Source organism: Equus przewalskii, chromosome 17 (assembly GCF_037783145.1).
Source record: "Equus przewalskii isolate Varuska chromosome 17, EquPr2, whole genome shotgun sequence".
Lineage (NCBI taxonomy): Eukaryota > Metazoa > Chordata > Mammalia > Perissodactyla > Equidae > Equus > Equus przewalskii.
In genome coordinates this window covers 13432389-13576567 of record NC_091847.1, presented here as the reverse complement: position 1 = coordinate 13576567, position 144179 = coordinate 13432389, and positions in this window count along the sequence as shown.

Below are 144179 nucleotides of genomic sequence, written 5' to 3'. Positions count from 1 at the left end.
TACCATGCTGTTTTGATTTCTATAGCTTTGTAGTATATTTTGAAGTCAGGGGTTGTGATGCCTCCAGATTTGTTCTTTTTTCTCAGGATTGCTTTAGCAATTCGGGGTCTTTTGTTCCCCCGTATGGATTTTAGGATTCTTTGTTCTATTTCCATGAAGAATGTCATTGGGATTCTGATTGGGATTGCATTGACTCTGTGGATTGCTTTAGGTAGAACGGACATTTTACTATGTTTATTCTTCCAATCCATGTGCATGCAATGTCTTTCCATCTCTTTATGTCATCATCAATTGCTTTCAGGAAAGTCTTATACTTTTCTTTGTATAGGTCTTTCACTTCCTTGGGTAAATTTATTCCAAGATATTTTATTTTTGTTGCAATTATGAATGAGATTGTGTTCTTGAGTTCTTATTCTGTTACTTTGTTATTAGAGTATGGAATGCTACTGATTTATGTAAGTTGATTCTGTACCTTGCAATTTTGCTGTAATTGGTCATTACTTCTAGTAGTTTTCTGATGGATTTTTTAGGGGTTTCTATACATAAGATCATGTCGTCTGCAAACAGAGAGAGTTTCACTTCTTCATTGCCTATTTGAATTCCTTTGATTTCTTTTTCCTGCCTAATTGCTCTGGACAAAACCTCCAGTAACTTGTTGAATAAGAGTGGTGAGAGTGGGCACCCTTGTCTTGTTCCTGGTCTCAGAGGGATAGCTTTCAATTTTTCCCCATTGAGTATGATGTTGGCTGTGGGTTTGTTAGCTATGCCCTTCATTAGGTTGAGTTATTTTCCTTCTATATCAATTTTATTGAGAGGTTTTATCATAAATGGATGTTGGATCTTGTTGAATGATTTCTCTGCATCCATTGATATGATCATGTGGTTTTTGTTCCTCATTTTGTTAATGTGGTGTATCACATTGATTGACTTGCGGATGTTGAGCCATCCCTGTGTCTCTGGTCTAAACCACACTTGATCATGGTGTATGATCTTTTTAATGTATTGCTGCATTCAGTTTGCCAGAATTTTGTTGAGTAGTTTTGTATCTATGTTCATCAATGATATTGGCCTGTAGTTTTCCTTCTTTGTGTTGTCCTTGTCTGGTTTTGGGATCAGGGTCATGTTGGCCTCATAGAATGTGTTAGGAAGTGCTCCACCTTCCTCAATTTTCTGGAATAGTTTGAGAAGGATAGGTATTAAATATTCTTTGAATGTTTGGTAGAATTCTCCAGAGAAGCCGTCTGGTCCTGGACTTTTATTTTTGGGGAAGTTTTTGATTACTGTTTCAATCTCTTTACTTGTGATCGGTCTATTCGGATTCTCTATTTCTTTATGATTCAGTTTTGGGAGGTTGTAAGAGTCTCAGAATTTATCCGTTTCTTCTAAGTGTCCAATTTGTTGGCATGGTTTTTCATAGTATTCTCTTACAATCTTCTGTATTTCTGTGATATCCATTGTGATTTCTACTCTTTCATTTCTGATTTTATTTATTCGAGTCTTCTCTCTTTTTTTCTTAGTGAGCCTGGCTAGGGGTTTGTCAGGTTTTTTTTTTTTTATTTTCTCGAAGAACCAGCTCTTTGTTTCATTGATCTTTCTACTGTCTTTTTTGTTTTGATTTCATTTATGTCTGCTCTAATTTTTATTATTTCCCTCCTTCTACTGACTTTGGGGTTTGTTTGTTCTTTTTCTAATTCTGTTAGGTGTAGTTTTAGATTGCTTATTTGAGATTTTTCTTGTTTATTGAGGTGAGCCTGTATTGCCGTGACTTTCCCTCTTAGGACAGTTTTGCTGCATCTCAATGAATTTGTATGGTATGTTTTCATTTTCATTTGTCTCTAGTTAATATCTGATTTCTCCTTTGATTTCTTCAATTATCCATCAGTTGTTCAGTAGCATGTTGTTGAGTCTCCACATCTTTGCCCCTTTCCCAGCTTTATTCTTGTAATTGATATCTAGTTTCATAGCATGATGGTCAGAAAAGATGCTTGATATTATTTCAATCCTCTTAAATTTTTTGAGGCTTGCTTTGTTTCCCAACATATCCTCTATCCTTGAGAATCTTCCATGTGCACCTGAGAAGAATGTGTAACCTGCTGTTTTTGGATGGAGTGTTCTATATATCTCTATTAAGTCCATCTGGTCTAGGTTTTCATTTAATTCTACAATTTCCTTGTTGACATTCTGTCCAGATGATCTATCCATTGGTGTTAGCTGGGTGTTGAGGTCCACTACTATTATCATATTGTTGTTGATATCTCCGTTTAGTTTTGTTAATAGTTGCTTTATGTACTTTGGTGCTCCTGTGTTGGGTGTATATATATTTATAAGTGTTATATTTTCTTCGTGGACTGTCCTTTTTATCATTATAAACTGCCCCTATTTGTTTCTATTTATCTGTTTTGCTGTGAAGTCTAGTTTGTCTGATATAAGGATGGCAATGCCTGCTTTCTTATGTTCTCTCTTAGCTTGGAGTATCACCTTCCATCTCTTCACTCTGAGTGTGTGTTTGTCTTTGGGGCTGAGGCGCGTTCCCTGGAGGCAGCAGATTTTTGGGTCTTGGTCTTTAATCCATCGTGCCACTCTGTGTCTTCTGATTGGAGAGTTCAATCCATTTACATTTAGAGTGATTATTCAACTGTGGGGTCCTAATGCTGCCATTTTATCCCCCGTTTTCTGGTTCTCCTGCATTTCCTTTGTTTCTCATCCCATGTATTTCAGACTACCAATTCAGGTAGGTAGTTTTCTATGTTGATTTTCTTCTTATTTGTAATTTGTGTTTCTGTTCTAACTATTTGTTTAGTGATTACCATGTGCTTTGTATAAAACATCACATAGATGTGATTTAATATATTTTTTCATACTGCTTAATGACATGGATTTGTGCCTCCACATAGAGATAGAGTTTGGTTACTGCTTCCACTTGTTGTCACTGGTGGAGAGGAGGCAGCAGCTGTGTAATCTGAATCAACCAGGACCACTGTCAGCTGTTTCTGAAGAAGCTTGGGCCCCTCCTTAGGATCACAGTGGCCCTGTGGGGTCTACTGTCAACTGTGGGAACAATCACATGGGGACTTCAGGTTGCTGGTGCCTGTTCCCACAGACCCACCTAGACGTGTTCCCTCCTTAGGGACTACAGTGATATTATGGGCTTTCATGGCAGCTGAGAGCTGGTTTGCCCAGACTCAAAGCTCTGCCACTGTCAGGTCCCTCTAGATCTCACTTGACCACTCTGGGCTGCAGCAGAGCTACAGGCATCTAACGCTCAGCAGTTAAGTCACCTTGCAGTGCCCCTTTTACTCTTAGGTTGCCCAGCCTTTGTGCTTGGTGGGCAGGGCCTCTCCACTAGGGCTGACTGGAGACTCTCCCTTGGGCTGCTGTGGGACCATGGATTTTCCCACTGGACCAAGGATCCGTCATGCTGGGGCTCCAGATTGTCACTCCTCACTTGTGCAGACCCGGTGGATCTCATTTGCCCCCTCAGGGCTGCAGCAGAGCTGTGGGTGTTTAATGTAGCTGCTGGGTAGCTCACTCAGACAAGCCACTCCTGCTCCAAGGTTGCCCAGCCTTTGTGGTTGGTGGGTGAGGCCTCTCCATTAGGGCTGACCAGAGACATTCCCTGTGGCCACTGTGGGACAGTGGATTTTCCCACTGGTCCACAGGGTAATCACAGGTGACTTAGGGCTGTAGTCACCTGTTTCCACAGTGGTGCTGATGCACACGCCCACCCTTGGGGCCATGGTGGTGCTACAAGCATGTCAGCCAGGAGAGAGTCACTTGCAGGTACTAGGCTGTCTAGGAGCTGGAGAGTTTTCACCTATCTCCACCTCCTTTCTGGGGGTAGTCCACCCCCTTCTGATGTATAGCAGTGCAGATCTCTCAAGCATCCTGAAGTGCTATGTGAATATCCTCCACTGATCAATGAATGATTCATTTAGTCATAGTTCAAAGGGGGAGAAACAAAGAAAACTGCTCACTCAACCATGTTGCTGATGTCACTCAGGGTAGAGACCGTTTATATCTACATCTCCAGTCCCCAGCAGTGTGACTGCACAAAATGATCAAAAAACATAGAAAAATTGATAAGTTTTCAGATGTCTAGAAATCAACAGATACATTTTATGAATCTGAAACATATACTACTGTTGTCATTAAGCTATATTTCTAGGAAGTCTATGGACTAGTCCCCGATATGTGAAAATGTTTTCGTCTCTGGTGAGAATTTGATAGTATGATACCTTCTGTTTCAGACTGATGACTCATTGGCAGAAATGATTGACCAAAATTGTCAGAAATTTCCAAAAAATCCCAAGAAGAAAATAATCTATGGAGAACTACATGGTACACTTGCATATTTAAAAAAATTCTTCAAAGCATAGGGAAAATATGAAATGTAGATATTTTAGGCAGTTGTGGAAAGGAGTTTGGCTTCTAATCTAGTCTGTTTATGAAGTAATCAAAGATACTTTTTTGATGTCAGTTGTGTTGGAACTGTAAAGTATTTCAAATATGAAGGAAATATGAAGGAAAGGTGTTTGTACATTCAAAAGAAATGAAAGGGCTGATCTTGGAATGCCATAAAGTTCTGCATTTCTAGTGGTTCCTAATCAATGCGTTCACTCTGTTTTTTAACTTATAATTTGGTTTCTTTTTAACAGACTCTGATTTCCAAAATGATGAAAACAACCTTGATAATGCTTTCTACCTCTCAGTTCTCATGACTACAATACAAAATATTCCTTCAAGTTTTCTATAACTGAACATTTTGAAAACACCTAGATATTTTAGCCACTTAATTGACTATTTCTGTGTGTGTTTGGAATCAATTGTAATGCCAGTAATTGTGGTATAATAATTACAAGGATTAAAAAATAAGAATTGATTGACTCTATTTAGTGTTGACTTAATTGAGAAAAGTTCTAAAAAGATATCCATTAATCAACCAAAAATTATTTTGAGAAAAATAAAATTAAATAAGAAGATTTTAAGTTCACCTTAGTTATTACCGTAAAAGTCAGTAAATCCCAAACCTTCCCTTTCAGCATAGAAGTGTAAGTCTTGATTCAAGTTGAATATGCTGTTAATATTTAATATTTAATAACAACAAAAGACATAGCAAGTAGGAAATTTATAACTTTCAGTTTAATTAAGTAAAAGTTGCTAGAATCACTACTTTAATTAAGAAATCCAGATGGCTCCAGATTTCAGGCATAAAACATGCTGCCACCTTGAGAGGTGTCATCTTGGGTAAGTTTCCTCTTTTAAAATCATCACAGATGTTCTATAATAGAGAAATACACCCATGGAACACAAACAATGACTTATGGGAAATTCAATTTCTGAAAGGACATTCTATTAAGTTCCAGGACACAATTTTAGTATTATCTGGCATGTGGTTTAATTATTCAGAACAATGATTTCTGATCACCCAAATATCTCAGTTTATTGACCTATTTTTTCAGGGGCATTTCAACACTACAGAGTCTTGAAACAATAGCAATATTCTTACAAGGACAGTGATCCATTTCCTCCTCACAGTGTTTTGGAAAGTAAAGTTTGTCAATCATATTTCTCCAGGATTTATGTTAGATACTACAAAAAAAGAAAAATCTTTCAATTGTGGGGTCTTTCAGAATGAAATCAGTAGACCCTAACTTGTACTGATGCCCACAACCTGTAGACCAAGTTATAAAACACTAGGAGGAAACCAAATAAATGATCTCTAGCTTTCTAGCTGCTGAGTTTATTGTCATTGTCATTGTTGTTTTGATGGTTTCGTTTTGTCTTTGTAATAACTATGGGTGATAATTCTCAGAGTGCTAAAATTGTCTCCAAGTTATCATAAATACGGCAGTATTTCAAAAATGAACCCCCAGCCTTTGATTTTTACTCTATGTAATTTTGAGCTTCTGAGGCTCTTGGCTTTGTCTTCTCTTTCGCTTCCGCATTTATCCTTAGACAGGATGGCAGAGCTCAGTTTCCCTGGTTTTCTCCCCAGTGCTCCCAAGGACAGAATTTATACTTCCTCAGTGTTTCTGTCTGCAAGACGCATCAGCTTCAGCTACAGAAATGCCTCCCTACCTTTGGTCAATGCAGCCTGTGCCTTACTCGATCCCTTCATGGGGGATGGGGAGGCAGGGGTCAGACCTCAGGAAGTGTTCTGATGAATATTCTCTTTTCCTGTCACTTGAGTATTTTTCATTATTATATTTTCCTATCACAAATGGTGAATTGAACTAACGTTTTCCTGATGCATCTCACTTTTTACATGTCCAAATTATTATGGCTCATTTGGAAAATATCTCTTCAACAGCATCTTTTTATAGATTTAAAATTGATTTAATTTTTATGATAAAAAACTCCCTAAAATACTTAAGTATATCAAGTTATTTGCAATTATTTGAGAAGAAATAAAAATATAAACAGGAAAAATGTCACAGAGTGATAATGGACACCATGTTGTAGATAGCGAACGTTTTAATACCACAGATTAGGATGATCGATAGAATAATTGATTTATTATAGTCTTAGGCATTCAAGCCCTAGTCCTTCCCTTGCTACTAAATAGCTATGGAACCTTGAGCAAATTATTTTATCATCTCTGGGCATTAATTTTGCTCATTTGTAAAATGAAGAATTGAAGTAAATAATTTCTAAAGTGTTTTATTTTTTAGCTTTTACATTCTGTAACACTCAGAAACATTTTCTTAGAGTCATGAGTATGTATTAGTGTGACCCTTGTGATAATGATGAGATAACTGCACTACTTTCTAATACAGAGAGAAGTACTGTTTGTTAGTTGATGCTAGGTAAATGAGGTTAGTTTCTAGAATTATAGAGGAACAACCGTAGGGAAATAATCAATAAGCATTCATTGGTAAATTTAGTGATATGGTATTTGGATATATTTACATATTAACATATAAGAAAATTATTGTAGCTATCAGCTCAGGCAAAAATGAATCCAGAGCATGATGAGCCATAAAATATATAATATTGGCTTTAGAGACGCCAGTCCACTGTGTGTCCTTTTCTTCATTCTACATCACTTCACTACCTGCTCCTGAGGTAACCAGGTCTCTGATACACTTACAAATTTTTACCTGATTAAACTCTAGATGCAAAAAAAAGACACAAAATCAACCACACTGTTATTCAAATATTAGTCACATATTCAAATATTAGATGCTACCTTAATGTACACCCTTTTTAAGAGGTTTTTGAATTTTAAAGATGTCAAATATATCCTATGATCCAAGAATGCCACTCCTACTTATATACCCTGAAGAAATTCTTACATAGGCAATAGAAGTCATATAGTAAAATGTTCAAGGTGCTGTTCTAACAGCCCCAAAATTGGAAGCAATCTAGCTGGAAGCAATGAACAGGTGAAAGGATTATTGCAATATATTCATACAGTGGAACACCAAGCAGAGGTGAAGTAAATGAATTAAGACACATCTATCAGTATGGATGACTCACAAATATAATATTGAGTAAAATTTTAGAAAATCAAGTTAAACAAATTGTAAACAGTATTTTATTTCTGTAAAGTACAAAAACATGTAAAACAATGTAATATGATAGAAACTACATATTTTATCACACACATAAATGCAGACTCTAGTGAAATATTACATTGCATATATATATATATATATATACACACACACACACAGAGAAATATGATGATAGGTAGGTAGATGATTGATAGATAGATAGACCCATAGACAGATAGATACACAGATACACAGAAGAAAAACTATGAAGAAATGCATAGGTTAATGTTCCCTCTGGAGAATGGGCAAGGAATGGGAAACTGACACAGTTCTGTACATAGACTTACTCAAACTGTTTTCTTTTTTTCTGGCGAATGGTGGGCTTATGCTGGTTTACAGTTTATCTCTTAATATGTCTGAAATTTTCTCAAAATATATAAATTATCACGATTATGAGACAATTTTATATTTTAAGCAATTCCTGTGGAGGAGTTGAGATGAGGGTGGTGATTCTGAATTCATCTGTAGTTTGATATAAACATTGTCACTTCTGAAGTCATGGCCAGCTCTGTTACTCAGGGTTTTGCATAGTACTGAGTGTATGGTAGGTCAAATATTTATAAATGAAAAAAAGCCATCATAAATAAGCCTTTCTAGTCGAAAAATTACTTTAAGCAAAGTACTGATATTGATATTAAGTAAAGTTACTGCTGATATTCTTCAAAATGCATTCACTGATCTTTTTTCCTATAAAATGTATATCCTGTTCAGTTGAAAAAGTATAAGATGGCAATAAAGACATCACTGATTGAATATCTTAGGTAAATTTCTAAGAATCCAACATTACTAAATAGTTTTAAAGCATTTAAAGCATATTGTTACATCTTGATTTCTCTCAGGTTTCTTTGTTTCTTTTTTTTTTTTTTGCTCAGGAAGATTTGTCCTGAGCTAACATCCATGCCAATCTTCCCCTACTTTTTAGTATGTGGGCTTCCAGCACAGCTTGGTCGCTAACAGAACAGTGTAGGTCCATGCCCAGGAACTGAACCTAGGCAGCTGAGCCAGAGCACGCTAAACTTAACCACTAGGCCACTGGGGCTGGCCCATCTCTCAGTATTTTTTCACATCATCAACTATATAGATAGTGTTTCTTATTGATATTCAGGGATTTTAATTCATACAAATAATAATTCTTATCTTGTATCCTAAGCTGTGATCTTTTAAATTGAACTTTAGAATTCACCTAGCTCTATGCACTGGATTTAATATCGCTATATACAATCAAAGAATTTCTATATCATTATCAATGCACCTATATAGTCTCAAAGTATCTGATAAATAGAACATATAGCACAATTCTGTACTAATAGTTTTCAATAAATAATCATGGATTGGTTATAAATTTGTCTTTTTATACTCTAATCAAGTAAAATCTAATACAATATGAATTATACTGTATGTTTTAAAATGTAATTTGTGTCAGGATTAAAGAAACTGGATTTTAAATATAACATATCAAAAGGAAAAAGTTCAGCAGATTTTATAAGAGTGAAATGATTCAAACTTTAAATCATAGATAGCAGGAATGAAGCACGAATAGGTTAAGATGTTTCATCATCTTACAGTGATAAAAAGCAAATGCCTTTGCAATGAAACCCAAAGAAAGGCTTTCCTTGTTATTCACGCTGTTCTATTTTCCTTTCCCTTGTTTTCTAAGTCTGATCACAAGAATCACAACACGAACTTCAACAGATGGAAAAAAAACTCAACCTGTCAAATAACGCTTGAAAGAAACTGCTTTGGCAACAGATCTTATAAAAATATGTTGAGGTTTTCAATGAACATAGGGTCAATCTGATCAAATAATAGCATCATATGACGGCTTTTAAATGGCTAACAACATCCTTAGCTGCATTAGGGTGACTAGAGTTCTAGACCATCCACATTAACTCAACATTTCTGTTCAACAGCAGGGGTAACGTATTAACAGCAAACCTGGCAAACTAGGCTCTATTTATAATTCCAGAGGAGGGTGTGATGAGGAGGGGATCTAGCCTGTTATCAGGGAACGCATAAAGAAAAACGTAAAACTTAAGAAAGAGCTTGTGATATCTATCTTAGAAAAGACTTGAAGTAACTATAATAACTATTTTCTAATATTTGAATGGCTGTCAGTGTGTTTGTCCAGTTTTGTTTCATAAGTAAGAGCCTCATAAGTTAGGTGGAAATAATAGCTTTTAGCTCAATATGTGTGATAGCATTTTTGTTCCAATTCTTCATTCCTCCATATAGCTTCACTCTTTGCCAAGTGATCTGACAGCTCTCCTCACTAGAAGCCGAGTATACTTCCCTGTCCCGTTGATTTTCATTGTTTGGACAATGGAATTTGGATCAAGCACGAGCTAGTTGAGAGCCTAAGCTTTAAGTGGCGTTGCGTGCTTCTGTTGAGTCTTCTTGTTCCATGAGAAGTTGTCCACTGATCCAAAGAGGATGTAACTTGGGGGCCCTACACCCAAACTTAGCACTTGGAGCCAGGCCCAGGGATTCAGGGACTCTAATAGTTTTTAGATTAATTTTTGTCTTCAGTGAAGCTTTTCTGAACTGTTCCAAGCACACGCTTTTGCCTGGTCTACAGAATTACTGCTGATGTCACTATACTGATTAGTATAATGGGCTGTTTGGGTATTATCGTTTTAGACAGTGGGCAATGGATTTAGTTTTTTAATTGCAGCCTCAGCATGTTTATTATAAGGCATTTGTCAAGACACAACCAGACCCTTTCCTAGATCTTCCCTCTATCTGTGATTCTTTTCCCAAGTTATTGGCCCTTACTTCATCTTTAACCTCCATTTCAAATGTGTTCTCAGTGCTAATTATATTATCATCAGTTAGCTATTTATCAAAAAACTGTTATAAAAACTATTATTGAAATTTAGCACAAGATTGAAATAGATGCTTAGATTCAGGAGTTTACTTACTTATTTTTGTTGTTATTTATGTTGATCAACAGTACATTGCCTAATTGCAAACAATTGGAACTAAATCCTAATAAAATAGAGTTCAATGTTTCAGATTAGGAAACCACTCTATTACTCCAGAAGGCGTTCTGCTCCATTGTCTAAAGTAAACAATTACAAATGAGGTAATACATATAAAGCCTTTAAGGCTCACAATGATATAATACATACTATTTTCAATATTTTATAAACGAAGAATCTGAGCTAGTTTAAGATTAAATGATTTGCCTAAATTCACAAAATTCGTAATGGAAGAACCAGGATTCAAATCCTGTCGGGCTGATCCCAGAATTTTGCACTTAGCTAATAAATTCTACCGCTTCCATAGATGAGATAGGAGAATTTTGCATACCCTTTTATTCTATAACAATCTCAAGGCATATACCTTGCCAATTAATTAGAATAAAGCTGAAATCCACAACCAGGTTTAAAAGATGGGATTGCCAGGAATGCAGTAGAGTTCAGGGATGGTTACCTCCTGAGGACACATGAGTGTGCTTTTGGGCTCATTATTTGTATTTTCAAAATGGCAAACAATTACCTATTCAAGTAAGGTCATGAAATAAGTAATAATGTTAAAATATTTTTCAGGGATTAAAAACAATAACAACCACCACCAAAAGCATGTATCCATTTTCAAGATTTTTCTTCCTGACTATATTGGAATTTAGTTTGTGTCTATGTAATATGTTGACTTTAATAAGACTATTCCCATATTATTTATTTTAAGGAGCTAACCATGTTTTGTCATTATGAGTGATTTTTCATAAGATAAACACATTTAATGATAATGATAATTTTCATGTATGTCAATACATTAAATGTTTAAGATAAATTATGTCATTTGGTCTTCACAAAAATCTTATGAGGAAAACAATGTGATTAATCCTTGTTATGATTAGGGGAAAGAAGCTTAGAGAAATTAGGCAACTTATCTCAGATAACACAACCTATAGCCATCAGCCAGTTAGTATTCTAACCAAGGCTGTAACCTGTTCCCTTAACCGGTGCCATACTATCTCTGGTCATAATACAAACTCCTGCCGTTTAGAACAACATGGGGAAAGAGCATTTGTATGAGATCCTGCATCAATGTCATACACTTCAGTGGGACCGAAGAGTGGCCTTCACATAGGGTATAATGTGTATGGCAGCTCCTAGGGTTGTCTTGTGCAACAAGATGGAACTGTATTAACTTGAAATTCCTACCAGTTATCTTTAAGTATCTAAAAGTGACTTCATTCAATCAGTGCATTTCTAATTCATTAACAAATAAAAATATTTATATTATAATCAGAATAAATAAAAATAGTAAACATGACCTTATTATTATATTTATCTTCCTTTCTGCGCAGTCTTTGAATAAAAAGGAAACACAAGGCACCCTTAGCTGGATCATCTATCCCACCAACAACAAGAAGAAGGAAATGTAGCCTAATGAGCAAACCAAGAAAAATCCTGTGGACACAGTTTGGTTGGAATCTTTTACATGTGATCCTAGATGACTTATATGCCAGTAATTCTTCACCAGAAAAGAAAGAAAGGAAGAAAGAAAAATGCTCAGAATAAGAAGGTGTAGACTTAGACTGAGTTAGGCTCCGGGCAGCTGATCTAAGGCGGGGGCAGACATCAGCTTCCCATGAAGACAATACACAGATCGGCTCTGCGGGAGAGCCCCAGGAAAGAGGAGCGAGGCAGTTGACAATCCCTAAGGAGGAAGCACAGTGGTGGCTTTATAAACACTTCTAGAGGGAAGACAGGAGTCATCGTATAAAACCTTGTTCTTTCATCACAAATAAAGATATTACACAGAAGCATATTTCTGTTTTCCCAAAACTGAGATTCCAAGTGGGCTTAGCTCACCCCAAAGCTAGAGACAGACAAGCGCAGTTTCAGCTCTTCGTTACCTCACCTACCCCGTAGTTGCCCTCAGTCTCACCAGGGACCTGTATGTTGCCTGATGAGGTATCTGTTCTGAGGTCTCTCCTCTTCCTCTCACCTCCCATGAGATCTCCTTTTGTGAGTTGTTTTGTTTTTAATTCTCTAACTTTAACAGAAAAGTTTTGGTTTTTAATAAATGTTCACTTATGGTGGAGGTGGGAGGAGGAACAGCATACCGTATCCTAAGAGACTGAAATTTCACTCTAGGACAGTGGACATTTGACATAAATCATCAAAAGTCAAAGTCGTAGTTGAAATATCCAAACAGTATTCTGTGATCAAGCTCATCAGATTTAACAGCAGTTTTTAAATCAAATATTTAAGAATCCAAGCTCTGAAATTATATGAAAACCACCGCTAGCTTCTCCCACAGGGGGAGGGAATACACTTGAGTGATGTTTCATGAGAGGGCAGATCTGAGGCCCATTTTGAAAGCCAAAAGGAGATTACAAAGTTTGGCCAGAGCGCAGGTGATCTGTGAGACTAGAGCTATTCAGTCTCAGGCTGAGAAACCACCTGAGGTGGGTCTTGTAAAAGGATTTCTGCTTAAGGAAGCACGTTGGCCTGGATGACTTCGAGATTTATGTCATCTACCTGTGTGAAAACAGTTACATTGAAATACATTTAATCAGGAAAGTATAAATGCTTTTGGAAAATTACAAAAGGAAATAAGTGCTTAAGAATGCTAAGATATATGTCTTTTTGGCCTGCTAACATCCAAATTTTATTTGCCAATCAGATCTTCCCTGGCCTTTCAACATAATTCGTATAATCACAAAACAAATATTCATGGAGGACATGAAGACAGCGCTCAGGCAGTATGAGTTAGCCTGTGCAGGCTGGTCACCAAGAGAACATGAGACCGTGACCTGAGACAGCAAATTCAATAGGAAAGATGGAGCTTCATGACGCAGTGTGTGGCTAGTAATGCACAAATAACCAGCCGTTTCGTTTAGGGTAGGGAGAAGTGCCTGAGCACTAAGACCCAAATTCTAAGAGGATGAAGCCCTAGAAAACTTCGAAACTATTGTAAGCCTGTAGTTAACATGGATTTGGCAATCTGAGTGCAATATTGTGGAATGAGACTAAAGCAATTACTGGTCCAGGCAGGGTGGAAAAATCCAGTGTCTGTAAAGCCACCAGAAGCCTGGAACAAAAATGGATGAATAACAAGGTTATGACCTTTGATGCTGAATCTGTGGTTTGTATTCCTTGTGGTATTTTGGGGGACAGTGGGCAAGGAATTTGTTGTAGGCAGGGAGAAGCAGAGCCCTGCCCAGACTGACCATAACTTCTGGAAGTTTCTTATTTAAACATGCCCTCAAATGTAAACCATCTCTCTCATACTGTACCTTAGACTTCTTTTTCTTTCTCTGTTGCAGCCAAAGTAAATACTACAGTAAAGGTTCAAGTGATCATTCCCAAACTGATGAGAAGAAAGAAACCTATTTCCTTTTTACAGTGTTTTCTAAGCACTTGCAGTCTCTGAGAGGGAAATAAAGAACTGCACCGCCATTTATTTATGGCATTTTGTTATAGAGAAGTTAAACGTTCTGCTTTCTTTCCCGGCAACACTCTCCTTCATTGTCTCAGTTGGTCAATTTGTTCTTGTTCTTCTGCAGCTAAACTTTAATTGAACTTGAATAGCTGTAGAGTACCTGCTTTACTTTTTCCTTTACCTACCAATTACCTCAATACATGCTGGCTTTAAATGCAAAGACCTGGACGAGGGGGACAGATGCCCTCTCCACATCTAACAATTTGAACTTCAAGGGAAGCCTCCATCTGGGGCACGTGGTCATCCACAGAAGGTCCTCTATCTTCCACATTGGCCCAGAACGAAGAAAACTGAACTTGAACATCAAATTTATAAGGTATATTCGTGTAACTATCAAATCTTGTGAAAAATACTTAAGTGTATGAAACAGACGCTTAAGAAGATGCAGGTCTATTTCAAAAAAGATAAAAAGCTATTGTGTATCCAAATCTGTCCTCAGAACTTAACCTTTGTGTTGCCTCCAGGATAGATGCTGACCCATGTACACTTGACCAGAACCACTGCCTAAAAATAAAGTTAAATACTAAAGGAAACACACACATACATGCACACTTTTCTATAAAGGTAAGCTTTCAACATAATCTTATTTTCTAGCATATGCCTTCGTGATTTTCCTGAGAACGTTTTAGAACATTTTCCCCAGACTTACTAATGACCTGTTAATGAACTGACACAGACTGTACTTACGTAAATTATGGAGTTGCTGAAACTCGAGTTAAAGTTTGGTACATTTCAAGGATGTGAAATCAATCATCCTGATATTAATAACTGCCACCTATATGCCCTTCACATCTGTGCTATTTCATAGTCCCTCCACCTTGATGAGTGCCATAGGTGACTTTGAAAGCCTGGACATTCCTATGTTTGATTAAACTATTTTCTCTCTGCACTGGTGTCTGAGCTCAGCTTTCTCTAGGGCAGTTATTTGTGGCTGAAATGCCTAGATGTGCAGATCATTGCAGTCAGGGAAAACTGAGGTTGGAAGTGAGGAGAAAAAGGAGCTTCTCCTGAATAGGCTATAGCTTCTGGAAGTGAAGAGAGTAGCAGTATAACCTGCCAGAGAAGGTATGAGATAAAGAATTTGAAGGATAAAGTCCAAGGGAGGACCTATCCTTTTTGACTCCTTTTTGACTGCTCCAACTAGTCAATCAACCAACAAGAATTCCTTGAGTATTCACAACAGATGTGCTTGAGGCTTGAGGCAAATTTTATGTCACATGCTCAGTCCTCTATCCTTGAGAAAGTCCAAAAGGTAAAAATTAGTCTTTCCTGAAGTGTCCTTTTGGAAAACTTAAGTTAACATTAAAATCAACATGACATGCAAAGTCAATAAATATCTTTCTCTGTTCTGCATTATGAAACCATTGTAATTATAACTAAGAAAATAAGACTAGAAGTAGTATGAATAAAAATTTCTAAGATAAAAGAATTAGGCTACCTGACTAAGAAGAGCTTATGTAGTGATATATTTATTTTCCTCAAGTAGTGTCTGAAACAATTTACCAGGGAGTCTTAATTAGCTGGCATAAATCCAAAATTTAGTTTATATTACAATTCTGTACTTTTCAGTTAGCCTGAGCCCTCCCTCCTGCACCCTTTGGCTGACAGCCTATGACGACAGCCAGAGGCATTTGGTAACGTGTTACTACCTGACTAGCCATCTCCAGATTTCAGTTCTGCACAGACTCTAACTTTTGCTCCACTCTCTCTCTCTCTCTCTCTCTCTGTCTTTCTCCCTGCCCTGTCAGAATTGCATGTGAATAACATTTCTAATTAAATTTTTGACTGAGCAATAGAACCAGGGCTGATAAATAGAGATTAGAAGACAAAGTAAAAGTGAGACAGCGGAATCTGCAAAGAAATAGCAAAAAGGAATACCCTTGAAATGTTCTGAGTCCCCACCAGTCAGCAGTGGGGCCACTATCCCCAGTGACCTGCCCACCTCCACCCATCCCTCTGCCTTCACTCCCTTTGTCTCTAGAACAAGGCTTCTCTATTGCTCCTAGAGTTTATACTCACTAGTCATCTCTACACACCATTTCATTCCCTTTCTAAGGGCTCGAACTAAGGAACCATTTAGGAATTTTATGTGAAACTTGCTAAATAGAGTATAGCCTATCTGCCTATGAAAGTAAAGAAAGATGTGGTGCCCAAAGAGCACACGGCTTCCGTCCCAGGACCCTGTGGTAAGACACGTTACACATTCACCAAAGCCAGGGAAAGGCCCACAGTCACAGCTTTCCAGGCCTTGCTACCCCTATTTTCTCCTGGTACACAACCACATTGACAAAACAGAAGCCACAAACCAAAAGAGGAGGTCAGGTTTTTATGTGAAAGATGGCAAAGTACCAGCCAGCTGATGGTGTGCTGGGGAAAGCAGACAAAGGTTATATTGCTAATTATTAAAGTGCTGATTCTAGCACGGTAATACTGTTTTGAATCCTTGTTCTGCCATTTACAAGCTGCATGACCTTGGGCAAATCACTTAATAACTTTATGCCTCAGTTTCCTTATCTGTGAAATGGGATTAATAGGAACAACTCTATCCTTGTGCCATGAAGATTAAATGAGAAAAAGTGCTTAAAACTTTGGCATATACTTAGGTCTATATCAGTTATTATTTTACCATATGAAACTATTAAACATGAAAATGTATTCGGAGGTTCTGAGGCTTTCACTTTATTTCAGCTCAGTAAAATAGCTTATGCTCATAATAAAGGCCCTGAGTATCGAGAGCGTATTAAAAAATGGCTAATGCCCTTGTTTAATATAGTAGGACAGATATAATTATTCTAGAAATAGTTTCTCAAAAGAGAAGCATAAACAAGGAATACTTTTTTCATGAATGAGATATACTGACTTCCTTGCCAAAAAAAAAAAAAACTGATAAAGCCTAGCTCACTACCTCATGTTGCTAGAATAAGCAGAGCTATATATGAAGATATAAATGAGAGGAAAGTAGAAATATTGTTACTACTAAAATTAAAACTCATTAAAAAATGTGCTTCTATTCTGACAGGACATATTGGAGTAGCTGTAAGGAACAATGATTCTCAGGCAGGGTGAAGATACGTTGTGGACTCTTCTTGAGGTCTTCAAGAACTTCACTGCAATCAATTAAACATTTATTTGGCACCAACTGTGAACTAGATTCAGTGTGAGGTGCTAGAGGGACAAAGATAGACAATGCATATGTTTGTATTTAAGGAACAGTCAAACTGATAGAGAGGAACGACATAAAAATTACAATGCAGCGTACTAATTGCAAAATGAGATTCATACGAAGTGCTGCTGTGGAGCAAAGGAAAGCGTGAATAATTCTTCTGTGGAACTAGGCAAACTTTGAGAAGAAAATGCACTGCATTGAATAGTGTCTCCTCCAAATTCGTATCTACCCAAAAGCTGTGACTGTGACCTTATTTGAAAATAGGGTTCCTGCCGATGTAATTAAGATGTAGGTTAAGATAAAGTTATACTGGATCAGAGTGAGCTCTAAATCTAATCGCTGGTGTCTTTGTAAAAGGAAACATAGGGACACAGAAGCGTAGATCCACACAGAGGAGAACGTCATGTGAAGACAGAGGCAGAGATTGGAGTTATGTGGCCACAAGCCAAGGAACGCAAGAAGTCACCAGAAACCGCAGGAAACAAGGAAGGAGTCTCCCCTAGGACCTCCAGCAGGAGAGAGGCTCTGCCAGTACCTGGGTTTTAGACTTCTGGCCTCTGGAACTGTGAGGGAAATACACGTCTGTTTTAAGTGACCCAGTTTGTGGTAATTTGTTATGGCATCCACGGGAAACTGATACAGAGGGCTCGACAGAGTAGACAGGATTTGAGCTGCATTTTGAGGACTGTCCATAGCATTTTGTCATATAACTGAGGGGAGAAAGATCATTGCAGGAAAGGAAATAGGATGTGCAAAGATTGGAGATGCAAGCAGTGTGGCCCGTTTAAGAAACGACAGTGGCTTGGCAAAGGTCATACCCAGAGTTCAACAAGTGAGGGTAGTAGCGACATCTGCTTCATACTTGGCTCTTTACAAGGAGCCAAAACAGGCTGAGATTTACTTCAAAGTGCAATTGAATGTTGGAGCTGCCTCCCGTGTTGTCTAATTGCCCAGACAACTTTCTGTTCACCCATATTAACCGTATTGATTCTCTAGCCCTGTTTTTCTGTTTTTGTATTTGTAATTGGTTTTTGCTTGAATTGCCCCTGGGTCTCCAATATCTTGGATCCCTACTCAGCTCTTGAATGACTTTAGGGCCTCCTTTCAAGATACCCTACTTCACTTCACTGCTTCCCCACTACATTCTGAGCCTGTGCACACATATTCACATTTGTTATTAGGAGATAGTTATGACCCATATTCTAGTTCCACAGAAATCATACCACCTAGGTCAGGTTCATCCTGGAAGGATGTTAGGCAGGTGACAAAGGGATTTTTACAGGTCAGAAAACATGATGTGGGCCTTGTATTTAGAGACATCAACAGGCAATCATATTCACCCAGAAAGTGGTTTATACAAAGCTAAATAACATTGAATTCCGTAATCTAGCAAAGCCACCCTTCAAAAGGAAAAGAATTCCTCTAGGGGCTGAAGGAACAGAAGTCGTGAATGTCAGTTCCATCTTCCCACCTTTGGTTCCTGTTGATGTCCTCTTTTCCTTCTTGGATAAGATTTAATGGAAAGAAAAATAAGCCTCGAGGAATCTTAAAAGTGAGGAAATGAATAATGGTGATATTTTAGCATTTGAATTATATAATCCATAGAGATGTCCTCTCAATTTATAGTCTGGGAGAATTTGGAGACTATGATTTGTATCGTGAGAAAGGACTCCATCCTGAAAAATGTTATACCTCCCTGAGGGCACAGTCTGAGCTTTCCCCGCAGAGGGGGCATCCATGCTGTGCCTGTGGCAGAATCGTTTTTGTGTAGGTCACTGTGAGGGTAAACTCATCACCTACTGAGTTCATTTTAGAGTTCCATGTTCAAGAAAACCTGGCTTGGGCTAGCCCCGTGGCTGAGTGGTTAAGTTCACGTGCTCTGTTTCAGCAGCCCAAGGTTCCGCCCGTTCGAAGCCTGGGCATGGACATACCACACCTCATCAAGCCATGCTGAGGTGGCATCCTGCAGGCCACAACTAGGAGGGCCCACAACCAAAAATATACAACTATGGGGGGCCGGCCCGGTGGCACAACAGTTAAGTTCGCGCGTTCCACTTCTCAGTGGCCCGGGCTTTGCTGGTTCGGATTCCAGGTGCAGACATGGTACCGCATGGCAAAAGGCATGCTGTGGTAGGTGTCCCACGTATAAAGTAGAGGAAGATGGGCACAGATGTTAGCTCAGGGCCAGGCTTCCTCAGCAAAAAGAGGAGGATTGGCAGTAGTTAGCTCAGGGCTAATCTTCCTCAAAAAAAAAAAAAAAAAAATATGTACCAGGGGGCTTTGAAGAGAAAAAGGAAAAATAAAATCTTAAAAAAAAAAGGAAAGAAAAGAACACCTGGCTAAAAATATTCAGGAGAGTAATAATAAATAACGACCAACAAAAGCCTCCAAAGCCAGCTTCATATATTCTTCCTCAAAGCTCTTTCTGGTGTTATTTTGACTTGTTTGAAAGCTTGATGAAATTTGGCAAGCTTATACCTTCTTCTTGCGCGTATATTTAAAAAAAAAAAGCTATAGCATATTTGGAAACAAAGAAATAGCAGAATTATTTTCTGTCTGAGCAAAATATGAAGTTTCTGCTGTGAATGAAATTATAGGCAGTTGGCAGTTATCCTATCCTTGGCAAGTTCCAATAGATACTTGGCCTATTGAAGTTCTAAAAATTAAAACAAACTAATTTGGCGGCCACTTTGTCAAAAAGTTCCACTAGTTTGTTTTTTGGTTTTGTACTACTGTTTAAACACGTCATCAATACATTTTCTCTCTTTGAGATTTTGTTGAACAGCAGTTAAGAAGAAAAGGATTGTGAAAAAACTTTATTTGTGGCCAATTGCATCTTGTCATTTAATCACGTAGGTTACTTACAGTAATGTTAATAATTAAGTCTCAAATTTTGCTCATATAAATTAGTTTACTATTATTACAAGTAAATGGAACATCAGTTCATTCTTTTCAGAATTATTCTTACTCTCTGGGCCTGTGATTTATACTTACTTTTGTATTTGGAAATAGCAAAACCTCAGACGTCAGTGGAGGGTTCCATACTAAGTTAATTAAGCAACAGCAACAAAAAAAGCTAATTTCAAATGTTCTGCTGCTTCTTTCTGTTGCCGAGGACAGACGACCAGGGAGACAGATCTTTACAGTTCGCCTTGCTCGGCCAGTGCTGTACTCTCCATCCATCCTTTCCAAACCTTCTTTGAAATGACCACTTGCAACAGACTTTTGTTAGAGATGCGTTCGGGAATGGGGCAGGAGTTAGAGGTCATACAGGGGAGACGGCAGAAAGGGAAAAAGACTAACAACTACGTGAAAGCATGTGTAGTGAGAACAAAGGGAAAAGAGAGTCCCCAGTGAAAAGAGAAAATGGCACATCTGAAAATGTTTAGATTTCTGGAGAAGAGCATCAGATTGAAAGTAGGGTGGGAAATTTGAGCGCTTCTACCTTCCCCACCCCACCCCCACCGAAGAAGATTAGCCCTGAGCTAACTGCTGCCAATCCTCCTCTTTTTGCTGAGGAAGACTGGCCCTGAGCTAACATCCGTGACCATTTGCCTCTACTTTATATGTGGGATACCTACCACAGCATGGCTTGCCAAGCGGTGCCATGTCCGCATCCGGGATCTGAACTGGCGAATGCAGGGCTGCTGAAGCCCAACATAAGAACTTAACTGCTATGCCACTGAGGCAGCCCCCTGAGCCCTTTTAATTAAAAATTAAAGTTTGGAGTAAGTACATCACAAGCATTAAAGTTGTGATAATGATTTATAAATACAGAAGCATGCAAGAAAAATTATTAGGAAATTCAGAAAACTATTGTCTTTTGGAGAGAAAAACATAAAACCTTTCATCTTCCTTCTAATTTTCCAAAATTTTGTGCAATAAGAAAGATTAATTTTATACTGAAAGAATATAAAAGAGGTCAGTTACAACTTTAGAGTTCCCTTGAATTGTGCTGTGATACTATTAAAGCATAATTATCCCTATGCTTTGCAACACACAAAAATTTTCGTTTATATAAATTTACAAAGAAAAAAACTAAAAATTAATGCACATAGTCTGAAAATGTAAGTCATCACGAGACCTTCCACGCTTTAGCAAGCTGATCTGAAATTTCCATGGCTTCCCCTGCTCTCTGGGTAAGTATCTTATTCCTCGGTTTGAAGAGGAAATGAAACAATGAAAGCCCCGTGCGCATCCCTGCCACGGCCAGCTCCCTGGAGGAGATGAACTCACCGTATCTAAGTGAATGATTCTATTTTTCTATTGCTATTTCTCAGGTGTTTTTGCATTTAAAATATCTAAATATCTGTGAGACAGAATTGTGATATTCACATTATCTGAGAATTGGAAGGACAAAAGAGAGAATGCACAAAGAACAGGTGTAAAGACAGAAACTGCGCAGCACAAAATAAATGAATACAAATGATAATTGAAGGCATATGATACGCTTATTAATAAACTAAACACATTAAAATAGCTTAGTGGGAGGTGGAAATAAATGTGATTTGCGGGTGGTATCGTTACTGCGTAGTTTTTGCTGAGCTAAATCTAATTTATGAACCAACTTCTTTCTTATTTTGTAGGAATCTGCAGTGAGGCCTATTTGCCCCTAACTTCCACAGAAGTGAGTTGAAACTCCAGGCATTGTCTCTCCATTTGGCTGCAGAAATAACCCCGAGCATGTTTGTAGCCATCTGTGAGGGATCCCCAGGAGCAATGGAGCCTCCAGCTCTGCCCAGGAATTCAAATGCATCCTTATGATTTCCTGGACACGAGTGCTGTTCTTGCTCTCTCTCAGAACTCCAAAACTGCCTTCCCAGATCTTTATAGCCTGCCTGACGCTGTCTAAGGAGCTGTCCCCATACCTAAGCTCATTCCTGCTGGATCTCTGGAACATTCCATCTAGACCTGTTTGGACTCTAGAATTCTGTTCTATAGTCTCCAAGTTTTATCCCATCCTGCTGCTAAATAAGACTTAGTAAGATCTGGAGGAAGGAATAAAGATTTGCATTCCTTTGGAAAGTTGATGCAGCCTATAAAGAGAGAGTAAGGTAGAGGACAGAAATGAGAAAAATAAAATAAAATAAGAGATATGAGGAAAAACAACCATATTTAGGAAGGAAGAACTATGGCTGGCTCTTTCCTTTTTTTCCCCAATGAATTCAATACACTTTCTTTTTTGAAGTATTAGATTTTAAATCTAAAATAAAATCGAAATAATTGAATCTTTCTTGTCCTAAAATTTTACAAAAAGCCTCCAAGAAACAAACGTAATCTAATTTTAGATTAGAGACAGACTTATTCATTCCTTTTATTTGCTTTAGGGTGACTATATGAAGCCAAAGATATTAAGTGGAAAAAAAATGAAATATTCAGGAAGTTTTATCCTCATTATCAAGAAATCCCTCTAATTACTTACTTTACGTAAAATCAGTCAAATCCACTAACAAATAGAAACTCCAAACTTAAGACTATCGTGGCAAGAACTATCCAAGCTTTTTAGAAATCTTCCTTTTTCTCTATTCCCTTTGTATTTCCCCATTAGTAGTAAAACTCACAAATGTAAAGGGCCTTCATGCATGTGTTTTGGGAACAGCAGCAAAAGGGTCATGGGGTGGGGGGGGATTGTATATCGTTTACCAGTTTTCTCAGGTTACCCGGAATCCCAAATGACAATGTAGGTGTTGGGAGGCTAAGAGTTGACACCTACATGCTGAGTCTCTGTACTTGTTCCTGGAAAGTGGGGGGACTATAGAAGTAATCTAAGTCCACATCTCCCTGAGTTTAATACAATGCTAGAAAAGACCTCAAATCATATCCCTCAACACATCTTCCATGGAAGAATCCTTAGTATTAGCAACTTGGGACAACCTTCTATCTAGATCCTTAATGAATATTTTAGAATTATGCAAGATGCCTAAAAGCAAATCTTTGTTTTCTTTCTCTTCATCTCTTTCTCAAGCGCTGCCTGTCCATCTTTCCCTCCAACTTCATTCAGTCAAACCTAACTTCATGTGTAAAGAGACCAGAAAGGCTGAACTGTAATTTTTATGTTTGCTTATTAGATTCTGGTTATCTTTATTTCACAAATGATGTGTGTGTGTGTGTGTGTAGACATGACCTTTGTGCCATTCAGTGAGGAATTGATTGGCACTAAGAATTGACATTTTATTTATTTTTCTCCGTTTAAAAAATACTGAGAAAATATGAAGTCCTTTTTAAAAATTAACCTTTCCTACCAAGGAACCAAACTTTTCCCTTTTTTCTGTGTTTTTTACTATTCTAGTATTAGCACAAAGTCATCATTCTTCCAACACTTTTTTAAATGAGTGTGTGATCTATGAATAATACGAACTGTCTGAAGTTAAAAAATCACATCATTCTGAACACTGCAGAATGATTGCTAGCAAATATTTTCCAATATGTTGTCGCTGAAATATCACACACAAGTTAGATGTTGTGTAATGCATATGCCAAGATAGAACCTTATGTTCACAGGTTTTGAAAATATAATTTCCAACTTCAACAGAATAGAAACAAGATGCCTATTTTCAGAGTGTAAATTCATTCTGGAACACTGGCAGAGTGACAGTTATTAAAGTGGGCCCTGTATTCCAAAGTGACAGTCTCGGTTAACATGAAACTTTTAAAGTCAGGACAAATCACTAGAAGATACTGCCAATTTGCCTTTTTGTTTTCATTATTTCTTTCAATATATTTTGCATGGTATTGCCTTTCTACAGCGTTGACATGTTCTAAACCAAAGTGCAATAAAATTACATTTCAATGTGTAATTGTTATTTCAGAAAGAAAATGACGTATTTTCCTTTCTGCTTTCAAAGAAACAAGTGGCTAAACAAATTAGTTAGATTAACGGCTACCAGTTATTGACGTCCATCAATTTTTCAGCTCTGTTCCACCATACTTGCATGTATTTTCTCTAATCTCAAGAAATCTAATGAAGTAGCCTCTGATCCCACATGTTACAGATGAGGCACATGTTACAACCTGTACTCATAGGTTCTTGCTCATGGCCACACAGCTGGGAAGTGGTGGCACCAAAATTCTAACCCAAATCTACCTGACACCAAAGCACATGATTTTTCTGCTATTATTTTCATTGCCAATTTCAGTCAATCTAATAACTCAACAATGAAGGATTCTTATTGATTCTCAAATTACACAGACAAATCAGAAAATTCTGTCATCCAAGAGCTTAACAAACGGTTCTCATTTATTCATCATACTCATTGTATGTTTTAAAATTGTTAAATGTGTTTATTTCTAAATTTCTAAACATTAATAGCCCTTATTTATTATTATTCTGAAACTAGTAATTCACATATTATCCTCCAATACAAATTAACTTTGATCTAATCATTCCAAAACGTTTTGAATTTTATACTTTTTTAACATCAAACATATGTGGAAACCCACATCATAAATGAATAGAATTTCTAATGTATTCAGGTTTATAATAAAAAACTATTAAGAATTCCTTTCCCAGGATATTATTTCTAGGCAAATGTCTTCCATCACTTTGCTCAGGGCTGTACAAATAATAACTTATGATCTCTCTGTAGTAAACCAATATCTTTAATTAAAAGATTTTTAAATGTGATTTTCAGGTAAGATGACTACATGTTTGTAGACATTTGGATGTTTCTTTCTATTTACTTCAGCACATTTACTAAATTAATATATATTATTAATATACACAGTTTAAATCTTGAATTAGCATATATAAAAATATATATATTAATAAATATACCTATACATATTTTAAAACTTGAGTTGCCATCAAAATCTACATATAAAAATCAGTCAAATAGAAAATTCTGGAAGCATTTCTGCTAATGGCCATTGCAATAGCATCAGATTGACAGAAAAACAATCACAATATAAACTCTGTTTGGACACCTTCCAATTTTTCTTATTCCTCTAGAGCAAAAACAATGGATATCCAGAACCTAGATCTGTGACCCATGGTGACTTTGGAAATAATACAAAATAATATTTTACTAAATCCACATCCACTCCCACAGCATTATAAATCAATTCTAAGTAGATATTTCCTTCAGTGAGTATGAATAGACTATAGAAAAATGCCTCCACACAGGGGAAGACCACTGAATCTATGAAGAATTATTCTAATTCTATCCTTAAAAAGATACTTGCACAAGGATTCAGAAGAAAACATTAGAAAATATCTGATTTGTGCCCTCAAAGAGAATAAGGATGATATAGCTTCCATGAAATCAATTCAAACAGACATGAGAAAGGGAAAGTCATAGGAAAGGAAGAAATTCACAGACACAAAAGCCACAGAACTGAATTTTTAGAGACATTGGAAAAGCTAAATCCTAAAGAATATCCAAATGATTAAGTAAAGGACAAAGTTGAAATTTTTTTGCAACCTGTGAAATGAAAAAGAGTTCAGAATATCAAGGAAGAATATAACATATACGGAGGATAGATGTCAGAGTTCAGGACAGTAGATACTGTTTCTTATAAAACATTTCAAAATAATAAATGCTCACTGAATCTTAGGTAAAACTAATAAAAGGGATGCCCATCTAGTCATATTAAGGAAGAAATGCAAGATGTCTATATATAAATAACTCACTAGCCTGTAGAAGAGAAATTAAACTGATCTTAACTTTGTCCATGATAGGTTACAAAGAAATATTACCTGCAGAGATTTGAAGGAGAAAATGTGATGTATTTTAAGACTCAATCAAAGTTAAGTTACTAAAGAAAGATTTAAAAAAATCACAAATGCAAATGCTCAAAAATAAACCAAATAATGCAATTCTTGAATACCATTCTTGTGTGTTAAATAAGAGAATAACAATCAAGAGGACATTCAGTTAACAAAAGAAATAATTAGAATTTTTTAAATAGCCAAGAAAATATAAAAATATTTTTAAAGTAATAGTTATGGGCTAAATTTTTATTGGTTCAGGCTTTTAAATCCCTTTATTAAAAGAGCCTATTCAATAAGACAAACAAAAAAAAAGAGAGAGATAGAGAAATAAAGAGAGAAAAAGAAAGGTCAACAGCAATCTGCACCTAAGAAAAGAAGTTTAAATGTTGGGAATAGTAATGTGGGTATGTGATAAAGGAGTAAACTACCTGTGCATGCTGGGAATGATAACAGCTCAACACAAGGTTGACACAAGGGAAACCATATTGTATAAAAGAAACCATATTGTAACTTTGAATGACCTCTGACTAACTAACCCAACTGGATATGCACCCTTCAGGAGATCCACCTGCTCTGTAGCTTTTATGACCCCTGCTCGTGCATATACCTCCCACCTCCGATAAGACAATAACTTTGTTCTTTTGAGTTTCTTAGGAATGTGATGACCCCCAAACAGAGAGTCTCTGCTGATAGTCATCATCAATGAAAAGTGAAAGATCTGGTCTGGCAACTCCTGGGTCAACATTCCTAATCCCTACCCCTATAACCCACTGGCCTATATAACTGCTTCAAGGTCCTATGCATCACTTAAGATGGTTCTTTTGGACATTGGTTTGCCATCTTCCATCTTGCTAGCAAGCTGTGATAAAATGCCCTTTCTCTGCCACTATCTTGCCTCTTGATGACTGGCTTTTGTCTCGTAGCAAGCAGATCATGCTGTTTGTGCAATAACAAGAATAGCAAGAAGGTTCCCAGTTCACGGCACAACAAGTATTTTTCTCTTTTCCTTGGTAAAAGTCTGCTAAAATTATGTTAAATAACTAAATGCATATTTTTAATGAAAAGATCTAAAGGAGATGGACCGTGCATGCACAAGATATTTCAATAAATTTATAGCAGAACAAAAGATAGTAGAAACCTTGTGAAATGATGTGGAAATGAAGCAGTAGTCTGACGAGAACCAAAGCTACCTGCAGAGCCCCTGGAGACTAGGGCAGTCCTACTGGAAGGTTGGAGTGAAACGATGGGGTGGGAGTTTCTCCAAAGTCCGTCTGTTTAGTCGCTGTGCTGGCTGTCTCCCCACGCTAACTCACAACTTCTCTGCTGACCTCTTCCTGGACTCTTAAGCACATTTTGTTCTGGGTAAAACCCAGAGGATTATTTTCCAAAAAAGCAGAAGCATCTACACTGAAGAGAATTTGATAGATCAGATGTATGAAAATTGTCACCAACAAGTAAATATTCAGTCAAATTTCACTCAAGTAAAAAGTATTTTTATACAGAAAAAAATTAAAGAAACATATCACTCAGTTATTAATAATAAATAATTCTTTTCAAAGAAGTTTTCAAATCAACGCAAAGTTAAAACATAATTAAAAATCCCAAATCAAAGGAATCATAGTGCAAGATGATGGTTGGTGAGCACTGAAACCTGTAAATGATACATTTAATTTTAAGTAATCGTTATAGTAAATCAGAACAGGCTTCCTGTAGGGTAGGCGTGGGGGCCCCAAATCTTAGTGGCTTAACATGATATAAGTTTGTTTCTGGCTCACAAACAGTTGAATCCAGGTGATAGGTGAGTGACCTGTCTTATGACTATTTGGACCTTAGAATTTTCTGTTGGATCCTCTATGATCTGCTGGAAGAAGGGAAAAGACCAAGATTGGTGAGTCACAAGAAGTTTTTATTGGCCATACCTGGAACACATCTGTCATATCCACCTGTATTTTATTAGCTATAATTCTCATTATTACACCTATCTTGGAAATGAAACCTAATTCTGTGCACAGCAGAAAAAAAAAAAAACTGAAACAATGGTGGATAAATATTAAATATAGTGAGCAGAAGAAGTCAGAAAACAAGAACAATCTGATTGTCTGCTTCATTTACCAAAACTCAAAAGCAGGCAAATGACAGTGTTAAAAATCAGAATAGTGGGAACACGTTGGAGGGCAGTCACTAAAGGGACATGGGTGGGTCCTTCCATTCCCTGGGTACAGTCTATTTCTTTTCTGGATACTTAATTACACAGGTATGTATACTTCATTAATGTTCATCGATTCTTATGCTGACGAAATCGCTTGTATCTATGCGTGTTATATTTTTTCTAAAAGGCGAGTATACTTGCTATAGAAACAAATTATAAAGTATTCATGAATTACCATGAACATCACTAAAACTGTTTACTACCTAGGAACAAAACAGCGAAACCTTGTAAAAGATATAAATGAAGACTTGAATAACTGAGAAGACAGATATTCCCTGGTCATGGTCATTGGATCAGGTTCATCAAATCAGAGTGAAAGATGGCATTTTCTTTCAACGGATGTGAGGAGGAGAGCTGACTCTTTGCAGCTGGTGTGTGAACAAATGTGAAGCCCATTTACCAACATTAGTGGGACAGAAAGGATGTTAAAACTAAGACAACAGCTGAGAAACAGAGACCCCAGCCCTGATCAAATCATGCTAGCTGAACTTTCCTTTGTATCATTTCTGTCATATAAATTAACAGTCATCCTTACTGGAACACTTCTCTCTCCCAATCTGAGTCTGACAGCAATGACCAAGAACCTGTGAAAAAAGACTTAGTTCCTTATCGATGATGCCCTCAAGCATTTATATCCTACCACCTCTTGCAGAATGAATATTTGTATCCCCTCAAAATTCTTGTGTTGAAACCATACCACCCCCACTCCCTCATTCCCAGCGTGATGATATTAGGAGGTAAAGCCTTTGAGAGGTAATCAAAATTAAATGAGATCATGAGGGTAGAGCCTTCATGAATGGGATTCGTGCCTTTATAAGAGTCCTGAGAAAGCTTGCTTCCTTTTTCTGCTCTCTGCGGTGCAGCAGGTCCTGCCTGGAATGTGAATGACCTCAACAATTGTTACATGAACGAATTAAGTCTCCAAAATAAGTAATGAAGAAATGGCACTTAAGATCATGATTCTTATTTTGAAACATCCTTTCCTTGGGCTCCATAATTCTTGGCCTCCCTTCAGATTACAAAGAAGGGCTCAATAGTTTCAGTCAGTTTCTTTGTTTCACATAATAATAGCCTGACTGTAAGGTTCTCTTCTTTGAAAAAAGGATCTCCCTTTGGGCAGCAAAGAAACAATACTTGAAGGATAATGTTTGATCATGAAACAATAGAGTTAAGGTCAAAGCCAATAATTCCCTGACACCAATATTTAAATATAGAGTGTAAATTGTCAGACCTTTTTCTTTTCATCCTTTTCAATAGGAGTGAACATGCAGGTGTCAGAGTATTGAAGCAAAGCTGTAGGATTTTAAAGGGCACAAAATAATCAGTTGAAATAACAAGAGAAAGTCAATCAACTGGGTGCTGTGACTATAAACAAATAATGAAGGTCATTTTTATTTACTGAATTTAATCCACAGGGTTACAAAAACAGAATCTCAGAAGTATCCCTAGGCACTAACCTAACTCATTCTTAGCTGATAGCCACGTCTTTTCTATAAGCAGTCAACTAGTTTATGTTCAAATACCTCCGCTGATGAGGTCGCATTGTCTCTTGAAACACTGCATTCTCTTTTTGGCTAAATCTAATTACAGGAAACTTCTTTGAAATTTATAACAAAATTCTTTTATCCCATAAGATTCAAACATTCATCTGATCTTTATCTCTCTGAATCACAAAAACGCAAAGCTAATGACTCTTCTCTACATAGCTCCCAAATATAATTGGCCAAGCAATCTTCCAAGGTGAGCATTATTCTTACTTCACATTTAAGTACACTAAGCCTTATAGAACTTAAAAAACTTATGCAAGTCTATGCACCCAGGAATCGTCACGTGGATACTGGGGTCTGGAACCATTAGCATTGTTGGCTGAGTGCATTCTAACTGTGATCCAAAAGGTGATAAATTTAAACTGCTTTGATTTCTCTTTGCTCGTTCTATCTTGGTTATATTAAGAACACATGTTCTTTGCCAAGCACTGTGGCAGTGGTGGGAATGATAACCAGCTAATACAGCTTTGGCATAAGGGAAGCCATTCTGTAGGAACCACATTGTAACAATGGATAGTCTCTAAGTAACTAACTCAGTTGGACATACTCTGACTTGCATGTAGGATGGATAATTAACTGAAACAAAAAAACTGCATGCATCATGATTTACTACCCCTGCTTAGCTATATACCACCCAGCTGCGATGAGATGATAACTTTGTTCTTTCGAGTTCCTTAGGAATGTGATGACCCCCAGAAAGAAATTCTATATCATCATCCATCATCAATGACAGCTAAAAGGTCTGGTGTGGCAACCCCCAGTCTATAGCACCAGATGGTCGACATTCCTGACCCCCTCCTCTATAGTCCACTGGCCCTATATGACTGCTTCAAGATTCTGTATTCTCCTTAAGATGGTTCTTTGGGATGTTAGTCCACCATCTTCTGATTAGCTACCTCATCGGTTAATAAAAGTCCTTTCTCTACCCAGTCTTGCCTCTTGACAGATTGGCTTTTGTCTTGTGGTGAGCAGATCATGCCTTTTGTATGGTAAGAGGAATTCCTGTGGCGACTTTAATATGGAGATGAAGGATAAATATAATTGCACAGATAAATATATAAACTGTTGTGAGAGACATTTAAGAAAAATAATGGGTTTAGGAGGGCATAAATATGATGATGTAAGCAATCTGAGGAGCTCAGTCTTTAATGGGGAAGGTAGATCTTGTTTAAGAGAATGTAAATTCATAGTCTTTGGAAATGAGAGGTGAAGTCAGAGTGATGCAAACTGGTTGGAAACACAAGGGTCTCATAAGCATTGGTGATAAAGACATTGATCTTTAAAACAATAGGAACCCATTGAATTATTTGAATGAGGTTGGACAATAATAACATTTGTCTTTGGAACTACAAGAATCTACTGAATTAGTTGAACAATGGGATTGGGTGACATGAATATATTTATATATCCAAAGGATCACTATTTTTGGCAGAGCATTTTAATGTTTTTTGTTGTTTCATTTTTGTTTTGTTTGGCTTGCAGACTGGAGGTGGGGCTCAATTATCTGCATATTAAGAAGCCCTACAGGTGATTCTGACGATTGCTAACACTTAAGAACTGCTGAAGGAGGCTTTTATTTAGAACATTTGGTTCACCATCCTAGTTGAACATTAGAATCATGTGGGAACTTGAGCTCACTTTTAAAAAAAACAAACTATTAAACCTATTTAATTGGTCTGCGGTGGAACCTAGGCATCAGTACATTTTAAAACTGATTTTAAAATGTAGACAGCTTTGAAAAACACTGGATTAGCCCATAAAGGAATTAAACTATAATTAACCATGAGAGAGAAGGATTTCCCACACCTTGGAAGACAAAGAGGTGATAAATGGTGGGAAGTGCTTCTGGTTCCCACTCAGATACTTGGGACATGGCTGTACCTTAGAAGAGGGTATTGATGCTTTGGCACTCTTTGAAAGTACTACAGCCTTGGCAGTAGCCGAGAATATTCCCAATATCTGATGCTATAGACCTGGGCCTTCTGAGATTTTCTGTACTGGTATGCTGGGAGCCCTGTATGTGTGAAGATTAGAGAGGAGCTGATATCCAACAGCTTCAGGAGCAGCAAAGGTGAGTCCAGCCACAGGTGTGGACTAAAGACCAGGTCCTTTCCCTATTCCGATGCCATACATTTTGGGATGCTCATACTGTCTCATTAGGGCAAGGGAAGCCCTACTTACAGTTGGAATTAGATAGCCAGTAAGCCAAGAGTCTGCTTCTCTAGTTTCTAAAGTCAAGATCCAGAAAATCAATTCTATGGTTTAATAGGCTCTGTTAGCAAACTTACAGAGAATGAGAACAAATCCAAACTAAGTGATTGTTAATATAGTGAAACATGATTAAAAAATAACTAGCTCCTTAATTTTAAGATCGAAATCCAAAAAACTCCTAGAAGAAAATGTAGGCTGTAAACTCCTTGACATTAGTCTCAGTGATGATTTTTTTGGATTTGACAACAAAAGCAAAAGCAATAAACAAGTGAGACTACATCAAACTAAAATCTTCTGCTCAGTAAAGGAAACCATCAACAAAATGAAAAGGCAACCTACTGAATGGGAGAAAATATTTGTAAATCATGTATCTGATAAGAGATTAATATCCAAAATATACAAAGAACTCATGCAACTCAATAGCAAAAAAAAATCTGATTGAAAAATGAGCAGAGGATCTGAATAGACATTTTTCCAAAGAAAAATATCCAGATGGCCAATAGGTACATGAAAAGATGCTCAACATTGCTAATCATCAGGGAAACACAAATCAAAACTGCAATGACATATCACCTCTGACCTGCTAGAATGGCTATTATCAAAAAGACAAGAGATAAACGCTGGTGAGAATGTGGATAAAAGGAAACTCTTGCCCACTGTTGGTAGGAATGTAAATTGGTGCAACCGCTATGGAAAATAGCATGGAGGTTCCTTAAAAAATTAAAAATAGAACTACCATATGATCAAGCATTCAAATTCTGGGTATTTATCCGAAGACAGCGAAAACACTAACTCGAAAAGATATATGCACTCCCATGTTCACTGAAGCATTATTTACAATAGCCAAGATATGGAAACAACTTAAATATCCATTGACAGATGAATGGATAAAAAAAAGTGTATGTATATATGGGATATTGATATGGAGCAATGGGTTCACTCTGCTCACTGCAATCTGAGTCAATTAATCACAACACGTTTGAGAGATCAAGATTGAGATAGAGATTGAGAAAAGCAGTTTAATCAGATTAGCCAGCTAATCAGAAGATGGGTGACTAATACTGTAAAAAGCCACCTTCAAGGTTTACAGAATCTTGAGGCAGGCATATATAGGGAAAATGGTCACTAAAGAGGGGGTTTAGAAATATGCATGACGGACTCCAAGATCTCTTATTGTTCTTTTCCTCTGTCGCCAATGATAAGTATTCTACAGGTGTTCTTTCTTCCTGAAGGCCTTCTCATTCCCTGGGAAAATTCACTAGAATTGCTAAGAACAAAGTTATCAGAATACCTCAGCAGGGGACATGCACAGATCAGAGCCAGAAATCATGAAAGCATGCAGCAATTTATCATGATCACAAGCTAAAAAGATTTCAACTAAGATTCAGTGTAACAAGATGACCTTACTTATGTTCACTTACAGGATGGCCTTACTCGTGTTCACTAACAATTTTACTCAGCCATAAAAAAAGAATGAAATCTTGCCATTTGCAACAACATGGATAGAACTTGAGGGTGTATGCTAAGTGAAATAAATCAGACAGAGAAAGACAAATGCATACGATCTCACTTATATATGGAATCTAAAACAATAAGAACAAGCTTATAGATACAGAGAACAGATCGGTGGTTGCCAGAGGCTGGAGGTCGGGGAGAGGGTGGGTGAAATGGGTAAAAGGATTAAAAAGGTACAAACTAAAAAAGCAAAAATAAAAACAAAAAACTGGTTCCCTAACTATAGTATTTTAAAGTTAATATTTAAGCATTTTTAGTTTGTTTATGCAAATCACACATAAATTAATTTGACCAGTATTTTAGAAACATCTATCAAAACCATTTTTAGCATCATAGCATAGAAAATTAACTGCAAAACAAGAAGAATATTTACATTTTATTTAGTGCTTATTTTTCTTCAATGTTCTAAATACTTTGAAGCTATTATCTCATAGCAATTCTACCATTATGATTCTTATTTTAAAAATAGATTCCCAAGAAAAACACAGGATAAAACTTGCCTAAGATGTATGGCCTAATAAGCAGGTGAGACAGGATTTTAATCCAGGCAGTATAAGAACTAAGTTACCATTATTCAATCATATAATATTCTAGATAGACAGATAGATGATAGAGACATGTGTGTGAGATGCTTATTCATCTGATCACCGAGGAAGTAGAAATGTAAAATCATGATTCAAAATACATATCTTTATTATGAAAATAATCCTCATTTTTAACTTAAGTAAAATAATGTTAGAGTTAATTCAAAATTCTATTTACTGAATAAATAATATCTTTTAAAGGAGTATGTGTACAGGCTTGAGCATCGCCAAAAGCAGCGCCTATCAGAAACTAACCCACTTACAAAGATATATCTAAATATTGATAAAATGTCACGTGAGTTTTTTTACATAATAGAGATATTTTTTAACTGAGTCATTTAATATTTTTAACATGAAAGTATTAGTCTCTCACCTGTAAGCTCACAGTTTGAAACACTGCGATCAAGGGTAACATAAGAAAGAAATCTAAATGACTCGGTTAAGCTCAACTACAAGACAAATATTTCTCCAGAGAAGAAGTGAAACATAAATGTAAAATGATGAGCAGTGACTGCTCACCAGAGCCTCCAAGTTCAGAAGTAGAAAGTTGAGGTCAGGAGTTTGGCTCCTGCATGGTAACGAGGAGAGAAGGTGCAGTCCCCTAGAATGGGTGCAGAGCCAAGCTCACTGTTTGTAGGGCCTGCTAAGGGTGAGCCACCCAGGAAAGGAGTCAGGAAACAACTGAAGGAACAAACACACACAAACCAACTAAAAAGTGGCTGCTGTGTGGGGCATAGTTTCATAGAAAATTGTGGACCTGAGGGAGTGTGGGGATAAATGTAGAGTCTCACCGTGTGAGCCTGAGCAAGGTGGCTGGTCTGGTCTCTCTGGATCAGAGGCTGCCCAAGCCCCAAATCCTTGCATGGCAATAGCTCTGAAACACTTGTATAAGAATGTGCTTTGGGTTATTGTAACAAAGCTGGATAGAGGAAAGAGCAAAAGTGAGGGAGACAGGGATGGAGGCAGTGATGGGGAGAAACAGAGAGAGACACACATACATAGATGGAGAAAGAGACACCCATTCAAATAAAACCTTCAAGTCAAAATGTCCACACTCATCGACAAAGATTCAAACTCTAGTGTCAGGATCCTAAACCTAACTCTTTCACGTGCTTCCTTATGAAACCCAGTTATAGCAAGAACCCTGCTAGGTCAGTTTAACTGGAACACCGCACCCTCAATACCTAATCACCGCTACACATATCTAATCCAGTACCTTCTCCTCCACTATCCCCCATGCGATGTCTGATCACCCCGGCCTGAGTCTTCAGCAAAGAGTCCTGCTAGGTCAGTTTAGCCAGAATCTCCCTTACCCTTGATATTTCCTCTTAGTAATTTTCTATCTGCTTACCTGATCCTTGGCGATAAATCCCCACTTGCCCACACTGTATTCAGAGTTGAGCACAGTCTGTCTCCCCCGCTGTGAAATCCCATTGCAATGGTCCCTATACGTGTGACCTAACAAGTGTTACTTACTTATTTTTTATTTAGTTCCATGAAGAAAAGACAGCCAGCAAAACAACAATCAGGCAAAGAACCTACTGCATGTGAAATCCATCATTGATTACTTCTAAAAGTTTTCCAATGGATTCTTTGGGGTTTTCTATACATGAGATCATGTTGTCTGCAAACAGCAAGAGTTTCACTTGTTCCCTCCCTATTTGGGTTCCTTTTATTCCTTTCTCTTGCTTAATTGCTCTGGCCAAAACCTCCAGTACGATGTTGAATAAGAGTGGTGATAGAGGGCATCCTTGTCTCATTCCTGTTCTCAGGGTTTTGCCCATTGAGTATGATGTTGGCTGTGGGTTTGTCATATATGGCCTTTATTATGTTGAGGTAACTTCCTCCTATCCCCATTTTGTTCAGAGTTTTTATCGTAAATGGCTGTTGGATCTTGTCAAGTGCTTTCTCTGCCTCTATTGAGATGGTCATGTGGTTTTTATTCCTCAATTTGTTCATATGGTAGATCAGGTTGATTGATTTGCAGATGTTGAACCATCCCTGTGTGCCTGATACGAATCCCACTTGATAGTGATGTATGATCCTTTTGATGAATTACTGAATTTGGGTCGCCAAAATTTTGTTGAGAATTTTTGCGTCTGTGTTCATCAGTGATAGTGGCCTGTAGTTCTCCTTTTTTTGTGCTGTCCTTGTCAGGCTTTGGTATCAGAGTGATTTTGACCTTGTAGAATGTGTTAGGAAGTGTTCCATCCTCCCTAATTTTTTGGAATAGCTTGAAAAGGATAGCTTCAAAACACGCAGGACAAGAAGCAAAGGAAATGCAGGAAAACTGGAAAGTGTCTTTGTCTCCTTATTCTGTGATTTTTAAATCCTCTCTGAATGTTTGGTAGAATTCCCCAGGAAAGCCATCTGGTCATGGGGTTTTATTCTTTGGGATGCTTTTGAATGCTGTTTCAATCTCTTTCCTTGTGATTGGTCTGTTCAGATTCTCTGTTTCTTCTTGATTTAGCTTTGGGAGGTTGTAAGAGTCTAAGAATTTATTCATTTGCTGTAGGTTATCCATTTTGTTGGCATACAGGTTTTCGTAGTATTCTCTTATAATCTGTTGGGTTTCTATGGAGTCTGTTGTTATTTCTCCTCTTTCATTTCTGATTTTGTTTATTTGAGCTTTCTCTCTTTTTTTCTTTGTAAGTCTGGCTAGGGGTTTGTCAATTTTATCTTCTCAAAGAACCAGCTCTTTGTTACATTGATCCTTTCTACTGACTTTTTGTTTCAGTAGCATTTATTTATGCTCTGATTTTTATTATTTCTCTCCTTCTGCTGATTTTTGGCTTTGTTCTTCTTTTTCTAATTCAGTTAGGTGTAATTTGAGATTGCTTATTTGGGATTTTACTTGTTTGTTAAGGTGTGCCTGTATTGTGATGAATTTCCCTCTTAATACAGCTTTTGCTGTATGCCATATGAGTTGGTACGGCATGTTATCATTTTCATTTATCTCCAGATATGTTTTGATTTCTTCTTTAGTTTATTCAATGATCCATTGCTTGTTCAATAGCATATTGTTTAGTCTCCACATCTTTGTCCCTTTATCAGCCTTTTTCTTATAATTAATTTCTAGCTTTACAGCATTATGATTGGAGAAGATGCTTGTTATTTCAATTTTTTTTAAATTTGCAGAGGCTTGCCTTGTTTCCCAACATATGGTCATTCCTTGAGAATGTTCCATGCACACTTGAGAAGAATGTATATTCTGCTGTTTTGGGATGGAGTGTTCTAGATATGTCTATTAAGTCCAACTGTTTTAGCTTTTCATTTAATTCCAATGTTTCCTTGTGATTTTCTGTCTGGATGATCTGTCCAATGATGTGAATGGGGTTTTGAGGTCCCCTAGTATTATTGTGCTATTTTTGATATCTTCTTTTAGGTTTGTTAATAGTTGCTTTATGAACTTTGGTTCTCCTGTGTTGGATGCATAGATCTTTATAAGCGTTATTTTTTCTTGATGGAGTGTCCCTTTGATCATTATATATTGCCCCTGTTTGTCTCTCTACCTGCCTTATCTTGAAACCTATTTTGTCTGATATAAGTATTGCAACATCTGCTTTCTTTTTTTTTTTACCATTAGCTTGGAGTATCATCTTCCACCCCTTCATTCTGAGCCTGTATTTGTCATTGACCTGAAATGTGTTTCCTGGAGGCAACAAATTGTTGGACCTTGTTCTTTAATCCATTTTGCCACTCTGTGTCTTTTTATTAGAGAGTTTAATCCATTTACATTTAGGGTGATTATTGATGTATGAGGTCTTAATGCTGTCTTTCTGTCACTCACTTTCCAGTTTTCCTGCATTTCCTTTGCTTCTTGTCCTGCGTGTTTTGGTCTACCCATTGATTACTGCAGTTTCTTTTGCTGTGTTTCTTAGTTTTTTTCCTTATTTATTTTTTGTCTCTGTTCTGCTGTTTAGTTTAGTGGCTAGCCTGAAGTTTGTATTCAGAATATTGTGCATAACATAGTCCATTTTCTGATGGCTTCTTATTTCCTTGGTCTAAATTGATTCAGTCCCTTTCCTCCTCCCCTCCTAAGTTATTATTCTTATATCTTATTCTAAACTGTGTTGTGAGTTTGTGGTTAAAGTGACAAGATTGTCTTTGGTTTTGGTGTTTTCCTTTCCTTTATCCTAATGCTATAGTTTAATATTTGTTGTATTCTGATTCTATCTATTTGTCTCCTTACTCTGTGTTTTGTGACCCCTTTCTCTCTATTTTCTTTTTTTCGGGTATGAGGACCTTCTTGAGGATTTCTTGTAGGGGGTGTGTCATGGCTATGAAGTCCCTTAGCTTTTGTTTGTCTGGGAAAGATTTAATTTCTCCCTCATATCAGAAGGATATTTTTGCTGGATAGAGTATTCTTGGCTGAAGATTTTTATCTTTTAAAGTTTTGAATATGTTATTCCATTCTCTCCTAGTTTGTCAGGTTTCTGCAGAGAAATCTGCTGAAATTCTGATAGGGGTTCCTTTGTAGGTTATTTTCTTCTGCCTTGCTGCCCTGAGTATCCTTTCTGTGTCATTCATTTTTGCCAGTTTTACTACTATACGCCTTGCAGTAGGTCTTTTTACATTGACAAATCTAGAGATCTGAAAGCTTCCTCCACACACATTTCTCTCTCAATCCCTAGATTTGGGAAGTTCTCTGCTATTATTTCTTTGAGCATGCTTTCTGCTCCATTCTCCTTCTCTTCACCTTCTTGGATGTCTATAATTCTTATATTGCATTTCTTCATTGAGTTGGATATTTCTTGGAGACTTTCTTCATTTCCTTTTAGTCTCAGTTCTCTCTCCTCCTTTGTCTGAAGCAATTCAACATGTCTATCTTTGATTATGCTGATTCACTCCCGTATGGTGTCCACACGAGCATTCAGGGAATCTGTATTTTGTTTTATGTCTTCCATTGTGTCTTTCATCTCTAGTGTTTCTGATTCATTATTCTTTATAGTTTCAATCTCTTTTGTGAAGTTGCTCCTGAGCTCTTTGACTTATTTCTCTATGTTCTCTTTTACCTCATTTAGTTTTTTGATGATAGCTATTCTGAATTCATTGTCATTTAGTTTACTTATTTCTGAGTCCTCAGGACATAATTCTGGGTATTTATTGTTTTCCCTCTGCTCTGTTGTTTTGATGAATTGCCTGATGCTGAAACTATGTGTTTTCCCCATTGTGATATTATTTAGTTGCAGTTACAGCCTATCGCCACTAGACGGGGTTTGAGAGCTGTGTATTCTGATCCCTCCACCTTCAGCTGAGATGGCGAGGCACAGCGTGGGTGGGGAGAGGGGTGAATTTTCTCAAGCAGGCAGTCCTGGGTTTCCTGATCAGTTCTCATTATCTGGTCTCCTGGGGTCTTGGCTTGATGAGATAACCCCATGTGAAAGCTTTTACCATGTTAGAGGGCTTCCCTCTAGGCTGCAAGGGAGCTAGGGAGTCCTGGGTGATCCCACAGATGCACTACCCCTCCCCTGCTCCTTCCCTGAGGGAGCCTCCCCCGGCAGCAATCCCAGTCTTTAGGGGAGGGAGCAACATCCTCTCATACCTTGTTCCAGCTCCTCTGAGGGGTGCTCCTGCCTCTCCAGCCTCTGTCATTTGGCTGCCATGACCCTCTGAGGATTCTTGTGCTATTAGGGTATTTTCTGTTGGAATACTGTTGCTCCTTTTCATTGTATGTTGGAGGTGAGAGAGTCCCAGGCAAGCTGACTCTGCCATGACGCTGACATCACCTCAACATGATTGAGTTTTAAAAGTTGTAAATAATTTTGTATATTTTTTAAAAGGAAAATAATAAAAACTCTAAAAAACAATAACAAGATGTAAGGCAAAGAGTAAAGTCTTGCTATGAGTAAACTGAGAAGATCATCATTGTCAGAGGAAGAATAGATATAACAGATTTGTTTGAACAAACTTATTACATAATGAATTTTAAATGTAATCACAGAAACCAAAGAAATGCAACTAATAGCCAGGAGAAGAAAAGGAAGTGAATAGAGAAAAATGTCTCAATAAAACAGAAGGCAGAGAAAACATTAAAAAGCAAAGAAAACAGATGGTAAACAGAGAATACAAAATAATTGAGAAGAAAATGTACTTCTGTATTAGTAAACACATTAAATGTACACAAATTATTGAGTTAGATAAAAATACCATAATGTAAAATAATTTAACATTATCTTGCTTACCGTATTCTCATCTAAATGAGAACCACATAGAAAAATGTATGAATAAGAAGATGAAAAGAGATATTTTAACTGAATACAATTACAAAAACAAAAATTTGGGATGGTAATATTAATACCAGAAAGAATATAAATTAAGCCAGAATGCACTTAACACAATCCCTATAAACCAATTAAGAGGTCAACTTATCAAGAGGCCTTATGAAGAACTCATATTGATGTGATATACATAGTGCTGAACTATGTACAATGGCAGTATTTCAAGGAATATTTAAAAATCCTGTAATTATAATCGAGGATTTTAATATGCTTTTACAATAAACATACAGATCAAGCAACAAAATTTATGGTAAAAAAGTGTTGAGCAATAACGACCTAGCATGATCTAAAAAATTGGAGAAGTCTTCGTACAAGATACAGAGAAGGTATTATTTTGCTCCACATTTCATACAAGATTTCACTGCAATAAGCTTTTGCTAAATGTAAAGGAATTCCCTCAAACATATTGGAAATTTTTTGTTTTGTGTAATTTTTCTTTATTGGTTTTGACTGCAAGTTTGATTACCCTTTAGCTACTAGTATTCATTGAAATACAACAAAGACATTTCCCACATAACATGAGCAATCTGTTCTTTACGAAATTACTAAGAACGTATTTGCCATTATTTTAAATGGGGAAATTGATAATGCATTGGAAGTTAACCTCTCAAACTCCCAACAATTTCTAAAATAGCACTAAAACACAGAAAATGTGCGTGTGTAACCTCATTTTTTAAAAACTTACTTTACTTCTGTCTTCATAATTTTCTTTAACACGTTTTGGGGATTCATTTTAACACTGGGCATTTAGCAAAGGCTAAATAAAAAAAAGGCACCATGGAAAGGAGATCAGGACAAATACCATGGCAGGGTGCCTCTCACAAAAGCCGATGCTGTGAACCCTCTCTTGGCAGCATTAACATCCAAATGCAATCTCCCTTCACTGGTATTCAATTCAAGATCCTTAGAGGTGATTCTGATGTTCTTGCCCCTCCTTGTATTTGGAACGTTACTCAAGTCTTTTCCAAGCTCTTCATTCTCTTTAAATGTTATATTGAGAATATTGGGCATCAAGAAACTTTTTCCTTTACAAAATGTGTAAGTTCTATAAAGTTCAGATATTAACAACCAGAAGGTATTCTATAGGTAAACATTAAACAGATATTCTAAGTGTTATGCCTCTAACGGTGTTTACAAATACAGTACAACTTGTATCATATTGTATATAATTTACACAAAAATATATGTTTCAATATTAACTGCTGCTAATATGTGTTTCAGTTTATGATTGCACACTTTATTAATGGATCAGTAGACCTTTGTAGCATATTTGTATTTTCTACATTTAATTCACATGCAGAATTTATCTCCTATGTGATTCTAATTTAGACAAATGGTTTTCACATAAACCAAATGTCTTTCCCATAAAATGACTATTAGGTGACTGGTGAAAGCAATATAAATTTTTTAAAATTCCTTATAAAATTGACTTATATGCTTGAAAAACATTTTCTTTCAGTTTTTTCAATGCATTTCAAATATGTATGTATCCAAAGTATTGATATAGTCTTTATATTTAAATGTGACAGACTAAACATGCACATGTTTCTTTGCTCCCTCCATTAATTCCCAAGAAAAAGAGAGCAGAGGAATTAAGTCAGCAAGGGCATGAGAACTGAGGAGGAGAGGATGGATGGCAGAGGAAAAATGTCAAAAAAGGTTTAGAAGATTAAAATTGGATAGATAAGTAGCAGCCAACTTATGTTCTAGCTTTTCCACTTAGTTAAGTGCCTGTAGCAGGATTAACAACTTATCTCTAGTCTTTCCTCTAGCTTTAGGGATGCCTGAGGATTTGACCCTTAGATAAATCCTTCTCAAAAGACCAAGTAAGGAAAGTACAGGAGTATTCCAACTCCAAGATAAATGAAGGTCCTGCGGTGTTTGCTTTGTACCAGACTAAACTCCTGTGCCTGGTTGTCGAGACTATTTATTAAGGAACCTGTTACTGATGAGTAACCCGAAATTGATAAATAAGCTGTAATTGAAGAGTAATGTGCAATTGATGAAATGCAGTTTCACGAAGGAATGAGAGCTAGTCAAGTACCCCTGAGACTGCTGCATGACTAATGAGGTATAAATAAGACACCACTAAGTATGGCTTTCCTCAGCCTCATCTCACAGGATGACTTGGTTCCAATGGGGGATGACAGGGACATTTGGAATCTGCCTCTGGCAATTCTGACACATCTGCTAGCTATTGCTACGCATGGCCTTCTCTCTGTCCTATACTCTTTCTTAAACTAAGTAAACTTGGTCAAGGGTGAACTTCATTGTGTCTCCTGAATTTGATTGTTAATCTCAACCTAAAACTATTGTGGCTTGTCAAGCAGAGTTAGTGTTACAGGCTGAAAGAAGGAATGGGAAGCAAGGAGGCTAATTTGTGTCACAGACTGCCAGAAAGTCCAACAAATTGGAAACACTCTTTGGGAGCAATAAACAGAGGAGACTTGCCTGAGAAACTTTTAAGAGGACATATATCCCCATACTTAATAACTTTACTACTTTACACCAGGCAACTATCCTTTTCTTACCCCTAGAGAAGGCCTTACAGGTTTGCTTTCTGGAGACAAGGCATTTTCTATATAGAAAAACCTTGTCTGTCCCCTGGTATCCAGAAAGAAAGCTGAGACGGAGAAGTTCAAGAGGCCCCGCAGTCTGGGACAACAGGAATGACGGAGGGGAAGAAGGAAGCACCATACTGAAAGCAGGGAGGTTGTGTAAAAACTTACCCCCAACTGTATACTCTAATTTTCTTTCTTAGCACCTGAAATGTAGGTTTTGAGCTTACACTGGAGATTGCAGGATAGATAAAGCCCCTATGTTTCTTGATATTTGGAGTTTTCCCAACAAAATAACCACATCTCATGAGATCGTCTCACTCTGTGGCCAGTAGTTGGCAAGACCTGCCCATGCAAACAGTTTCTAGTCACCCTCACATTAGAGATGATAAAACTTGTCAGACATGTGAAAAATGCTTTATAAAGAACATAGACCAAAAAAATTAAAAAGAGGATGCTGATTAATGAAATGAAGGAGTAAGCTGAAGAAGAGAATGTCATGAGGTCAAGGAAATAAGGGTGGGTGCCAATAAAGGAGAGAGGAGAAGTAAATCCCCAGATTGATGGGGAGGGATATGTGGGATAAATGCTCTGCACCTGGCACAGGGAACACTTGGTACCCAATGGACCACGAGAAAGAAGAGAAGACTTCAAGAAAAAAAAGAAAAATGGTGCAGATAATTTGTCTCATGTACTTAGTAATATCAGGATGAACATTTTAGTTGAGAGTCTGGAGATAAATTAGTGATAATAAAAAAGAAATGGAAGGCAAAAATATGATTACTTAATTATTAACTTGAGAAAAAACAAAGTTAATCAAGGTAAATTTCAGCTATAATATTTATATAGTTGTTTGATGAAGACAGTAATATTGATTTAATGAAAACTGTGGCGTAGCTATAGTAGAAGGTCAAGAGATGGGTATTGTATTGTTTGTGGAGAAGTATGTGGAGCGCAATCTTAACATTCTATAGTAGAAAGTCCATAGTTAAAGCTATGAGCTTATTATTTTGGAATATGGAAGTAAATAGGACAGAAATAGCTAAACAAATGAAAAATGGTTGCTTCCAGGGGTGGGGTATAGAGATGGGAGAAGTGAGGAGTAAGAAAAAAGATTGCCTTATTACACCAGATGCCATATAGTATTACCTTATTTTAAAAATATGTTCACTTGATAAGCTAATAAAAATGAACAAATTAAACTAATTTTTAAAAAGTTGACAAATTTCTCAAAAAGCGAATGCTTTGCCTAATCCTTCCTTCAGAGATGACACTTTTTAACCAGGTGCTGTAAATTCTTTACCCTGTCTAGATTTAAGTCCAGTTCATCACTTAATGTCCTTAGGCCGGTTTTTAAACTGTTTCATTACATGAAGTTAATTAGTAAGCATAGTGCTGGAGGAGGTGATCGAGAGGACAGAACCACTGTTTGACCCTCCAGCTGGACCTGGGCAACCGGGGCTCCTCATTCCCTCCCCTGTCCTTGGAATGCACTGCTATTCCCATACCAGCAACCATTTCAAGCACGTAGCCTTGAGAGAGCAATGTGTTGTTGAGACCATCTGGACTGAATTCATGACTCAACCCAGTTAAGGCTTCTGTATAAACTTTTAAGACGCTGCCAGGCCAGTGAGGAGATCTACTCATCTTGCGACCGCCCCAGACAAGACTTGTATGTAAGTTCTCTTGTTTATTTATCCTGCCACCTACAAAACTGGAGTGGTCTGTCTCTGTCTATGGTCTCCCTTTGCCTTCTGTGCTTGGGGGCGGGTTTGCAAACCAACACATACCTCAGTGGGTTGTTATGAGGATCTAATAAAATCATACATATAAAATGCTTTGCACAGTGCCTAGAAAGTCTCAATTTTACCTTCATAAACATTATAAGTTTGTTGTGATTATATAACTTCTAATATGGGATCTTATAAACTGTACTGGTTTACTCTTTGCTCTTGTTTAACTCAATTTATAAGGTGCACACTTTTCTCTGTCTGTGTAGATAAAGATCAAGTTTTTTCAACCTTGGTGCTATCGGCATTTTGGGTGGGTTAGCTCTTCATTGCTGCAGGCTGTCCTGTGCATGTAGGATGTCTAACAGAATCCCTGGGCTCCACCAACTATATGCCAGTATCAGGACCTCCATTCTCCAACTGTGACAACCAATAATGTCTCCAAACATTACCAGATGTCCTCTGGAGGACAAAAATCAACAATTGTTGAGAAACATTGATATAAATCTACCTCATTTTCCCTAATGGCTATAATGTCTTTCTACAGAGGTACTAAGATTTATTTAACTGCTCCATGATCAGTGGCTGTTTGCTTTATTTCTTTTTATTCTTTTTTAAAGATTTTTTTTTTATTTTTCCTCTTTCTCCCCAAAGGCCTCCAGTACATAGTTGTGTATTTTTTTTAAGTTGTGTGTCCTTCTAATTGTGGTATGTGGGATGCTGCCTCAGCATGGTTTGACAAGCAGTGCCATGTCTGTGCCCAGGATTCAAACCGGCAAAACCCTGAGCCACCGAAGCAGAGCACATGACCTTAACCACTCGGCCACGGGGCTGGCCCCTATTTCTTATTTTTAATTATTATAAAAAATGCTGAATGAGGATCCTGTTTTAAAATTTATAATCAAAATCCTATGGTAAATGTTATTGTATGCAAATATTTGGTTAGGTCTTATATAATATCCTGGACATAAGACAATAGGGCATACATAATTCAGATTTTTTAATTAAAATTTAAATTGTAAAAGTTATAGTGACTTTAAAAATGAATATACAAAAAATATATGAGTATATGCATGTTATATTTATGTAATTTCATCATCCCTAAAATCATCAAGATTCTTTATACCAAAAACTTATCCAAATAAAAAAAACCCGTTGCTGTTGTTATGCGTATCTCACAAACTTGGGAGCAAATATTTTCCTTGGGAAGACACTGTCTGCTGATTTTCAGGCATCATAACTGAATCATGAAAACGCTCTTGAGAGTAGTTTTTTCTCCAGAAAGATAAGTTTAGAATATATGTTTCTGGAACAGTAGAAAGCTGACAAATGTCTCCCTTTTCAAAGATAAATGTCTTAGAGGGCTATTAAGATATATTTATATTTATGGGAGGTTCATATATTAGTTTGGAAAGTACAAGCTTTAGCATTGATATTTACTTTCTTTCTATAGGCAAATAGACATGCTGACTTACTTTATAAAATTAAATTGTTGAGGTATTTTATTTATAGGTGCAGATAGACCATGTGTTGCTGTCAACTTGCTTATTCCAGATGTATGATTAACAAGTTTTTCAAAAACAAATTAATATACATAAAGAAAGATAATAATACAAGCAGATGGACAGAAACAGCCCAGAGAGAAGTCACTGAAAGCATTTCTTTTCTATTCCTTTGACAATCAGAAAGTTCAGATATTTCCTTCCTATTGACAGAAAGCTGTCCAGATGCACAGTCATAAAAACCAACATTAAGTGTTAATGAGATTGAGGAGGTTCTGCTAAGGTGTCTCCATCCTGAATATTTCATGATCTGTCACCATTCAGAGGGTGTCAGGATTTATCTTCCTTGCAGCTCAGTCTTCAAAGACATGGTAAAATCATGCAAACAAACCTCTGGCGCTTGATGGCATCTTCAGCAAAGATGCCCCAGGGACCCTAATGCTTTAAGGAGCCATAAAGAAAACTCTAGTTGGAGCCAGCTGTAGGTGCATTGTTTTCTGCTTTCCCTTTTTTTTTTTTTAACTATTTATGAATTTTGGTTTCACACACGTCCATTTGCCCCCTTTCAATCCTCTCAAAATAATCTTCATAAAGCTTTCCATGACATCTACTTGACCCACCTTTAGTCGCCACTTTGGATTGTCGAACTGGCCTCACAATAGGCTAATGCGTCATACAGGAATGATAACATTTTGTATTAAATAAAAATTTTTTACTTTTTTTTAAGAAGATTAGCCCTGAGCTAACTGCTGCCAATCCTCCTCTTTTTGTTGAGGAAGGCTGGCTCTGAGCTAACATCCATGCCCATCTTCCTCTACTTTATATGTGGGACGCCTACCACAGCATGGCATGCCAAGAGGTGCCATGTCCACAACCCCCGGCCAGCCCCCGGCTGCTGAAATAGAACGTGCGCACTTCACCACTGCACCACTAGGCCGGCTCCTTAATAAAATATTTTAATTACAAAAATAAATCTGCTTTGCACGAACTTGGAGAACACAGACCATAAGAAATACGAGAAACACCATATTTCCATCATCAAAGGACTACCACTTTTCTTACCTCTTGGTTTATTCTCCCAGACACTTTTTATGCTTATTTATTTGTTATGTATTTCTTTTTATATTTACCAAATGAAATTATACTATATATGTTGTTTTAAAGATTTTATTTTTTCCTTTTTCTCCCCAAAGCCCCCCAGTACATAGTTGTATATTCTTCATTGTGGGTCCTTCTAGTTGTGGCATGTGGGACGCTGCCTCAGCGTGGTTTGATGAGCAGTGCCATGTCTGTGCCCAGGATTCAAACCAACGAAACACTGGGCCACCTGCAGCGGAGCACGCGAGCTTAACCACTCAGCCAAGGGGCCAGCCCCTACATATGTTGTTTTAAAACAAGCTTTCTTCAGTGAATGATTTCTACTTTTCCATAGCAACATGTATTTATCCTATATTACACTCAGTTCTACAAGGAAATTTCCCCAAATGTCCTTTACAACTGGTTTGTTCTTAAGAGAATTGATTTCAAAGGCACATATTCCATTTGATATTCATGTTCCCTCAGGTGCTTTTAAAAAAGCGATACAAGTCACTTTTAATGACACTCATTTTTTGACAAGACCCGGCCTAATGTCCTACAAAAGGTCAATCCTCCTGCATTTTTGTGGTGCTTCCTCTTGGTGTCATTTAAGTTGTTTGTCTTTTGTGGATCCTGTAATCTGAAGTTAGATCTAAAGAGCATTTAAGTTAAGCAAGTTTGCTAAAATACATCCTAAGTGATGTTGGGCACTTTATATTCCATCTCATCAAGAAATACATAATACCTGGTTAGTCCCATCATTAGTACCAATAAGACTGGTTGCCTGATTGGAGTAATGAGAGACTATGCCCTTAATTGTACCAAAACATTTTCCTCCTTGCAACTAGAAGCTAAAATGTGGTATAACTTTGGTATAACCGTATGAATTTCTAGTTTTCTCATCAAACATATGCCTAATGGTTTTGACATCAATTCATAATCCTTGTCTGAGTTAATATTTTCAGTAGAGGGGATTGTGGTGACAAATAGAAATGGCAAGCAATAGGATATTTTGGAAAATAAGAGGAAGGCATTTGGTGTAAACCTAATTCAGCCTGACTTTGTTTTTCCAAAAGAGCCTGACGTGGCCATTGAGCATGCATTGTATATGTGCTTAAGCATTTGCTATGTCCCAAAGACAAGAACAAATGCCTTTAAGATAAAGGTGGAACTTCCCCCTACATTGGCATTTCCTTAAGGATAAGCATCTTTCCTTAGTGTAAGAACTGACTACTGTGCTCACGTGTGACCACCCAGCTTGAGACAACAGACCTGCAACCCTGCTGTGTCCATCAAACTCTGTGCTGACAGAGCAATCTTATGACTATTGTAAAAAGCACATTTCAATCATAGGTGAAACATCCTCTTTGAGGGTGTATAACCACTCTGTACACCCCACTTCTTTGGTGCCCTTCCTTCCTTTGGGAAGAAAGGCCTCAGGCCATGGTCCTCACATTTTGGCTCAAAATAAACTCACCCAAATTTTCATTTATTGGTTATGGATTATTTTCATCTACAGTGGAATGATAATTTTTGTGTTCTATCATTTATTAGCTGTCATTCCTCTCTAAAGTAGAGCTTTCCCTTGTCAACAGGGTTTATTTGGTTATAGTTCATTATTCAAAATTAGGATACGTGCTTTCTCTTGTCCTTTTAGTTACCAATTGTTAAAGGAGTAGACTGGTTTCATTGCCACCTCAAATTGAAATTTCTAGCTTTCTCTCTTCGTTTTTTTAAAATTTTGGACTCACAGATTTTCATCATTTTAATGTTTCAATTAACTAATTTTTTATTCTTAAAGTTTTACAATTTGTGCAGTATAATACAAAGTCGATAGGTCTCTTCATGTTGGTTGTTGTGTTCTCTTATCTTAATTCAGTCGTTATTATTTCTTAATTTCTGATTTTGAACATTTTAAACATACAGAAAATAGAATAGAAGAATGAATTGCACACTGCTCTGCAGCAAGCTTCAACAATGATGAACGCATGTTTAAACTTATTTCTTCTATAGGCCCACCACTCCCCTCCCCAAATTCTTTGGAAGCAAATTCCAGACACATGATTTCATTTCATCCATAAATATTTTAGTGTACTTCTAAAAGACTAAGACTTTTAGGATAGCTACCACACCACACCATTACATACCTAAAAATCAATTAACATTGATTTCTTAGATATCATTAAATATCTTATCAGTGTTAAAATTTCTAATAGTCTTTTAAATGTGTGTGTGCTTAAGCTTTACATGTTTTTTTGAATCAGGATCCAAATAAAGACCATGCGTAGTAATTAATTAATAAGGCTCCCAAATCTCTTTAAACCTAGAAATTCTCTCCTCATAGTTTTTTCCCTCTTAAGACTTTTTTTCTGTTGAAGAAATTAGGTCACTTGTCCCGTAGAATTTCCCATGGTCTGTATTTCATTGATTTCACCCCCACGGTGTCAAGTGATCTTGACACAGTGTCAGGTTCAATATGATTGGCAACATTACCTTATAGGTGGTCTGGTTTCTTTCTTATGATGCCTGTGAAATAAAGACAGCAAAAACCCTTTCTAGTTTAGCAAATATCCTCAAATTACCCTGCCAGGTTTTCCAGTGAGCACATGCTGGTGGTGACTTTAGGTCTATCAGCCACCACTTTGCTTTTTCCTACTTCTCCCATCAGAGCTTAGACTAAGTGAGTCTTATGCTCCCATAAAGACCTATGTCCCATCTGCTTAAGTCTTGGGATATTGAGGACTCATCATTATATAGTCTTGTTGGAGACGTCCATTGGTTTAAGTTTTGCTATCCTGCTTGTTCTATTTTTATTGGTGGATTCAAGGAGACTAAAAACTTACATCGTCACTATTACCATCTTCCCTGAGTTTCTCCATTAGGTTTTAAAATCCCCTTGCTTTCTGGCACAGTCAGATGTCTCAGTCTCATTTTGTAACTTTTCAAGGCTGGGATCTGGCCATTTTTCAAGAAGTTTCTCTTTTTCTCGTGACGAGTCATGATAAAGACCAAATCTTGATACTAGTGGTGCTCACTGATACCAAGATGTTTCTGCTTCTGGACTATATCAGTGGATAGAACTAGAAGTGATAACTTTGAAAAGAAATCAATTCATAATAGTATTTTCAATTCAATTTTAACATTACAATGATTTCACTTAATTTTTTTGACTTTGTATTTCTTTTCCATTATTTTTTAAAACCTTGTCTTATCATTAACATGATTACTTCTTTGATTTATCAGACAACGTAAAGAAAATAGCTTAAAAATAGCATGTCAATATTAGAAAAAGAACTTTGAAGGGAAGCTTAAAATATCTTCTTTCTTTTTATGCTTAGAACACTTTCCACTAAGGTAGTCAAGTCATACCTTATGTTACAGAGCCATAGAGAATACTTTCCGTGTATAATTATGTTAGCAGTTTGGGACCAGCTCTAAGGAGATGGCCATGGAGAGAGAGGATGAATTAGGATAGCTTTCTGGTTTTTTTTCTTCAAGTGCTGTCTCTGCTGTTGCTACAATGGAATGGAAATTTCTTTGAGCTATAATGTTATCAATGCTGTTTTTCTCTTCTTCTTTCTTCACCTTTCCTAGCACCCATGCACTAACCTTTTTCTACATAGATGTGCCCACAGTATTGCTTATCCAGTATAGGCCTTCTCCTTCTTTGCTTTGCTCTCTAAGTCCTGCTTTTTCCAGGTCCCCTCATCTCTTCTGAATTGTCCCCATTTTATCTGCCACTCTACCACTAGTTCACTATATTGTTGTGATTTTCTGCTCCAGAAATTCTGTGATTTTCGACTGGTTTGGGGGAAATTTCCCCCAATTCATACATTACTTGGTTTCTGTGACTTCTGTGATTTCTCTCCCCTCTGGTATCGCTAAAAGTGTGAGTTGTTGAGCTCTCATTTATTCACGGTTATTTCAAGGTTTGGGAAGGAGAAATGACGAGATCTGTGTTTGGGCTGCTGTCATGTTTCTAGTAGAACCCAGAGCCTTTAGGTTGCTGCTGCTGAACCCAAATTCATTCATTGAATTGCTAAGTTTGTTGGACTATAAAAGGCCCAGGGATTATATCTCAGGGTGATAATTGGACGTACAAATGAGGGAGGAATGGCCTGGGTGTGGTTTTCGACTGTGTAACACAGACCTCAGGGTCCCTGGGGAGTTGGTAAGAGCAGCCTAAATTTCTATAGGCCTATGAAACATCATCTCTCCGTTGAAAAATTAATAAATTTCAGTACATTTAAAGTATGCAAATACACACTGTCCTATAGGACTTCACATATAAGACCTGCTGGCCTGCAAAGTTTCTGCTGAAAAATCTGTTGCTAGTCTTATGGTGATTCCCTTGTACATAACAAGTTCTTTTTCTGTTGCTGCTTTTAATATTCTCTCTTTGTCTTTAAATTTTGACATTTTAATTATAATGTGTCTTGCTATAGGTCTCTTTGGGTTCCTCTTATTTGGAACTCTCCTGGCTTCCTGGATCTGCAAGTCTGTTTCTTTCCCCGGGTTAGGAAAGTTTTCAGCCATTGTTTTGTCAAATAAGATTTCTGCCCCTGTCTTTCTCTCTTTTCCTTCTGGGAGCCCTGTGATGAGAATGTTAGTTCATTTGATATTGTACCATAAGCCCCTTAGGCTAACCTCAGCTAACCTTTAGCCACCTTTTGTTTATTCTTTTTTCTTTTTACTGCTCTGATTGGCTGAGTTCCACTGCTTTGTCTTCGGGTTCACTGATCCTTTCTTCTGCTTCCTCTAGTCTGTGTTGAACCCCTTTAGTATATTTTTAAATTAAGTTATTGTACTCTTCAGCTCTGTGACTTCCATTTGGTACTTTCTTATATTTTCTGTTTCTTTGTTGACATTCTTACTATGTTCATCCATTCTTCTCCCTGGCTCAGTAAGCATCTTCATGACCATTACTTTGAACTCTTTATCAAGTCAATTATTTATCTCCGTTTCATTAAGATTTTTTTCTGAGGTTTTATCTTGTTTTTTCATTTGGACCATATTCCTTTGTTTCTTTATTTTCCTTAACTCTCTGTGTTGGTTTCTGTGAAACAATCACCTCTCCCAGTCTTGAAGTAGTGGCCTCTTGTAGGAGTTGAACATTATCGTTCAACCCTGCCTCAGCTCCTGGTTGTTTCTCAAACCTCCATGCTTGTCTAAGCAGCCTGTTATATTTTTAACAGCTTCTGGTAGTTAAGGATGTGCCAAGACCTGCCAGTGTCCAGAAAAAGAGAATCTCAGCACCTAGATTCAGGCTTACTGGAGGCCAGACCCTCAAGAATCAGCTTTTAAAAGTATGCAAATATATACAGTCTTGTGGGACCCAAAGTGTCAGCCCTGCTGGCCAGCAGACCAGGTAATTTGGAGGTGTCCTCTGAACAGCAGCTGCATAAATTAAGGCTCCAAATGAGTGTATAAGCTCTTTTCTGGGTGATATTGGTGAGCTGGAGCAAGGCAGAGGGAGAGTGCCAAGATGGCATCTACAGCCTTTGCTCCTTGAGAGCAGCTTCACAGGCCACTAAATGTGTGCCAAACCCCCTGCCTGTCCCTCAAACCAAAGCTCCAGGAAAAGCAAAGAGGGATTCTTTACAAAAAGGCTGAGGGGTATGCCTCAGTCCACCGTCTGTATCATGCACTGGGGGAGGTAGCCTGCCAAGAGCCATCCCTCTGATTGCCACAGTCCAGGGGGACTCAGGAACATAAGCCCTCCCAGCCACCAAAGCCAAGCAATCAAGGGGCATCCCCCGGGCAGCAGCCACAAAAACTGGGGCACTAGACCAAAAAACGAGGGCACCAGACGTGTGTAAAGCTTCCCTTCAGAAGACATTGAAGAGAGTGGGGACAAAGATAGCATTTGCCTTCTGATGTTTCTGGAAAGGATTATAGTCAGCCCCAAGATGCATGCCTAATCAGAAGCCCGCCCTTCAGGCTGCAGTCATGATTATCAGCTAATAAGCCTCCTATGCAGAAAGACTGAGCTCCTGGGCCTTAAGCCTTTTGCTGAGCCCTGAGGGTGACAGCTGTTTAAGAACTCTTGTCCATTGGTTAAAACTCCGCTGGCCACCAGAGACAGATGATGTTGAGACGTCCCTGACAGCAGTCGCAAAAATTTGGGTGCCAGACAGGGATGTGAGCTCCTTCTGGGTGACACTGGTTATTACACTCTCATGGGACCAGGATCACAAGCTCGTCTTATCTCCAGAGCCAGATGATCAAGAGGGTGTCCCCTAGGCATCAGACATCAAAATTGGGCCACCAGATGCTGCAAAATCTCCCCTCCAGGAGACACTGAGGCTCTGGAGCACAGCAAAGGGAGAGCACGAAGATTGAGCCTGCCAGTTTCCGAACGCAGAGAGTGTTCCAGCAGGCTTCTAGATGTGTGCATTAAATTAGATACCTGCTCCTCAGTCAATGCTTTAATATAAGAAGGTGAGCCTCCTTCACTTTAAATCTGGGCACCATCTGCCTCTGAGCTGGGTTCTGGGGCAGATGAGTCCAAGCATGTGGGCTCTTTAAGAATGGCTTCTCAGGTTTAAAGTCTCACAAATGTATATCCCAAAAGTTGGGATGCCCATTGTGGAGTCTGAACCCCTCACATCTCAGGGAGAAGCTCTAGGTTCTGAGCACCCCGTATTCACACTGAACTATACCTGCTGTAAACATTGACTATTAGCCATTAGAAATATAATTATCATATATTTTGACACCAAAATAATACAACCATTGTATAATATTTGGAAAACATAACTAAGAAAAGATAAGTAATTAAAAATTGCTACAATTTCACAAATTAGGAATAAACACTGTTAACATTTTATATAAGGTATTTAGCGTGTGTATAAATATCTACAGATATAGAGATTTAAGGTTTTTTCCACAATATTATACAGTTTTATTGTTAGCTTTATTTGCTGAAATATTTGTAAACTTTATTTTAGTATATGAATATTATGGGCATACACGATTAACTTAACAATTCCACCATTATTGAACAATTACCTTGCTTCTAGTTTTTCACTATTGTAATTATTGTTTTGATAAGCATAATCATAACAGATTTTTTTCTCAAACATATATTTGGGAGTTTTTTAAAATTAATTCTGATAAGTGATATTGAGATACTAACGGGTTGAGAATATATGAACTTGTGAGACTACAACAGAGACTGCTAATTGTCTACCCTACTTGATTCTTTCGTATAAAATATCCTTACTAGTATGTGGTTGGCCACGTACTCTTGCCTGCAGACTGTCATGTGACATAGCTCTGGCAGTAAGACCTAACTGAAGTTGGACCTCTGGAAAAGTTCTTTTAAAGGAAGACCTTGTTGGTTTTGTTCCCTTTTGCCTTTAGCATTGGAATTGATGACTAGAATGTCATCACAGGGCTGGAGTTTTATCAACCACACTGAGAAAATAAACAGCAGCCTAGGAATGCCTGGATGAGTGTACACACAAAGGTAGTGTGGGAGAGAGAAAGAGACGCAGAGAGAATGCGAATGAGAGCGTGTCTTTATGGAACTGCCAGACTATCCCTGGATTTTCCGTCTCCAGTTTTCTCATTATATGAGAAAATAAAACACCTAAATTGTTTAGGTCATTACCACTTCAGCTTTTGCTATGGACAATTTAATTCCTAATTGATACAATAGGCAAATGCCTTCTAGAAAGGTACATTCCCACCAGCAGCATATTAAATAGCCTATTTCACTGTGCTCTTACTGTCACTGGATATCTTGTGCTCCAACTCTTTTATTTTCTAATGTAATAGACTACAATAAATTTTTATTTAAAATTGCATTTCTTTGATGACTACAGAAATTAAATTTTTTAAACAAGATTATTAACCATTTGTATTTCTTCTCTTGAAAATTATGCATCCTTTGACTATTTTTCTGCTGGCGTATTTGCTTTACTTCATTTACAAAGGTTCTTTGTAAATTGAGATTATTAACCTTTCATCTTCCCTATATGCTCTGAAGATGATTTTTCTATTTTATCATTTATTGCTTACTGATTATTGCAATTTTTTATCTTCAAATTTTCATTTTTGTGCAAATTCATTATCTTTTTCATTGCGGCTTCTATTAGTACTTCAATGCATAGGAAATCCTTGAAGTCTTTACGTACCCCGAAATCAAATATTGACCTTTCTTTCTGGTTGTATTTTAAAGCCATAGTATTTCACTTAAATTTTTAATACAGCTAAAATCCGTTTTCATATGAGGGAAATGTCCAACACAATATTTTTCTGTGGTGAACTATTTATCTCCATATCATTTATCAAATAGTTTATTTTCTGTTGTCTTTAATCATTTTATGTGCTGTATTCTGTTTCTTGATTAGCAAAATAATAATAACATTGTGCATGTCTACTGTGTACCAGAATATCTAGCCATGGAGTGATGAGACAAACATTCTGCCCCAAAGGAATTAGTTTATTTTGGAAGTAGTTTGTTTCAGTAGGATGTCATCAGGACTGGAAAAAGGCATCACCTCTGGTACTCTGTCCCTTTTCTTCCTATTCCTCTGTGAGATCACATGTTAAAACAATCTTTCACACAGTTAATTCTCAAGATTATTCCAAAAACTATGTACATGTTAGCCTATGGCACTGGGGCACACTGTGCTTTGTATATGTGATATTACTGGTTGGATTATGAACACAGTACCCTCTACTATGACCTAAATTCTTGAGGATTTAGTCCTCTTGTTTTTGAATGTTAGTTCTGCTCATGGTTCCAGAATGCAGGGTGTCCTACTGCCCTCTAGAGCCCTCTGTAGAATTCACTCATATGCCACCAGTTTAGCTCTGTCACTCTCCAGAAACACCTATAATAAGGAAACACCTATATTAGGTCACCAGCAGGAGCTGCCTTGAAAGGAATGATGTTCCCCAGAGGAAGAATGTAAGCATGCCATCAAAAGGATCTCTTCAGGCTCAGATTTTCAAGCAAGATACAGAATCTGTCAAACCGTCAGAAACTCAGCGGGAAATGAGTCTGTATGAAGGCAAATCGCAGCGCCACTGTCAGAGGGGAACTCTGCTGCCCTTATTCTTTGACTTGAAAATAAACAAAAATAAACGTTTCAATTCTATTGCTTTATTTCCTTACTCCAATGGCAACAATTTTCCCTCTTATGATCAAATGAAGTTAAAATTATATTTTAAAAGGAACTTATGTGTTTATGTGGTTTTATCTGACCTCTGGAACCAAGTAGACTATCACTGTGCGAGATAAAACTTGGAGACAGAGTAATGTTATGATGGTTATTCCTCGTAAAAAGTAGTCTCAAGCAGTGATTGCAGCATCAGGGCAAGCTGGGAAAGATTTCCATGTTGAGTCTTAGAGAAAAAAAGGTTAAAAATAAACAGTATAGAATATTGACAGTCATTTTCAAGGATGTCTCAGGTCTCAGTGAAAACAATGGTTTCACTAGACCCATGAATCCCCAAATTTTCTGCCACAGGTTTCAGAGGAACACATATTTCTCATGGGACACCTCAGTGAAGTTGATTGACCTCGTGTTTGGCCCTGAACACTGAGAATTTTGCTGTTCAGATGTACCAGGTTGGACCACTCATAGGCCAAGAGCATTCGCTTCTGCTTTTCCACATTCTGGGTGGACCATGTACATGGTACACATGACCACAGTTTTCTGAGACTAAGCCTCATGCTGATTGTGGCCTTCAGGACCTCAAATGTTCAAAGCTAGAAAGAGAACAGAAATAAACAGTCAAGAGAGTGAGAATGTTTGCCAATAATTCTAGTCCATTTATATTCCTCCCACTAAAAAGGGTATCTCCTAACACTATGGCCAAAGTGTCTACTAGAAGTACCACTTAATGGCACCAACAAAGATGCACACACACTTTAGCATATGAGAGGCAGCAACTGGAGAAGCCTCAGGCTCCCACGGTGTGTTAGTGGGGTTGAGACTGATCAGAACCCAGAAAACAAAGGAGAAATAGAAAGAGATTCTTCCAGGACTTAAGACTTAATTGAACTGGGTCTATGGGTCTTAAATCCCAATTTTGTATTGTATAAAAGCTAAAAGAGAACAGAGTTTCAATGAAAAAAAATGTTAAGTGATTTATTTTTGGGGAGGACTTTTTGTGTGTGTGATAGCCAGCTTTCTTTTGATGGATATATTGAATGGTTAATATTCAGATGCAATAATAGACTCTTTTCTGAAAGGTTTCTGAGGTAGACGGGAGTTGACATTTTCGAAGTGTGTCTGTGACTACCTATCACCACCTTTTGGAAGACAATAAATATTGCACAATTAATCGATATCACAGGTGTTACATCTGTCCCTCGATGCTGGCATCATAAAGAGATTATAGTGGTGCTCCTCTGATGGGAAAGCCACTTATGTTCTCTCTTTGCTTTTCTTTTTTTAATTTAGTAATTAAAATCATTTGAGATGTTAGCTATTAAGAGACTCTTTGTATACACAAGAGATTTTAGGACTTCACAAATTTATGATAGCGTATGTTTATTGGGTAAGTAACATCTAATTCAATATAACACCCTAATGAGAAAAACAATTTAAATAAGTACTTCTACCAGAATTCAGATAATCATGATGGTTGTTTGTTTCCAAATCCTGTACTCTTGCCCTTAGACAAGGGGTTACTCTTCACTTCCTCCCTTTCCCTGCTTGGTTCATTCATTCATTCAATAAATGTACAGGAAGCTGGAAAGACCCTCTCTCTCACTCCTCCCACCCTATGTCTGACTCATGCACCTATTTCTCTGTTGTCCAAATGTGCTTTGTCCTAAGCACCATGGAGGAAGCAGATGCCTTATCAGAATTCCAGTGTTCAAGGGGACAGTGACTATACCAAGAGCAGACACCAAGGTGAGGTGGCAGCAAGAGTAAAGCCGAGTCAATCTTACAGGTGATGCTGAAATAACATTTCCTTTCTCTTGCCTCCTTTTGAACCCGGCTCTGGTCTTTGACTCTGTATTGGTTTCACTAATTCCATCCCCTACATTTTCCTAACACTGGAAGGTGCAACAATTATTTCTCAACTGTAGGTCTCAGTCTTTTATTCTGTCTGCTCCCAGGAATATAAGAAGGCATCCTTCCATAGCATTCTGCCTCTGCAACATGTGAAACTTTCTATTACTTATGCCATTAGGTGTCTGCCTTTGTTTCTGGTGTGAAAGAGAGGCATGACCTCATTCTTGCTCCTAGTTCTATGGGTTCTGCCCCCCTGGGAGAATCTCTGTTTGGAGTTTCAGCCCTTTCCTTCCTTGAATGTCAGGAACTCAGTCCCCACTAGCACCCACTACATCATTTTGATCAGATTATTCACATCATTGGACTATTTTCTGCTTGTGTATTTGGATGTTTTTAACTACATTCTGCCTTTAATTTGCTCTTACCCTTTAGGAATGTTCAGTTCTTGTCATCTCCATCTCCCCTTTAGGTATATTGTGGATTTCTGCCCCAAATTGCTACCAAAAGCTGGGAAGTTAGGAGATGATGTATAATCCCCAGCTGGGGACAAGACCTTTTCTGAATGTTCTTCTGTGGATCCACAGTTCTCTTTTACCCTTTCTTGGGTTTATTCCCTAGATCTGTGCTTTGACCGTGTTTTTTGGTGATTCCTTTCCTTGAATATGTATCCCAGCAATAAGCTATGTTTCCCATGACCACACTACCATCCCTAATCACCAGCTGACATGTGCTGAGTCATTACCAACAAGTAGGCATGGTGTTAAGCATCTAATATTCATCACCTCACTTAGCCCTTCTAAAATCAGTGTGAAGTAGCTATTAGTTTCATCCAATGCGCCACAAAAAGTTGATCCATGTTAGGCTCTTAAATATTTCTAGAATGAGTGATAAATGAATCTTCATTTTACAATGGAAGAACCTGGAGTTTAGGAACACTTTATTCCTTGCCTCAAATAAGGCAACTAGTAATAATAATTGTTAATCTTTATTAGGTGATTACTAAGTGGCAGATGATATTCCAAGTGCTTTTACAAGTATTAGTCATTTTATGTGTGTTTTTTCCTTGTCTTGTCACCCCATGAAAGAAAAAACAAAATGCTTCTACGTTCTTAGAAGAATGGAATTAGGACTGTAGGGAAGGGAAAACTTTATCTTCCTAGGTTTGATAGCTGAGTCTAAGAAATAAACTGAGAACAGATAGACAACAGGAATAAATGTATATAAATTTATTAATTTTTAATATGTGCATGGAGTCATCATAGGAAAAAGTAATGAACACCCAAAACAGCAGTGAGATTTTTGGAGTTTATACATAATTTAAATAATGGAAGGGGAGAGGGAATGTAGGCAACTTAGGGGAGACTAGACGATATTTAGGAAAGATGACTGGGCCATTAGAAGAATAGATGGGAGATGTGATACCTTGTGACAAAATTTGTCTGGGTGTCGTGTGGACTTCTAGTCTCTTCTCCTGTGACAAGAATCAATCTTCTCTAATGGGTGAAATTCCCAGGGTGGGGATTGATGACAATTGAGTTCCTTTGGGAGCATCTGTCTTTAGGCAGGGAAGGAGAGTTCAAAGAAAGCCTCTCCCTGCATTTGCTGTTTTTCAAATGCCTTCAGCTCAAAATAATCAATATGCCAAAGCAGCATATTTTGGGGGGGCAAGTCCTGGACTCCTTTAGGACAAGTAGTCAGACACGTCAGAGAGGCAGAATATTCAATAAAATCAAAGCTCAGTATGGACCACTTCTTATCCTAACAATATTTTCCAGCAAGACATATTCAAGCAAAGGCTGCGCAACCATTTCTCAAAGGTGCTGTGGAGGGGATTCCAGCCTATATTGGGAGTGAAAAAGTGATATCTGTGTTATCTCTAGCTTTAAAGCTTCTATGTCAAGACACCTTGGGCAAGATAAGCCTAAACAAGAGATGATTGGGCATTTGGCTGGTCCTTATTACATAAGGAAGTATAATGTACAAATAATTCTAATGGGAGAGATTTTGAATAAGTAGAAATTCATGAGTAATAGGGAGGCACAATGATTATTTTCATCAACTACTCTTTACTGTAACCAAAAGTTCTGACATCCTAATTGTAGATACATTCACAGAAATTATTTTTTCCACTGAATTTCTTCAAGTGTCTTGCCTTAGGGCAGCTAGAGACCCTGCTCTTCTAGTTGGTTACTTCATAAGCCACATGTTTTGATTTCTTTCATGGTACCTGCATCCTTGAACAAATGACTTGTATTTATTAAAAACTTACTGTATGGTGTTTGGACCTTATGGTAACTTCTTGGATCAGAAAATATGCCTCTCATGAAATAGAGTGGATTTGCTGCTGTGGGGGATTGGAATTGGCCACCCCAAGATATGTCTCTTTGGCATGAGGGTTATTTTGGGCTGGTTACTTTTAAAAACTGCAGACATGAGAGAAACTCTGAAAGTGGAAGTTACCCTTTGTAAGAGACATTTACATCTATAAGGGAAACTCCATCTGTAAAGGTGTCTCCCTCTCTGTACCAGGAAGAAGGGGGAATGCCCTTACCTCTAAAAACTCTTATCAATGGGGAAGGCAAGGACTTAAACCTGCATAATAACTTTACTCTTGTTTACTGTGCTTTTCTGGTAACCTCCCATAACTGACTCCCTCACCCCCAACATCCTCCTTTGTAGCTGAAGATGGTATTTAAGATGAGAACCTCCACCATTTTGAGTAGTTGCTCAGTTTTCCTGAGTCTCTCCCTTATATACATCTTATAAAATTTTGTTTAATTTTCTCCTGTTATTCTGTCTCTTGTGAATTTAATTCATAGCCTGACCAAAAGGACCTAGAGCAGGTAGAGGAAATGCCTTCCTCCCCAACACTGCACATGAATTATAATGGGGAGCCACCTAATATTATTGCAATGATTTCCACATATGTTAAAACAATATGTACCTATTTTCACATTTTCTTTTGGTTGAGCAACACAAAGGATGATTAGATGTAAACACTTGAAAATTCCTTTCTTCCTAAATGAGTTCCCAGAGACAAGTCTTCTTATCCAGATCATAACTGCAAAGATATTCCTTCCTGTTTTCAGCTTACCTGTTCCCTTGGATATCCCTAAGGCTTTTTCTGAAATCCAATAGGAAAGGATAAAGTCAAAGAACACAATAAGCATATTAAATATTGTGAATAGTCAATAGGAAACAAGATAATGAAAAGTGTCTGTAAATTATATTTTATACTGAAATTCTAGAATGGAAAAATAGGGCTGATTTTACATGGATTTTGGTCATGCAGTCTACTATTCTGCAGAGTAGGTCATATTCTCTCCAGAGAGAATAAAAATGTGACGGAAAAAGCCTGGCTTTTGAAGTTGGAGGATTTAGTATATTCAAGTTCTTACCTGCCACTGGGTGACCTAGGCAACTCTCATTATCTCAATCTGAACTCTGAACTCATCTGAACAACTGGGAAATGGTAATAATACCCATTTTACAGGGTTATTATAAAAATAAGTAAAATAATGTGTGAAAGAATTATTATACTTATTCAAGAAACATTTACTAAGACTGTTATGTACCAGTTACTAAGGATATACACATGAATAAAATAAAGCAGTAGTTTGTAAAATTTAAAGCAATACATGTGTTATGTAGCTTTATTCAAAGTTCTTAAATAAGGCATCACTAATATTAGTTTAATCCTGATATTTAACTCTATAATTTCAAAATAATCTTAATGTATATTATACTTAACAGATCAATCGTGACTGGATTTGTGAGGAAAATCATATATCTGATTTCTAACAATCTCCACCCCGACTCCTGCATCAACAACCCCACAGACGTTTTTCTCTATATTAACTTTCCATATACAGAGTTCCCTCTTGATCTTGCTTTCCTTATGCTAAAACACAACTGTTTTGCTTCCTCAAATTATAGGGAATTGGGAAGATGCTCCATTGTTGGCTTATTTTGGAAATAGACTTCACAATGACAGAAAGACAACAAATTATCATTGTTTTGGATGTTGGAGAACAATCAGATGTTTGCATATCAGAAGACGAAACATCTCCAGTGCCTATGACAATGCATGAAATCAAGCAATTTAGGAGTCTCGACTAACAAAGCCATCATGACACGTCTGTTTGTTGTGAGATTCTCTCTTTGTTTCTTGCTAATGTTGTCCTATTGATGTTTCTAAATGGCTAAGAAATGACTTCTCAAAATATGTGATGTAGCATAAGAACATGTTTCTTCATTAATCATTTTCGTGTGATAATTGGAGATGTCAAGTTACCCTGTGCTTCTCTTCAAATTTAGGGAGCTCTGCATGCTGCATCGTTAATATTGTATTACCTAGCTATTGTCTTAAAGTAAGGTACTGTGCTGAGGATATGGCCTGAAGTGTCATAGGGGTCCCTGAACAGGTTCCAGAACTTGAGGGCTATGGAAGAATGTTCATATTGTTACCAAACTGAAGTGGGTTCACCTCCTGGCAATTAAAATCAACTCTCCACCAGAAGTAGTTGTCAGACAAAGTAAAGTATACTTACAGCAAATAGGAGGCCATGCAGAGTCATTTCCAAAGTCTTGGCTTTCCCCAAGTATGGGACAGCTGGGGCCTTTGATTTTGGATGGGGAATGAATATTCAAAAGGGAGAGGTGAGTATTCGCTTGTGCAGGCTCAATTGGAAAACACGCTTCTATGAACACTGCAGGTTATGCTAATAAGGTCTCAGCTCCTCCCGGAGAGAAGATCTAAGCAATGAAAATGAAGCAAAGCTCATGGCTTCATTCTTGTGGTGGGGCTTGGTGTGGTTTCAGGGTGGTTGGTGATTGCATTTCTTAACACAACAAAAAGAGAAAAATAATTTGGAGAAACGGTTAAATGCTTCTGAAACCTCACTTCAGTTCCTCAGGGAAATTAGCGACAAAATTTACTAAAGGAAGTCATTTAGCTTGGTAGTTTAAACACATGCATAGATTTTTATTCCAACACAGATAGGTTTGCATCCGGGCTCTGCCATTTATTTACTATATGAGCTTTACCAATTTATTTAACTTTATAAGCATTAGTTTCCTCAATTATTTAATGAAATAATGGCAATCCATAACTTAAGTGGTTGTAATGAGAATTTAAAAACTTAATGCATGTAATAAAATTGTTGCCATTGCTGACATTTAGTAATCCCTCAATAAATGTAAATTGTTGTTGTTCCTAATAGTCGAGATTAAAAGTATTTTAGCAGGCTTTGTGACCTAAGGGCAACAAAGTTATCAAATTTGGGAACACGTGCAGAAACCCAGAAAAACAAAAAAAAGAAAGAAGCCACCCTGTTATCAAAAGGAGAAGAAAAGGTAAATGAAACAAACATTTCCTTAGTGTCCATTATATGACAGAAGTTTGACAGGTTGTCTCATTGACTCTAATCTTAAGAAACTTTGTAAAGAAGGAAGTATTATTTAACTTATTTTAACAGAAAGAGTCTGAGAAACGATAAATAATATACCCAAGATTACATAGCTATTGAGTTGCAGAGCTTGCATTTGATCCTATACCCTTCTGACTTAAAGTCTTTTTTCCCTGGAGCCAAAATTAAATATCAGACATGCTCAGAATGGGAAGTCTGCAGGTGACACATATTCAAAGCAAATAGCAAAGCATATTGGAACTTGGCAGTGACCAGATTGCCTTTGAAAGCACTGATACATCTCTAAATCTCTGTTCTTAGTTTCCTGAAAGGGACAAATAGGAGTGTTATCAATAGTGCGTAGGAGGGGAAATGTACATTCTTATCTTAAGAGAGTGCTTTCTTTAATGGTTAAAACAGATGTACGATGTATGTTTGATAGGCCATAAGTCAAGCTTCTTTAGTTCAAGTCGAATCAGTTTTGAACCTGAATAGTTACCCCATCTACCTCAATATGTGAAAATCTCGTCAATACATAGCAGCAGGATGTGAAGACAGAGCACTTGACACTGACAAAGGATTCTCCATCTTTAGTTTTGCTTCATGTTATAAAGTGTAGCCTTGGACATATCATTCAATTAAACTATTTGACCTCAGTATTCTCAGTTGTAAAATATGGGAATAATATTTCCCCTGTCTATTTCACTGGACAGTAATAAGACTGTAACAAAATTATGAATTGGCACTACATAAATTCAAAGATAATATGCAAATATGACATTATTTTTGCCCATCTCCCTGGAGCTACATTTGAATAAAATGGGTAAAACATATGAAAATGTTATCAAATTATAATGAAAAATCAAGAATCATTAAGGGTAAGTGTAACCATTCCTGGGAGGTACGTAGGTGTTTGAAGATTTATATGGAAGGTGATTGCTGTGCTTTCTGTTCTCATTATTAATATGATCCAATCATTTTTTAACAGTTATATTTATTATGAACCCTATATTTTTTTAACATACAGAAAACAAAGCTCAACAGGGACAGCTGGCTTGTCCAAGGCCACATAATTAGTTACCAATAATAATGAGACTAGAATTCAGATTCTGTACCTCGTAATTTTATATATTTTCCCTACAGCATACTGCATTCTTGTATAAAATGACAGATTTTCATATCTAATGGAAGGATGGCGCAAAAATTAACTTAGTTTCTTCTTCAGAGTATTTGTATTTTAAAAATCATCTTTTAGGCCAAAACTTAAAAAAAAGGCACTTTAAGCCAGTTTTCCCACTTCTCTGTAGACTTAGATGGAAATTTTTTTTTTTGCTGCTTTAGTAGACCTTATTTCTGCTTCTGGATAGTCCCCCATAATCCAAAAGATGGATCCCATTTTTGACCGTCCTCTTTTCTTTGATCTCCCCAGTATTCTCTGGATTCCAAGGGACCCGTCCCTGGCCATCTCGCTAGTAAGCCAGGGCCTTAGTCTTGCCGTTCTGCTGTGTGGTTCCTGAGAGTGGGTTTGGCTGTGTCCAGTGGCAGGATGACAGAGAGAGGAAAACAAGGAACCCCACACCCCCCCCCCAAACTTTCTAGATCACAGTGTGTCTGGTCAGAGAGAAAGGTTCTTGTATCTCAGCATTCCCAGTGCCTGTGTGGTCACTGCTGCCATAGAAGTGCAGGATCAGAAGTGGAAACTGCCTGGGAACAGGGCTGGGAGGGAAAGAAAAGAAAGGGCCAGGAATTTCTCCCACTACCTCTGTCCCACAGGGACTTCCCTTCCCATTCATTGGACTTTGAATGAGAGCTTGTTTTGGAGATCTTCCTATCCACATCCGTTACACATTCCCAGGATTTGCTCTACTTTTAAAGCCAGACTGAGAGAAATAGGAGGGGGCAAAAGTAACAAACAAACAAGAAATTCACCATCAGATAATTCATACAGATGGCGATTCCCTCATATGAATATATTCTACACAGGTATCTAGTTAACTTTGCTAGTGTAGGCACATCCCTGAATCAAAAGAACTCTGATCCAATTATCAAAAAGGCCAAGAATAAGATTTCAAACTATGGTAATTCTTTAAACTAGTAGTTTCCGTATTGAGACATAAGTGGTCAGCATAATTCCACAGGTAACATTCTTTTGGTCCGTTTCAACACTTCTTTTTTTTTTTAAACTCTAAATGTAAATTTTTATTTTTTTCCAGCTTGATTGAGATGTAATTGACATATAACAGTGTGTAAGTTTAAGGTGTACAATGTGTTGATATGATACACATATATTGCAAAACAATTACCACCACAGTGTTAGCTAATATCTCCAACACATCATGTAAGTACTATTTCTTTGTTTTTTGCTAAGAAAATTTAAGATCTAGTCTCTTATCAATTTTCAAGTATATAATACAGTATTATTACCTATAATCTCCATGGCGTCCCTTAGATCCCCAGAATTTGTTAATCTTGTAACTGGAAGTTTGTGCCCTTTGATCAATATCTCCCTATTTTCCCCACCCTCTCAGCCTCTGGTGGCCACCATTGTACTGTTTGTTTCTACTAGTTCAGCTTTTATAGATTCCACATATCAGTGACATCAACCACTATTTGTCTTTCTCTACCTGGCTTATTTTACTTGGCATAATACCTTCAAGTTCCATCCAAGTTGTTGCAAATGGCAGGACTTTCTCCTTTCTCATGGCTCAATAATGTTCTATTGTGCATACACATACCACAACTTCTTTATCCCTTCATCCATCAGTTGATACTTAGGTTTTTCCCATGTTTTGGCTATTGTAAATAATGCTTCAACAAACATGGCATATATCTTTTTGAGTTTGTGTTTTTGTGGGTTTTTTTGGATATATTCCCAGAAATAGAATTGCTGTATCATATAGTTCTATTTTTAATTTTTGAGAAAACCTCATGCTTTTTCCATCGTGGCTGCACCAATTTACATTCCCACAGTGCACAGGGATTCTCTTTGTTCCACATCTTCACGAAGACTTGCTGTGTCTTGTCTTTTTGATGATAGCCATTCTATCAAGTGTGAGGTGATAGCTCATTGCAGTTTTCATTTCCATTTCCTTGGTGATTAGTGATGTCCAGTACCTTCTCATATGCCAGTTGTCCATTTGTATGTCTTTTTTTGAAAAATGTCTACTCAGTTCCCCTGCCTATTTTTTTATTGGGTTGTTTGCTTTTTTGCTATTGTGTTCTTTATATATTTTAGCTATTAATTCCTCATCAGATATACATTTTGCAAGTATTTTCTCCCATGATATAGGTTGCCTTTTATTTTGTTGATTGTTTCTTTCAGTCTGCAGAAGCTTTTTAATCTGATGTACTGCCACTTATTTATTTTCGTTTTTGTCATTGTGGTTTTAGTGTCATATCCGGAAAATTGTTGCCAAGACCAACATAAAGGAGTTTTCCCTACATTTTCTTCTAGGCATTTTAAGTTTGCAGATCTTATGTTTAAGTCTTTAATCCTTTTTGAGTTAATTTTTGTGAATGGTATAAGATAGTGGTCCAATTTCGTTCTTGTGCTTGTGGTAATATAGTTGTTCCAATGTCGTTTACTGAAGAGACTATCCTTTCCCCATTGAGTATTCCTGGCTCCCATGTCAAATTTTAATTGACCTTATATGTGAGGGTTTATTTCTGGGCTGTCAATTCTGTTCCATTGCTCTACATGTCTATTTTTGTGTGAGTACCATACTGGTCTAATTACTAAAGCTTTGTAATGTAGTTTTAAATCAGGAAGTATGATGCCTCCCATTTTCTTTCTCAGGATTTCTTTAGCTATTCATGGTCTTTGTGATTCCATACAAATTCTAAGGTTGTTTTTCTATTTCTGTGAAAAATGCTATTGGAATTTAAATAGTGATTGCATTGAATCTATTGATGGATTTGCGTAGTATGAACATTTTAACAAAATTAATTCCATGAACATAGAATATCTTTCCATTTGTTTGTGTCTTTTCAATTTATTTCATCAGAATCTTACAGTTTTCAGTGTACAGATCTATTACTTTCTTGGTTAAATTTCTATGTATTTTATTGTTTTTAATGCTATTGTGAATGAGATTTTTTTAATTTCTTTTTCAGATGTTTTGTTGTTAGCATACAGAAATGTAAATGATTTCTATGTGTTAATTTCATATCCTGCAACTTTACTGAATTCTGTGACTAGTTCTAACAGTTTTTTGATGGCGTATTTAGGGTTTCTCTATATAAGATCATATTATCTGCAAGCAAAGACAAGTTTACTTCTTTTTTTTCCTGTTTGAATGCTTTTTATTTCTTTTTCTTGCCCAATTTCTCTGGCTAGGACTTCTAGTCCTATGTTGAATAGGAGTGGTGAGAGGGGACACCCTTGTCTTGTTCCTGGACTTAGAAGAAAAGCTTTCAACCTTTCACTGTTGAGCATGATGTTGGTTATTGATTTGCATTATATGACCTTTATTGTGTTGAGGCATGTTTCTTCTATACTAAATTTGTTGAGCATTTTTATCACAAAAGGATATTGCATTTTGTTGATTGCTTTTCTCTGCCTTGATTGAGATAATCACATGATTTTCATCTTTCATAGTGTTAATATGATGCATCATGTTTATTGATTTATTCATGTTGAACCATCCTTGCATCCCAGGGATAAATCCCACTTGATCATGGTGTATGATCCTTTTAATGCATTGTTGGATTCAGTTTGCTAATATTTTGTTGAGAATTTTTTACATTTATATTCCTCTGGGATATTAATCTGTAATTTTCTATTATATCAGAGTTCTTATCTGGCTTTATTTTCAGGGTAATGCTGGTCTCAAAAAAGTTTCCAGTGTTCCTTCCTCTTCACCTTTTTGGAAAAGTTTGAGAAGGATTGACATTAATTCTTTCTTAAATGTTTGGTGGGGTTTACCAGTGAAGCCATCTAGTCCTGGACCTTTCGGTGTTGGGACATTTTTTATTACTGTTTTTAATCTCCTTGCTCTTATTTGTCTTTTCAGATTTTCTATTCCTTGATGATTCAGTCTGCTAAGTTGTATGTTTCCAGGAATGTATTCATTTCTTCCAGGTTATAGAGTTTGTTGGCACAGAGTTGTTCGTAGTAGTCTCTCATGATCCTTTGTATTTCTATGGTATCAGTTGTAACAACTATTTAATCTATGATTTTATTATTTGAGTTCTCTTATCATTTTTTTCTGCGTTAGTCTAGCTAAAGTTTTGTTAATTTTGTTTGTCTTTTTAAAAAGAGCTCTTAGTTTTGTTGATCTTTTCTATTGTTTTTCTGCTCTCTATTTCATTTATTTCTACTCCGATCTTTGCTGTTTTCTTCCTTCTGCTAGCTTTGCACTTAGTTTGTTCTCCATCTTCTAGTTCCTTAAGGTGTAAAGTTAGATTGTTTATTTGACATCTTTCCATTTTCTTGATGTACGCATTTATAAAGTTCCCTCTTAGAACTGCTTTTGTAGTATTCCACAGGTTTTGATATGTTGTGCTTCCATTTTCTTTTGGTTCAAATATTTCTTGATTTCTCCTGTGACACCTTGGTTGTTCAGCAGTATGCTGTTTAATTTCCACATATTTGTGAATTTTTCAGTTTTCCTTCTATTATTGATTTCTAATTTCATACCATTCTTGTCAGAAAAAAGACTTGGTATGATTTTAATCTTATAAAATTTCCTAAGACTTGTTTTGTGATCTATCACAGATCTATCCTGAAAAATGTTTTGTTTGCACTTGAGAAGAATGTGTACTCTGCTGCTGTTGGATGGAGTGTTCTGTATTTGTATGTTAATTCCATTTGGCCTAAAGTATGGTTCAAGTCCAACTTTTCCTTGTTGATTTTCCATGTGGATAATCTGATCTATCTGCTGTTGAAAGTTGGGTATTAAGGTCCTCTACTATTATTGTATTATTATTTCTCCCATAAGATCTATTAGTATTTGCTGAATATATATAGGTTCTCCAAGGTTGGGTTACAATTGTTATATCTCCTTGAGTAATTCACCCCTTTATTATTATATAATGACCTCTTTGTCTCTGGTGACTGTTTTGGCTTAAAATTTATTTTGTCTGATACAAGTATAGCTACTTCTATTCTCTCTTGGTTTACCCTCGCATGGGATATCTTTTTCCATCACTTCACTTTGAATCTATTTGTGCCCTTAAAGCTGAAGTAAATCTCTTGCAGGCAGCATATAGTTGGTCTTATATTTTTATTTATTCAGCCACTGATTGCCTTTTGACTGCAGAATTCAATCTATTTACATTTAGTGTAATTATTGATGGGTAAGGACTTACCAATGCCATTTTACTAATTGCTTTCTGGCTGTTTTTTTAGTTCCTTCTTTCCCTCTTTCCTTTCTTTCTCTGTTGTTGCCTTCCTTTGTGAACTGATGATTTTCTGCACTGGTAGGCTTTCATACCTTTTACTTTATCTTTTGTATCTAATGCAGGTATCTCTCTTTGTGGTTCCCATGTGGCTTCCATAAAACATATATATAAAACAATGTATTTTACACTGATAACAATTTAACTTGGATCACATACAAAAACTCTATCCTTTTACACCCACACCTTTTTATGTTTTTGATGTCACCATTTACTTCTCTTTATATTTTGTATACATTAACAAATATTGAAGCTATAGCTATTTTTTTAATCTTGTTGTTCTTTAACCTTTATATTAGAGTTAAATAGTTAACACAACATCATATTATGGTATTGGAGTATTGTAGATCTGACTATATGCTTACCTTTACCAGTGTGTGATATACTTTCATATTACTAATTAACATCCTTTTGTTTCAGCTTGAAAACTTGCTTCAGCACTTCTTGTAAGGTACGTTTAGTGGTGATGCATTCCCTCAGCATTTTGTTTTTTAGGGAAAGTCTTTATCTTGCCTTCATTTCTGAAAGACAATTTTGTTGGGTAAAATATACTTAGTTGGCAGTTTCTTTCTTTTAGCACTGAATATATTATTCCATTTTCTCCTGGCCTGCAAGGTCTCTACTGAGGAATCTATTGATGACTTTAGGGAGGTTCCATTATACAAGATAACTTTTTTTCACTTGCTGCTTTTGAAATGTTCTTTTGTTTTACACAGATATATTATAATGTGCCTTGGAGAAGATCACTTTAGATTGAAATTTTGGTGTGACCTATTAACTTCATGAACTTGAATGTACAAATCTCTCTGCAGGTTTGGGAAGTTCTCAAGCATTATTTCTCTAAATAATCTTTCTACTCATTTATCCCTCTCTTTTCTTTCTTGGAATCTGATGATGTGTATGTTATTTCCCTTAATGGTTTCCCATAATTCCTATGAGGTTTCCTTATTCCTTTTTGTTCTTTTTTCTTATTGCTCCTCTGATTGAATAATTTCAATTATCTTTATCTAGCTGCTGATTCTTTCTTCTGCTTATTCAAATCTGCTATTGAAGCTCTGTATTGAATTCTTCAGTTCAGTCATTGTATTTTTCAACTCCAAAATTTCTGATTGGTTTTATGTTTTCTATTTCTTTATTGACCTTCTCATTTTGTTTTTATATTGTTTTCCTGATATTGTTAACTTGTTTATCTGTGTTCTCTTGTAGCTCTTTGAGCATCTTTAGAACAATTATTTTGAATTCTTTGTCAGGCATTTTCTGAATCTCCATTTCTTTGGGCTAGTTACTGGAGGTTTGCTGTATTCCTTTGATGGAGTCTTGTTTCCCTGATTCTTTGTGATGCCTGTAGTCTTGCAAAGATACCTGTGCATCTGAAGAAACAGCCACTTCTTCCAGACTTGATAGATTGATTTGGTAAGGGAATCCTTTCATCTGAAGGTGCGGACACATACTGGAGCATGCTGTGATCCCAAGTCTAGCGGTGCAGTCTGCCAAGTGTGGGGGTGTGTGATGGTATCAGATCTGAGGGGTGTGATGTCTCTTTGGCTCAAGCTGCTGGGATCCACAGCATTAACAACTGTGTGGTCCTTAGTGACTATTGTGGAGGGTAGGGAGGGTCAGCAAGACCTGGTGGGGTCCTCAGCAGTCCCTCCAGGTCTGGTAGCTAGGGATCAGGGCAGCCAGTGTTAGTGGTCAGAGCCAGTGGTGTGCACACACTCAGCTTCAGGGGTCAGCTACAGATGCCTATGTTGTGGCAGGTGCCAATTGCAAATACACATGAAGTGATGAGGACAAGGGCAAACAGCAGGTATCAGGGTCAACTAGAGGCTCATTGACAGCTGTGCAGGACTTGGCTGATCTCATGATCTCCTGTGGCTGTGCATTTTCCTTCTATGTGCACATACTATAGAAGAGGCTGGTGACAAGTGTCAGGCTCGGGTTGTGCAAGTGCACAGCTGAAGGGGTTAGCTACAGGAGAGCATGGTGGTGCTGGCCAGGAAGAGAAGACAGGGCCTGATCCAGAACCACAAGCAACTGTATGGGTCTTGGCTGTTGGTGTGCTCTTCTGTGACTGCACCCTCTCTCCTGGGGCACGGTCACTGCAGTGGAGTCTGATAATGGGCATCAGGCTGGTGGTTTTCAGGTGCACAGCTGGAGGGGCTAGCCCAAAGTACAGGCACAGCAGTGGCAGTCAGCTTCAAAGGTCAAGACTGACGTCTAGCACTTGAGCATCCATAGAGGCCTGAGAAAACTATTTGTGTGTCTCCTGGGCTCCAGCAGGGGTATGGGGGGACTCAGTGGCTGGCTTATTATGTAGGGTAACCACAGAGGTCTGAGATGGCTGCCAGTGCAGTTTTGCCCTCCTGAAGGGGAAGGGGAGGAGGAAGTGAGTAAAGACTCAGATGACTGGCATCAGCAAACGTAAATACCTGTGGATAAAAGCTGGCCAAATCTGCAGAGGTCTTTGGTGGCTGTGTTGGCCAATGGCTTCATCAGTAGCAGAATCTGCTGAATTTGTCTGCAGAGCATGTCTCTGTGAACACTATCATTCTCATTGTATGTCTGCCAATAATAGCCTTGCTTTTCTTCCTTGTTCCTTATTCTATATTTCTCCGCTTTGCTAAGCTGGTTGGCATGAAACTGAAGTGGGACCTTCATGCCATGAAGAAGCTGGTTACTCACTCTGCTCTTTCCTTCCTGGCAAGGGAAACTCTTTCTAGCTGAGAAGTCTCTTCTTGGTGCTGAACAACATCAGCTTAGGCAATGGGATCATGCAGGTAAAAATGTAGCTGTCTTCTTACTTTTCTTCTACAACTATTCTCAGATTTTTTATTCTACTCTGTTGCTAAAACTTCCTAAGTGGACGCTGGAGCTCATCCAGAGCTGTTTTTGTTTGTGGATAGCTGTACAACTAGTGATCTTTGGGTGGGGATTGGGAGGCTGGATTCTTCTACTTTGCCATTTTGGTCTCCCTCAGCACTTCTTGTTCCTGTGGAACTTGAACGTCTTCTAAGTCTGTTTTCCTGTACAGTAGAATTTCACTCACCACATTCACCTGTACAAATGCTGGCATTTGTTCAAATTTCAAACTACCAAAATAAAGCTGAGTTTAATAGACAAAATTGTTCTGGAAGAGTGTAAATATTTTAGAAGAGTAATTCCAAACCAGAAACTGGACAAACAGGCCTCTGTGATTTAAGTTGATCATAATTATAATTATTTTTGTTCTCTGGTTAACGTTGGTTATACTGGCCTGGAACACAAAGGATTGTTATCTTGAATCAAATTAAAGATTTGTGAAAATATTTCTACTCTTTTAACCAGATTGAAGTGTTTTATTATCAACCATACCAGTAACAAATAACAAAGCCTTAAGAAGACACATACGTATATGGTATGTTTTGAAGACATTGAAAATTTATTATCAGATTGTTAGTTTGAAAAACCTCTCTTTATAAATATGTTAGTCAAACACATTGAAATTGAAGATATTTTACTATTTTGTTTTCTTATTCAGTAAACACACAAAGGCAATTATTTATGTCCAATTGAAATCACTTCTCACTTGAGAACCATAAAATTGCAACTTTCGCTAAAAGGAAAGAATATGATATCTACATCTCAAAAATAATGAATGTTATATATCTTATTCAGCTGACTGGTAGGTCAAACAGATTCTATCCAGTGCCTTGAAAAGATAGCTTTTGGCTTAATGATAAATGACAACCTCAAAGAAAAAAATCCATCCCTAAACTTTGAGCATCAGCTAATCCCCCTCAACTTACACTTGTTGTCTGGACTCTGACAATGGATAAAATATTTCATATACTTTAGAAATACAATGATTAGAGTAAGTAGTCAGGTAGATAAGAGGAAAGATGATGAGATGGATGATAGATAGATTGATGGATACATAGAAGATATTTCATATGATAGAAGAGAAATATTTTTAGGGAAGCATCTTTCTCATACTATAGGGCTTGATTTTAGTGGCCCCACCAGGAATTGACTTGGGGAAACTTAGGGAAAGGCTCTATATCAATGAGGACTGAAATGAGAAATAGTCATGAAAGAAGTGCATATATCAGAAAGAGGGAGAAATGAAAGCAAATTGAAGATCTACCTAGTATTAAACGTAATAATCACCATGAGTACAGTGCTTTTCTGAAAAAGATTGAGGTTATCTCACTGGTCTGCTTAATCACAATCTAAGGGAGATGTTTTAACTATCCACATTTTGTAGACACTTTACATGAAGTTCAGAGACTTTAAGTCCTTCTTCCAATGTCACACAGAAAGAACACATAAATGACAGGGACTGGGGGCCCTTTCCATTGCATTATATGATGCGAGATTCAGAAGGGAACCAAATCCTGAAGAGTTGAAAGATAGGGATAAAAATTAGTGTAAGAGCAAAAAGAGTTGAGACACAGTGTAAGCAACTCGGGATTGTGGAAAGCAGGGTAGATGTCCCAAAGTCATTTAGAAAGTCAGGATTTTGGCTTGTCTTTAGAAAGAGACCAATGTGAGCATATCCACCTGATTATAGGCTCAGTGCTGGGTTGTATAATTACAACAAAACAAAACAAAACCTTATTTAGCTGATTCTCCAAGTAGTTGAGCAGCAGGAAGAAAAGGCGGCAATAATATCTGCATCTCCACCAAAAACACTGGAAATGCTTCTCCCTTTGTTAGATATATGATAACAGAGGGAATGTAAAGATATTAAACATATGATAACAGAGGGAATGTAAAGATATTAAACATATGCTTTGGATAAAAATAGCTACTATAGCAATAGTTTTTTCCTAAAACCTAATTCAATTAATCACCTTATCTATATTTTTCTATTATTTTTTCCTTTTTTACGGGAAGAAAAATATTTTTCCCTCTTTCCTTCTGGAGTTCTTGGTTTAGATCTCCTGTAATAAAAGATTAACAAAAGAAAAACAAACAGAAGTTTATTAACATGTATATCTCATGTATACATGGAAGATACCCAGGGAAACTGAGTGACTCCCTAAGGTGTCCCAAGTCACCACCTTAAATACCACCTTCAGTTAAAGATGAAGAAAGATGTGGGGGAGGCCAGCTTTGGGAAGTTACTGGGAAAAGCACAGTAAACAAGGCCAAAGTTGTTGGGCAGATTTAAGTCTTGCCTTCTCCCCATAAGATTCTTTTGTGATTTAGAGTCATCTTTCTCTTCCTGGTAGAGAGAGGGAGACACCCTTGCAAATGGAGATTTCCTTTATAAATGTAAAATTCCTTACAAAAGGGTAACTTCTGTTTTCAGAGCTTCTGCTCTGTCTGCAGTTTCTCAAAGTGATCCTTATGCCAAAGAGGCATATTCTAGGGTGGCATATTCTGTTACCCTTCGCTTCCTTCCTATTTCTTAAAAACGTTGAAGGTCGTCTCTAGACTGGATTCTAAATAATCTTTCTAACAGTTAAAATTCTCAATTTGTCTCCAGCATTCATTTTTATGTCTTGTCTGCAAATCAGCTTTTTAACTTTCCACTTACCATTTAGCTTCTCAACTCAAAAAGTTAAAATAGGTCCCTAATAGCCTTTTCCTATTAGGGTTAATTTACAATGCTCTACAAAACAGTCCTGCAAACATATCCTATTTATCTTCCTGCCTTTTCCTACTAATGACTCCTCCCTTCACCCAGCTAAAGTCTCTGGCAGGTTTTCTAATTTCCAAACAGGACTATCCAGTATGCTGTGATCATCTCTGGTCTTTCAGCAACTCTTCATTATTCTCAATTTTGACCAAGGAAAATTAGTTTTTGAATTTGACTCCTAAACATGTTTTAAACCTGATGGTAATCTGAGGTACTGTGCCTTATGCTATATCATCTGTCCTTTGATCATTCATATTTCTTTCTTGTGATAATATCAATTTAACTTAACTTGCTTTAAACAATGCTTAATAATGTGGGTTACTTTGGGAACACCACACTGTTTTTTTCTTTTTTGAAATTAAGTTTCCAAATTCTTATTAATTGTATGTTGTTTAGAAGACGCAGCACAAAGTCCCACTCAAAACCTTTATGGCCTTCTCAACCTCATATAACATACCGGTATTTCCCTTATCTTAATTCCTACAGACTATATTCTCATAAAATCATATTCTGCAAGATATGTTCTATGTTTAATAGTTCAAAATTATAGCTACAGCTATGCTGAGAGAATCTGGCATTGGTAAAATTAACATCCTAAGCTTTTATCAGAAATATAAAATGTATGTTTTTGTTACTTAGTACTGTAAATGGTTGTCAAATATAAAATATGCACATTTCCAAGAAGTATAATATGATTTCTGATTTATTTAAGAATGGAATTGAAAACAACGAAGAGTTAAGCCATAAATGTATCTAATAATTAAAATAAGAAACCTGCTCCCCAGGTAGCCTCTTTTAGAGTTTGTAGCCACATTTATCTCAACTATCACACCCTACATCTCCAGTCCACTGCACAAATGGACTAATAGCAAGCAAACTATCGACCTTACCTCATCCCAAAGATTTGGCCCCCATCTTAAAAGCAGCAATAAATCCTCACATCTCCCCACACGGCTCATCATGACTTTGCTGAATCAGCATTCTGCACCATGCCGACTATATTTCCAGAAATGATGCATTCCCAAAGCAATATTCTAAGATATGCTGAATCAGCATGCTGAAGGACAGGCAACACAAAGAGATACCTTTCAATATTGCATCTGGGCCAGAGTGTATCAGTAGACATGAGTATTCAACATGAAGACAAAAATATACAGGTGGCAAGAATCCTTTCACCTAATCCTGGTCACATGCATGTCAGTACCTGCAGTTTTTTACTTGATTAGAGAACTATCAGTTTATATATATGAAGGATAGGCTATAAAGCCACGAATCTGTTTTTATAAATCTCCAAATATGACGCATTACCGTGCTTATTAGATTTGACAAGATGATCTATGACATTTTGTCGTATTTAAATCAACTGAACTCTGTGATGCTACCAAATTGTTAAAAGATATATTTTGATTTGTCATGCATACTTCAGAAATGCAATGGCTATCGATGGGTAGGCAAACATTTATTGGAACTCTAAGAGCTGGTGATCCAGCTAAGGCTATGTAGACTCATGGTTATAAAGAAAATAATCTCTAGATGGTTATAGCTAACAGCTGTGGAAGTGTCTGTGCGCTGTATCTATTCCAGATTGCTATCACTATAAAAAAGCAAGTTGAAAAGGCATTATCATCACATGTCCCTCTCATAGCAAGTTCAAACCTCACCACTAACGAATACACACAAAAACACACTCTTACTAATCCACCATAGCTCAACTCTTTGGCATTAATATGTTGTTCCCATTAGGGGATCTCTTCAGAATTTCCAATGAATATGTTTGAAGACCTTCAAGACTCTGCAAGTCAAGCACTATAGTGTACAGTTTTCTGATTATCTGAGCTAATAAAATAGCTTCCTCTAAGATTAAATAAAACCATACATTAAGTGAGAAATAGAAATCTCACTTAAAACTGGTGCTGATTGATGATCAGGTTGATTCATTCAATTCAAGAGCTAAATATCTTATTCTCATATATCAGTTTTACATAATTCATTCTATACCTCAACAAAATAATTTATATATCTAATGGAATTTTTTAATAATTCACAAAGTGATGGAAGCATAATATATATCCCATGAATGCAAAGAGTCTATTAAAGTCACATAAACACCTTCCTTCATGAACACCAATCCACTGGTTTTTGTACTAATTTCTCAAGCTCCCTAATTCACCATGGCTGCACTTCTCAGGTCTTTATATTCATATCAAGTCTCTTTGACTCTGCGGCTCCCTCTGGTTCCATTCCTTGGATAGGTAGAAAGCTTTCTCCCAGAGATAACTTTGATTATTATCTTCCTTCTACATGTATTTATAACATATTTAAGTACCCTCATTCCATTCCAAGCTGACATAATTTGATTTATATTTTTGCATTGTTTTAAATTGTGGCTTAAAATACATTTAGTACAATGCATCAAGGCAGCAAATCTTGGATGTTACAGGTCGATGAATTTTCACACATGTATATACTCACATAACCAACTCCAAGATTCAGATATAAAACATGTATATTACCCCCAAAATTTTCTTAATGCACCTTACCAGTCCATGAACTACTACAAAGGTAACCATTCTTTTACTTCTATGATCATCAATTAGTTTTGCTCACTCTTAAGCTTTGTACAATGGAATCATACAATATGTAGTCTTTTGCATGTCTAATATGATGACTGTGAAATTCATCCATGTGAATGCATATATAAGTGATTTATTTTCTTTATTGCTTTTTAGTATCCTATTATAAAAATAAACCAATTAATGTAACCATGTTCCATTAACAGATGCTTGGGTTGTTTTCACATTGCAGTTATTATTAATAAAGCTGGTATGCATATATTTATGTGTGTCTTTTGGTGATATATGCACTCATTTTCTTGGATATATACCTTAAGATAAAATTGTTAGGTCATAGGTATGTTATATATTCAACTTTGGTAAATATCGCCAGTTTTTGAAAGTGGTTGGACCAATTCACCCCCTTACCAACTGTTTATAACTGTTCCAGTTGATCCACAGGTTTGCGAACATTTGATATTAACAGTGATTAATTATAGACAATTTGGTGGCTGTGTAGTGATACTTTATTGTCATTGCAATTTGTATTTCCTGGATGAAGAATGATATGCACTATTTTTTCAAATATTTATTATCTAGTTGGATATTCTCTTTTATAAAGTGTCTGTTCAAGTCATTTGCCCAGTATGTTGTTTTGCTTTTTCTTATTGAGTTACAGCAATTTTTCACATATTCTGGAAAAGAATGCATAGTTAGATAGATGCATCATAAAGATGTTCTCGGTGTCTGACTTGTGTGCACAATCTTTCAATGGTATGGTTTTATGAGCAGAGATTTTAAATTTTAATGAAATCAAGTTAATCAAAATAATTTATATTTCCTTGATGGTTATGCTTTTTTGTCACATTAAAAAAATCTTTGCCTCCTCTTGAGGCAATCTTGAAGATACTATTTATGCTTTCTTCTATACGTTTTTTTTTAACCTTTCATATTTAGGTCTATCCTCCATTCCAGTCAACATTTTTCATATCTTTATTTTTATTGAACAAAGTAAAAGTGAGAAAAGAGTTATCTGTGCCCTTCTTCCATAGGCTCCAGTCTAAGGAGTGAAGAGACCACAACAGAAACTATACCAGAGGCTATACGCACTCTTTCTAGATTTCCCCAATGCCCTTATCCACTGAGTTTTCTTTAAGTATGATTAGATTTTGCTTATTTTTTTATCTGTAATTTTTTTGGAAGCTCTAAAGCAAAATATTTTTGTTTTGTATGTTTAACTGATTCCAACTTGACTTGGACGGCTATTCCTTAATTAATGAAAACCTCTATATAATGCTCTAAGGCAAGAGTTGCAAAATCTTTTTGTAAAGGGGCCAGATAAACGCCTTTGCATGCCATAGGGTCTCTGTAGCAACTACTTAGCTCTGCCTTGTAACACAAAAGCAGCTATAGACAAATACATAGCTAAATGGGCACTATTTTGTTCCAATACAACTTGATTCAAAAAACAGGCAGTGGGGTAGATTTGGACTGTGGACTGTAGTTTGACAATTCTTGCTCTAAGGGAAAGGAAAAGCTACTATCATTTATTGTGTATCTAATATGCAACAGGTGTGGCATTTCAGAGTGTAAAATAATCACTCATGATAAAAAATTTCTTAAACAAATACTTTTCTCGTTTCTTAGATTCAGTCCTTTGGCTAACTACCATCTTGGTTAGTCTGGTAGCTAATATGTGATTGGAGGTGTTACTAGTTTGAATAATAAGAAGAATGATTCCGAATTAACATTTTTATCTGATACGAGGTAGGGGTCAAGGTTAATTGCATTAGCTGAGAGCCGTCTTCTGGCTGTACCAGCAGCTGGAGGATTCAGTTCTTCAGTTCTGAGGAAGATCTGAGCAGCAGACGACAGCAGCCACAGTAGGAGAAACCTAGAACAAAGTTTTCCCTAATAGAGTCAACAAATAAGAAGTTTAAGCAGTGAAATACAGGATAAATTCAATCTAGGAAGTGAAACATTTTGACTTGCTAAATAGTATTTTGAAGTCAAAATTTAACTTCAACTCCTTTCTATTTATAATAATACAATTTCAACTGGTTACAGGTCTTAGCTTATTTACCCATTTATGCATTTATTAATAGTTTTTAAAAGCCTTAACAGTGGTTATTATAAATTCCTTATAATGGAGGGAACATTTGCAGTTGAATCCAGCATTTGCTTTATAAATTCAGGTCTTGAAAAGCTTCCTATTAGAATTTTCCCAGTCTTTCTGTTTTTTGTCTTCACTCTGCATAATGAACACTATGTTGCCAAATACAGTGCTGTCGGTACAAATGCATTAAATGATCATGTAAAATATTTTCAGTCCTTCAGAAGAAAAGTTGCATATGTTAAAATTTCTGAAATAAAAATAAATTTTATCATAAATGGTCAAAAGCAATGATTGGAGAATTTTTGGTGGTAGTCTAGTCTACATCCAATCTCACCTTAAGAAAACTGGATACATGCTACTATTATTGCAAAAATACAGCCTGGACATTAAATTAGTTTGATATTGGAGATCAGCATAATCTCTAGACATCTCCAAGGAAATACATCAAAAGATATGGGGATATAATTTTAGAGATTCTAACATTAAAGATCAGGAAAAAGGAAAAACCAACAATATCCTATAAAATCTAAAAGCAAAGCAAACAAATAAATGAACACATGATCAATGAAAGATCACCAAATGCTTGAGAAATGTAAGTAGGCTGGACCAGAATTACTGTTCCCTTTTGCGTGGATCTATGGTGACTTTATTTTTCTCAGCAGAGGGACAGAAGGCATTTGAATGTGGAATTCCTAATTCAAAAACAATCCAACCTAGCAAAAATTGAAAAGTCATACATCACCTATTCAGTGGGGCTTTCCTAACCATCCTGTAGAAAGTATTAAATCTCCATCTCTTCCTGCCACTCCTTTACCTGGCACACTCCATATTTTTCTCTTTTTCTGTCCATAACACTTTTTAATTTTATTACATATTTATTTGTTTATTTTCAGTTTTCCAAGTGTTTCCATAAGAATGTAAGCTCCATGGTCAGGGACCTTTTCTAGGTTCAGATTTGATTGATTCCCATTTTTATTTTTCCCAGTACAAATATATGAGTTACTGAGCTCTGACCACTTCCTTTAAAAGGAAGTTCCTTAACTTCTTTCTTATACAGTAGGAGAGGGTTTCTCAACCTCAGCACTACTGACGTTTGGGGCTCGATACTTCCTTGCTGTGAAGGGCTGTTCTGTGACTTGTAGGATGGTGAGCAGCATCCCTGCCCTTACCCACTGGATGTCAGTAGCACCCACTGTCTGGTAGTGACAACCAAAAATGTCTCCAGACATTTCCAAATGTCCTTTGGGGAGCAAAATTGCCTCAGTTGGCAAACACGGCTAGAAGGGATTTAGCTGATAATAATTAGAGATTCTCTATACCAGAATTCTGAAGGAGTTAAGAGAGAAAAAAGGATCAGAAGGCAGAGGTCAGGCACAGATCAAATATAGAATGTAGCTTGGATCAGCAGGCAAGTGAGTTTGCTAATCCTTGGCTCTAAGATTAGGTAGATTTATCTACTCTAACACAAGTAGTCCTGGCCTCCACCCGCAGGGGCAAACCTGCACTGCTTTGAGTACCACATTGGTGATTACACAGCCAAGATAGTAGATGAGAACACAGTTTCTCAGCAGCTTGGCAGATTCGAAGAAAGAGAAAGGCAGATTTACACTGGCTCAATTGCTTTGGCCTCACGAAGGAAGAAAGAATGGGAGAGGCCAGGGGTCCACTCCATGTGCTGGACAGTCTCTTTAGGCCCTGCAGTTCCACTCTCCACCCCATTCCAACCTGTTCTGGGTCCCATATGGCTGATCTCTAAGGAATGTACCAACTGAGTTCTGTTGCCCTTTAGATTTTGGTGAGTTATCCAGAGGGCGACACCAGCAGGAGGAAGGAGGACAGAAAAAGATACATCATGTTATTTGTTCCTTCAGTAGCTTCTCGACTGGCTTCTGTTCCTCTGCACAGGGCCACAGTTCCTGCTGGGCAGACTTCTTGTATGCCACAGCTGCTGGCTCTCTCTGGCTTCTTCTGCTAAAGCTCCTCCCGACTGGACCTTCAGACCTTGAGGTCGTATAGGTTTCCACTGTTGTCAGCCCCAGGGTGCTTCACTACCTCAGTTCATTTCACTTAATCATGCCAATCCCTTCTTTAAACTCTGTTCAGTTGCTCCCATCTCTTTTTGAACCTTATGTTTTAAAAGAATTTCAAAATTATAGAAAATCTCACGCATGGATAACAGAGAAATCCTGTGTTCCTTTATTCAAATTCACCAATTTTGTTGTCTTGGAATATTTGTTTTATCATATACTCTCTTCATGCTTATATATGAATTTATATTTATATTTATAAAATTTATTTGTATAAACCATTTCCCCATAACATTTTAGTATGTCATCTTTGTAACAAATAGATTTTCTTACATAACCACAGTATAGTTATTAAATTTAGGAAATTTACATTGAAATATTGATCTATAGCCCATATTCACAAGTTCTATTTTTCAGTTGTTCTAATAGTGTCTTGGTAGCAGTCCTTATTTTCTGATACAGGCTTTAGTCCAGAATCATGTATTGGATTAATTGTTATGTCTCAAACATCACTTTTGAGTTTGCTGTTTCCTGATGGGACCGTGAATAATACATTCCATATGAAAAAGTGGTGAATAAATGCTCCCAATAATCCTGATTAGAATTATGAGTATGAAAGTTATTAAGATTCCCTTTTTGAGCTACACTGTTATTACCTCTGAAAAGAACATTCCCATTCATTTAATGTTCATTAAGTTTCTGCTCCATGCAGGTTCATGTATGTACTAAGTGCTAGGAATTAGAACGGGCAACAGAAATATACCGAAAAAATAGAAATATAATCCTTGTGTTCGAAGAGTTCTAACTTTAGAAGTCATGAGGATTTTTTTTCCCTCTGAAAATAAAACGATGAATATAACTAGAATTTACAAATTTGAAATCATGCTATTGGACAAGACTGACAAATACCTGGACAGACTTCTATTTCAAAAGCCTTGCTGGTAGCAGACATCACAAATTAACCATGGAACATTTCTGTTGAGCCCAGTTGTGAGCTCAGAAGCTTTCACAACACAACATAAACTAAGCAGTCGTTGCCAACTGATCAAAGCAGACAGCCACAATGAAACCATTTTCCCCATCTCTGAGCTAGGAATAAGTAATGTGTTGTAAAAACTAATTTGAAGGACCTGAAGATGAATGAGGTGAAGGGTGTCAGCCAGGTCAGCCTGTAGACGATGTAAAAAAGAGACACCCGAGACAGGAACACGAGTAAATTCAGAAAATATGAGCAAAAGACTTTTTATAACAGACAGCTTTTGTCCTGCATTTTGAGGCAAACAGTTTATTGGAAGCCAAATCAAACAACAATCCTTCAGAACACTGTTTTGAGACTCAGGTACTGAAGTGGGGTCTGGAGATGGAGAAGTGTATTCATTAGCCTTTAAAGTACCTGATAATGACTCAGCCTTAGTCACCAGCCTTACTACAGAGTGGATAAAAGAGAGCCCACAGAGAATTTACAAAAACCAACTCAAGTTAGAGATGTAAATAAAACAAACATTAACATCCTAAAAACATGAAACAGAACTCTAAGCCATTCAGCTGAAAAACTGGCAGAGTTGCTAAGAGGAACAGAGTCCCTAACAATAATATTTGAAACATCGTGAAGAATCTAAAGTACCAATGAGCTTAATTTGAAAGCAAATAAAGAGCTTTTTTTTTTTTTTATCATTCCTCCATTTAGGCAGCTGTCACAAGATCAGAGGCTGTTTAACATTCCAGAGCTAGCTAATCAACAGAGACAAACACGAAGGGATCTTGAACTTTCTCAAGAGGTGGCATCCATTCCGCTAAGACTCATAGGAGTGGACAGACATTGCTTCAGGACACTCACATAAAAAGCACGTTTCACTATTGTGATTGCATTTGCAACACACAAAACAAAGGAAAAGAAAGTGGCAGGATGCACATGGAGCAATTTTGCTACATAGAACTTTCTTGTCCCCAAGGTAAATCCAACTCATCATGCAAATTTCTGACTCCTCACTTGGAAAAAACACACACAGACACACACGCCCCCAAATAATATATATATATATATTTTTTTTTTTTTAAGTTCCTGAGGGAAAAAGAAAAAGAAAAATTTTCTGAAACGACAGCATAGGTACTTTCCCAGTGAAAGATGGTTTAACTTGGATAATATAATAGGTAGGCTAACGAATCTAGACATTGGCTCCTCTATGAGAAAGACCATATAGCAAGATGCAAACCTTGTAAAAGGCTGGCCAAGGGTACTGGCAAGGTAGGGGGGCATCTACACAGCACAATTTTAACTCAAGTTGCTTAAATCACTTACACTTAAAGGAAATGAAAATTACAAGAGAACTTTCTTGGAAGGAGAGAAGAGAGTGGGTAAATACTGGGTACCTGAGAAACGTAAAAGTGGAAATTATTGGGCGTGTAAAAGAGTGGAACTTCTGGAGGTGAGAGTACTGGACACAAATTTCACCCTCCTCACAGCATTACTGACCCTCCTGTTTCTCCTAACTCTTTAACACGATAAAGCCAGTTCATTCCTGTCTCTTATACTTTGGAGATGAACTCGACCTGACTTGCCAAAGAAGCGTTTTGGGTGTTCCTCTTGCTTACCAAGATTAGCATTGTGAAAAAGAGAAAGCCTGTGTGGAAACTGTCAGAAAGAAATGCTGTGTAACTTTTGTTTTCTACTCTTATTGTGCATTTCTTCTTCATCTTCTCCTCCTCCTCCTCCTCTTTCATTTTCTCCTTCTCCTCCTCCCCTTCCCACACTTGTTATTCTTCAATTATTCACTGGGTGCATGAATTTGAAAAGAACAATTTGTGTTAGGACTTAGTGGGCCAATTTGGAGCAAAAGATTAATTTCATTGTCTCTAATGTCCGACTGCCTAGAACATAGGTTGGCATACTTTTTCTGTAAAGAACCAGATTGAAACTATTTAAGACGTTGCAGGCCTTAAGGTCACTGTTGTAATTATTCAACTCTGATGTTGAGTCATAAACATTATGTAAATGAAAAGGTGTAGCTGTGTTCCAATAAATCTTTATTTATGAACACTAAAATTTAAATTTTCATATCACAAAATATTATTTTTCTTTTGATTTTTCTCACCCATTTAAAAATACGGAAAGAATTCTTGACTTATAGTCCATATAAAAACAGTTAGCAGGCTAGCTCTGACCTATAGAGCTACAGTTTATCATTCTTCATCCACGAGTTAAATACTTTTCCATCACCTGCCAGTTGTGTGACCTTAGTCAAGCTAGGTGACCTTTCAATTTTCCTCATCTGGAAAAAAATGGTCAATTCTTTTAGTGACTCTAGTTAGCTCTTGAGTTGTTTTGAGGATTAAAGATGCTAATACATCCAAAATATTAAATATTGCCTTACATATAGCAAGTGTTCAATAAATACTGTTATTATTGATAAGGTTATACACTAGTTTATTTCTATGTACTTTATTCAACTTGCCCCTATTAGCAATTTATGAGGTAAATTCCATTATAACTTACTTCAAATTGAATTACATGAGCTTGTCTAGACTTAAAAAAAAAAAATGAGTTGCATTTTCATTAGTTTTGACTAATCCAGGATAGCAACCAGGACAAAAAGGGAAAGACAAAAGAGAGATAAAGAGAAAGAGAAAAAGGAGAGGAGAGCTAACATTAATTGCTATCTAATATGTCTCATGATTGGTGCTAAGGACCTTTTGCATGTATATATGTATATGCATATAGGTACATTGCAGGGGAGGAAGACAATTCCTCTACCCTCTAGGTTCTTCTCACTGATCTCATAAAAAGTTGACATGAGTGAGAATAACAGGAGAAAGTCAAACAAAGCTTTACAACATGCAAACATGGGAGAAACCCAGGAGAGCCGAGTAACTCGCCAGACTGGCCAAGGTCATCACCTTAAAGACCATCTTCAGCTAAAAACAAAGGAGGATGTTGGGGGTAACAATTTGGGACTTCAAGGGGGATGGAGGCAATTTACATGCAGATAAAAATGCAAACTGGCCAACTATAGACAATGTGACCTGAGAGACACATTTTACATTATACTACAGTTACTTTATGGTATCAGCTCCTTCCTGGAACAGGCCCTTCTATTTTAAATTCTTTTAGGCAGTTAGAGGGAAGGTCAAAGTTTCTTTCATAGTCTTGTTCTTAAAAATAATCACACCAAAGAGACACACTTTGGGGTGGCCAATTCTGATCCCTCATGATATGTATATATATTATATATATACACATAGTGTGGCCAATTCTGATCCCTCATGATATGTATATATTATATATATATACACATATACGTATATTTTAAATTTGATGCTAATTGTAAGTTTTTGTCATATATTATCCCCCTTTCTCCATTGAAGAAATCAAGGCTGAGAGAGTAAGTGACATAACGAATATCACATAGCTAAACTCGTAACTGGAAAATCAAGACAAAAAGGTGTTTAACTTCAGAAGCATGGTTCTGTCAGTTTCTACTATGTATTTGTCTAGAGAAGCTACAAGCTAAGTCATTCAATTTTACTTGGTTTACGTGATTCTTATGGAAAATTTCATACATAACAAAAGCACATATAATTAACTATATCTCAGTTATGAAACATTTCATTTTATATTTGTTAAGTTTGTATTTGTAACAAGTGAAAAATTAACTTAGCTAGAAAAAATTTGACTTATTGCAAGAATGCTGAGCATTTCACAGAATTCAAGGCAGGGCTGGACTTCCAAACCTCAGGAAGGGTAGGACCAGGTCAGCTGTGGGACTACGGCAGCAGAGGTCTAGGGACCTGCTCAGGGAAGTGCTTCTTCTGAAGTTGTAATGTGCAAATAAATCCTCTAGGGACCTTATTAAAATGAAGTTTTCTATGCAATACACTTAGAATGGGGCCTGAGAGTCTGCATTTTTAACAAGCTCTCAATTTATGCTGATATAGCTGGTCCCTGGCTCACTCTGAATAGCAGTGAAACCTTCCATTTATCATGATTTAGCAACAAATAATTTCCTCAGATTTTGATTCACATTTTTAGATTTTTATTTGTTTTATGTATATTGTGCATCATATGCATATATAGATGTGATTTTGATGCACAAACGTTTTATTTTGTGTTTATCAAAACTATTAATTTTTATTCTTTTTAATCTTTTTTCCCCCATTATTTCTATGCTTTGAGACAGTCCCATTTCCAAAGTCAAGCAACCTATTGAATTCACGTGTGAAAGAAATCCAGGAATTGGTTTCTGATGTTAAAACAATCAAATACAATATAGAAATATGAGGAAGAAATTAAGTAAATCAACCTATAAAGATATATTAATTTCCTACTAAAGTCAAGGCATTATATTAGATACATTGGAAACATACATTTAAAAAAAATCCTTCCTCATTATCTCGTGAAATGTATACATTCATTTAGGATTATTTCCTATTTCTCTTTTAACATGGCCACTTCCAGATTTCACTTAGCAACAGGACATGAAAATCCATGTGCTTTTTGGTAAATGATAAACTCCATGTACTTCAAATCAATTCTTTAAGAGTCGCAGTGCCTGTGGGTGGAGTTTTGTGGATTGAAGTTTGCAAGCCTGTCATGTCTCATTTCTTCCTAGGTGTTACATAAGCAATGCCATTAGCTGCCACCAAATATGTCTTGTCTTTGAGTGTTCGGCCTTGCTTTCCCAATCAGGCATTTGAGTGAACAAGAATTTGACACCATCTACTTAACTAAAAAAAGAATTGTTCTATCAAAATGTAAGTCCTTACTCAAATCAAGAACATAGTTGCCTAATTATTATATTCAATATTTCCTAAAATTGTCAACTAATGTTCATTTTAGTAACTTAATTTTTCTAGAAAAGATAATTCTTTCTTGATTATTTTTGCTTCATCTTCCAAGAAACAAAACAAAAATACGAAGATATGATAATATGAGGCTATAATTTCTACAATTCTCATCTACTGCACCCCAAGCTGCTTCTGCATATTTACTTACTGACTTAGTTAATCTTATCTATGGATTAAAAAAATCCACCTCAGTTACTTAGACTTATCTATTAACAGCTTTAGAAAATCATCAGAGGTTTTAAAAACTGATCTCTTTCCAAGGCTTGATTTTAATTTTTAAAGAGTGAGGTCTTTTTCTTCTCTGAACGCTTAAATCTGTAGAAGAAATAAAGAAAACCAAACTTAAACAATGATATCAAGCAAGTTTATCACAGATTTTAAAAACCCGCTAGGAGAATAGCACAGAAGACTCAAGCAATTTGCCTTTTAGAATCTAACTGTTCCAGCTAGTCTACTATATTGTAACCAGCTCTCAATCCATTCCTTAGAAACTAACTTGAAATACATGGGCTACTAGCAAGCCATCTGGTTCATCATGTCTGTCTGCGGAAGGACATTTGGTGATGATGGTGGTTATAAGAATTCCCTCACTTTCAGGTATGCTATATAATTGTTTGCCAATTGGTGGTCCCACTACAGAGTTCCTGTAAATGACCTTTGTCCCAAGATAAAGGTAAATTGAAGTGATTTTTCTCTGTATGCAATGGCTAGTAATTTACTAAAGAACTTGGAGGTATGTATTTATAGATCAATGGAGAGGAGTAAACATTTGTCACATTATCAAATATATGTCAAAATACAAAAGTACCGTTTAATTTTCAAATACGCTGTTTTGAGCAGTATCTACTTTTCAATACACAGAATTCCCTTCCTGATGCAGAAATATCACTGAGGGAGGGGCGGGGGTGTCACATGTTTAGAAAATTGTAACTAATGGCCCAAATCAAGATACATCCTAATAGACTGCAGCAAAATCTCGTGAAGTCAATCTCTCAGTTCATGTTTTTGAAGCACTGCATTCTCAGTCTGTGTGTGCAATTATATAGGCTCTCTCTTTACTGTTATGAGTTTCAATCAATGCAGTCACAATGACATTTAACTTCCTCCAAGTTCCTTAATCTCCTAACCCTAAAAATAAAAGAATTCTTTTTTAGAGGTGGAACTTCTGAATTTTAGCCCCAGAAGGCTGTGAAGTAAAATGGAAAATAATTTTGAAATTAGATCTTGGTTCTTGCTGAGCTGCAATTTTCTCACTCGTAAAATGGGAATGATATTACCTATCTCTTACGCATATTCTAGCACTGAATAGAAGAACATATGTAGAATGACCTCTCTAGGACTTGATTCAGAGAAGAGGGTAATGTTGGTAGCTGATGTTTTTATCATTAAATTATGATCATTATCACCTACTGGTGGGAATACACCAAACTGATTTCTTTGGTAATTCTCTGAATGTCATGAATATTTTGACTATTTTTAGACAGTTTTCCTAGGAAGTTGCATTTTTAACTGGTTTACTGTTAAGAATTGATGGGTTCTAGGGAATAGTGTGCTGGTAAACTGGTTCTCCAAGTAGAAAAGAAAGCTTATTTGCAAGCTTTTGCAGATTTCTGTGGTCTAAACATTCCCACCATGGCCATTTCATGTCGCTAAGTCTCAAGTTTGGAAGATATGCATGGTCAGGTCTCACGGGCTGGGGCAAGCGGGCTCCTGCACACTCCTGACTCTAGGTCAATTAGATGATAGCCAGTTATTGGAATGACCAATTCAATAAAGAACAAACTCAGCAAATGACCAACTCATCAAATGACGAATATGTCAAATAACCAATTTACAAAATGACAAATTTGTCAAAAGCCAAATTTCCAAAAGCCAGCTTGCAGAAAAACCATGTGCCATATGATCAATTCCCAAGTGACCTTAGTTACAAAACGTATCAAATACCTTCAAGAGGAAGTAGATAATTCTTCAGTCATTGTGCTTTCAGAGGCAGGCAAATGCAGGGGCAGGAAAACAAAGCTTAAGATACAAACATAGGCACTTGCACAAATGGGAAAACACATTTGGATATAAAATGGGCCGCCTGGAATATACAGCATGTAAGATCCTGACATTGAACCAAACTAGACTAAGAACTATATCACTAAAAAGCTGAGAGGCAATGAATAATGAAACTTTGACAAAAATCCTAATCAATTTGGCAATTTATTCACTTGCTATTTGCTATTTTAATCAACAGGCAAATTGATTTTTCAGTGAATTGGCTTTCCTTGAATTTATTTTCATTATCTTTATGTGTTTTGCACATGAAGATCCTGAAACACAGAGACTATTCATAAGGACAAATTTAGTCTTTGAGGTCTTGTTATGAACTTCCAACCATTTTTAAAGGCTTGTTGTCAAATTATCTGGATGTTGAATTATTTTAAATGTAACCTTTCACAATGGGATTAGAACTACAGTATCTAAATTCTCTCGTTTTGTAGTTGCACTTAAAACTATCTAGGCATGATTTAACTTATATAACTCACTAGGAACAAAATTATTAAATACTCAGTTTGTCTTTATCTCATCTCTTTGCCCAACTTCCCTTTAAGAGCCATCTATAGCTTTTCTGAGTAACTCCAAATAATTCAAGTATATGCTTTCATCTAACTATGAGTTTAGACACACCCTTAATCTCAATACCTGTAGACTCTTTCTACTTTTTCCTCAGCCTAATTAGTGTCAGAAAATGGCACTTTAGAAAGTATCTTAAAAGTATAGGTATTGAGAACTGAAAGAGACCTTGCATCTCACTTAAATTTATATTGGATTTTACTGGTGTTGAAAATAAATTCCAAAGAAGTGAAATGATTTATGAAAACCATAGGGAAGTAAGTTTATTCATTAGAATTTCACTTGGGTTAGAATATTTACGGTCATGATTTCTTTGTACGTCCTCTCATAAAAAGATGAACTCTGTTTCTTTATCCCCTTGTATCTGGCCTGGTCTTGTGACTTGCTGTGACCAATAGAATGTTGTAGAAGTTACGTTGTGTAAGTTCCAGGGAGTAGGCCTTGCAAGCCTTTTAGCTTCTGCCTTTTCCCTCATAGAATGTCACCCTGAGCCCAGCGAGTAAGAAAGACAATTTAGTCTACTGGAGGATGAGAGGGCACACAAAGGAGAACCAAGGCTGCCACCAACTATCCCAACATGTGTGTGGAGCGTTCTTGGACATTCCAGACCAGCTTACTCTCAAGCTCAATGAAACAGCATGACATGAGCCCAGGTGAAGGAGCAAAGCAACTATCCAATTAACTTCAAGAGGAAGAGCATTGTGAGAATTAATAGATCATTGTTGCTTTAAATCACTAAATTTTGGGGTGGTGTATTACATAGCAGCTAATTGGTTTCCAAAAAATATGGACATTTCAGGTAGCCTACAAAAATACACACAAATTTTAAAAAGCAAAGAGAATAATTTAGAATATCAAGTTGAAGGGAACAGTAAAGATAGTAAAAAGATGGATGTAGGTAGGGAAAAATGTAGATTCACATCTGGCCATATGATTTACAGTGCCCTAAAACAGAAGCATGGGAGATACTTAAGAGGCTCAGCGAGACCTGAGAGATGCCATTCCATGAAGATGGGACACTGACCTCATGATTGTTGGAATACAATTCTCCGTGGGTCTCTCACATTGCTGTATGCTTTGCATACAGAGGGGCACTGACTGCCTTTGTTCTAGACCATCTTTCCAAGAATGTTTATATCGTGAACAACTTTGGAAGTTTAGAGACAGTGTCTTCTCAGAAGCAACGAAAGGTACGCTTACTATGAGTATAAAATATTCAGTTTCCTTTAAATTCAGATTTCCACTCGTGTTACACAACCCACTGCATAGAAGAATCACCTGTTCCTCTTTGCATGGCCCTAAAGGAACCAAAGCTAAGGGAACCTGTGTCAAACATGCTTATGCTAGCACTGCTTGCTGTCCTGTGAGTAATAAAGTCATTCATCTCTGACCTACGAGACTCGTGTCATTTGCCAGCATCCGTGAAACTTCATCAGTCTAGCTTGTTAGCTTGCAAGAAGGGAAAAATCTCAAGCCTTTCAGAGTTTTAACAATGAAGTTTTCCATAACATATCTACAACAAACACCAAAGTGAAGTTGTTTGTCTGTCATAGAAAGTGAGTTTATGTGTTGTCCATTATTAAGACAATAGGGAGAAAAGAACCCCGATCATTGCATCCCAAAGTCAATGTTTTCTTTTTTTTATGCATAGTTGGGAATTTTATGACAAATCCTCAACAAAATGTTAATAAATGATAATTGTTTAATTCATTATCCTTTCCATGCTTTATGCTTTTTAATAAGGGAAAATGTCATCATCCAAATAATAAACAACCAGTGGATAACTGCAGGATTAATCAAATGAATGAGGAAAATATTTTGTGGCAGAAATTTCTGACTTTCTCCAATTCGAATGATTCAGCCAGCTGTTTATTTCAGCTGCAATGTGATATAAAGGTAAACCAAGCCTTTGAAGTTAGGGAGACCAGGTCCAATTGTGATTGCACAGCTTCTAAGTCACACAACTTTGAGCAAGTGATATAGCTTTAGCAGTTTCTCTTTCCTCATCTGAAAAACGGTGTTAAATTGTTCTAATGTAATGACACTGATGTACTGCATTATTTTGAGGATTAGAAAAATTTATGGTTTATTTCTGCACATTCGAATAACTCAATAAATGACAGCCTCCATTTTCATTTCACAAATAGGTATTTCTGATTCTTTTTCTAGAAATTTATAGGGGCCCTTGGCTTCCTGTTCATCTCAGCTGTTATGAAAGGGGAGCACACAGGACATGATTGTGGGGCACAAAGTGAGTTCATAATTAGAACATAAACTTCTTGAGAAAATGCATCATGCTTTACACCGGGACTTAAAACAGTGCTTAGCACACAGAATAAGCTCAGTAAATGTTTACTCAATAAATTATCAGATAAATGGGGCTGAATACCTTTGAGATTAAGTCCAGAAGTCCAGAGAGCAAAAACAAGAGATAGGATTCAAATACGCCTATGACGGCTATTGCTGAATCTGTGTCCCTTATGACTGCCATGATGGCACAGGGATGTCTTGGGATCCAAAAAAGCACCAGTTACCTCTAAGGCATAACTACCTGTAAGGAAATGGGCAGACTGGGCTGCAATGGGGAAGGCTGGAGCACACTCAGAGAAAAGAGCTTTCTGTAATTCTTAGTCACCAAAAGCTTGTGATACGCATCTGTAACAATGTGAGGTAGGTCGTGGAAGAAATGGACCTCAGATGACACATAGGGACACCTGAAAACAATACAGGGGGTAGACAACAACTCAGAAATTGAAACTTTTTTTTTACAAAAAGGAAATAAATAGGGTTTTTTTGGCTATTTTAAAAGCAAACTAAGCTAATTTGCAAAAAAAAAAAAAAAGAAAAAGAAAAAAGGCCCTAAATTAAGAAAAATATTAAGAAGAATATAAGGCACATAAACTTCACTACCTTGAGCTAATGACTCTTGAAGATTATTGAATTTTAAAGCTAGGAATGCTTATTTACTCCAAATCCTCTTTTTATAGATGAAGAAACAGAGGCCCAGAAAGGCTATTACTTTTATGGAGTCACATTCCCGGTCACCAGTCCATATATTGATGACTGACAAAAGAACTGATGGGAGAGAGTATACCTCTGAGAAATGCATCACCAGCTACTGCCCAGGTCCCCCCTGCCTGCCTGCTAATTAGTTACCATTGATCCAAAACAGATTGGGCCAAAAAACATTTTCCAGTGCTGAGAGTTCCAATGATTTTGCCATTTAAATATCAAAGTTAAAAATAACCTTTATAGAAACATCACACAAGGGCAACAAAGCACTCCACATTTGGCACCTTTCAGGGAAACAAGCTTCTCTTCTCTGCAGAATTGCAGCTCTCTGCTGTAGCACAGACATGACATGCGAGATCAAATCCATCATAATGAATAGCATAAAAGACCTGAAAACACTTTTTTCCACCTATAAAATGAACAAAAATTAGAAGCAGGAAGCCCTTAAACATATTTAACTTAGAGCCAGTCATCAGATTTGGAAAGCACACTGTTTGAAACCATATTGCCTCAACTCTCAGATGATTCATAGGGGCTTGTTGACTAGGTGTCTGGCAAGCACTCCCGGCCATTGCTACTGGCACGTGAGTCTAACAGATGTTGAAAATGAAAGGCTGACAGTTTTTATACTCTAATTAAATCTCTACTTATTTCTCAAGTGCTATTTAATTTAATTTTAATCAAAAGTAATAACCATCCGTAATTGCTGTAATACTGGCATTCATGCTCTATGTAAGGCATTACCTATTGTGCTTTCGGAAGAAATTTTGCAATGGGAAAGTCTCTTGCTAAAGTAGTTTTAATACTTTCAAAACATTTACAAACAATGAACGTCCTCAAGGAAGATAAAACTTCAAGTTGTCCCATAAAATGTTAAAGATGCCATGTGGGCAACACTCCAATATGATTTTCTTTGTCGATTTCCTCCCTTGTAGCTGAAACTGGAGGAATTTTTTTCTTAGAAGGGTTATGTTATGAATACACATACTAGAAAGTGGTGATTTTCATTCATGAAGGTTGATGAAAGTAAATGAATAGATGATCTGAAACATTGGTGTCTGTTTTCGTGCATTAGGATTGCTATAACAAAATGCCACAGACTGGGTGGCTTATAGAAAAACAGGAATTTAGTTCTTACAGTTATGGAAGCTAGAAGTCCAAAATCAAGGTATCCACACGATCAGGTTTTAAATTAAATTAGATCTAACCGTCATCTAACTCTCGTGTCTGCTGAGGGCCTGTTTACCGTTCATAAATGGCCATATTCTCACTGTAACCTCACATGGCAGAAGGAGTGGGAGCTCTCTCAGGCCTCTTTTTTTTTTTTTTTTTTTTAAAGATTTTATTATTTCCTTTTTCTCCCCAACGCCCCCCCGGTACATAGTTGTATATTCTTCGTTGTGGATTCTTCTAGTTGTGGTATGTGGGACGCTGCCTCAGCGTGGTTTGATGAGCAGTGCCATGTCCGCACCCAGGATTCGAACCAACGAAACACTGGACCGCCTGCAGCGGAGCGCGCGAACTTAACCACTCGGCCACGGGGCCAGCCCCTCTCTCAGGCCTCTTTTATAAGGACATTAATTCCATTCGTGAAAGTGGAGCCCTCAAGACCTAATCACCTTCCAAAGGCCCCACCTCCTAATACCATCTTCTAGGGCATTAGGTTCTCAACATATGACTTTAGGGGGAGTGGGGAGGACATAAACAATGTGTAGCAGTCACTCAGAAGTCACTGAGTTTAACTTTCAAATATTTATTTCACTGGCTTGCTTATGACCATGGCTTAGATATATGCAATAGTTGGATAAAATGGAATCATACATTCTGAGCTAGAGGAACATAGGGGATGAGCTGGTTTGACCTTCAGCTTTCGCAAATGAGGCCTGTGGAATCCAAGTAGTAGATGTAATTTACCCAGGTACCCACGACTGGTGAGTTGAACCATCAAAAGCAGAACCCTGGTGTAATGACTCCAAATCCAATAGCTTTTACATCTAACCACGTTACCTCCTCATTAATGATGTTTTCATAAAAAATCAGGCTTATGAAAATCCTTTAACAATAGTTCAGAACTATATTATACTTTTCTTTGTAAAACTTCCTTAATTACTACTACATTTTAAATAAAGACATTCCCCATCGTCCTCTAAACATGCTGTCCATCTGGCTCACAACTTTATTGGAGTTAGCACAGAGACTCATATAGTCTCCATTGTTTGAGCTTAATTAATACATTTAAATTAAATTAGGCCTAACTCTGTGGTTTAATTTATTTTAATACACTGACATGAAAGCTATTGTATTTGAGAGGAATGTTATGTACTTTTTGGCTATAACTATGTTTCACATAATAAACTGTGGTAATCTTGGTAGCTTGTTATCGGTTGACTTCAATGGAAACCCCATTTGGGACAAATGTTGACAGTACTAGGAAATGTCACATGAGTCACTTTTAGAAGACATAAAACTCTTGTGTAATGGGGCCGAAAATGGTGGTTGGGCAAGAGGTATCATAGTTTTTAATGCAATGTTCAGAGATGTGGAACTTAGAGTCCCTTGGTAGAAACAAACGCCCCTTACATGCCTACGGGTAGAAGAGTGGTGAGCTTGAATGCAGAACATCTGACACTTGGGGAGAGGCACAATACAAATATCTGAAAACCTCAACATGCAGCCCTCTGGGTTAAAGGTGATACATTCAGCAGATTCATTTCAAACAGGTATGTCCCATATCTGAGCTTCTCCCTGAGAATAGATTAGATTGATGTTTTTAATGGTGTGAAAGAAGAACAGTCTTAATTAAAGTGTTTCAACACAAGAAAACCTCCAAGATGCATGTTCCAGGGGAAGCATGAAGCTTAAATATTTGCTAGGAAAGACTGGGGAAAGTTACCCACAGCTCAGTTCTGGTCTGTGAACTGTTAACTGTTCAAACGCATAAAGCAATAGGAACACTTAAAGTGTATTAACACAACACAGAATGGAGGAGTAGAAAGCCTGGGATGGGATCCCAGCTTGGTTGAACGATGTGTGTTAACAAATGAGATGAAGAGAAGTTGGGGCTAAGTCTTGCGTATACTGTGTGAAATATTTCAGCTTCTCAAGATCTGATAAGTGTAATTTTTCTCTGTATATTTTATTATTTTAAATTTTACTATTTTTTTCCCCACTTCAAAAATGCTATAACTCATTGTCGGTAGTCTAGACCTCATCACAACCATAAAAGCTATTTTTCAATTCCCATGCCTGCTTCTAACTATATTTGCTCACATTCAAGTTTTTTTAAATAAATTACTATGGGCATTCTTGTAATTTTATTTGACCACTTCCAAAAATGTTTTAGTATGCATTCCCCAAGTTATCAAAATAATATTTTAAAAATACGTATTCAAACAATCAAGACAAAGGGGAGTGACCAATTGAAAATGTTAAACAATTTTGACACAACAATTCTTCTAACTCACTCAAAAGAAGGTATGTGTTAAAAAAATAGTGAAATATGGATTCCAAACAAGTATTTTCAAGGTCACAAATCATTCCGTGTGACCAATTTTGGCTCTTAAAGTTTGGTTTCCATCAGGAAATGTGCTTTCCTGAGTGTAGCAGAGATTTAACAGTATTGTGGAAATTTACTGGGCTATCATTTCAAAGAAAATATTCAAAATAAGCTTACTCTCATTTACTCTTCACTTCCTTGTGCAAACTGTGCTCAATGAAATTAGCATCCAGTTGGTAGTTACTAGATCTGGGCACTACCTTAGGTCTGCAACCCGTTAGTTGTATCTCAGTTAAGACCATATGATCTATTTCCTAGTGTGTGAGAGGGAGCCGTCCAAATAGATGTTACCTAAAGTTTCTCTTAGTTTTAATATTTTCTGATTTTATTATTTCAAATTTCCCATATACTGACCTTTTCACTTTACTCAAATGAACTCACTCAATATCCCATTTCCCATTTTTAGGTCTTTCAATTAAATTTCCCAATTATTATTCTGAGGGATCTTTCAGGTAGTTTTGATAAGGCTCATCTGATATGACTTTCATTATTATTCCCCAAGATTCAACTTGGAATGATTTTCACATGATCACTTCTGCCAATGAGCGTCAAACTTCCAGGTGTCTTGGAAAAGCCATGCCCATTATTTTATAACTACTGAACCTGAATATGTCAGAGAATTCATCTGAATGCTTCAGAAAATTGAATAATTTTTCTGAGTGTTAATACATTTATATTTCAAACACAATGCTAACATATCTTCAGCATATATAGCTTGTCATTACTTAATTAAAGAGATAAAGGATATCTAACATTTGGAAAATAATACAGTGAAAAAAATCTTTAGGATAATTTTATGCCTACTTTAATATCTTGTAGCAATAGATTTAACTAAAAATCTCCTATTTTGTCTGATAAGCATTGTCAATTATATACTTTTTAAAAGTTCAATCATTAGATTCTTTAAGTGTTGCATGTACGAAGAATGCTATATTAGTTGTGTTCTAAAGTGAAATATAAGAATAAGCCAGCTGTAAACATTTTGACAACTGTGATAGTCAGTAATGTTTCTCAGTCATGTTTCCTGCTATCTACCATCTTGGCTCATGATAAAACTGTATTTTCTGGCTTCCTGTGGTTAGATAAGACCATGTGAGTTGAGGCCAATGAGTTATGTGCAAAATTGATGTGTGTTACTTTGCGGTTGAGCAATCAACTGCCAATTGTGACATATTTCAGTGCTTTCTCTTTTCCCTCTGCCACGATATTCTAGATGGAGATTCCTCCATCAGCCTAGGTCCTGGATTGAGGACAGTAATGATGCACAGCAGAATTCCCACCAATCCTCAAGAGAGAAGCAGTATGACAAGAAATTAAACATTTGTTGTTTTCATTTGTTTAGTTCTCTTCTTTCATCACCACATAACCTAGCCTATCCTGACTGATATAACAACTATTAATATCTCCTATATTTACAAACTTAGGCTGGGAATACTGCCAATAACTTCTCCCCCCTCTAACCACCACCAGTACTATGAGGGAAAAGTCATTTGAAAAAATTTAGATGCCACCAGACATTGTTAGTAGAATCTTAATATATTGAATCTCCTACAAATTCTTTACAAAGTTTGTTCAGTTGAATTATTCCAGTCAAAATCTCAAGATCTCCTACCATTGGACCTACTTCCTTTGTATTATTTTCTCTGTGTCTCTATCTAACTTTCTGTTAAGGTAATAATCATAATGGCTCAAATTTATTGAGAATTTATGACGTGCCAGACACAATTCTAACCCTTTTAAATCTATTAACTAATTTAATTCTAACAATCATCCTATCAAATATGTACAGCTATGGTCCCTGTATACAGCTGAAAAAATTGAGGTCTAGCATGTTAAGTGAAATTCCCAAGGCTATCTAAATAATAAAATTCACAGCTAATATCCAAATTCAGATAGCTTAGCTGTAGAATTTTCGCTCTTACTCATTAATCAATATTGTACCATGACATATTCTATTTAAGGTATGAGGAGGATTAGTAGCTATTGACTGGGGACTGTTAACTATCCATTGAACTTCTGTAGAAGAAATGTGTACATACACACACACACACATATATGTCAAAATCTTTTTCCCAAATCTGAATATTTGAGTATTTATAAGCTTCCTTAAATTTCTTGGGAATATACTAATAAAATGAAGAAAGATAGGAACAGACTATTCCAAATTATAGTTCCTTTGAACCCAATCAAAGGTTAAAAATCAAACCAGCACAGATACTTTCACATCCAAGTTTGATGGACTAAGAATTGCAGAATGACTCCCAATCACCACATGAAACAACTGTTACACCTGGACCTATACCAAAACAACTACCTGAAAACACTGGAAAGTAAACCAAAGCAGAGAGATTGGAGGCTTAGCATGCACATACTCTTTAAGGATGGCAGACAGAGAATACAAGTAATTTATCATCTCTACAACTTTTCATCTGATGCTAAGTGTCATCTGTCTTGAAAGAACAGTGACTCCAGTGGGTACGCATGAAAAAAACCCTCTGCATTCTGACTAGGGAATCAGAAAAGTAAAGCTAAGAAACTATGAACACTGAAAAGAGTAGAGAATGCTGGAGAGGAATGAGCCAGAGAAGGCTCAAAGGCTCGCAAAGTCTTTCTAGCCGGATCTCTTACTGATCCCTGAACCACACGTGTACTGAAGAGACTCAAAGAATTTCATCTAAAGATGAAAGAGCTGAAGTAAGTCTGAAGCTGCCACACTAGAAACAGAGTTTTCAGTGCAAGTCCAGCCAAAAAAAAAAAAAAAAATCACTTGCTAAAAACATGGCTTATCAGAGAAAAATGAAGGAACCCAGAACCTAATAAGTTAACATCCATAATGCCCCAAATAAGAATGGTTTCAAAACAAAATTCATTACCAGAGACAAAAGAATCACTTCATAATGATAGAAAAGCCAATTTATCAAGAAGATATAACAACAATAAATGCATAAAAACCCAGTAACAGTTTCAGAAGATATGAAACAAAGTTGACAGAACTAATGTAGGAAATAGGCAATTTCCATAACATAGTTGCAGATGCTAAGATCTGTCACCAATTGATACAACAAATGGAAAAAATATAGGTAAAGATATGGAACATATGAACGACACTATGAAATATTTTGGCTAAATTAACATGTAAACAATAGTATATCACAAAACAAGATAATATATATTCTTTTCAAGTATATGTGTTATACTTAACAGGATAAAGCATATTCTGGATCATAAAACAATTCTAAATAAATTTAAATAAGTTGAAACTATACAGAGCATGTTCTCTTACTATGATCAAAAGAAATTAAAAATCAAAAATGATGTGACAACCAAAAACCCATGAAATATTTTGAAATTAACAAAAAATTTCTAAGTAATCATTGATTCAAAGAAGACACCACAAATAAATTAGAAATATTTTGAACTGAGTGATAATGAAAAGGCATAATATCAACAATTGTGGAATACAGCCACAGCAGTCTTTAGAAGGAAATTTATAGCTTTCCATGCCTATATTAGAAAAAAATAGTCTCAAATCAATTTTCTTAAGAAACAAGAAAAAAGGAAACAAAAATTAAATCCACAGAAGATGAAGAAAGAAGATAATAAAGATAAAAAGGGGAACCGAAGAGGCCAGAAAAACAATTAAAAAAAAATCAATGAAACCCAGATTTTTTTTTCTTTTGGGAAAATATGAACAAATTTTGTAAACCTCTAGTCAGACAGATCAAGGGAAAATAAATAGGAGACATGAATTACCAAAGTGAGAAATGAACGAGGGGCTAGCACTAGAGATGCTACAGACATTGAACATATAATAAGAAAATTTTATGAACAACTTTATTCCAATAAACTTGATAATCTAGCTGAAATAACTTCCCTGAAAGACTCAAGTTACCAAAATGCAAGAAGACATAGTAAAGTGAATTGCTCTCTATCAATTAAATAAACGGAATTTAAAATTTAAAATTCTTTCATAAAGCTCCAGCCTGGGAGTGTTCCAAGTCAAGCTGATTAGGGTTGCCTGGGCCCAGAATTAGAGAGAGAATCAATTGCAAAGGGACAGGAAGGCTTTAAGTGAACTATTTGATATCATGATTGCAGTGGCAGATACATTATTGTATAGAATTACCAAAATTCACCAAAATGCACAATTAAAATGGATGAATTTTATTGTAAATAAATGATGTCTTAATAAAAAATGTGTTTTATTCCTAAAAGTTATCAAGCAAGTACAGATTCCAAATTTCATGAGTGATTTTCATAGTGCTGTGAAACAATTCCACAAGATCTTTAGGGTCTTGCCTCTCCGAAGGATTATTATAAAACAGCATTAGAAATATTTATCAAGAAAGGTAAGGTTATTGTAACCAGATATTATGTTTGATTTGAAAACTAGATTAATGCAAGAAAACAAATAATAAAAAGCAACTTCAAGAGATCCAGCTGGCAAAAGCATGTGTGTTTTGCCTGGACAGAGCCAGTTAAGAGTTATTGACCTCAAAACGCTCTTCTCCTAGTTTCTCTTCTAAAACAGATGTCTAAAGACTGATGAAAAACCAGACTTCTTTTCACCGTGGCTATTGTTACCTTTACAATTAGTTCATCCCATGAAAATGCATTTCTGTTTTATACCTGCTTTAATACTATCAAAAAATGCTAGAGCTCATCAGGAGGATTGCACTGTAGAAAGTTTAATGTTGCTGTGGAGATAGGGAAACGGTAATACGAACATTATTGTTCTGATATGCATCAAGGATAATGGAGAGCTAGGTAAAAACAAAATAGAACAAAACGAAGGGCCGGCTCAGTGGTGTAGTGGGTAAGTTCACACGCTGCACATCAGCAGCCCAGGGTTTGTGGGTTCAGACCCTGGGCGCAGACATGGCACAACTTGTCAAGTCATGCTGTGGTGATGTCCCATACACACAGTAGAGGAAGACTGGCGTGCGTGTTAGCTCAGAGACAATCTTCCTCAAGCAAAAAGAGGACGCTTGGTAACAGATGTTAGCTCAGGGCCAATCTTCCTCACACACAGACAAAAAATAGGATAAAACAAAACACAAACGAAAAACACTATGCCAGTTCTACACCTAAAGCTTCCACAAGAAGCTGAATGGCAAGATACTTCTTCACTTGGGACTCAGCTTTCTCATCTAAAAATGAAGTTATTTGGGTTTGATAATTTCTAAAGCTCCTTTCTAGCTTAAATATTTTATGGTTCTAAGCTATTTGAACTTAGTAGGAACCAGAAATTCATTCTGATTCTGAGCAGATAAAGCAGTTTCACAGAACCTTCATGGAATGCCTATGTCAGAGTTTCCCAAAATCTGGATTTTATGAAAGGGTAAAATTCAAAAATAACTTTCTGTTTATTTATTTATTTTTGCTTATCTTTTAGTTTCGTCAAGGAAGTGGATTTATGAAAAGTGAAGAATAAAAAGAAATAAGAACTATCATATACCTTCCATCCTCCTTGTGAAAATTTTAATATCAAAAAGGAAGAACAAAATATCAGAAAGCACATAGCTTTAAAATTAATTTATGAAAAATTCACGACATTGACCTACCAAGAGAAATTTTATCCCAAAACTGCTTTTTTGGAGTGTTTGGAACCATGGGTCAATTCTGTTGCATTTCTCCTTCTATACTCAAACTTGCATGAGAAGCTATTGTGTTCATAAATCACAATGCCTGCTTCTTTATCTCCAATCTTATATCATTTTTATCCCTCTCCTGATCGTTATCTAGCCAGTATACAAATATTGTCAGTCTCTGAGAACAATTGAGACTAGTCTCAAGCGTACCAAAAGTAGGCAAAGATAAAGAGCAATCAGCGTGCTCATGCATTGCTGGTGGAAACGTAAAATGGTAGAACTCTGGAAAATAGTTTGGTGGTATCTTATAGAGCCAAACATAAACCTACCATTTGTTCGAACAATGCCATTTCTAGGTGTTTGTTTACCCAAGAGAAATTAAATCATATGTACACACAGAGACTGATACTCAAATATTCATAGCAATTTTACCCATGATAACCCCAAACTGGACCAAAAGAAAACGTCCGTCAGCTGGTAAATAGATGACCAAATTGTGGTATATTGTACTGTGGTGTAGTAGTCAGCAATAAAAAGAAACGAACTCCCGATGCATGCAACATCAGGGACAAATCTCAAAAAACACTATACTGAGCAAAGTAAGCTAGATGTAGAAGAATCCACCTTGTATAATTGCATTTATATGAAGTTATGGAACAAGCAAAAGTAATCTATAGTGACAGAAATCACATCAGCCTTTGCCTGGAGTGAAGGGCAGTGTTAGTTAATTGCAAAGCAGGAGTTACATGAATGTATTGGTCTGTCTAACTCACCAAATTGCGTATTTAAGATATGTGCATTTTATTATATGCAAATAATACTTTAATAACCTTAGTTTTATAAAGCAAAAGAAAAATACATATTCAAAATTTAGACCTTCCTTTCGTAAAGCCTGGCATATCAGTTTTTACAGATATACCAGATATAAACAGAATAAATCAAAAATAATGTTATTTCATGCTTAAAAGAATTAGTGGAAAATGGAAAATGGTGCAAAGTGTGTATTCATAAAGTTGCTTTAATGCGAGTAGTCATTTCAAGATGATTTGCTTTGAGGCAGATTGATATACATGTTCCATTTTAGTTTGTTTTTCTAAAAATGCATGTTAGCTAAAGGTAAAACTTGTAAGTGTACCTCTTTAGGCTACTTTTATTATCTCTAATCTGATTGTTGTTGTAAATCTATATATAATTTACTAATGTGTAGATGCATGCTATTGAAACATTCTGTCAGCTGCCTTAGGGGATCGAGGGAGTGTCGTAATATGTGTCTGACAATATCCGGCAGATTGCCTTACATTACTGAATATATTGAATCGTATTAAGTTGAATTGAAATGAGCTGAATCAGAAGCAATAAGGTACAGTATAAAGGGCACTGAGCTAGCACTTGAGAAACTTGTGTTCTAGCCCTGGTTCCACCTCTATACAAACGTGGATATGTCACTTCATTTCTCTAAATTCCATTTTTCTCATTCACTAAACCAATACTTTGAGGACTGCCTTTTGTCCAAACCCTGATTTATAAGCTAGGAAGAGACACATGGAAGGCCTGGCCCTTAATGTGATGCACAAAATAGTCAAGTGGAGATGACAAAATTACACTAAATATAACACAGCAATGTGGCAAGTACTATGAGGAAGAACAAGAAGGAAGGTAAGCTCAGGCTGCTGGACTCAACCCTAAACCCAAGCCTGCAGGATTCACAGATTTGAAAGGGTGACTGAGAGCCACCCCACATTTTATCACTGAAAACCCTCGGAGAGGTGGAAGGCAGAAACATTTTTATGTATAAGTGTGAGAGGGCCAGATGCCACAGATGCACTGTTTTTGGAAGAGAGCAGGTCTTATTATCCTAGATGAACCAGGACCTTCCTATAACTCATGTTAAGCAGAAAGGCAGCAGAGATGGTCAGTGCCAGCCAGAGGCAAGTGGTAACTTCAGGGCTGTGCTACAGCTTGGCTAGGATGAAAAGCCAACAATGGGAGCAGATGGAAAGGGCTACTGTTGAGAGTTCTCTCCTTCCTGGCCTTCCCCATGCCCTGAACTGGGCAGTGTCAACACATTCTAGCAATCTATAGAAAGAAGTAATGATGAGACAGAAGCACTTTAAATTTTTGAGGGTCAAGATACATTGGGGTCAGCAAAGCACAGGAATAGTTTGGTCCAGATTGTCACTCTAGAGATCCTTTCCCATGAGATGTCCTCCTTAACAGAGACACTCACCAGAAGGAGCACTGGTTAGTTGCCTAGCTTTTATTTCTGTCCTACAGACTGGTCAGAGCTGCCGTGGTCCTTACAAAATGAAGCTTTCAAAGAAAAACAGTGAAACATCTAAAGAATGCAAGAAATTACAAACCAAATAAAGAGACAAGAAAATAATATGTCACCAAATATGAACCAAGGAGTGCTAAAGGGAAAGGAGCGGTAATTTTAATATTGGACAAAAAGAAACTTTAAGTTTGAAAACATAATGTGTGAAAAATTTAATCTGTAACTTGATAAATGGAATAATAGAACCAGATAGTAAACAGTTATTAATATATATGTTCCTAACCATATAGTTGCTATAAAAAACTACTGGCAATAATTTTATTTGTTTTTTTTTCTTCTGCAAAAAGAGATACCTTTTCATAGTGTTTTCCTGTTTTCTCTATTGTATTTTCTGTCTTTTGCCTGCTGATTTAAGGAGTTGCTAGCAAAGCAAAAAATTTAGTCATTTCTCATTTATAATCAATGTAAATATCTTTTCCACTCTTCAGTCTTCTGCTAACTTTATCTTTGTTGTTCTTTGTTGAAGAGAAATATTTTGTTTGTATGTTTTCAAATCCATCAAATATTTTCTTCAAGACGTGTGCTTTTAAATCTCTATGAAATCCTTCCAAGTACATGTGTTCTATTATTATCTTTATAATTTTACAGTGCTCCTCTAATTCTTTAATATATGCAGAGATGAACATTGCCATTGCTGTGGTGTACTGATCAATTCTGGGTGGGCATGCACTGAGTTTATAGATGAATAGGAGAAGAATTTTTGTCTTTAAAATATTTAGCCTTTTCTATCCATTAACACGGCATATGTTCAAATTTTTTAGATGTACTTCTTAGTAATCAGAGAAATACAAATTACATATTACAAATCCGAGAAGATATCATTACATTCTCACAATAAAATAGCTAAAATTGAAATGACTGATATTATCAAGCTTGGTAAGAACTTGTAGTAACAGGATTTTCATTAGCTACTAATGGTAGTGCAAACCGAGTAGCCACTCTGGAAAACTGGCATTATCTACTAATCTTGGACATACAGACACCCTAAGCATGCCTAGGTATTTAACTTCTAAGTGCATCCTCCACATATTTGCCAAAATGCATATAAGAATAATCATATCACTGTTTTTTGTCTTAGCTCAAAGCTGGAAACAGCCTTATTAAGGTGGTTCACCACTTTAAAAAAAAAGGAAAGTCCTACATTCATCTCAAGAGATAGCAATAAGACATTTGATAAAATTCAACACTATTCTTGGCAAAACCATTCAGTGAATTAAAAATAGAGGAGAAATGATTAACCTTATAAAGTATGTCACTGAAAAACCCACAACAAACACTGTATAACTTAACTAAACCGAAAATTTTCCTTTAAGAATAGGAATAAATGGCGCCGACCTGGTGGCATAGTGGTTGGGTATGCATGCTCTGCTTCGGGGTCCCAGGGTTCACCAGTTCAGATTCTGCACGTGGACCTACCCATCATTCATGAGGCCATGCTGTGTTGGCATCCCACATAGAACAACTAGAAGGACATACAACTAGGATGATTGGCAACAGATGCTAGCTCAGGGACAGTGTTCCTCACCAAAGGAAAAAGAAGAGGAAGAAGAATAGGAATAAGATAAGGTTGCCTATCATCACTTTTAACCAATGAATTGAAACTACTAGATTAGAAAGCAAGACAATAAAAATGGAAAAAATATGATGGTGGGAAAAAACCAAAACTTTATATATAGATTATAGGATTATCTGTGAAAAAAAGAAACACTAAAGCACTTACCACAAATTATTAGAATTTATTAGAAACTTTCTTTTCAGAATTCTTGATTAAAAGATCAATGTCTGGGGGCCAGCCTAATGGTGCAGTGGTTAAGTTCACACACTCTGCTTCAGCAACTCAGGGTTCACAGGTTCAGATTCTGGGTGTGGACCTACACACTGCTCATTAAGCCATGATGAGATGTCATCCCACATACAAAAGAGAGGAAGATTGGCACAGATGTTAGCTCAGGGCCAATCTTCCTCACCAAAAAAAAAAAGAGAGAGAAATACAGCTTAAAATACTCTTTACAATTCGGTGAAACATATAAACTAGTAGATAAATAGGAATAAACCTAAAAAAAAAGTGCAAGATTTTTTCAAAATTATTTTTTTAGTAACGAAGTTACTTTATAGGAGAATTTATAAATAGAGGGACAGACTGTTCATTAACTAGAAAACAAAATCTGAAATTTTCAGTTTTCCTGAAATTGCTCTAAACATTCAATACAATCCTAACCAAAATCTTAAGTTTTTTAATGGAAATTTATATGTAGAGTCTAATATATATATATATATATATATATGTGAATGACCTAAGAACAAATAAAACAAATCCTAGAAAAGAACCAGGAATGCAAATTTGTCACAGGATTTACCATGAGTCAGTAGCAATGAAGAAAATATGGCACTGAATGTGGATAGACAAACGGAATAACGTAAAACAATGGAAAGTCTGAACGTAGAGTGACAGAGCTAATAATAAGAATCAGTGATTAAAGGATAGACGTTGCAGTAAAACTACTGGGATAATTATTATACAGATTTTAAAAAGTGAAATTGTTCCCCTTCCTGTACCATATGCAAATATAAATTCCAGCTGGATTAAAAGACATAGATGTCAAAACAAAACTAAAATCTTGGAAGTCAACATAAAAGAAAATCTAGGCCTTGTGTAGAGAAGTGTGTCTTAAGCGAGACAATACAGCACTAACTGAAAAAGGAAAGAATGACAGATTTAACTACATAAAAATTAATACCTCCTGCTTATCAAATCACACAAAAGAACAAGAGAAGACAAGTCACAATGGGATAAAATAATTCGAACATATATAACTGACAGTGAATTAGCATCCAGAACATGTTAAAAAACTTCTGCATATCAGAAAGGGAAAAATAGAAACAGGAACAAAAGATTTGAAAGGGTATTTTACAGAGAAGAATTCACAAGCAGCCAGTTGACACATAAAAAGATGCTCAACCTCAAAATAATCAGAGGTTTTTCAAATTAAAACCACAGTGAAATAGCATTGCACACCCAAATGACTGGCAAACTGTCTGACAATATGCAACGTAGGTAAAGATTAAGGTGAATGTTCACGTACTGCTAGTGGGAGTGTAAATGGGTAAAAAAAAAAAAAAAAAAAAAGGAAAGAAAAAAAATAAAAGCACACTTCAGGAAAAAAATGGCATCATACTGGAAAAGTTAAAGCATTTATACCACAAGAACGAGAAATTCTCCTCCTAACTTCACACCACGGAGAAGCTTTTGCATATAGATGCCCCAGGATATAGGTACAAGATTTTCATTGCAATAATTGTAAAAAATCTGCAACAACTCAGTTATTCATAAATAATAGGGTAGGTAAATAGCATATTTATATGATGAAAAAACATACACCAGTGAAAAAGAATGAATTAGACTTACATGCAATAACACCAATGACTCTTAGGAAGATAATATTGAATTACAAAAATATAGAAAACAATTTCTGCATTTCATAGAACTTTCAAATACATACAAAATTAAATAGTATATTATCTTGAGTTGTAAAAATGTCATGAACTCTAAAAGAAAATCAAGGGGAAAACATTTAGGGAGTGTAAAGGAGAAATAAAAAATTATAACCAAATATAGTGGAGGAGAGCCTTGGAGTGGCTGGTGATTCAGTGTGCCGTGAACTGAAGAATGCGATTGTCTCAATTCTGTGCAGGTGACGACCGAGGTGATCACAGGCTCTGGTGGAAGCACAGAAGAAAGCATCCACCTAGTTAAGGAGGAAGAGATGGTTTGTATTTTCATGCTTCTCAATCACTCTGTACTCTCCCACTACCTACACACGCTGGGCAATCCCATATGATGAAGACATTGGGTATGGAGTTTCTGCAGTTTCCTCCATTTATAACATCTTAAAAGTTTGTAAAATGGTAAAAGTGCAGAAAATTATCAGAAATGGAGAGTTAAGAGATGACGTGATGTAAGAACACATTACTTTTCCACGGATGCAACAAGTTCACAATTGTGTTAAGGCTTGGAAAACATGGGGGACGTGATCTATGCCATTAATTTTCTGATCATGAAATGTTGGCCCTACATCCAGTTCAGCAGGATTGGTCCAAGGAGAAGTGCCCTCACTCATCTCTGTAATTCTATAGCCTTACTGTGGCTTTGGATATAGCATATTCATCCTGAGGATTGGTGTAGAGTAGCTTTAGCTTCTAAATAGAGTGGATGGTGGTAAATTGAGGGAAAGATATCTCCATCTTCAATGTCTAACTAGCCTTCATTGTTCCTGACACTGAGTTGTCAGGTTCAAACAGTGTCCAGCCGATAACCCGTCATTCAGAGGACAGGTACTATATTCTAAGTGGCATACATAGAGCGTGCATGCTGTAGCTCCTAGGCTCTGCGTAGGTTTCTCGATGTCTCTGGTAGCTCTTAAATCAATTGCTGAGACTGCATGTGACAGGCCCGTGAGATCAGCCACCTGGGCTCCCACAGTGCTCAGCAGACCTCAGACTGTTTCCTGCATTTCGCCCTGTGTGATCTCCAGTCATCTTATCTTTCATCCTTCCTCTGTCAGCAATTCTTTACCTCTCCTCCACCCCCCGGTGGGTGAGGAAGGGCAAGGAAAGGATGTGTCTATGAATACCATCAGCCCCTGAACCTCCTGAAGATTTTTCAGTTTAAAAAACCTATGTCAGCAAAACACATCCCTGCTGTTGAAGTCCTTTTGTTGATGAAAGAGATTGATTTGACACTTCTAAATCTCTCTCTTTTTTCTTTTAAACCTCCCTCCCGTCTCCTGTAGCAGAGTTGATCAAATACAATGAACAAGATTATTCAAAGGTCACTTGGAGCCCTCCAAGAGGCCAAGGTGGATGCCTAGCTGCTCTAGACTCCTGGGTAATCCTATGTCACACAGTGGTATTCAGAGCCCCCAGGAAGTTTAGCAATAGCATCCATTCCTCCAAGCAAAGAGCCTTTTGAGTTGAAGATAACCTCGTGGAAACCTTATTCACACAGCACAGAAAGAATGCAAATAAGTAAATGTTCTGAGACACTAAAACACACCCCTCAAGCTATCTTTCTCTTTGATGAAAATGTTTTTGAAATGTATTGCATCCTTTCTTACCTTCTGAAGCTTAGTATTTAAAAAATGATTATCCCTGAGACAGGTGTACTAACTGCATTGTGCTATAATAGAGTGATGCCCTCAAGAAATAAAGCAGCGTAGAACTTCTCCCTGCCATTATATCCCGGGAGTGTGATTGTTTTTGCATATAGGAAGTTTTATTTCTCCACATTTTGAAAGTAATTTTTCATAAACAATTATTAATACATTTAAATTGAGGTAAGAAATATTGCTATTAATGAAAACATCATAAAGCATTTGATTGGATAAAAATGGCACATTTTTCCTGTAAGTATTTGATTTCTAGGTAGCTTATCACGTATTTATTATTTAAAAAAAGTTCTTTTAAAAAAAGATATATAGAGAACAGCCGAGGCTCTTGGAGGGAGCAGGCGGTGCTGAGAGGGCCACCAACAGGAGAGGGTCAGAAGTCAGAGAAGTTCGAAGTATGGGGAGCAAAATGGCGGGGTGAGCTGACCCGGGATTCTCTCCCCTCCAAAATACAACAAAAGATTGGAAGAACTGAATTTCGGAGAGTAAACATAATGCCAGCTCGTTAGAGACCTACAATACCAAGAAGGCGGAAATCATAAACCTTGCAGACGGCCTCGGAGGCGCTGGAACGGTAGGAGAGAACATCGCTCCCTCCCCTAGAGTCTGCGATCGCTGTGGCGCGGGTCGGGAAGGAGCGGGGGAGGGGCTGCGCGACCGGGGGATTATCCAGGACTCCTGCCGCTGATTCAGTGGAGACCCGCTGAGGGGGGGGAAAGCTTCCGTCTGCGGGGACCCTATAAATCAGGGGCCTTGGGAGACCAGAGAACAGAACTGATCTGAACCCAGACTGGCGCATGTGAGTAACAGCCCCTCCCCCCCAGCAAAGCCAGTGGGCGCAGCCATCTTGCCCCAAGGCAGAGAGCTAACATGCCGCTCTCGACCCCCATCTAGTGGCGACAGGCTGTAACTGCAACTGAATTCTACCACCGTGAGAAAAAACCGCTCCTCTACCATCCAGCAATTTATAAAAGCCCCAGACCAGAAGGAAAACAATAAAAACACACAATTAAGTCCTGAGGACTTGGAATTAGGTAAACTAAGTGATAATGAATTCAGAGCAGCTATAATAAAAAAACTCAATGAGGTAGAGAGAAAGATAGAGAAACAAGCCGAGTTCTGGAGTTACTGCACAAAAGAGATTGGAATCATAAAGAAGAATCAAACAGAATTACTTGAGATGAAAAACACAATGGACCAGATAAAACAGAATACAGATTCCCTGAATGCCCGTGTAGACAACATAGAGGAGCAAATCAGCATAATCGAGGAAAGACAGGCTGAATGGCGCCAGACAGAGGAAGAAAGAGAACTAAGAATTAAAAAAAATGAAGAAAATCTCCGAGAAATAATGGATTCAATGAGGAGTAAGAACATAAGGATCATAGGAATTCCCGAGAATATGGAAAAGGAAAATGGAGCAGAAAGTGTGCTTAACAAAATTATTGAAGAGAACTTCCCAAATCTAGGGATCAACGGAGAAATGTGTGTAGAGGAGGGTTTTAGATCTCCTCGATTTGTCAATGTAAAAAGACCCACCAGAAGGCACATAATAGTAAAGTTGGCAAATAGGAATGATAAGGAAAGAATACTCAGGGAAGTAAGAAAAAAAAAGAGAATAACCTATAAAGGAGCCCCTATCAGACTGTCAGCGGATTTCTCTACAGAAACCCTACAAGCTAGGAGAGAATGGAGTGATATATTCAAAGCTTTAAAGGATAAAAACCTTCAGCCAAGAATACTCTATCCAGCAAGAATTTCCTTCAGATATGAGGGAGAAATTAAATCTTTTCCAAACAAAAGTTAAGGGAATTTGAAACTAAAAGCCCTCCATTACAAGAAATCCTCAAGAAGGCTCTCATACTTGAAAAAAGAAAAAAGGGAGAAAGGGGACACAAGCCACAGACTAGGGAGACCGATGGATAGAACCAGAACAGGATAGCAAATATTCAACTATAGCATTAGGGTAAAAATAAGGAAACTACCAAAACAAGGACGATCTTAGCACTCTAACTACAAATTAATAAGACGAGTTGGAATAAAAAGTGAAAATAATTATTTAGGAGGGGAAGAGCAAAGGGTCTAAATCAGTATTGGTCGAGTAAGTAAGAGACCACCAGAGAATAGACTATATTATACACGAGATTCTAAATACAAACTTCAAGGTAGACACTAAAATAAAGTACAGAACAGAGTCACAAATCATAGATAAGGAAAAATCTAAGAAACCCAGCATAAGAAATTGCAGTATTAAATGGGTAGTCTAAAGCACACAGGAAAAGAAACACAGGAAAACAAGATAATGAGCAACAGATTGACAGCATTAAGTCCACATGCATCAATAATCACTCTCAATGTGAACGGATTGAACTCTCCAATAAAAAGACACAGAGTGGCAAAATGGATTAAAGAACAAGATCCAACAATTTGTTGCCTCCAGGAAACACACCTCAGCCCCAAGGACAAACACAGACTCAGGGTGAAGGGGTGGAGGAAAATACTTCAAGCAAATAGCAAGGAAAAAAAGGCAGGTGTTGCAATTCTCATATCAGACCAAGTGGATTTCAAGATAAGACAGGTAAAGAGAGACACAGAGGGACAATATATAATGATCAAAGGGACACTTCATCAAGAAGAAATAACGCTTATAAATATCTATGCACCCAACACAGGAGCACCAAGATTCATAAAGCAACTATTAACAAACCTAAAGGAAGATGTTAAAAACAACACAATAATAGTAGGGGACCTCAACACCCCACTCACATCAATGGACAGATCATCCAGACAGAAAATCAACAAGGAAATAGTGGAGCTGAATGAAAAACTCAAACAATTGGACTTAATAGACATATATAGATCACTCCACCCTGAAGGAGCTGAATACACATTCTTCTCAAGTGCACATGGAACATTCTCTAGGATAGACCATATGTTGGGAAACAAGGCAAGCCTCTACAAATTTAAAAAAATTGAAATAATAACAAGCATCTTCTCAGATCATAGTGCTATAAGGCTAGAAATTAATTACAAGAAAAAAGCTGAGAAAGGCACAAAGATATGGAGACTAAACAACACACTACTGAACAAGCAATGGATCATTGAAGAAATTAAAGAAGAAATAAAAAAAACCTGGAAACAAATGAAAATGATAGCATGCCATACCAACTCATATGGGATACAGCAAAAGCTGTATTAAGAGGAAAATTCATTGCAATACAGGCACATCTTAACAAACAAGAAAAATCCCAAATAAGCAACCTTAAAGCACACCTAACTGAACTAGAGAAAAAAGAACAAATGAAGCCCAAAGTCAGCAGAAGGAAAGAAATAAAAATCAGAGCAGAAATAAATACTATTGAAATGAAAAAGGCAGTAGAAAGGATCAATGAGACAAAGAGCTGGTTTTTTGAGAAGATAAATAAAATTGACAAACCACTAGCCATACTTACAAAGAAAAAAAGGGAGAAAGCTCAAATAAACAAAATCAGAAATGAGCGAGGAGAAATAACAACAGACTCTGCAGAAATACAACAGATTATAAGAGAATACTACAAAAAACTATATGCCAACAGAATGGATAACCTAGAGGAAATGGATAAATTCTTGGACTCCTACAATCTCCCAAAGCTCACTCAAGAAGAGGCAGACAATTTGAACAGACTAATCACAAGGAAAGAGATTGAAACAGCAATCAAAAACATCCCAAAGAATAAAACCCCAGGACCAGATGGCTTTCCTGGGGAATTCTACCAAACTTTCAGAGACGATTTAATACCTATCCTTTTCAAGCTATTCCAAAAAATTAGGGAAGATGGAACACTTCCTAACACATTCTATGAGGCCAACATCATGCTGATACCAAAACCTGACAAGGACACCACGAAAAAAGAGAACTACAGGCCAATATCACTGATGAACATAGATGCAAAAATTCTAAACAAAATTTTGGCAACCAGAATTCAGCAATTCATCAAAAGAATCATACATCAGGATCAGGTGGGATTCATACCAGGGACACAGGGATGGTTCAACATCTGCAAATCAATCAATGTGATACACCACATCAACAAACTGAGGAATAAAAACCACATGATCATCTCAATAGATGCAGAGAAGGCATTTGACAAGATCCAACAGCATTTATGATAAAAGCTCTGAACAAAATGGGCATAGAAGGAAACTACCTCAACATAATAAAGGCCGTATATGACAAACCCATAGCCAACATCATACTCAATGGGCAAAAACTGAACGCCATCCCCCTGAAAACAGGAACAAGACAAGGATGCCCTCTATCACCACTCTTATTTAACATAGTACTGGAGGTCCTGGCCAGAGCAATCAGGCAAGAAAAAGGAATAAAAAGAATCCAAATAGGGAGGGAAGAAGTGAAACTCTCGCTGTTTGCAGACGACATGATCTTATATAGAGAAAACCCCAAAGAATCCATTGGAAAACTGTTAGAAGTAATCAACAACTACAGCACAGTTTCAGGGTATAAAATCAATTTGCATAAATCAGTAGCATTTCTATACTCCAGTAATGAACCAACAGAAAAAGAACTCAAGAATACAATACCATTCACAATCGCAACAAAAAGAATAAAATACCTTGGGGTAAATTTAACTAAGGAAGTGAAGGACCTATATAATGAAAATTTCAAGGCCTTTCTGAGAGAATTGGATGACGACATAAGGAGATGGAAAGACATTCCATGTACGTGGATTGGAAGAATAAACATAGTTAAAATGTCCATTCTACCTAAAGCAATCTACAGATTCAATGCCATCCCAATCAGAATCCCAATGACATTCTTTACAGAATTAGAACAAAGAATCCTAAAATTCATATGGGGCAACAAAAGACCCCGAATTGCTAAAGCAATCCTGAGAAAAAAGAACAAAACGGGAGGCATCACAATCCCTGACTTCAAAACATACTACAAAGCTACAGTAATCAAAACAGCATGGTACTGGTACAAAAACAGGTGCACAGATCAATGGAACAGAATTGAAAGCCCAGAAGTAAAACGACACATCTATGGACAGCTTATCTTTGACAAAGGAGCTGAGGGCATACAATGGAGAAAAGAAAGTCTTTTCAACAGATGGTGCTGGGAAAACTGGAAAGCCACATGTAAAAGAATGAAAATTGACCATTCTTTTTCACCATTCACCAAAATAAACTCAAAATGGATTAAAGACCTAAAGGTGAGACCTGAAACCATAAGGCTTCTGGAAGAAAACGTAGGCAGTACACTCTTTGACATCAGTATTAAAAGGATCTTTTCGGACACCATGCCTTCTCAGAGAAGGGAAACAATAGAAAGAATAAACAAATGGGACTTCATCAGATTAAAGAGCTTGTTCAAGGCAAATGAAAACAGGATTGAAACAAAAAAACAACCCACTAACTGGGAAAAAATATTTGCAAGTCATATATCTGACAAAGGCTTAATATCCTTAATATATAAAGAACTCTCGCAACTCAACCACAGAACATCAAACAACCCAATCAAAAAATGGGCTGGAGACATGAACAGACATTTCTCCAAAGAAGATATACTGATGGCCAATAGGCACATGAAAAGATGCTCATCATCGCTGATCATCAGGGAAATGCAAATCAAAACTACACTAAGATATCACCTTACACCCGTTAGAATGACAAAAATATCTAAAACTAATAGCAACAAATGTTGGAGAGGTTGCGGAGTAAAAGGAACCCTCATACACTGCTGGTGGGAATGCAAACTGGTGCAGCCACTATGGAAAACAGTATGGAGATTCCTCAAAAAACTAAAAATAGAACTACCATATGATCCAGCCATCCCACTACTGGGTATTTATCCAAAGAGCCTGAAGTCAGCAATCCCAAAAGTCCTGTGCACCCCAATGTTTATTGCAGCACTGTTTACAATAGCCAAGACGTGGAAGCAACCTAAGTGCCCATCAACAGATGAATGGATAAAGAAGATGTGGTACATATATACAATGGAATACTACTCAGCTGCAAAACAGAACAAAATCTTTCCATTTGCAATAACGTGGATGGACCTTGAGAGAATTATGTTAAGTGAAATAAGCCAGCGAGAGAAAGATAATCTGTGTATGACTCCACTCATATGAGGAATTTAAAACTATGGACCAAGAACAGTTTAGTGGATACCAGGGGAAAGGTGGGGTGGGGGGTGGGCACAAAGGGTGAAGTGGTGTACCTACAACATGACTGACAAACATTAATGTACAATTGAAATTTCACAAGATTGTAACCTATCAGTAACTCAATAAAAAAAAAAAAGACATATAGGGGACAGCCTGGTGGCACAGCAGTTAAGTTTGCACATCCCGCTTTGGCAGCCCGGGGTTTGCCAGTTGGGATCCTGGGTGCAGACATTGCACCACTTGGCAAAAGCCATGCTGTGGTAGGCGTCCCACATATAAAGTAGACGAAGATGGGCACGGATGTTAGCTCAGGGCCAGTCTTCCTCAGCAAAAAGAGGAGAATTGGCAGCCGATGTTAGCTCAGGGCTAATCTTCCTCAAAAAACAAACAAACAAACAAAACATAAAAAAAAGACATATAAAACACATACAACAAAGTTTGTAGAGTTTACGAATCTTAGGTCTGTAGACATAAGCCAATCAAACATGTTGTATAGCCAAATAACCACAAGCCAAATCCAGAAACTTCTCTAGTATATTAGAATGTTCCTTTGAGCTTATTTATCATTAATAATATCTCCAAGAGGTAATCATTATTCTAACTTTCGTTATCAATTAATTTTACCTGTTCTTGAACTTCATATAAATGATATCATATGTATTCTTTTGCAGTGATGTTTCTGCTCTACATACTAATGATAATGTTTGTAAGATTCCTGCATGTTGTTTCACGAATCAGTACTTATTGTATTTTTATTGCTGTGTAACAGTCTATTGTATGAAATGTCTCATAATTTCTTCATCTATTCTTTTATTGAGCACATACCCTCAGAATGGTTAGCATGTAGTAAGTACTGTCAAGTAGTATTACAAAGTATCTTTAATGATTTTTATTTCCAACCGCAATGTATGATGGTTCCAATGTTCCCATATCCTTACTAATGACTTTGTATTGTCAATCTTTATTTCTTTTTTGAAATTTTGGCCATTTTGGTGAATATGCAGTGGCATCTAATGGTGGTTTTATCTGAATCTTTTTATGGTGATCTTTATAATAATTTTGGTTTTATTTTCTTTTATTTTCAATTATTATTGGTTTTATTTTCTTTAGTTTTATTTCCTCATTTAGTATTTCCTTTCTTAAACAGTTTTTTTTTTTTTTTTTTTTTAGGAACATTAGCCCTGAGCTAACTACTGCCAATCCTCCTCTTTTTACTGAGGAAGACTGGCCCTGAGCTAACATCCATGCCCCTCTTCCTCTACTTTATACATGGGACCCCTACCACAGCATGGCTTGCCAAGCAGTGCTGTGTCTGCACCCGGATCTGAACCGGTGAACCCTGGCCGCCGAAGCAGAACATGTCCACTTAACCGCTGCGCCACTGGGCCAGCCTCTCTTAAACAATTTTTAGTTAAACTTTTTATTTTGGGATAATTGTAGATTCATGTGCAGTTTAACCAAATACTTAAGTTTACTGTTTCTTTCTCTACTGTACCTATAGCCTTATATTTTGTGATTTTAATGTGGTTTTGTCCAGATTATCCAATAGTGAAAACTCTCAGCATTTTATGTAAAACAAAAGTACATAGACTTTGAAAGAGTTTGAAATTCATAAGTAAATTAATGAGATTTTAGGTGTGGACTTTGTGACTTTGAGGGGAGAGGGTCTAAGGAGCTCTTATTCTAGTTTGCAGATAGGAATAATCTAGGATTCTGATAATGTGTTGAAAATACTGTTTCATTCTGTCTGTATGTTTTGAAATGTTAGTATATATTTTATATCACAAGAGTTTGCATAGCCAAAAATTCCAAATATCTAAAAGTTGCGTTGTCTAGGCTATCTAAAAAGGCAGTGCTACCGTGCCTTTGAATTAATTTATACTAGGCTATGTCTTTCTTTCCTTAGTCCAACCACTATTTGTGTTTTATCCTTGGAGTCTATGATTAGACTCTGGAGAAACATTGGCTCTAGAGAACCACAAAGTCTTCTAAAGAATCTCTCTTACATGACTCCCTACATTCTGCCTGCCCGGGGCTCCTGACTCAAGAGCAGCGAAGTAGCAGGATATGCCACACATTGAACAGAACTGGTTCCTTTAACACAAATTAGCAATATGCGCATCTGTGTTAATTCTTTAACAAAATCATTATTTGTCAATATTTTCAACAACAATGACTAAGAAATGTGTGCTATGCTAACCAAAAAGAAGCAAACCTATCTTTTTAATTACCATTAACTATTTATATAGATACCTGCCTGAAACAAAGATTAGCTATTACTTATATGTTGGTGCTAAGTTTCTAAGAATTCTACATGTGAAATTTTTGACAAAAATAAATAAATAAATATATATACATATTTCATAAAATAAAACATTGAGTTCTTATTTTATAAACTCATTTCTGGCTGCTCTCCTAGGAAATCATAATGGTAATAGCCACATAAATAAAAAGAATCGTCATGTTATATTCATTTGTGTGCTATGAAAACATAATCAAAATAGCCTACTTACTAGCCACCAAAACACCTTCCCACGTTCCTTCCATTTGGGCCCTCAAATATATTCTTTTCTCCTCCAGCTTTTCCACTCCTAAATCATGTCTTCTCAGCATTTTTTAATGTATCCTTTCTGTTTCCATCTGAAACAACTCATCTCTCTTATCTTGAAAGGCAAAATCATCATACACCTCCACTAAAAAAAACAATTCCATGATTCTTCCAATTTCACTCAATATCTCCTTATTCACATTTGTCCTTTTAAAAATGAGGAACTGGAGCAACCATTGACATTTCACACCACGCTAATCAACCATTGTTATTGATTGATTTGACTAACATACCTGCCTAGGTGATGGTTCCTTTTGTCTCTAAGGCTCAATAGATATTCCTCCTGAAACTGTATTCACACACACAAATACACACACACACACACACTTGCCATCTGGTGGATAATCTGAGATTTACAAAATTTTACACTGTCTGTAATCTTCACACACGTCTTCAACATTCATTTGGAAGAAAAATTATAAAATGGGTCTCCTTGTGTCAATGTTTTTACTACATAATCACTTCCTAATTGAATGCAATCTGGATACTGCATTGTGAAAGAAACAAAGCTTCACATTGAATTTTTGCATTATAAACTGTCAAAAGCATTTGTATTCAGTCTAGGCTTATTGCAAACAACTGAGTAAGGAGCCGAGAAGGAGAAAATTGCAGCCATCTGAAAAGTCAAATATCTTACTGATTTTTAAAATTTAATTATTTTATTGAGGCTATATTGGCTCATAACATTGTATAATTTGGTGTGCATTATTATGTATCAGTTTCTGTATAGACTGCATCTTGCTACCACCAATAGTCTAGTTTTTATCCATCATCATACATATGTGCCCTTTTACTCCTTTCGTCCTCCTCCCACCCCCTTCCCCTCTGGTAACCACTGATCTGGTTTCCTTATCCATGGGTTTGTTTATCTTCTATGGTGAAATCATACAGTTTTTGTCTTTCTCTGTCTGGCTTATTTTGCATAGCATAATACCCTGAAGTTCTATCCATGTTGTCACAAATAGCATGACATTGTCTTTTTTTATGGCTGAGTAGTATTCCATTGTAAATATATGCCACATCTTCTCCATTGTAAATATATGCCACATCTTCTTTATCCATCCATCGGTTGAGGGGCACTTGAATTGCTTCCACATCTTGGCTACTGTGAATAATGCTGTGATGAACAAGGGTTGCATAAATCTCTTGAATTGTTGATTTCCTGTTCTTTGGATAAGTACCCAGTAGTGGGATAGCTGGGTCATATGGTATTTCTATTTTTAATTTTTTGAGAAAGCTCCATACTGTTTTGCCTAGTGGCTGCATCAGTTTGCATTCCCACCAACAGTATATGACAGTTCCCTTTTCTCCACATCTTCTCCAAAACTTGTTGTTTTGTGTCTTGTTAATTGTAGCCATTCTGATGGGTGTAAAGTGATACCTCATTGTAGTTTTGATTTACATATCCCTAATAATTGGTGGTGTTGAGCATCCTTTCATGTGCCTGTTGGCTATCTGTGTACCTTCTAGGGAAGAGTGTCTGTTCATATCCTCTGCCTATTTTTTGATCAAGTCATTGCTTTTTTGTTCTTGAGTTGTATGAGTTCTTTATATATTTTGGAGATTAACCCCTTGCCAGATATATGATTTGCAAATACTTTCTCCTGGTTGGTGGGCCTTTTCATTTTGTTCATGGTTTCTTTTGCCTTGCAGAAGCTTTTAGTCTGACGTAGTCCCATTTGTTTATTTTTTCTTTTGTTTCCTTTGCCTGAGTAGACATAGTATTCAAAAAGATACTGCTAAGACCAATGTCAAAGAGTGTCCTGCCTATATTTTCTTCTGGGAGTTTTACGGTTTTAGGTCTTACATTCAAGTCTTTAATCCATTTTGAGTTAATTTTTGAGTATAGTGTAAGATAATGGGCTACTTTCATTCTTTTGTGTGTGGCTGCCCACTTTTCCCAACATCATTTTATTTATTTATTTATTTATTTTTTGAGGGAGATTAGCCCTGAGCTAACTACTGCCAGTCCTCCTCTTTTTTGCTGAGGAAGACTGGCCCTGAGCTAACATCGTGCCCATCTTCCTCTACTTTATACATGGGACTCCTACCACAGCATCGTGTGCCAAGTGGTGCCATGTCCGCACCTGGGATCCGAACCGGAGAACCCCTGGCCACCAAGAAGCAGAACGTGCGAACTTAACTGCTGCACCATCGGGCCGGCCCCCCAGCATCATTTATTGAATAAACTTTCTTTTCTCCATTGTATGTTCTTGGTTCCTCTGTCAAAAATTAGCTGCCCATAGATGTATGGTTTTATTTCTGGGCTTTCAATTTTATTTCATTGATCTATGTGTCTGTTTTTGTGAGAGTACCATGCTGTTTTGATTACTGTGGCTTTGCAGTATATTTTGAAATCAGGGATTGTGATAGCTCCAGCTTTGTTCTTTTTCCTCAGGACTGCTTTGGCTGTGTGGGGTCTTTTCCTGTACCCTATAAACTTTAGAACTCTTTGCTCTATTTCTGTGAAGAATGTCATTGGGGTTGTGATTGAGAGTGCATTGAAGCTGTAGATTGGTTTAGGTAATCTGAGTTTTTTTAAGTAGTACGTATAAAATAAAATTTCATTTCAGGCTATCATTTCTATAGTGTCAAGGCTGTATTTAAAACTAGAGCCTACATAGATAAAAATATGTTTAGTTCCAAACTATTTGCTCCAAGTTTCTCTTTAAATAACTTTGCTTTGTTCTTAGAGAATTACTCACATTTCTGGTTTTACAATTCATATTTAGAAAAAGTGGCTAATATATGTTATTTTCCTCTATTCACTACTCCATTAAAAGAATTCCACACTTCTATGCCATCAGCTCTGGTGTCTCCTGTATTTCTCATACACTTAGTTGTTAACTTCTCTAGGCTCTACCTTCTGCATGTCTTCTATTTGTAATATAAATTCCCTTCAATTCTTTCTACCAAACATTTTTAATCTTTATCGAGATGCATAGTAAAACCACAATAAAAATCAATGAAATGCAACTTCACACACACTAGAATGACTCAAATCAAAACTACTGACAAATAGTCATGGGGATTTGGAGCAACTAGAATTCTCATACATAGCTGGCAGCAATGTAAGTGATACAACCATTTTGGAAAACTATTTAACATTTACTAAGGAAGTTAAAACTGTAACTTACTTATGATTTAGCAATTCCAGTTTTAAGTGTTTATCTAAGAGAAATGAAAAAAAAAATGTGTCCATTAAAGACATGCACTGGAATGTACTGGAAACAACTCAAATGTGCATCAACAAAAAGTGGACAAATTTTCACATATTCAATGGAATAAAGGGATAAACTGATACATACAACAACACAGAGGCATCTCAGTAACATACTGAGTGAAAGAAGACACACAAAATAGTATATGCTATCTGAGTCCATTTATGTGAATTCCAAGAAAAACTGAACCTAATTTTTGGCAGTAGAAATTAGAATAATGGCTTCCTCTGGTGGGCAGGAAATTCATTGGAAATGGTCATGAGGGACATTTCTAGGGTGATTGTGGTGGAGGTTATTCAGATGGAAGATTGGACTGTAAATCTGTGCATTTGCTAATTATAAATAATATCATCACAAAGTAATTTGAACTATGATATTAAGTTCCAAACTTGTCTTTCGACATTCATTTGCATCAATATGCTGCAAGGAGAAGTCCCTCCTCCTTTTGGTTCTAACTAATAGAACAGACCAAATAGTCACTTGCTAGAAGAGATCAAAATATTACCTTTAGTAATGTTTCAAAAAATGACCACTACTCCTCCCACAAAATGCAGAACTCTCAGATGAGGACTCGATTGGAGAATTTAGCTTCTAATCAAACTTGACCTTGAGAATAGCCTGTGGGAGCAATCCCTGAGTTACCCCGGAGCTGTAGACAAGAAACTGCAGGCATGGCCGAACTTTCCACCCCCATAAGAAAGTTATGTCTCCAGTTTTTACAGCAAAGAGCTTAGAGCAAGAAAGCTCAAAGAACGAGAGGATGCTGTGGGCCCTGGAAGGTCAAATGAAAAAGAAGCAATTCCTTCCAGAAAAGGTAACCTTTAACACGATGACCCCAGTTACTGAAAACAGGATCCAATAATTAACCTTTGGGAGGCAGAGATTGAGAGTGTTCATACCAATATTCCTTCTCCATTGAGGGTGAACAGGAGAAATGCCCTTCACTAGTGACAAGAAACAACGTGGTTTCCCCACCCATATGAAGAGAAGAATTCAGTTCGTTATGGTGCATTTATACAAGAAAATAAGCAAACGCTAAAAATTGTGTTTCTAAAAAACTAATAATAAGTTAAGAAAGTGCTAATATTGCATCATTACTGGTATTTTTAAAACAACAACTGCAATAATAGTTACAAATACTGTACAAAACAATCACCATTTCATTAAAAATAATATATATACATATATATGAAATATAATGTTTTATATTTTACAAACTCACGTAAATATTAAGAATGTTCACCGATGGGTGTTAAACATTATTTTTATACTCCTTTACATATTTTTGCATGTTTAAAATTATTTTTCATTCTCATTAATTTGCTTTAAATAAATCTAAACAATAAAGCACACACAAAAGCTTAATCATATATTTAAGAGTAATAAAAGATAGATTCATGAGGGGCTGGCTCCATGGCCGAGTGGTTAAATTTGCACGCTCCACTGCAGGTGGCCCAATGTTTCGTTGGTTCGAATCCTGGGTGCGGACATGGCACTGCTCATCAAACCACGCTGAGGCAGCATCCCACATGCCACAACTAGAAGGACCCACAACGAAGAATATACAACTACGTACTGGGGGGCTTTGGGGAGAAAAAGGAAAAAATAAAATCTTAAAAAAAAAAAAGATAGGTTCATGAGACTTCTGGGAAAAGATTAAATTTTGCAGAATGATCCAACAACACAATCATCATCATCATCATCATCATCATCATCATAGAAAATCAGTAGCACTGGGCTTGTTAGTCACTAGGTACTCAAAGACGTCCCTTCCCTCGAGAAGTAAGCAGCACATAAGGACAAAATCAAACACACACAGAGAAAGATACTTTGGCACACACCGTAAGCACTATGCAAGACGTACAGATAAGAACTGTAAAAATAAAGGAAAATTGCCCAATTAGTTCTGTGGTGAAAAACTTCCAAAGAAAATTTCAAGGTGAACCATGCTTCACAAATGGTTAGAACTCCAAGAGGGAGGGACAGCTTAGACCTTCCAAGCAGGCAAAATGGCATTTTAAAAGCTGTAACTCCTTGTCGCTGAATCTGGGTTAATGATGTGCCAATTTTAATGTGAACATTGCTCAAATAAAGAAATGAAATGGGAATGGCTATAGAGGAGTGTAGCCATCTTGGACCATATTTTACATGTGGAAATAGATGAGAAGCACTAACTGCCTCAGAATTCTCTTTGATAATTAGAAGTTATCACTAATACAAATAAAGAATTAAAACAACTCTTGTTTGTGGATAACTTGCTTTGAATTGCTGTTGGTTAGTGACTGTTTATTATAAAAGGTGGCAGAAGTAATGATAATATCTAAGGTCCTTGTAAAAAGACTACCAATATAGTACAACAAAGGAAAGGGTTTAGGTATTGGCCAAGTGGAAAAAGAGAATAAGGAAATAAGGGTATGTTTGAGGGACAAGTCAAGTGTTCTCTGGCTAGATCTGAAGTAGGCGGCATAAGCATAAGCAAGTTTGGAAAAGAGCATTCTTCAGGTTGGAGTTTAATAAGGACAACGGCCAGTTTAAGCAAGTCTGAAAGATTACATTCTGCTGTTTCTAGTTTAGAAAGAAAAAAATGGGTATTTTAGGCTAGAGACTTGCAATTCTTGGTGCAGTGCTAATAAAACATTCTTAAACTCTGGGAATCATGAAGATGGTTATATTAGCAGATGCTATTATTTGAATGCATACTAAGTCTCATTTATTGTGTTTGAAATGCTGCAAATATTACCTAACTTTTTGTTGTTGTTATTTTCTCCCCAAAGCCCCAGTACATATTTGTATGTCCCAGTTGTAAGTCATTCCAGTTCTTCTATGTGGGATGCCACCACAGAATGGCTTGGTGAGTGGTGTGTAGGTCCACGCCCAGGATCCAAACTGGTGAACCCTGGGCCGCCAACGCAGAATGCATGAACCAAACCACTTGGCCATGGGTCCCCATCGCTCATCTTTGCAACGTTCCTGAAAGATACGGATAATTTCATTCATTTTGCAGATGAGAAATCAGCGGCTCAGGAAGATACCCAATTTGAGTGATGAGAACTAGGGCTTGAGCCCGGGTCTAATTCCAGAGCCTTTCTCTATTATATCATCCTTACTACAGAAGAAAATGTGTTAACTTCTCTAAAGGATGTATTTCCTGTGCAATAAATGCAAAAAATAATACTGTCGAGAATGCTGGAAGTTTTTTCTTATAATTTTTACTGTCTCCCCTGTTTTCCTTTTGTTATTATTTTTACCTCTCTCAGGAAATGCTATAGATTTAGATTGTGTACCGTTAATTCGTTGCGTTCTCCTCATTAGTTTTCTACAGGCATTTGGCTGTCTGCAGATGTCAGACCCCCGGGCTGTAAAAGTCACTAAACAGATTGCTTTGAAATATTCTCCCTCCAAAGGCCCCTTGTTTAACTTCTGTAAATCTGTTCTGAGTTGCTTCCCTAACTTGACTTACGTGGCTCATGTGTTTTTACATACCGATTTTGTTCAGTGAGTGAGCAATGGTAGTTTTCTAGAGTCCCCAAACTTAATTCTTTCCCCGCTCTGCACGTTTTATCTTTGGCTGGTTTGCAGACATGAATAACCAACAGCGTTGACAATGTGTGTATTCCCACTTGAGTGTCACCATATTGTCAGCATAACATAGAGGGATTGTGGTTTTCATGCTAGATGAGAGAATTGTTGAGTCGTAATAGATATTTTACGAGCTGCAAGCCCCTTACAAGTTTTGCATATTATTCAAATGTGTGTATACCCACAATTTTCTTAGTTTTCTTCTGTCTCTTACTCATTATCATTACCTCTGTCTATTTCGCATTTTACGTGTTTTGCCCAAAGATCGAGGCTATGAGAATGTAAAGCTCATTTTCTGTATACTCCATTTTGCTTTACAGTATCTGTCCAACATAAAGCATTTCACGATCCATAGCTTTTCTCTCCAAGTATCCCAGAGCAATTTTGCTCTGAGTCTTAATTGAGACATCTGTTCTCTGCTAATACAGGGAGGGCATAATCATTAAATAATGTGCTTTTGAGCTCCTTGCTGGTAAAGCCCACACCTTCTTTGATTTGTCTTTGCAGAATCAAGCACATCCATTAACTCCACGACCACTTAATGAGCACCTATGTGCCATACATTGTACTAAAGGCCACAAAAGCACAATTCAATAAGATAGTCTCTATTTTCAAGGAACAAACTATCTAATGGGAGAGATGGTCAAGTAAGCAAACAAACACAAGGTAGTGTGACAAATGACTCAAAGTAGGCAGGTACAAAGGATTAGAGTGTCACCAAACAAGAAGCTCTCAACTATTTTCAGACTTGGGTAATGATAAGAAAAGCTTTTATAAAGCACACATCTAAGTTGGTCTAGATGGAGTTAGTAAAGCATATGAAAAAAGACAGGACATTGCAGGTGAAGAAGCAGCGTGTACAAAGACATGGAGTCTTGCAATAACATCACGTGCAGAGAAAGTCAAGCAGCTTGGCGTTAGCAAAGAATAAGGGGCCAGTTGAAGAATTCGAGAAGCTAAGACTGGAAAGTCATATGGAGTCCAGAGTTTGGAGTGTTCGTATGTTATTCTAAGAAGTTTGAACATTTGCATAGTCAAGCATTTATCCAGAGACGATGTTTACATAGGTTGCATGTATGTACATTTTAACAATAATTTAGAAAATAATGTGAACATTTTACACGCTTTCATACACAAATTATGATCATGTTTGAAGATAGGCATGCAAATACTGAATCATCTGGGTAAGGGCAATATAAATAAGTACTATCATGTAAGGGCAATACACCTTTTGAGGGATGGGAATATTGTCTGCAGTCAAAATAGAAATGAGTTATCCCTTAAAGTGAAAACCTTTAACATTTAGTATAGTGTCAGGATATTTAACCCTTATTAATTTAATATATCGTAATAAGAAAAATTCTCAAAGCTACTGCATTCACCTTCACACACATTCTGAGTTATCTTAGCAATTACAAAGATAATTTCTTTCTTTTATACTAACAATGTGCAATTGATCTTTTCATAGAATTAAGACTTCAGTTTCTTTCTTTTTTTTTTTTTTAAAGATTGGCACCTGGGCTAACAACTGTTGTCAATCTTTTTTTTTTTTCTGCTTTATCTCCCCAACCCCCCCTGTACACAGTTGTATATCTTAGTTGCAGGTCCTTCTAGTTATGGGATGTGGGACACCACCTCAACGTAGCCTGATGAGCGGTGCCATGTCCGCGCCCAGGATCCGAACCCTGGGCCACCACAGCAGAGCATGCAAACTTAACCACTCAGCCGCAAAGCCGGCCCCAAGACTTCAGTTTCTAAATTTAATACATTGAGATTAGTCATTTGGCATCTTGAAACTACATAATGTTGTGGAATACACTTCTTTAATTTTTGCAGGCTTATGACAAAATATCAGAGGTTGAATGGATATTTAACAGGATCATTTGTCACACTGTACAGAGGACAGATGATGGTAGTGATGACAAATGCTGACTTGCTACGTGAGTAGAGGTGCTCTGTAGTTGGCATGGGGATCATGGTGGGGAGTGGAGTCATCAGATCACCACAGAAGGCGTGTAGACTCGCAGGAACCCATCTCTTCGCACTGAGTCTAATATTTATATTTCAAGTCTTTATTTGGTTTCTGATATATGACATCGACAATGGCACCAAATTAAAATAGTTAATTAAATTTAATTTTTAGTTGTTTTTATTTAATACACTGTCATTTTGTTTTTAGCAATTGGATAAGATATATAAGCATCAATAGCTTATACTTCATTTTTGTTTATACATATTTAAGTAACACTATAATTAAATAGTTTAAGTCAAAGTGGGATATATGTAATAATTCTTTCTTAATTGTCCATTCAATACTCAAGTTTGAAAAACTGTGCTAGGCAAGCAGTACTTCATGAGAGAGTTATCAAAGCACAATGGAAACTGACGCTTCTCATGTCAAAAGACCTGCAGTCACATCCTTGCTCTCTAAGTTTTTACATGACCTATACTTATCAATCTGTTTCCATACCTTGAAAATGGAGATAATGATTCCTGTCTTTCAAAACTCAGTGAGATTATATGTGTAATGTATCTGGCACACTGCTTGTAATTAATAATGTTAACTTCCCCTTTTATATTTCTGAACTCTAATTTTCTCATCTAGAGAATGGAAACATTAATACACACCTCACAAAGCTGTGTAAGTGTTATGAGAGATGTAGAGTCATGATCCTCGTACTGACAAACATGAAAATCGTTCCAGCAGCATCTTTTATAGAAGTAGGAACAGAGTGACAACACTTTCCATTTTGAAACAAATATCACTTCAGTGACCTCTCAGTAATCTTTCCTTAAGAAAAGTAGCAACACCTTTTCCTGAAGAACAGGTACACATATAAGAACTTTCTGTGAGTTTAGGTATTTGTGTGAAGGAGACATTAAAAGGCTCTCCACCCCAACAGGTGTTGGAAAGCAGAGCTTTGGAAAGTGAATGGACCAGTTTCCAGGAGGACTCCAGCAACCTGTTGGAAGGAAATGATCCAGACATGAAAATCTTCTCCCAGGTGTCAGAATTAGGGCAACCACGCAAAGTGGACTAGGATAATCCTTGGTCAACACTGATCAAGAAGGGTGAAAAAATTACCACGAGGAAAGAAAAAGACCACTATATTGACAATATTACCTACCATTTGTTGGAAAGTTGTGTGTGTCAGATATGGTTCTAAACGTCTAAAAGTATTCGCTTTATTTGATCCTTATAAAAACCTTGTGCTATGCATTCTGTTTATATCCACTTCATAGAAGAGAATATGGAGGCACACAGAAACTTAGTGACTTGTTCAAAGGCACACAGCTACTACCTGGCACAGCCAACATTTGAACCCAGACAAACTGGCTTCAGAGACTCCCTTGTTAATCACTGTGTAGTCCTGCCTCTGATGCATCGAGCCAGAGAGTGAGCTTTTGGACTGAATAGACACACAGATAGTGAGACTGGACCTTGATCCTCAAGGTGAGGAATTATAATGTCCTAATACAGCAGAAAAGACATGTGGTCTCTGGAAATCATGTTATTTATAAAAGTGCCTCCCTTGGTTGAAGCCAGCCCCTTAGTCCATGAGCCAGGCCCTGGGCCTGTCTTCAAATTGATAGAGTAGGAGTGAGCAGGAGTAGCCCCTGGATATCCTGGACTGGTGGGCTCCCAGAGATTCTTAAGCATAGTGGATGGGTACAGCGTAGTTGAAGAGAGGAGGGTGAACCTTGGGCAACTGAAGCACGTGAGGGCTCAAGCACGGTGGTTTGGTTAACTACCGGAGTGAGGGGATTATCCCACCACAAAAAAGTAAAGTCCCACACCTAATTTACACATATAATATCATTTCACAAGCTGCGTATTACAGCATAAATGTTAGCATTCCTTCACTTACGCTTGCCCACATGTATAGATATATATATGTAGTAAAAATTGAAATTAACATGGTACAAATACAACGTGAGGTGCGTAGTAGGATGAAGATTAATATAGTCAATCCTGGTATCAGATAGAGGAAAGTCCAATATGCTTCTGGTCTATGTACTGTTCTTTGGATCCTTGCTCACCTCCAAGAATATGTCCCTCAACCTGTTTGGTCACTAGGTGACCCCAGGTGGTGTTTCCTGAGTTTATATCTTAAAACTCCTGAGTCATTTGCAAATTATTCTGCATCCACCTCTCCAGTCCATGTTCTTTATCATATCCTCTAGTCCTAAGGCCCATGTGCCCTGCATCCTCCTTATTCCAACTAGAAGCCTCCAACAGTAAACTGATACTCTGGACCAAGATTTATGCTCAGGGTCCTAGAATTCTTCGCTGCTTTTGATTTTCTACATTGGATTCTGGGTTGCAGTTCTCTGGAAAGCTTCCTTTGAGCCCAGCCTCCTCTACACTTCCCTCAAGTCATTTCAAATCTACCTTTTGGTCAGTGGCATGTGATTAACTCTTACACTGTGATGAATATAAGGCTTCCCTCAGGCGATGAAATTTGTCTAAGATGGGCATTGAGAAGCAGGAGAAAGACCTTCTCTAGGATTTCTTCATAACTCATGGGTGGTTTCTAACCCATTTCCGGGGTTTTTAAGCCTCAAGGATTAGAAGCTAGACCACTCATGTCTGACCCCTTGCCCTCTAACTTCCTCTCTTACACTGCCTCAATTTTCCCTTGACTTAGGACATATCTTTCTTGTTCTCTAGTCTGACCTCACGGGCCTGTCATGATGTCACAGAGACTGCAGAGCTAAAACCCAAATTACAGAAAATGGAATATACGTTGGAAAATATTTCAAAAATTTTAGGCACATTGTACAAATATACTTATTTCTCATTAAACTCATCCTGAAACTATTCATTGTAAAGCTGTTTATTTTGTCAAAGTGGAAAGAAATAAAAATCAGTCACTCAAATTGTTTGCTGATGATATGCTAAATACCCAGTTGATCCTAACCTCTTACTGCTGTAGTGCAATCCACACAAGTCTCCATTTTCTGCCTGACAGCTCTCATTGGTCACATCGGCGTCATGTAACAATGTCTACAGTGATGGGAAATGCTGGAATTTCAGTTCTGCACATGATAATCCTTATCATGTGATAATCCTTAACACTTGTACTTTAGCATTTTAACAGTTCAGAACATTGATTAAAGATGAAAGTGGCTATAGTGACAGTTTCCAATCTTTCATCTGCTAGCATTATTATAAAAGTTAAAGGGAAAGTGAATGGAAATAGTATTCACTTTTTATTCTGGATTAAAATCCTAGCTCTATTGCTTATGGCTGAATGTATTAGAAGACATTTCTTGATCTCACTGTCTAAATTTCTTCACCTGTGTAATAGAGTTAATAACATCCACCTTTCAAGATTGGTATAGAGAGGGAATATATATATATGTATGTATATATGTCTGTATTTATACCTGGAATATAGTATGTATATTTTTATCTATATATAGAGAGATATAATATATTATGTTTCAGTTGAGAGAGATATATATTTATCTCTCCAGATATATCGCACCAGAAATATAGTAAGTGCTCAATTAATGGGCGTTTATATCAAAGTTTTTTTGTTCCATTTCTTTTTAATGATTCCTGAAATAATTGATCACAGAAAGCATAGATGTCTATTTGTCATTTTGTATTTTAGGATGCTTCCATTTTGTACCAAAGGACAAAGCAAAGGACAGTCAAAGGGAAAATTGTTTGCAATGTGTTGGGTGTGCCATGGTCATGCTAAATGCAATGTATCCCTTCTTTTTTCTCTGATACTAAATCAGATTAAGAGAGTGAGTAAAGCAGGTAAGTTTCTGAAATAATTGCTCTTTATCATCTCAGCTGAATGGGAAATCATTTTGTGTAATCAAATAACAAGACTTTGATAGTAGTCAGCATCAACCTTTGCCTCGGTTATACCCTTAAAACCCTGTCACATACTTTCAGGGGGACAGAGCCATAGGGGATCTGTTTGCAAAGTCCTTTTAAATTCTAATAAGTTTCTCTGAAGCATATTTCAAAATGCCAGCAGTCCCTCCCCACTGCTTCAGTGCTGGCTCGGAGGCGAGTCTCCTCTTTCATCTTCAAACAACTTCAAAGTTTATTTTTGAAATAAGAGTTTCTTTTCCAGTGGAATTCAAAGAGCTTTTCAGCCTTCTGCAAGGCAAGGAGCTCCTGGCTTTCAGGAATGCATTTAAAAGGCTGCTGCTATCTTGGTGCCTCCCTGATAGGCCCTGCTGACCGTCAAAAGTGCTCAATTTTCTTTACCGTTGTTTTCTGGCTGGCTTTGTTAGAAGATGAGAGAGGTGCTTGGGGCCTAAGAGAGGCTGGTTTGTCTGAAATGATGAAATGTCGAGAAAACGCTGCCTTTTTTCTCTCTACCTATGGATTATGGAGAGATTTTTAAATTAAGGAAGGGAGGAAGGGAAGGAGGAAAGAAGAAAGAAAAGAAAGAGAAAGAGAGAAAGAAAGGAAGGATGGAGAGAGGGAGAAAGGGAGAGAGGGAGAGTGGGAGGGAGGAAGGAAGGAAGGAAGGAAAAGAAAGAACGAACTTTCCACCTGCACACACTCATGTTGTTTTCTCTAGGTTGAGAGCAATCAGAACATTTTTCATTTGGAAGCTGAGCTTTTTTCCTTTCTCTCTTTCAATCTGAATCCTTGGGAGATACAGTCGTCTGTCAGGAGGCTGTCAGATGCTCTGCTCACACCACATTCCTCTGCTGTAATTAATGTGGGTGCTGGAGCTGGGAGGGCACCTGCATCTGGTGATCCCGGGGCTCTGTCACAGTGTCCACCTCAAGGTAAGTCTCCTGCCTCTCCTATAACTCTCTGGCAACCACATTTGTGACTCTGGAGAGCGGTGTTTCATTTCCGGCATTGTCATTGGACGTGACGAAGGAGAAGGGAGGATAAAGATTTCTTCTTGGGGATTTTTCCAACTGGTGCACAATATTTTTGTCCCCTAATTTCTGTCGGAGAATTAATGAAGGTCTTGGATCAGGGACAACTGGATCCAGGATACCCCATCCCTCAACTTTGTGTGTCTTTTTGCTATGTGCTTATGTGAGACTATTACCACTCCTCAGGTGATGTATTGTTTGCTATTTTTCATGAATATGTGTTTTCTCTCTCTAAATGGATCATCAGCAGTTTCAAGCCGAGGACGTCTTTTTAACACCCCTTAGTATTCCTTACATTTCCCTTTGCAGTGACCAACTTAGTTTTGAAAATAATTAATATGTTTTTTCAAATCAAGATTGATAGTAGATTTGTCATGAAATTCTCTTTCCATAGGAAATTTGTGAAAAGCAATGAGTCTCTTTTTTTTGTGAGATGGTGAAATACTTTTTCTAAATATTTAATTTTCTTTGGGGCCTATTCTTTGGTATTGAAAAATATGAGAAGTCATTGAAAACTATTTCAAATAAAACCAACATACTGTAAAATATAGAAATGATTTCCTTCATCTTTACTTGTATTAAAATAGCTAAAATAGCTAAAATCTCACAATACCTGATATGAGAAATTCTGGAATTAATACTGAGTATGTCAGATTATTATCAGTCTGGTATATCAATTCGTAATTTTTTCTCTATTCAAATTTGCGTTATTGGAAAGATGGACCAATGCCTAATTATTTTATGTAAGTATAGAATTTGGAACTGAAAAGAGCTTTAAAAGTCTTATAGTTAAATTTCAGCATTTCCATAGATAGAGAAATGCAAAAATGTTGAGAGAATTGCCCATAATCATATAATCACACAGTTCATTTGGGACAAATCAGAAAGATAGAGAGAGAGTAAAGGAAGGATAGAGAGAGGGAAAGAGGGACAAATTATATAAACAGAATTGGCTTTGATCATCATTTTCACAAAGCAGACTTCTTTGGCCAACAGTCGTGCCTTTACCCTTAGAGAGCTGATTTTGTATTTCTCTCTCCTTGTAAACTCTCCATGTTTGAGGATAGACATTTGTTTTAGTAGGCAAGATTGACTTTAGGCTAGGTTTTAAAGAAGGGTACAATTTCTTTAAAAATAATTGATATGCCCTCTTTCCCGATAAAACATGGCGTAATATTTCTAAAAACTGAACATACCCCCAATTCTACCTAAAACCCATGTTCCACCCAAACTCATGAACTCAAAGCTCTATCCACACTCAATCTTTCACTGTCTTCTGGCCTTCATTTGTGTGTATTCAATTGTACTGTGTCCTGAATTTTCAGAACATTTCATTTCTTTTACTTAAAATCTTATAAACTGGTACAGAGATATGTTTAAGGCATAGCAATTAAAAATTTTGAATAAATGAACTGCCCCACCTTGATGATTTTACAGCTGTAATGACGACTTTAATTCAGCAGCAACCAAGGAGATTCTCTGAGTGGAAGCTTTGCAGACAATCTGATGGGCCTTCAGAAGACCAGATTTCTCACTTGAGTCTGTATCCCCGAAAAAATAATGTATCCTTTGCCAAGTTGTGGCTCACTTGTCTTTCCCTGATAAATTATAACCTGTATTTCAGAGACCTATCACCAGAGAATCTCGCCACCTCTTCTGGCCTACCTGTGAAGCTGTAGATACTCTGAGTGTATTGTAAGAAGATGCTCCCAGGTCACCAGACCAGTCTATTTACATCTCCATCCTCCTCCCACCCTCCGCACAACACCACAGAACACCAAACTGAGGAAGACCCAGGAGGAGAGGAGGCAGACTGTGAACAACTTGCCCAAAAGCATACTTCAGGCTACCGTAGTTCCAAAGGATTTCTATCCAGGTGGCAGCATCTCTGACCCAGGGATAGTACCTACAAGAAAGAAGCCAAAGGAGTTAAGAGTTCCTCTTAGAAATGGACTAAAAGAGACATCAGACTAGATTTTCCAAAGTGATCTATGCCTGATTTTCATATTTTAAAGTTCAGAGTTAGCATCTGAGTCCAAAGGGATTGTGTAAATTATTTCTGGATGTAGAGACAATTGACCTTGTGAATGAAATCAATTATTATGTTTCTCAAAAGAAGCTATACTTAAGACTCACTTAAAGAAACTGAAGTGTGCTTTGAGTGTTCTGATTTTGAGTAGGTACGTTCTGCACCCAAGGAGGAGGATGTTTTTGGACAGTTCTTCAGATTTATTTCACAGCCTACTCATAAACGCCATTAGAAGAGACAGGTTTGAAATGATCTTTGTTCATCTTCATTTTGCTGAAAAGCATCTTGATGAAATGGATAAATTTACAAGAAACAGGCCTTTCATTATAAGAATGAATAAAAATTACATTTACCCCTAGAAGAATTCTATACCTTCAACAAGTCCAGGAGCATTTTAGGCATCAACGATTCAAACGATCCTTGTAGAGAAAGTTGATTCTATTTGGTTATGAAATTTGATGTGGGACAACTAAGCTTGGCTACTTGGTTTAATTTGAACACTACCAGGCAAAGTCACTGGTTCCTAGAAACAAGGACCTTGGGCTAGGGCGGAGTCTGATGATGAAGTTTGCTAATACTCTTCAGAAACAACGCCAAAATCCCTGTCACTTACGTTTGGTTGGCTCCTTCACTAGCATGAAGCTGATGACATCTTTGAAGAAGAGAGGAGTCAAAGCAACAGGAACGATTCATGAAAATACAACTAAACTGTGCCCTCTCAAAAATAACCCAGAACTCAAAAACAGGAAGAGAAGAGTATTTAATTTCCAAGTCAGTGAATAGGAAGAGATAAAACTGTGCTGCTGGTGTGACAATGGCGTGATTAACATCTGCTCCAAAGCTGTGGGCACTAAGACTTTGAAAACGACTATGCACTATTCAACAGCAGCTAAAAAGAAGGTTCAGATCAATCAACTAGCAGTGATGAGTGTGTCCAAAGAGAACACTGGAAGGGTGAAACACATCTATCAGAATATCTTTAAGTAAAGGGATAATGCTCAAAGCAAGGCATGGTGCTCCAGCTTGATGAGTTACATCATCACTGTGGCCTTCAACAATAATAGCAGCTGCATAAGATCTGTGTCAATGAGACCTGGATAGACTTTTCAAAGGCATTTTCAAAGTCATGTTTCATGTTTATACTTGCACCAAAATGTGAAGCCACTACGACAAAGGACAGAGGAACACATGGCCATATGGCCAAATATAAACTGAGATCAGATATATAACACCTCACTGGATAATTCATCAAGACAAGTATGCCCTCAGCCATGTGTACTCCTACAGTAGATGTGAAAAATAAAGAGATTTTCATGAAAAATATTTCAAAACATATTACAGAAAATAGAGTTTGAGACAATGCCAATAACTTGCATGCTGGAATTTCTGAGCATACCATTAATACTATTTAAAAAAATTTTTTTGAAGTGTCTAACTTTTTTTTTATTGGGGCAACATTGGTTTATAACTATATAAATTTCAGGTCCACATCACTATATTTCTATTTCTGTGTAGAGTACATCATGTTCACCACTCAGAGACTAATTAACATCCACCACGACACACATGTGCCCAGTCACTCCTTTCACCCTCCTACCTCCCCTTCCCCTCTGGTAACCACCAATCTAATCTCTGTATCTGTGTGTTTGTTGGTTTTATCTTCTATTTATGAAGGAGATCATATGGTATTTATCTTTCTCTGTCTGACTTTTTTCACTTAGCCTAATCCCCTTGAGGTCCATCCATGTCATCGCAAATGGCAAGATTTCATCTTTTTCTTTCATATATAGCTGAGTAGTATTCTCATTTGCGTTTCCCCTCAAAATATCAAGTTTTTGTTCAACTATAGTGGACTAGGTTGGTTTATTCAAAGGCAAATTCCTTTTATTTGTTACCTCAAAATAACTCCAAATCCCTGTGATCTATTTATTTTAATTCTCAGGAAATCTTAATGCCTTCTGTTGGTAAAACAACTCTCCATGAATATTTTCACATTTCTCAAGTGCCTGGGCTTCCTGGTTAAAAAATGCTTGTAACCTGAGTTAAAGGATTTGAATGGTAAGCATGCCTTGGAAGTTAGAGAGACTTACACTCCTTTCTCCCCAGAGCCATTTGCTTACACTCCAAGTGAAGTACTTCTAGAGACCTTGCCTTCTCCCTGCAGAGGATCCCAGAGTAAAAAGATCTCTCTACCTCTCTTTTTCCCTTCCTCCATCCCTTCCTTTCCCTTTTGCTTTCTGTTCACCCTGGAGAGGAGGGAGAGATTTGCAGCCAGCTCATATAAGCTGTGAATATCATAATTTTGTGGCTACCCCCATGTGATGTTAACCCTCACTACACACTCAGGTAGCATCAAGCCCTCATTGTGTTGCCTCATAGGAACTGGAGCTTGAGGAACCAGTTCTGCTAAGATACTCTGACCCAGAAGTCTGGGGTTCTATTTACACACATACGTAACCGTGGCACACTAGCTTGCTAGTTTATGAGTAGGTAAAATCTCAGATCCTTCACGGTTTTGCACTTAACATTTCTTTTAATGGTTTCATGTGGGTCACTAACCTTGCCATCATACTTTCTCCTTAATGGAAGTTTTGATTGAGAGTGTAGTAGAACCTTATGAAAATCAGAATGTTGATGAATTTTAGAGCAAAAAAAGATGCCTTTGATTAGTCCTCTAAATCAATTTTGTCAACTAACAGATAAAGAATGGTGGCCAAGAATATTTAAATGACTTCTTAGGATAAAGAATCATCGGATCTAATAAAGTCTTGGGGAAAGAAACTTAGCTAGAAATCTACTACCGAGATTCATTTCCTTCTTTGTTAACCCATACATCCCAGTCCATTCTGTATGCTATTATGTTTTCAAGTCTTTCTCAGCAAGGCTGCATCTTCCAATATGATTCCAATTCCAGCTAGGAAATGTATTCCGAGTCTTGTTGTTTGATTAGTGGTTTTTTATCTCTCTCTGCTTGTGGTCTCCCTCTTCCAGCGACAGCATTGTTTATGCTTGGAGATCTTTCTGTCAGCGGAACTGTGTCCAGTCCATAACAACTTTGACAATTAATCTAGGCATTAAAAATATGGGCATTCTTTAATAATATTTTTTTAGTAAAAGATAGTAGAAATTCTTGATTGGTGACAGAATTATCACAGAATGATAGACCGTCTAGATAGAAGGAATCTGAACCAATTCTCCCAGGAATAGGAACTATCAGGATAGTTTTATTTTATGAGGTGAACGAGTTGGTGCTTTTCTTTTTTTCTGGAATGCATATCAAGATTACAAAAGACTTAGTTCTATGGGACAGAAAAATTCTGCTTGGACCAATGAGGCTGAGTAAGGTACAAAGGGCATCTGGGGCAAAGACAGAGTATAAGGGTACTACCAGAGGAAACAATATGAAAAAGAAAATAACAGAAAATGTATTTTTGGCAAAACCTTATTAAATATCTACTAAATATTAGGCACTATACAAGACACTGGGCATTGATAGATGAATAATTAAATAGGCAGTGCCAAGTCTTTTTTTATTTTTTATTACTAATGAGATATAATTCACATACAATAAAATTCATTGCTTTAAAAGGTAAAATTCAATGATTTTATATATATTAACAAGATTGGGCAATCATTACCACTATGCAATTCCAGAACATTCTATCACTCCCCAAACGAACCTCATACCCATTCACAGTACCATTTCTCTCCAGTTCCTGCTATCTTCAGTCTCTGGTAACCACAAATTTATTTTTAGTCTTTACAAAGTTGCCCATTCTGGGGGGCCAGCCCCATGGCCGAGTGGTTAAGTTCACGCACTCCTCTGCAGGCGGCCCAGTGTTTTGTTGGTTCAGATCCTGGGCGTGGACATGGCACTGCTCATCCAGCCATGCTGAGGCGTCATCCCACATACCACAACTAGAAGGACCCACAACTAAGAATATGCAACTATGTACCGGGGGGCTTTGGAGAGAAAAAGGAAAAAAATTGAAAAAAAACAAAAAACAAATTTGCCCATTCTGTACATTTCATGAAAGTGGAATCATACTTTTTTTTGTCTAGCTTTTTTCATTTATCATAATATTTTCAAGGTTCATTGATGTAGTAGCATGAATTAGTACTTTCATTCCTTTATATAACAATAATCCATTGTATGGATATACCATATTTTGTTTATTCATTCATCAGGGCATCAAATTTTTGGATTGTTTTTATGAATAATGCAGCTATGAACATTACTTTGCAAATTTTTGTGTGAATGTGTTTCATTTCCCTTAGGTATATAATTAGGAAGATAATTGTTCCTACTGTCATATTGTAACTCTATGTTTAGCATTTTGAAGAACTGCCAAACTGTTTTGCAAAGTGATTGCCATTTTATGTTCCCATCAGCAAAGTATAAGGGTTCCAATTTCTACACACCCTAGCTAACAATTGTTGCCTGATTTTTTGATTACAATCATTCTAGTAAGTATGAAGCAGTATCTTATTATTGCTTTGACTTGCGTTTCCCTGGTGTCTAATGACTTTGAGCATCTTTTCATGTGCTTATTGGCCATTCGTATATTATCTTCGGAGAAATGTCTACTCAAATCGTTGCCCAATTTTCAATTGGGTTAAAGTCCATTTATTGTTGAGTTGTAAGAGTTCTTTATATATTCTGGATACTAGACTTATCAGATTATATTTATAAATACTTTTTCCCACTCTGTTGGTTACCGTTCACTTTTTTGACAGTGTCCTTTGAAACAAAAAAGTTTTTCATTTTAATGAACTCTATTTTTCCTCGATTGCTTGTGCTTTGGGTATCATATTGAAAAAAACACTGATTAATCCAAGGTCTTGTAAATTTATGTTGTTTTTTTTCCTAATAGTTTTGGCTCTCACATTTAATTATTTGATTCATTTTGAGTCAATTTTTATATATAGCATGAAATAGGGGTCTTGTTTCATTCTTTTGCATCAGGATATCCAGTTGTCCTAGAACAATTTGTTGAAAAGACTACTCTCTCTTCATTGTTATCTTGAGACACCTTTGTTAAAAATCAATTGACCATAATGTGAGGGTCTCTTGCTGAACTCTAAATTATATTTTATTGCTTTATGTCTCTCTCCTTATGCCATTATCACACAGTTTTGATTATTGTAGCTGTGTATTGTTTTGAATTCAGGAGTTATGAATCCTCCAACCTTGTTCTCTTTTTTATGATTTTTTTGGCTCTTCTGGGTCCCCTGCATTTTCATGTGAATTTTAGGATCAGTTGGTCAGTTTCTGAAAAAAAGCTCGTTGAGTTTATAAAAATATTTGCAATGGGGATTGCGTTGAATTTCCACCTCAATTTGCAAGGTATTGCAATCCTAACAAAATTAAGTCTTTCAGTCCATGAATATAAGATGTCGTCCCATTTGTTTAGTTCTCTAATTTCTTTCAGCGATGTTTTATAGTTTTCAGTGTACAACTCATATCCTTTTTAAAATCTATTACTAAGTAGTTTATTCTTTTTTATGCTATTGTAAATGGCATTATTTTCTTAATTTCATGTTTGGATTATTCATTGCAAGTATATAGAAATATATTTCATTTTTATATATTGATATTGTATCATGCCACCTTGTTAAAATAATTCATTAGCTCTAATAATGTGTGTGCGTGTTTGTATGTGTGTGTGTGTGAGTATTCATTAGAATTTTCTACATATGAGATCAAGCCATATGCAAATAAAGGCAGTTTTATTTATTTATTTCCAGTCTGGATGCCTTTTATCTATTTTCCTTAACTAATTGCCTTGGATAGAACTTCCAGTTCAATACTGAATAAAAGTTATGAGAGTAGAGATCCTTGTCTTATTCCTGAATTTATTAAGAAGGCTTTCAGTCTTTCAGGTTTAAGTATGATATTATCTGTGGATTTTTCCTAGATGCCCTTTATCAGGTTGAGGAAGTTCCCTTCTATTTCTAGTGAGTAAAGTATTTTTATCATGAAAGTGTATTTGCTCTTATTAAAGGGTTTATCTGCATCTATTGGGATAATCATATACTTTTTATTACATAATCTTTGATGTATTTTATTGATTGCTTTTATATGTTGAGCAAATTTCACATCCCTGGGATCAATCACACTTGGTCACGGAATGTAATTCTTTTTATATTTTCCTAGATTTGATTTGCTAGGATTTAGTACAGGATTTTTGCCTCTAAATTCAGATTGGTCTGTTAGTTTAATTTTCTTGTGATATCTTTTCTTCTTTGGTGGCTTTGGTATCAGGGTAAAACTGGTCTCATTGAATGAGTTGGGAAGTGTTCCTTCTTCTATCTTTTCGAAGAATTTGTGTAGAACTGGTTTTAATTCTTCTTTAAACATTTGGCAGAATTTGCTGTTGAGTAACATGAGCTGGGCATTACTTTGTGGTAATTGATGACTAATTCAATATCTTTACTTGTTATAGGTCCGTGTAGGTGGTTTATTGCTTCTTGAGTCACTTTTGCTAGTTAGCATCTTTCTTGAAATGTATCTATTGCATCTATGTTATCTAATTTGTTGACATATAATTCATCATGGTATTTGCATACAATCTCTGTTATTTCTCTAAAGTTAGAAGTGATGAATTTTCTTCCATATCTAAACTCAGTAGAGTCCTGTCTTTTTTTCTTAGTGTATCTGGCTAAAAGTTTAGCAATTTGTTTATGTTGTCAAAGAAACTGTTTTCATTGCTTTTCTCTATTATTTTCCTATTCTCTGTTTCATTATTTCCACTCTAAACTTTATTATGTTTTTCCTTCTGCTTGCTCTGGATTTAGTTTGCTCTTCTTTTTCTAGTTTCTTAAGGTGGAAGGTTAATTATTGATTTGAGGTATTTTTTCTTTTTTAATATAGGTGTTTACACCTATAAATTTTTGAGGGGTATTTTTGGAGGATATAGGGTTATTGATTGATAGACTTTTCTTTCAGAGCTTTGAATATACCATTCTACTTCCTTCTAGCCTCCATGATTTCTGACAAGTAATCAGGTGTTTTTCTTACTGAGTATCCCTTGTGACCAATTCTCTCGTGCTGCTTTTAAAATTTTCTTGTGTGAGACTTTCAATAATTTGATTATGTTTTTTAGGTATAGATTTCTTTGAGTTTACCTTCTTGGATTTCATTTATATTCTCAAAAGTACAGACTAATGTTTTTATCAACTTGTCAAGATTTCAGCCATTATTTTAAAAAATATTATTTTTGCCACTTTCTCTCATTTCTCTTCTGGGATTCTCCTTATGCATATGTTGGTATGCCTGAGATTGTCCCACGTGTATCTGAGGCTCTCTTCATTTTTTCTCATTCTTTTTCCTTTCTGTTCCTCAGACTGTACAATCTTAATTGATCTATTTTCAAGTTTAGTAATGCTTTCTTCAGCTAGCTCAAATCTATTCTCTGTTTTCACTAGAAAATTTTTTTATTTCAGCTATTTCAAATCCATAATTTCTCATATTATTTACATTTTCTATCTCCTTATTGATAGTGTCATTTGGTAGGACATTGTTCTCATACTTTCTTTTTCTTATTTAGACATGGGTTCCTTAGTTCTCTGAACATACTTAAAATAGCTGATTGAAAATCTTTTTCTAGTAAGTCTAACATCTGGGTTTCCTCAGGACCAGTTTCTATTGTTGTTGTTTTTTTAACCTGTGTATAAGCTGTACCTTCTTGTTTCTTTGCATGTATCATAATTTTTATTGAAAAATATACATTTTAAATAACATAAAGTGGAAACTCTGAAAATCACATTCTCCCTGCTACCTAGCATTTGTTATTTTTGTTTGCTGTTGTTTATTAGTGACCCTTCTTAACTAATTGTATAAGTCTCTTCTTTGTTGTGTGTCACCATGAAAGTTTCTGTTCAGGTTAGTAGTCAGCTAATGACTAAACACAGATTTTCTTAAATTTTTGGAATCCATAAGTTCCCAAATATTTGCCAAGAGACTGTTTTTGCGTGTTGGGACACATTTTCAACATTCAAATCAACATTTTAGAATTCCATTCAGCGTTAGCTTTTTGCTTTCACACAGCCTCAAGGATGGCCAGAGACAAGAGTTTAGGAACTCTCAGGTCTTTCCTGATCATGCACATGGCCCTAGGTATGCACATAGCCCTATACATGCCTGTGGCTTTCTAGATTTCCAGGGATATTATGAAGTTTTTTTAAAGTCCCCATGAACATCTCATTCTCCAGCTTTTTCTTTTAAGCTTTTTTTGGTTAGTTTATTGTTTGCCCTGTTATGCACTGTCTAAGATCATTGCAAAGTTAAACAATTTCTCTGAATGTTTTTCAAAAGTCATCCCCTGAGAAGACTTTTTATACCTGCTGAGCTTAGAGTCAGGTCAAATAAAAAGAGCCTTGTAAGTAGCCCCTTCCAAGGAAAGCACCAGAGAGGTCTAATAATAGCAATTCTTTGAGAATGAAGATTTGCAAGAACTCCAACTCTGCTCTCCCTCCCCTCCTTAATGGCTGTCAAGTTGCTGTTTTTCACTGTGAAACTGGCTGTTATTCTTCAAAGGTATTATGGAGCTGGGAGGGATATATAGGAGGAATAGGGAAAGTTAAAATGCTACAAAGAACACTGTTCTTAACAAGACCTAGGCAATTTTCTTGAATAAATGCTGTCCTACTTGCTTTCCCTTGAAGCTTTTGGTTAATTTCCAGAGATCTGAAAAGTTGATTTTGATAATTTTTGTAAGTTTTCTCATTGCGTTTATGGAAGAGGGAGTTTTCAGGAATCCTTGCTCTGGTATGTTTGTTGATGACTGCTCTAAGTCAAATTTTTATTTATTTATTTGTTTGTTTGTTTATTTATTGATTTATTTTTGTGAGGAAGATTGGCCCTGAGCTAATATCTGTTGCCAATCTTCCTCTTTTTACTTGAGGTAGATTGTCACAGAGCTAACATCTGTGCCAATTTTCCTCTATTTTATAAGGGACACTGCCTCAGTGTGGCTTGATGAGTGGTACTAGGTCGGTGCCCGGGATCCAAAACTTTGAATCCCGGGTCACCAAAGCAGAGCATGCGAGCTCAACCACTAAACCAGACTTGCCCCCAAAGTCAAATTTTGATTCATAGAAGTTCCTCTTCTTAGTGTTTGAAGGTATATAAGAAATATATCTTATGTCAAATATGGAAAATGGGCTTTATTTTTTCCATAAACAGTGATGGAGGACCTACTTTGAGTCTGTGTGCTAGATTCTGGGGATTTACTGAAAATGAAATATCATCTCTGACCCAAAAGATCTCATAATTTTGGGCATAAACAAGCAAGAAAATAGGCAAGTGAATTTCAATGTAAACATTAACAAAAACACCAGAGGCAATAGTAGCACAGAAAATGAGGCACCCTGTGAGT